The sequence below is a fragment of the Ipomoea nil genome, unplaced genomic scaffold, assembly GCF_001879475.1.
Source record: "Ipomoea nil cultivar Tokyo-kokei standard unplaced genomic scaffold, Asagao_1.1 scaffold0380, whole genome shotgun sequence".
NCBI lineage: Eukaryota > Viridiplantae > Streptophyta > Magnoliopsida > Solanales > Convolvulaceae > Ipomoea > Ipomoea nil.
In genome coordinates this window covers 316,716-449,885 of record NW_017616808.1, presented here as the reverse complement: position 1 = coordinate 449,885, position 133,170 = coordinate 316,716, and the positions used below count along the sequence as shown (strand labels likewise).

The window sequence follows — 133,170 nt, the reverse complement described above, 5'->3', positions numbered from 1 at the left end:
CACCACGGCGCACATAGCAATGTGCTAGGCACAAAACGCGCACGTTTCATGCTGACGTCATGCTGACCTCAATCTGTCTATTCGAACAGACCAAACCTCATTATGTGTATTCAGTTAAAATTTTATGTGTATTGTGTTATGAGTTTATGTGTATTCAGTTAAGAGTTTATGTGTATTATGTTAACCAAACCCCATTATGTGTATTCAGTTAGATGTTTATGTGTATTGTGTTATGAGTTTATGTGAATCCAGTTAAGAGTTTATGTGTATTCAGTTAAGAGTTTATGTGTATTATGTTATGAGTTTATGTGTATTATGTTATAGTTTATGTGTATTATGTTTGTATTATATATTATGTTAGATTATGTGTATTCTGTTATGAGTTTAAGTGCATTCAAAACAGGAAATTTTTTTTTAACAACTTAACAAAACGACATCGTTTTGAGAGGCACGGGACACACGGCTATGTACACCCTAGTGCGTGGTATAACGATTGAATTAAGTTGCGACAACTTTGAATTGGATAGCAAAAACAGTTAAAACTATACTGAAAATTCAAACTAATAATAAAAGATATGAAGAGAAGACAATCAATAATGGTTTCGAAGTATTAACAAAAATTAAAATTATATGATTTAAGTGACCCCCCAAAAGTTAGATAGGCTCGTGTTTTGCTGCCCAATCTTATGAGTATCCAGAATTTGACTTGTGACTCGTACGTGGCGGTGTGTGCCTGACGTGCACGCACCTCACGCTCCCATTGCCGTCTCGCCGCGTGCGGCGTCGAGTTGGAAAGCCCACGGGATATCCCGAAACATGTGGCGCAGAAAGACACAGCTTTCGCAGGTGTACGTACTGTGTACTGTCTACGCAGTACGTACGCACTATTTTCTTTCTGTCTTTTAAGGTTTTTGCTTTCTCGGCTCGCCGCATCCTCAGCTAATCTAATTTATTATCGTTTAGGGGAAAAAGAAAAAGGCAAAAAGTTTTATTCACTGATTGCAATAAATTAAAGACAGCCCCTCCTCACCGTTGAATACCACTGAGTGCTCCGTCCACAACAGAACAGAAAATTCTTTAAAAGCAAAAGGAGATGGAAGCCAATAATACTTCACAAACGAGCTGAGAATGAATAATATAGACTTGGCATCTATGCACTCTCTAACACTTTCTCAGTTTTCACGCTGTGTAATCCTTTTGTTAGGATCAAGCATTTGTTATTATCCTCCAAAAACTATAACTCGAAGGTACAACTTTATTTCTTTAATATCGTCATCACATTTTGAAAAGGCAGGTACTGAATTTAGTATTTCTTTCCTAGTCACCAATGACTGAATTTGGTCCTTCTCTGACCTCAGTCCAACACCTTGAAAATTAACTTTAAAAAAATTTATTTCAAAAGAATTTCAATTATTGTCAAACAACAAGTAATCCATAGGTTTAACGGCCAGCCGTTTCATTGTATTCATGATATTTTCCGAAATCATGAAGTCTAAAATATAATAATGTATATTTTTACTATTTAAGATTATATTGTAACGTTAATACGAGAATTGTCTGTTCGCGAACATCATGACGGTTTCATGGTATTCAGGATATTTTCTAAACTCATGAGGTCTAAAAAATAATAATGCATATGTTTACTTTTTGAGATTATATTGTAACATTAATACGAGAATTGTCTGTTCACGAACATCATAAGCTCCGGCAAGTCTTGCAATTATAGTCCACATGAACGGAATCTCGGAGCAAGCGTGGTAAACTTGTTTGATTTGTTATGCCGAGGAATGGAATATCAAAATATTGCAAATTTAAACGAAAAATGTAGAAATTGGGAAAGGAAGAAATTATTCCTTTAAAAAAAAAAATAAAATTATTGCATTGATTTGTCAGGTCAAAATTTTCTTTCCGATTAATCATCACATAAACCGCAACCCTACTGACTACAGTACAGACTGGCCGGACTCCGGAGCACCAAATTAAAGATTCCGACGACCAAAATTGTAAAGAAGAAAAGGCCGGAAAACACGATTCAGAAGCCGGCGACGTAATAATCTAAAAGAGATCCGGGCAAAATTGTGCGGGCCGGCCGTCATCGATCGTTCATACCGGAATGGCCAAGTGGGTGGGCTTCGAATCTCCGGCCATGACGACTATGACAGTCGGAGTCATCTCCACGCTTCTGTTGGCGGCGGAATGGCTGGATTTCTCCTCAGGATCGGCGGCGGCGGCGGAGGAGCGTTTCCTGAAGGAACAGGCCAGCAAGAGAAGCGCCAATGCTATGAGCATACACATGACAGATAAGCCGGCGAAAAGGTACGGCAATGGAGATTTCCATACCGGAAGTGCGTTTCTTGATGGACTCATCTCTCTCTGTAATCTCTCTCTCCTCTGGATTTGTGGGTATGCGGAGAACAGAGATGGCGAAACTATTGAAGACGCCGACCCGTTTTTATAAGGTATGTAAGAATAGAATTAAATGAAAGATGCTCGATCATATATTTGATATTTTGTTCTTAACTAATAATGGTAGTATTTTATCCAAAAAACACAAAATAATAGTAGTGTTTTTTTTTTTTTTTTTTTTTTCATGTTACAAATGGAGTATCTCGTTTATAGTATTTTCTCAACCTACTAAAGCATCCAGAGTCAATACCACCCCCATTAAGCTTAAACCCATGATCTCTCATTTGGAAAAGTCACTTCATGTCACTATACCACAAGGTTATTGACACTTATAATAGTATATATATATATATATATATATATATATATATATATATATATATATATAATATAATAACTAGCATTTTGTACGTGCAATGCGCGAAAGTTTATGCCCAATATTAAAACATTAATAAATACAAATAATTAAAAATTATAATTCAGATTATATATACACAAATAATATATGTATTTTAATCACATATATGATTTATCTTCCATAGAAATTTAATTAAAATATAATCAACCATTAAATTAATTATATAATGATTTTAATTAATAAAATGATAATTAAAGAATAGGAAAAATATATAATAGATATAGGTGTATGGTAATAATGATGGAGTTATCAATGTTAGAATTAAAAAGTAATGGTGTAAAGATAATTTTGTCCAACAAAAATATAATGTAGTAGGGATAATTTTATCTAATCATATTGAAGTGTACAATATTTAAATTGAAATGTATACTTTTATTAGCCTATAAAAAATCGATATAAATTAAAGATATAGCTTTAATTTGATTGAGACTTATTGTTTTTAGATATAGTTCTAAAGATATTTCAGATTATTGGTGTACAAAGGTAATGCATATATTGTATACGCTTAAGTAATGTATGTCATTGCATTCAAAAAAAAAAAAAAAAGAAAAAAGAGAAAAAAGTAATGTATGTCATTGAGGAAACTCAATTGATGCCTGTATTTAAAGCATATATACTATATATGAGGATACACATAAATCTCAATTAAAATAATGTATTAGTTCGATGAAAATTCAATTAATTAATTGAACCGATACTTTTTTATTAACTATTTTAAAATTTGTTAGCATATATATATATATATATATATATATATATATATATATATATATATATAATGTGATTTTCTATAATTTAGAGATTATACTATTAAAATATTGAGTCGATGAAATCTGATGTGAGATTAGAGTTACGTGACATTTGTTGCAGGCTCTGATTGTTTGACGCGTGCCACAGTTCTCGCAGATATCATCCTTTGGAGGATACTTGGGATGTGTGCTAGTTCGTTTCGAATTCATGCCTTCATCCTTTTAGAAATTGTTTTTGAAAACAAAAAACGACAATATTATTTTTATTGAAACCAAAGCAGAAAACTCCATTAATGACTTAGCAAACCAAAAATACAAGCAGGTGTGATAATAGCCCACACTCCTGAGACAGACATAGAACCGGTTGTCCGAGCTAGCTCATGAGCTACACGATTCGCTGATCTCTTGACATGAAAACACTAACACTCCCAATGTCATTAGCAATCGACAGACATTACTTCACCATTATGTAAGCAATTTTAATATAAACTAACCTCCAGCCATAGTTGTTTTTCAGTAGACTACCTTGGATTGCTGTGAACTGCCTTGGTTGTTGTTGTAGTTGTACAGTAGGGTGTCTCCCACTTTCTCACAGATTCAAAGGATAGTGTATAGAATGTCAAAATGACAGTAATCTGTGCAGTGGGGGACCTGTCCTTTTATAGTCTATATGCCATCAATAAAGACTTTGTAACGGTTTCCGTTACAACCGTTACAACACTTAATTGACTCATACTTAATGACCATAAACTTTCACCATTCATTATGTTTTCAAGATGGAAAACGTTACATTAACCTTACGTATGAATAATCAGCATTACAAGAATTGAAAGCATTGCAAAGGTTTAAACAGTCAGACTCGAGAATAATGTTACTAAGGTTTTGCTCTTTTAGCCATGCCAATGCTTCCTTGGCTGCAAGAGCCTCAGCCACGAATGGATCACTTTCGCCTTCCAGTAGACCACTCTTTGCTGCAACAAACCGTCCTTCATGGTCACGAATAACGGCGCCAAAACCAGCTCCAACCACAAATGTGGCTGCATCGACATTACACTTAATAGCATTACTAGGCGGTGGTGCCCAGTTAACAAGATGTCTTATATGATCAGTCATACGTGTTGGAGTGTTGTAGGCCTCTCTCCAAATAGTCTGTAGTCTTGCCATATGTTCCCGAGTCACCGCTACGGATGGAGACTTGTCATGCCAAACAGCATCGTTTCGTGCTAACCAAATCGTCCAGAACACTGCTGCCATCTTCACCTCCCCTTCTACATTCGAGTTACCTATCATGAGGTCCATAAAGTTGAGTCGGCCCTTCCCCTGCAGTACGTCCTCAGCTTCTCAGACTCTCTTCGCAAAGACACAGGCACAAAAGAGGTGCTCCGTCGTCTCTGTTACAAAGCCACAGACAGGACAACCCCCTCCAATCCAAACACTCTTTGATCGCAAGTTGTCTCGTACCGGTAGCACACCTCGAGCACATCTCCACAAGAGGTTCTTTACCTTGGGCGGAATCGGCAGTGCCCATAGTGCCTTCCATGCGTGAAAACCACCGTCATCTTCAGGTTGAACCTCCTCGCATGCAAGTAATCGATATCCATGTTTGACTGTATAACTGCCACGTATGTCACCTATCCACCGCCAACAGTCTTTAAATTGAGTGCTCACCGGAGTTGCAAGGATTCTAGAGGCATCAACAACATGGAAAATGTCACGTATAATGTCTTCGTCCCAGCTCCCATGTTCATTAAGCAAGCCACTCTAGCATCACGTAAGCTGTCTACACAAGGGGTTATTAAGGGTTTGTTTGTAGATTCCGCAAACCAGTTCCACCCCCATATCTTGGTGTCTAAACCGTCACCAATGCGCCATGCAACCCCCATTTGTAAGATCCTTTTTCCGGTCAGTATGATATGCCACATGAAGCTGGAATTCCCCCCTAACTGTGCCTCCATAAAATCCGTGGTGGGGAAATATTTCGCCTTCAGCAACCGGCTAACCAAGGATTCGGGGTGAACTAATGTATTAGTTCGGTGAAAATTCAATTAACTAATTGAACCGATACTTTTTTATTAACAATTTTTAAATTGTTAGCATATATATAATGTGATATTCTATCATTTATAGATTATACTATTAAAATATCGAGTCAGTCTGAATTGATGAAACTTGATGTGGGATTGGAGTTACGTGACATTTGTTGTAGGCTCTGATTATTTTACACGTGCCATAGTTCTCACACATATCATCCTTTGGAGGATACTTGGGGTGTGTGCTAGTTCGTTTCGAATTCATGCCTTCATCCTTTTAGAAATTGTTTTTGAAAACAAAAAATGTCAATATTATTAAGACATAGCAATATAATCAACAAGAAACTGATGTCAGGAGGAGCGCCCTCTCATGTACAAGGGTCAGCTTGAGAGCCCATTTCCCTAGCAAGCGCATGGGAAATAAGGTTCATTGTTCTCAATATAGGTTAAGAATATGTCAAATATAGGATAAGTTTATTGTTCTGCTTGACAAGTTCTTAATTGCACCCAAGCAATCGGATTCCACCTGTGCTTCTGTTATTCCATGTCGCTTAAGCCAAGAGAGGTATTCTCAGCAGGCCATGGCCTCTGCCATGTAGGGGTCTGGCAGGTACTTCATGGTTCCGATGGAGGCTGCTAGAAATTAGCCTATAGAGTTGTAAAGAGACATCCCATAATGTGCTTTGTCACCTTGGCCGGTGGGAGAGCTACATTGACTGTTGGGTGTCGATAGGGTCGGACCGAGTTCAGTCCCTACTTGATTTTAGACGTGGCATTGTGACTTACAATGGAGGGATGTAGTTAAATGGTTAATATTCACCTACTTATCGCCAATTGATTTTATGTAGGATATGACAACTAGATAGCTAAAAAATTATGTCCTACTTATCACCAATTGATTTTATGTAGGATATGACAATCAAATAGCCAAAAATTCTGTGGTTAAACGTGCTTAACTTATTACAACAGTAATAAGATGGGTAACCCACTAGGAAATAAGCATAGTGCATGTTGAGATCCAATTTTGATCGACCTTGCATACGAAAGGGTTGGTAAACACATATTGACCTTACTCCGAGTCCCTCAAAGCTAGATGACCGCCTCACCTGTTGCTCGCCAATATGAAGCTTAGGTCTCTGCTTGTCTCAACGTAGCTATTGGTTGGAACTAAAGTTTATCCCAGAGTAAACAATTCCTTGGATTACTATAGCACACTCCACTCGTTGATAGAGCCGTCAAAACGGGCTTTGCCCGCCAGGCGGGCCCACTTACCCCCTACTTAGGTAAGGGGTGGGTTTCAAAAATAGCAAACCGCCAAAGACCGGGCTTTTTCGGTCCAAACAGCCAAAATAGTAATCTAATTGTATTATTTCTCTCTTCGTCTTCGCCGTCCTACCCTTATCGCCACCGCCTAATCACCTCTGCCTTCGCCAGTCACCACTTGCCAGACATCAATCGCAGCAGGCAGCAGCCACTCCAGCCAGCAGCCCTCCACAGTCGTTGCAGCCCTCCAACTTCACAGTCGCAGACTCACAACGGTCGCACCAGCCACCAAGTCGTCGTTCGCCCCCTCTTGCCTAGAACTGCTCGGAGTTTCGTCGTTGCCCTCCACAGTCGCATCAGCCCTCCAACTTCATAGTCGCAGACGCGCAGTGGTCGGCCAATCGCACCAGCCACTAGGTCTCTGTTCGCCCCCCTCTCGCCTCGGACTGCCCGGAGTCTCGCCATTTGTTATATACATAAATTTATATAATATATTGTTTATACAAGTGAATTCATCTACATTCTTTCTATTAGGGTGCGTTTGGAAACCCGGTAAATGACTTCTGGGAAATATTTTCTGGGTTTCCAGGGTTTGGCGAGAGAGGGGAAAATAAGGTCAATGTAAAATGATGTCTTAGTCAAAGAAAAATAAGTATGTTTTGGGGGAAAATGACTTCCCCCTTTTTTTTGAGGGAGGGGGGGGGGGGGGGGGGGATGAGGGGGAGTCATTTTTCAACCCGCCTACCCTTTACACGCCTCAGACCTCCTAACGCCTAGAGCTGTCAATACGGGCTGGTGCTGCGGGGCGAAGCCCGACAGGCTACGGGCCAGGCCTGAATTTTACTGGCCCAACCCGCCCCCGCGCATGGCCCGTGGACTAGGAGGGTCCTAGCCCTTTTTTTTTTTTTTTTTTTTTTTTTTTTTTTTTTTTTTTTTTTTTTTTTTCTTAACGATTAAGTTGTTAGTTTGATACTTTGTTAATTTTTACCATTTATACACACTCTAAAAATAATTAAAATAACTTGTTACATAACTAACATAAGACAGTTACATAATACATAACAATAATTATAAAGTACATAGTCTAAAATTTTTAAACATTAAACTAAGATTATGGTTATTACTTATTAGGTTACATTTATATTTTATAAAATTATATATATATTTTTGTGCTGTTCTAGGCTTGCTGAAATTCATATTTGAAAAATTTCGTATCAAAATTCATTACCAAATACTCCCAGAAAATTTCACAATCTAGGTAAAAAAAAATTTTAAATTTTCTGCCAATTCCAATTTCACAATCTTTGCAATACTCTCACTTTTAAAAGTGAATTATACTTTTAAGATTTGCAATTCATTCACTATTTTTTCTATATTCCTGCAATTTCAACACACTTTTAAAAGTGAATTCCAATTTCACATCATATTTAAAAATTGTTATTCCGTATTATATTTAATCAATATTATTATTATTTAAATTATTAAGAGTGATAAACAAATACAATTATTTAAAAGAAAAAAACTAATTAAAATTAAAAACAATACAAAATAAATAAAGAATCAAAAATAAAAAATATTTAAAAAAATACAGAAAAGTTGCGGTACTTTTTGAGATTGCAAGTTTGCTACAGTAGCAAGCTTGCAACACATGTCATTTATAAATTTAAAAAAAAAAATCTAATTTTTTTTTCTTTCCATGTAATGCTCCATGTCAAGTTGCAATCCATCCTCTTTTAGGAATAAATTCAGCTTTAGTGTGCTAGATGACATGCCAGGTGGCTATTGATTTCTTTTTGGTCAAACTTCAAGTTGTCCTGAATAGGTCCTAACTATAGATTTATGATGACACTAGCTTATCTTCTCAGCCTATATGCTATATTGTTTCCTCAAGCCCGATTTGTCGACCAGAGGGGTCAACTGGTCTCTTGCTCTCAAGTTCAACATGTTGGATCGAGACTCAGACGCTCCAATCAATAGTGCAACTCTTTCATTTATAATTTTAGAGTTCTATTACACTTACTCCGATTCTATTTTATCTCTTTATTGGTTATTATTTTTTCTTTTCCTTCATCACCCTCCCACCTAATCAATACAGAAATACAACCTTACGCACCATGCGATCGATAAAAAGTATATATTTTCAAAATTACAATAAATATTTTTCATTTGTTTAACTTTTAACATCGCTGAATTAAAATGATGTGGTCTATCTTCTCCAATTTACAAATAGACAATGCTAGATGTCTCTATGTGGTCTATCTTTGCCAATTACAAATGCACAATGTTATGTCTCTATATTTACTACTCACAAACTTGTTACCCCTTAATTTGACAAGTTTTAATAGGTTGATGGGAATATGGGATAAGTTAAGATTTAAAATAAAAAAGGAAAAAAAATACAAACAAACATATTAAAATTTGACACATCAGAATAGAAAGTTTGTGTGGTAGATATAAGAGCAATTTGTAATTTTGTGGACCACGATGTGAGGAACTTTGAGACGAGAGATTTCATCTTTTGTGGGCAATGTGCAATTTGTATTTTTCTTTACAAATACATGTCATTAAATAATAACTTTTTTAAAAAAATAATACATTTTTCGTCCCTAAGTACTTATAGACTAATTGTAGGATTTATCCTTACTTATTGGTTGTACTCACTTCTCGCGCGTTCCTAAAGTATAACTACCGTTGCAAATTTTATCCTTTCTTCTAATAGATCGTACTCACTTCTCGCCCCGAAATTATAAATGATTGTTGGCACTGAAAATTTGATAAAGATAAATATTTTTGAATATTAATGTATTTGAATAATTTTTGGATAATATTAATATTATCTAATTTGTTTAATTAGATAATTAAATAATATTAAAAAAATTTAAACCTATCAAAATTCTTCTTATCCTTCTTCCCCCAAAGGATATTAGGAGCTCTCATTCATCTTAAAAATCATCATTACAACATCTTGGAAACAACCTTTAAAACTTTAAAGCTATATAGTATATACACTCCATGACTAAATATGTTGATCCAACTTGCATTGAAGATCAAACCAATTTCCTTCAACAAAAAAACAATTCATATACGTTGTTTTTTTAAGATTAAATCACTTGAACTTCAAAGGTTTTTCAATGAGATGTTCAAGGCATCCAATTGAAGAATTATAATGTTCAAGGCCTGCATCCAATTGAAGAATCAGAGGACTATCCAAAAATTTTGTATCCGCACTGTATATTCATTTTTGTGTTAACATTGATGTTGCAAATTCCATCCCTAATATTTCATTAAAAAAATGACAAAATTTGTAATATCAATCATAGTTTAGGAATGAAAAGTGAATATAGGGACGAATCTTATAATTAGTAACTTATGAATGAAAAGTATATATATATATATATATATATATATATATATATATATATATATATATATATATTTTATAGAAAGACAATCATTGTTTTTATCGTCGTGATTGGCGTGGAAGCACCAATTGAAGTACCAAAAAGATGCGATTAGATTTAGAAAAACACGATTAGTGGTTTGCTTGAAGTACACGTCATTTCCTATGTCTGCGTCTGATCATATCAAAATTTAGTTCCACGTTTCATTAACCGGCGATGGAGAATTGGTTCTTTTTTTTTTTTTTTTTTTTTTTCAAACGGAATAGGTTCCAGGTTAGTTGTTTTCATTGAAACCTAGTACCCCATATATGTTTCTACGCTCACCAATTAAATTACAAGTCCAATCGTTTTCCCCTGGTGATGATGCCCAACCATCTTATAACATAATTAATCAACAGTACATGCATTTAACTTGTGATTTGCCTACGCACTTACGAGGCCGGAAATGAATTGAACTTGTTTAACAACGTTGATATTCAACTAAGTGATGCGTTTGTAGGGCTGCCACGGCAAATTGTTGTCACTAATGTCCCCCACTATAGAAGGACGTGGAAAATATGTCACAAAAACATAGGGAAAAAGACTAAAATGTGCAGTCAACAAGCCCAAATTCCCAAAATGTGTCGTATTTTTTTTTTTTTGACAACAATATGCAAAACTCCTTTCGGAGTTGCGTTTTTGGTGTATTTTGTATTTTTCATGTATTTGTGTAAAACGCAAGAGGTAGTTGCGTTTACGTATTCGTATACGTAAAACGCAATACGCTCTTGCGTTTTTCAACGCATACGGTATCTCCAAAACGCAACTTACACTTGCCTTTTACGTATTATACGTAAAACGCAAAACCAAGTTGCGTTTTTGTCATTTTTTTGTACTGGCCGTCTCCGGCGCAATAGGGCCGCCGATTATCCAAAGCTTAACAGTTTTGATGCAGAAAACCTCCCACCACGTCCTCAGCCCTCTAGCGGGGCGGTAGTCACCGTCATCCGCGTACAGCTGGTGGCTCCGGTCGCTGGAGAAGCCGCTCAGCAACGGCGCCTCCATTCTCAGCTATTCTCAGCGGAAATTAACGTCGGTAGGTGAAAGGGGAAGCTTTTCGCCGGAGAAAATGGTGTCGCTTCAGTGCTCCGAGGGTTTTTGCCCTCGTACCGTTTCGTGCCAGTTAGTTACGACTTTCGCGGTTTCTTTTTCTGTTGCTTCTGCATTCTGCATTTCCGATCCCTTCATGAACCTACTACACCCCCGACATGAATCTACTACGCCGGTAAAGACAACGCATTTGGATCTTGCGTTTTACGTATTTAAAAGTATAATACGTAAAACGCATCTCCCAATTGCGTTTTAACGTATTCCATACGTATTGTGAAAACGCAACTGGGAGATGCGTTTTTCGTATTCAATACGGAAAACGCAACTACCAGTTGCGTTTTACGTATTTAACGAAAAAAAATACGGATTAAATACCTTCAAAAACGCAACTCGCAATAGAGTTTTGCATATTTCTGTCAAAAAAAAGTCAGCACACATTTTGGCAAATTTTCACCCCATTCTACACATTCTAGTCTTTTCCCCCAAAAACATATGCTATAACTCACCGTCAACTTACACGTTATATCTCAAATAGATCCTTTTTAAACAATACATTTTACTTCATAAATAATTAGTCGTATATATGCTTGGAAATTAGAAGCAATTCCTCTACCAATTAGCTTGTCAATAATACCATACAGTGTCGGGGATTAGTGTACGTAATTGGTTCGTTGGACTTAAAAGTCATGACTGGAAGCGGCAGTGTGAGCCAATAATGAGGATTCGAATCTCACTGGAAACATGTATACGAAAAAGGTTCAAGGATGCTGGAAGGTTTGGATTGAACTCCTTGTGCACACATGAAAACTATGATAATTGCGCGTCTCGCGATTACCTCCATGGTGACTTAAGAAAAAATTACCATACACGAGTATAAATCATTGATTCAATAGACAATATTTGAAGTAAAATACCAAGCTAAGATTCGAAACTCGACAAGCTGCAAAATGGACAGATTCTCTTTGTGCACAATATTTCAACCCGCCAATACAACCAGTCACATTAAATATTTAGGATGACCATATGTTATCTTGTGGGTGCAAGTCAATTATTTCAAATTGGAAGGAAAAAAAAAACCTCATGAGGTAAATGGCGGTCTGGTTACACATTCCGGTCTACTCTTTGGTCAATAATATTTTTTTTTCAAGTTGAAAAAAAATTGATAATAAATAATAATAATAAAAAGAAGTGAAAGTAGAAGTGAATGGTGGTTAATGAATGGTGAGATAGAGATGAGAACAAATGTGCTTTACTCTTTAGAGAACAATTATTGAAGTGCGCAACACATCAGTTGTGCGGTCTTTCGCCAAATTCCAAATCCATACTTCTCCGATCCACCGCATACGCCATATCCCACCAACCCAAACACTACCTACATATATATATAACATTTTTTATTTTTTATTTTTTTGCTTTCAAAAAGATAACTCTATAATCAAATTCTTTTACACCAAATTTTATAACCTTTTATTCACCTTCACCATATATATATATATATATATATATATATATATATTGTATGTATATATATATATTGTATGTATGTAATTTGGACAATGAACATCAAGTTTAGAGGATTAGGGCAGCTGAGATGATGATATTTAACCAACCAAAAGAACAGAAGTCAAATAAGTACATCCTTCAAGTGATGTTAACATAATGACAACATAAGAGAAAATAGCTTGCATGGGCTTATTAATTTAATGGTTCAGTAGACAGTATTTGGGAGAAGAGATCAAGATTCGAACCTCGTCGACGACAGTGTAAGGATTATACTCAAAATGAATAGATCCCTTGTGCGCACCGGCATTTGGCCCTACTTGCTGAGTTGTGCTCTGTCCGGTCCTTGGGTTGGGAATTCAACCTTTTGGAAGAAGCATAAGAGAAAATATAAAATAAAGAAAAGGCTTGGGGTCAACTAGTCAAATACCACAAACTTCATGCCTTTCACAAGCAATGAATTAATAATTAATAAATTCAGCAGGGGTCAAAATACAAATGAATTTGATGTATCTGTTTTTGTCCCCCACTTCAAAAAGCTAGTAGAGGTGGATGGATTTGCAATTTGGTATAGACCCAAATTTCTCCACATTTTCAATGTAATCTACATCTTTTTACTTACTCCCTTGTCCCTTGTCCATTTTAGACTTATTTTTCAGCACACTCCCTATCATCATTAACATAGAAAATGTTGAGTACTATTTAGAGCATCATTCTTGTCAAGTGACTTGCATTATATTAATTTATTGAGAGAAAAAAAATGTATTACCTCTTAAAATTAGTGATTAATCTATATATCAAGAAGTAATTATTACTCAAATAAAAATATGTATAGTACAACTTCACTCACATCCATCTATCTAGGTTGTTTTTATCAATATCATCATTTTTACCAATCATAATTATTATTTACTGATAAATCGAACTCTCACTGCTGGAAATTTTCCATTTTCTGACCACATTTCCGACCACCCAGAATATTGGTCGGAAAAAGTGATTTTTTTTCACTTTTCCGTTGAAGGATTATGGTGGACGGAAATAGGTCGAAATTTTCGACCACCATTACTTAGTGGTCAGAATAACCGACCACAAAGTAAAGATGATCGAAAATTTCTTTCTGCCGTTTAAATTTTAAAAAATTATCTATTTATTATTTCCGACCACATTCAAAAGTTGTCGGAAATGTATTATTATTATAACTTTTTTTTCCTAGCATCTTTTTTAAAAGGAGCGGGTCATTTATTTAAAATATTAGAAACCTTTAAAATATGAAAATGACCCATCATTTTTTCTTTATTTTCAAGAGTTAGATTTTTAGATTTCTCTATACGTTCTGGGAACCAACACCTATCCACCGCTGAAGCCCTAGATCGTCTACGATGTTGAAGTCCTCGATCGCCTTCTCCTCAATCGACTACGCAGCTGCGAACCTTCTCCTCCTTAGCTCTTCTCCTCGATCAACGACGTAGCTGTGATATAAACGTTTTCCTCGCTCATTTGCGCCGTCTCAAACACTCATTGGCATATTGTTCTGCCGAGAAAATTTGTATGAGGATGAGGAATACAATGAAAGACAACACACTGCATTGATCGTTTCTAAGGTAACCGCTATTATGCCTTCGTTAGTTTCTCATCTATTGTTAAAGTTCAAGGACTTAAGGTTCTTTATTTCTAATGTATTGTTATTTACTTATTTTTACTATAGTCAGGGAGGAGGTATGAAAGAGCGAAGTTCGGGAACTGATTCGAGCTTGGCCTTCACTTCAAATTGGGGAAAGTGGCTTCTGTTAGATCTATCAGGCATTCAGGCAGGTAGGCTATCTACGATTGAGAATCCAGAAAACAGTATACAGTATGTATGACTTTCAACTTGTATTGATAGATACATATTTTTTGTATTTACTTTTCTGGAGTGAATTTTACTTTAACAGTTAAGATGTGTTTGTAGTTTATACTTAAGGAATGATTTGCACTTGATTTGGCTCCTCTCCATATAATAGAAATGCAAATGTTAATTTTTTTTTTTTACTAGTCTTACTAGCCTTGTCATTTGCATATCAAAGTTGTGGTCTGTAAATGTGCTATTATACTCTTGGTTGCTGCTGATTCTGTCAAAAAATGTTTTTGAGGATTTTTTATTTTATTTTTGGGAAGGATGCCTGGTTATGTATGTAGACCTAGTCTGCTATGTTGGTTCTTTTTCTGTGAACAGAGGTTGACTTCTATTTCTATCTTCACGAAATCTTAGTTGCCTATTTCTTGCTCCAGTGCAAGGTGTTTATGTGAAGAATTTCTTTCATATGAATCAACCGGCAAGAGAAGTTTGTAAGGTCAGTTTTAGTAATTCATCAATGCTTTGTTGTTATTGGGGTGAGTTCTATTGGATGGTCCCTTGGTCTCTACCAAGACTAGAAGAGAAAGAAAATATGAGAGTTTGCTTGAAATGAAATACCTTTTCTGCTTCTCATTTTTAGTAAACAAGCAAGGATAGTTAAATGTTTTCCATGTTGGTATCATTATTATTATAGAACTTTTTCTCTTGTTGGTATCATTACAGGGCACTTGTGTGATTCCACACAATGAAACTGATGATTTGAATTCAGTTGGAGCTGTGAGGTCTGTGTTTGGACCGTTCGTTGAGCTCGTTAAATCATGGAACCTTCCTGATTGGATTGTGCACTAGGGCCATCCCGGCAACATGGTACACACTGGTTCTATTGTATTAACTTTTGAAACCATCAGGATTTTGTGCAGTAAGCTTTTGTGATTAAAGCATGTCTATTAACTCCTTTTCCTAAATCTCCCTTTCTGTTCTGTAGACTTTTGCTTTAACTATATCATCTCATAGTTGTTTCTTTCCACATATTACAGTCAATGCAAGAAGGAGATCCGGCATGGATTGGCTATATCTATGCATTTGCAATTTTTCATTCAAAGAGAAGGTGCAAAGATGATTGTTTCCCTTTTTAATATGTTATGCTTTTAGTTGTGGTGGAGTAGATAAGTTTATTGGAGAAGGCAGAGGTCTTGAGTTTGAATTTCATTCACTGGCTGTTATAAAATATTTCCACACGCTTTGCCCACCTAAAAGAATGTGGCCAGCTCATGAGGGCCTGTTAAGAATAAAAAATAAACTATTAAATGTCTCCCCTCTCTAATAGCTTAAGCTTTTAGTTGAAGCGGCAAACAAATATTTCATCATTTCCAAAATATATTTCTTTCATTTATCTAGTTTACTTTTACTTGTTTATACTATTCCTATAATTTCATTATATTACACTCAACATGTTAGTTTATTGCTTCCCTTGTTTCCTCCCTTCACCCCTTGCTCTCTCTATCTCTTTCTATAATAATTAATGAGGTGTTGTGTAATGACTATTTTGGTCTGAATATCATTTAGGTATTTGGTGTGTTGTGTGAAGCTCAGTACTTTTAAAATGTCATGCGTGTTGGATTTCACCTGAGATCAACTCTGGTAATTTGTGCATGTGGCGGTCTTCATGCTTTGTCTTTTCCTTGTACTCTGCACATTTTCTCATTGTGGTGCTTGTTTTTTTGCAATGAGCTGGTGCTCTGTTATGGGGTTTACCATGTAACCCAAATAATATGCTTAAATTTGCTCTCGCATACAGTCACTTCTTCGTTCTCTTATTCTTATTATATATATATATATATATATATATATATATATATATATATATATATATATATATATCTGTTTTAGTTTGAAACCATTCAGAAAAGTTACTTAGTTTTTAATTTTGAAAGGTTTGATTTTTTGGTTGAGAGTTGCCTGAATCATGTGTGCAATTTAGTGTTTTCCTGCTTTTCATTAAAAAAAAGAAAATCTAAATCAATTTTGAAGTTCCCACATCTTTTTTTTTTTTTTTTTTTTTTGGTTATTAGAATGGATGCCCTTACCTATTTTCCAGAAATATAATTGAATCATTGAATGCATGGTATATACTAGACATTATGCTCTCACTTTTAAATTCTTCATTATTAACCATGTTACTCTGAAATGCTATAATGATCAAACACTTAATAATGGATGTGTTTTTGACATCTATGGTGAAATTGAATTTATAGAAGACAAAGAGGGAACTTTTACTCTTTTGATGACTAATTCCTTAATTGGTCATTTACAGGGGTTCCTTATCAGCTGGAATAGGTTGCAAGCGAAGCTAGTAATCAACCAAAGTTGCCTGCCTTCTTTACTTCAAAAATTCCACACCTGCTATTCTAGAAAAGTGCTCAACTGACCAGGTAATATCTAAAGGTGAGACACCATTGATGGAAGGCAGCGTCAGTGAGAGTGGTAATTCTTCTAGAGTAAGGGGTTCTGGTTGATGAGATTGATAAGGGGGAATTATGGTTGGTTTTGAATCCAGCAATTACTTTGCAGCGAATATGCTAACATTTCTATTTTTGTAAAAAGTTTCAGTTTGACATGGAATTCTTCTTCACAGGAGTTAAGGCTGGAATGTTTGTAAGAGATGCTAAGGTTCTTTGTCCTAAACTTGTCATTCTTTCTTATGACTTTGAAGCTTATGAGGAGGTATTGTGAGATTGGTTGAGTAAAAATGGAAATTCTTCAGTCATGCTTTCTCATGTGCCTTTACAACTTTCAGTCACGTGGATAGTTTGACACACAATTTTTGATTTACAGGTGGCTGACAAGTTTTATGACATTTTGCATAAGCACTGCAAGAAAGTGCAGGTCTGTCCATGTATATCGTTCTCTTCAGAGCACACATTATATTATACTTATATAACTCTTCAATTGGCTTGTTACTGAAAGCAGGCCGTCAGTTGTGATGAAGCATTTTTAGACGCCACTGACTCAGGGGTGGATGACATTCAAGCATTTGTCAGACTGATCAGGAAGGAAATTGTTGAGATAACAGGATGCACTGCAAGTGCCGGTATTGCTGGAAATATGCTTATGGCCCGTCTTGCTACCCAAACTGCAAAACCTGATGGACAATGTTGTATCCCTCCTGAGTAGGTAAAATGTTTAAATCTTATATATTTGTCTCCTATGAGAATTGGAGAGATAAAAGGAAAGTGAAAACTCGAATGAATATCGGTTTGCTGATATATATAGCTGGTTTTTTCCAGGTTGAGGAGTATCATCGCCATCCTCAACTGAGTCGCACCTCAAGCTAAAGTTATGGAGTCTCCATCCTCAACTGATTCGCACCTCAACCGAGTCATCAACGGAGTCATTTCAAGCTAAAGTTACGGAGTATTCGCATCCTCAACCAAAAGGTAATTGCATTTTAATGCTATATATTAAGTCTACTAAATTTAGTCTCTGTTTAGGGTTTAAGGCTTAGAAATCTTATTTTAACTACATTTTCCTTTTTTTTTTCCTGCTTTTTTGCTTTGACATTTCTGAGTAAATATAGATGGATTTGTAGGTTTAGATATTAAGAAATATATAATACTCCCTCTGATTTCTGCTCCATTTTGTTGTTTTTCTATTTTTTTGCAATTACATATTAAAGGACTTGATACCGAGCCTAGATTCATAATTTTCATAGCCTAAGGAAGAAGAGAAATTTAAATTTCATATACTTTAAGCTTTTCCATGAAAATTATGTGGAATATGCACACAAGGCTCTGAGGACTATATTTTCTTGTCTCTGAGGACTAAAGAACTTGCTATTTGTGGTGTCATGTAATATTGTTGGACCTATGATGCATCTCAATTATCTTGATAGTCATGATATATGCACTAGACAGTTAGACTCATAATCCACTTCCAAAATTTTGTAATATGTTTTTCCCCCTATATAAGTATTGTTCATCACTTATTTTCTCTATCAACTAACGCATTTTCTCTAACTGTTTTAAAGCTTTTGGTTATGTTATTGACAGTACTGTGTCTTTTCCTAAATACCTTGACATAATTACAGATTGCACCAATTTATCTGACATCACGTATGAAGCTTGGAATCAGCTTGTTGGAAAATCTATTGTACAACAGCACCAAGTTCTACTGAAGGTCCAACATTGAGTTCTTTCTTTTCTCACACCTCTTTTGCATACAGGTTTAGCCCTATCCCCAATAAGAAAAACATAATTTAGAGATAGATGAATTTTGTACTGGAGTGTGCATGTCTTTGAAAGATATATAATTTGAGTTGTCTTCTATTGCAGAGCATGGACATCTATCGTCTGTACGAACTTAACACTGTCTCTTCAAACATTATGAGGGTATGTCATGGTCAAATTGATTAGTGATGTCTGAGTTTGTTGATCAGTTTTTAGATATTTACCTTAAATTTATTACATACTTGCAAATACTAACTAAACTTGTGTATGTGCTTTAATAGTTTAATTTCATAATTGAAATGTGTTATCCCACAACACAGATTGATGGAGTCCACCACGGGAAACATGGAAAGAAAGGCTCTGTAGTTTTCTGGCTTCAGGTTCAGCAAGCTCGTGATAAAGTTCGTTTAAACAGAATTGTGAAGCAATTATTTGATTTTGTTGGAAAGTCTATCTCTGATGAAGGTTTCAAGGTAGTTATAGTGTAATTTAATATTTTTGTGCTTATACATCTCCAAGCAAAGTTAACTTTGATAATGAAGAAAATTTGATGTCTTTGTATATAACGCCTATCTATTGCAAGTTCATATCTTTCTTTGACTGCATCTAACTGCCATGTTCTTCAACTTTTCTTGTAGTAATGGGAAGGACTAATTGAATTGCTGGGTTTAGAGTCCAGGACTGCTAGTGGTCTTGAGTTTTTGAACAAGTAATTATTGGTCACTTGTTTTCCATAATAATACTTGTTCTTATCAATGCTTATTATATTCCATTGCTATGATCTATGTATTTATTGAGCTTCTATTGATGTGCAGGTGTAGGGATTTCAGGCGATGTCTTCTGCAGGTTGAAGGTGATACATCTACTGATGCTGCTGGGAAAGCTATTGTTGCCCTTATATCAGTATGTCCAACGTGTTAACTGATGATGCTATTAGATATTCTTTATAAGAAGTGAAGAACAGTGTTTAGATGATGCTTCTCCAGTATTTTTCTGAGGTCTCTGTCTGCATGACCAAAATTTCATTTGTATTTGTGTAATTTGCAGCGGATGAAAAACCCTTCTACACCTCAACAATGCTTGTGTTAAATTTTCAACTGTATATTCATGAATGGATTCTTTTCAAGTGTATGAAATGTCTATGTTTTTCAGCAAATATCTTACCAACTTGCCACAATATATATATATATATATATATATATATATATATATATATATATATATATATATATATATATATATATATATATATATATATATTCATTTCACTACAGAGGGAACCTGTAGTGAAATGAATTTTTTTTATTGACTACGTCCAGTTTTTCGACCACCATAGTGGTCGAAATTTCCGACCACCATAGTGGTCGAAATTTCCGACCGCCGGTGGTCGGAAAATCTGGACCCGCCCGACTATCCTCTTGGTCATTTTTTCCGACGGTCTTAGAAAAGTGGTCGTTATTTACGAGCACTTCTCCGGTAGTCGGATATAGCGAGGGGGATTTTTCCGGATACCCAATTTGGTGGGAAAAGAGGTCGGAAACGCTCGGAACAAGCGTTTCCGACCTAATTAAGGCCATTTCCGACCACTTTCAGGTGGTCGGAAATCTGCTGATTTCCAGCAGTGTCTTCTTAATATGTAACATTTATGCACTATCACTAAATTAAATATTATTAAAAAAATTAAAATGTAAATAATTTCAGTTAAACCTAGTAATTAAACCAAACGAATAAAGTGAGATAACAATGAACTATAATGAAATGAGATTTACCAATAATTTAATCTTAAATTAATTATATTTTGATGTGATAATTATATGTCAAAATTATAATATCTCAAAATGACATCTAATTATAGTACACTTAAATTAATGAGACTAAATTCCTTAAGCCTAATTAAAACTTATAGAGGATTTACCCAACCTTTCTCGAGTTGTGAGGTCAAACTCGAACAAACAACTCCCATCTAACTCTCTACAAGATATTCATATAATTTAATTTATTACTCATCTTGATCAACTAAAGAACGTCATGTCAAGATTATTTTAATTTACTTTTAACAAGATATATACTTTTTAAACCTATTAAAACACAAAGAGTCACTAATACAATTATACCACTCGATCTCAAAATCTTTAACTATACTATCAATATTATTATATTCAAAAACTCTTAACCATAATTTAAACTAAAAATTAAAGGTCTCTCTCTCTTATCATTTCATCAAGAAACGATCAGCTTGGCCGCTAAAGGCGCAACATAATTCATATCCGAGAAGCCACGGCCGTTAACCTAATCCATTACCACGTTATTAAATATATATGTTGTCCAACTTTGTCAAATTCGGTGGGCTTTCTTAATTATTACAGCTAAATTATTATTTTTTTTCTTTTTCAGATGTGACGTTAAATTCCACTTTAATTTTTATTATCTCAACTTTATATGACCATGTGAATATGTGATTACGATAGTGGAGAATTATTCCGTCTTTAAAACACTTGAGCTGATGGTTACTTTTCAATTATATATATATGCTAGCCTTATAAGCAATTGAAAAATAAAAATTACTGACTACATATTAACCCAACAACCTAATGAACAAATAAGGTATATTTAGCACAAAAGGACTACTCGAGTGAGTGGAAGCATAATTCTCATATCTACATATTACAAGTTCAATACATGTACCTATATTCTCGATCGAGCCCATTGCACATGGTCTTCCTAGTGTAACTAACTTATCTTTCTTGTGTGGTTTGCAGGCTATTACACAAGAGTAGGTTTACACACACGTACTCGAATAGTGGCTATGAGATTCCCTCGTCGTTCAAAAATAATAATAAGGTACATTTATTGAAGAAAAAAAAAACTTCATTTAAAAACATAGAAAACTACATGAACAAAATTTTTAAACACAAACACACACACACACATACATATATATATATAGGGTGCGCCATATTAAAGAGTTTTGGGTCAGACTTTTTTTCCTTCTATGCAAGCAACGTAACCAAAATTGTGGTGCACAACATATGAACCAATTCTGTTACTCTCACAATGGTGAGGAGATTAGACACGGTATGTAAAAAAAAGTATTTATGTATTAAAGAAATGAAAAACAAAGAATTAAAATAAATACAGGGTGCATTTGGTTCAAACATTAGAATGAAAAATGTAATTGGAATCAAATAATTGGTAATTGTAATAAGTTAAGTGAAAGAGTTCTCTTTATTTGGTATTAAATATTAATTAGAATCAAAATTAATTAATTAATTAAAATTTTACAAAAAATAAATATATAAAAAATATATATAATACATGCATATACACACAGACAATGTCACTTAAAAAAAATAAATCTCTTTTCATATTTTCTTTTTCATTTTTGATTCCATTATTCAAAAATATGAAAAAAAAAATTAATGAGTTTTATGATTACTGTAAAGATTCGAATACAATAGTAAGATAATAAAAGGAAATAAACAAACATAATAATAAATACTCCCTATCAAATATGATAATATAGTATTGTGCAAAAGTCACCAACCAAACACAACCACACTAATCACCTATTTGAACCAATCCAATATTAAAAACCCTAATGCTGCAAATCTCATTTCCATTAAATTTGCCACCTCGACTTCTTCAATCTTTCTTCCTCCTCCACAAAGCCAATAGAGCATATACTTTCACTCTTATCCTTCAATTTAAGGGAGTGATTGAGAATACGATGAGATAGAGAAACTTTAGCATATATTACTCTATTATAAAATGATATTGTTATTATATATATAATTTCATCTTTGATTTGTTTGTGGCTGAGATTTTTAAAATTTTTAAATTTAGTTACTTTTTTATTTACAAATGGTGCTTAGGTAATTTAATTTGGAGCGTATTTTGAATGTTGTACATAATTTTAAAAGTTCAATTTATTTATGGTAAATTTGGATTCTCTTGTTGTTTTACTCTCTCTTTCTTTCTTCCTTTTTTTTTTTCTCTCTTCTTTTTTGCGTAACCTTTTTGTTCATCTTACTTTGAATTTTCTTCTTCTTCATTTTTATTTTTTCATTGATAGACTTCAAGTTGATTTTTGTGTTTTTATTTGTCTATCATTTGAGCATTATGTTATCTATTTTGTGATTAACCTATTTGTATTTATCATAAGTAATGTACTAGTGTGCATTTTGGCCTCTGTAAGTCTGCATTTACACTGTTGGTTGTGTGCATTTTGAGTGATTTAGAGTTATAAGGTCATCCTATAACAAGTGTGCATTTACACATTCGGTGTTGTGCACTGTGGCTTTCGCAAGTGTGTATTTTCACAGTCGATGGTGTGCACTATGGCTTCCACGTGTGTATTTGCACAGTCGGTGGTGCACATTTTGGGTGATTTAGAAGAAGTGAAGGCTGATCATAGCTACCCATCATGGTTCGTTAATGGTTGATGGTTTTAGTAAAAATATACGAGGTTAATTTTACCATTATTGCAAACCTTCAAGTTTGGAATATTATGTGCAATGTGGCCTCCTCATTTGTACATTTTCATGGTTGATGGTGTGCATTTTAGGAAATTTAGAGAAAGAACAATGCATTCATGTAAAAGTGGGAAGTGATCATAGCCACCCATCAAGGTTCATCAATTGTTGTGAATTTTAGTAAAAAAAAAAAAACAACAAAAAAAAAAAAGAGTTAATTTTATAATTATTGCAAGTTTTTAAATTTTCAATATTTATAAAATAGACTCTGGTGTTAAAGTGTGCATTTACACAGTCGGTGGTGTGCATTTTGGGCTACAGCTAGTATGAATTAGAATGGGTATGTAGGCGTAAAATGAGGGGAAAATTCGGGCATTATCCCTATTTAGGCAGGAGAGTGGTCTTAGGGTTGGATGGATTTGCCCTTTAAGCGTGGTTTTACGGTAATTTATATCTTGCACCAGGACGCGCATTGCATTGTGCGCCATGATGCAAAACGACGTCGTTTTAATTTTTTTAATTTTATTTTTTTTAAAAATTTCGATACCCTGTGTTGGCGGTTAATTTTCTTTAAAAAGAAATCTCACGTTAAAAAATGTACATAACTTTATACTAGAATACACATAATTGTATACATGAATGTACATAATTGTATAACAAAATACACATTTTTTAAAGATAATACATATAATCTAACATAATACATAATACATAATATACATAAACTTTTAACATAATAAACATCAACTCTTAACATAATACACATAAATTTCCTGTTTCGGATGTACATAATTGTATAAAAAAGATGTACATGATTGTATAAAAAATGTACATAATTGTATAAACAAATACATATAATTTATAAACAAATACACATAATCACGTCAACTCACTACATGATTTACCAAAACGACGTCGTTTTGGCCTTTTGGGAGGCGCGAGGCACACAGTGCTATGCGCGCCGTGGTGCAAGGTATAACGATTGTGGTTTTACGGGATTTAACATGTTATTTAGGTGGATTTCTTTTATGCCTTTATGTTTATTCGTAGTTGTTGATTTGTTAGTTTCAATGACTTAGATTGGTGATTTTCATGTAAGCATGACTATATATGTGTGTGTGGAAAGCTCAGCTTGTAGCTTCTACTTGAAGGTGCGCTCTGAATGAAATATATATTGAAATTTTAGCTAGAAAAGAAGCACAATGAGATAATTTAAACCAACTTAGATTGTTTATAACTAGTTAACTAAATAAAAAAATTAAATAAATAAATCTTACAAAGAGTCAAATTTAAAACCTTATTATTACCAAATAACCTGTCTCACCATTGGGATTGCCCCAAGGAAAAGGAACCTTATCTACCTAAAACCTGAGCTGGCCTGGTGACCAATTGATTCATACATTAATAATCAAAACTAGGGGTACACGCATGTTTCGAAATAAGCATGAAGGAAATAAATCTTAAAAACTGTACTTTAAAGAATATTTCCATAACAAGCAAAGAATAAGAACAAATGGAAACAATGAAAAAAGGGGAAAATAAATGAAACAGCTCATCTGTGGTGGAAACTAGACCACTAATCATAATTGTGACGGTAAAGTTACACGGACAAAAAAAAAAAAGTTAATTCCATTTTATTCTAGTCTGCTAGTAGATTTATAAGTACCAACCTATTTTTAGTCCTTTAAAAAAAAAATCTATATGACCGGCGTGGTGATTCAACCCTTTATCCTTTAAATATGAGGTTGGCGATTCGATCCTCACCCATGTGAATGAAGCAAACCATTTGGCTGATATGAAGCAAACCATTTGGCTGATTAGCCAGAGTCCCTGATAGTAGGAACGGGGGATTAGTCTTGTCATCCGTTAACATGATCTTTTTTGTTATCCGTTAATAAAATCGTTTAAATGACATTAAATACAAGGTCATTTTGGTATATTCACTTCTAAGTGTTAAGCCTTTTTCTTTCTTTTTTTGGTCCTAGATTTATGTGTCATTTCACTTTTAGTCTTTTTTTTTCCAAAAAATCCAGGTTGGTCCTAACAATAAGGCTTGTGGAATGATATTTTTTGCCCTCAGTCAACAAATATGTTTAAATGACATTAAAAATGACGTTGTTATTAACCACTCAAAAACCTCCTTTCTTCTTCTTGGTAATACAATCACAAGTCTTGTGTATTTTTATGAAATAGACTTAAGATTTGTCATGAAGTAGACTTGTGATTTTTGCAATTGTACTTTTTAAAATTTTACAGTAGACTTATTATTATTATTATTATTATTAGAGAAAAGGGTCAAATAGGCCCCTAAACATTTTGCTAAAGGTCAATTAACCCCACAAACTTTTGAAAAGGTCAATTGAACACATGAACACACAATTTTGAGTCACTTGACCCCATTAACCGGTAACTTTTACCTGATGAACCGGTAATTGACACCGTGGTGTGACACATAAGCGTTGAAGTGGGTACTTAGCTGCCACATAAGCATAAAAAAAGAATTAAATTAAAAAAAAGAATTTAAAATCAGCCCTGTACAATATAATCTGTTAAATTCTTTATGGCTGATTTTAAAATGTTTTTATTAATTTAATTCTTTTTTATGCTTATGTGGCAGCCAAGTACCCACTCCAACGCTTATGTGTCACGCCACGGTGTCAATTACCGGTTCATCAGGTAAAAGTTACCGGTTAATGGGGTCAAGTGACTCAAAATTGTATGTTCATGTGTTCAATTGACCTTTTCAAAAGTTTGTGGGGTTAATTGACCTTTAGCGAAATGTTTAAGGGTGTATTTGACCCTTTTCTCTTATTATTATTATTATTATTATTATTATTATTATTATTATTATTATTATTATTGGATTAGAGTGGAGGGAGGTGACCCCGTACATACTGGGAACTCATCAACCTAAAATGGGCACTCGACGCAAAGAAGTTAAGCGACGATGCTCTCCAACCCGGCCATGAGGCTGGGCATCAAAATTACTCCAAACAGTGTCCTGAGAAACACCTATACTGGCAAGGTGATCGGTCATCATGTGATACTCACGAAATATAGCTTTGAATCTTATCATTCAGAATCTCTTCTTCCACTCATAACTCATGAGTGCCTATTGTCTAAGAGATATTTAATCAAACACTTTGGTCTTGACGTTCCATACTTTTCTTTTTCCAAAAGTGAAATAAGATTAATTATCCATTTGAATCTAGATTAAGTAATTACTTTGTAATCAAAACTTAATTATGTTAGTTAATACGTACCATCAAAGTCATCATCTCCCAGCACTAAGCCAAGCACTTTGTGCACGAATGACGCACTGATTGGATTCCCGTATGGGAGGTTGTAAGTTTGAGCCTCAGTGGAGGCGTTATTGACTCTTTCTATTTCAGTAGGTTAAGAAAGTAGTTCATACAGATACGTAATAGAGTCAGTAGCATTCACAAAAAAGTCCCAGCACTAATTCATTCGTTAATACTATTTAAATGGGAAATGGGGGATGGGGGGGGGGGGGGGGGGGGGGTTATAAAATATAGTGAACACATAAACCTCTCCCCCACGTACCCCCACTACTCCAACCTTCCCCTGGCTGCAACAAAATATTAAATATAATTCCCTCATTGGAAAGATGATCAAAATTGATATTTTATGTGGTCATTTAATTTATTATTTTGAGTAGAGTATATTTTTGATTTGGATCAAATCCAACTAGATTGATTTATATTTTTCTAGTTAAGATAATTAATTTAATATATTATACATTCAAAATAGATAATATATGAATAATAAATTTATTCTCAAAATATATCAATAATAAAGTTGAAAATTTGAAGGGGACTGAAATATGTAACTAAGATTCACTCTATGAAGCCATTAACCTCAATAAAAATTCATTAATCAATATATTTAAAATATTAATTACTATTAATCAATTATTAATTAAATTATATTACTGATGTCTTTAAAAAAAGAAGAAGTAATTAATCATAGTGATTATAACCAAAGGTCAAGGGTGTGTTTGATCCTATAGAGCAATCTTAAATCTTAGATCAGTTGTTCCATTCAAAAGATGTACTTACAATCAGGTGATTAGTCACTACGGTGAAATTAAAATCTTAGGTATACCCCAAAAAGAAAAAGAAAACTCTACCATCAATTTTTTTTTTGAGTACTACTAACTCTGTTACAATGTAGTATCTGTTCATATCTACTTTCTCAACCTATTGAAGCACAAAGAGTCAATACGGCCCCCACTAGGGCTCAAATCACCTCGCATTTGGGAGAATCACTTCATGCCACTAGACCACAAGGTCATTGGGAAGCACTCGCTTTGGTTCGGTAAACAGTATTTGAGAGAATAAATCAAGATTCCAATATCGACAATGATAATATAGAGATTATGCTCAAAGTGGGCAGAACCCTTATGTACACGGGCTCTGGGGAGAAGAGGAAAAAAACAAAAGTTGTGTATATTTTTCGAAACTCTTTAATACTACTCATCAATTTACGTATTTCCGCTGGACCTATCCAAGAGAAAGCCTAACTAAAAACGTACAGAACCATAAAAGCAGTCGGAAAAATGTGGACCGCCGTCGAAGATAACCGGCGGCGAGGAAGTTCGAACTTTGGGGCTGTGATCTCCGGCAAGACATTCGGCATTCAATTCAAACGACGTCGAGGTCAGTGCGAGAACAGATCGTAGGCTTGGCGAGGCACGTGGGGTTGTGATCTCCGGGCATGATAACGACGAACTTGGGCTCCATCTCCGGCTTCATCACGTCTGCCGGCGTCGACGCCGGCTTTTCTTGACGATCGGCGTCATCATCCTGGTTTTCTCCGGCGGACTTCTTATTAGAACAAACCAGAATTATCAGAGCTAAAGCTATCAACCCAAGCATAAGCGCCAGGCCGCCAAACAGGTAAGGGATCGGCGAATTCCACCGGTGAAGCCCCGTGGGGTCAGCCGTCGACGTTGTGTTGTGTGATGGTCTCATTCTTGTTTTTCTTTATACTATTCTCTCTCTCTCTCTGTTTCTCTCTTTCTCTCTCTCTAAAAAGAAGTGGTTTGCAGCTTTGTTGTAGGAGTATTTATATAGAAGATCGAAAAACCTGGGTTTGTAGTTTTGTACTGTGCATGGATTAGGATTATAGGAAATATATATGATTGAAAAGGACATGCACTTCAAGTAGTTTCGTGGGATTTACACAATATAATTGTAGCACTGCACGTACCCCACCACTGCCTACACCCAATGGACATTGGGCAATGACTAGACTTTGCAGCATTATTTCTTGTACAAAGTTTGAAATCTTGGTTTTGCCTTACTGTTTTCTTGCTTACATCCCTCCACAAAGGATCTCATTCATTGCTTTAATTTCCAAGTCTCCATTCCATGAATTCCCCCTTTATTTTGTTTGCTGCCCAAAAGTATCCCTCCAGCCGATAGCCAGAATAATCTCCGGTACAGTGGCCGTACGTCCTTACTGTCAGCACACTAAGTGGTCCTCCGACTATGACATTTTCTCAAATTAGTTTCTTGACTTTTAATTGCACCTAAAGTGGTCATTCGACTATTGAATTTTAAGGCAAATTGATCATCCGTTAGTTTTGGTGTTAAGTGAGTGTTAAAATGAGGGGTAAAACTGGTAATTTAGGATTTTCACTATAGTCAAAGGACTACTTTAAGTGCAATTAAAAATCAAAGGACCAATTTGAGAAAATATCATAATCGAAGGACCATTTTAAGAATTTTCTCTTTATAGTTCAAACATGATTTGTACTCATTTTCTAAATAAACAATCTTTTTACTTTAATTGTTAGCTAGAAAATTATTTTTTTAAAAAAAATTAACTTAGAATAATAATTTTAATTATTAGCCTAGTACTTATATATAGTTGTACAAACTAATTAACATTAACTTTGGATTAACGTACTCTTTATTATTCACGAATGCTTGACATTATGTATTTAGATTTTGATTTTCTATGATCATACATAGGCATACATATAATGACAAAACTATTGTGAAAAATTACAACCAGATGGACAACAGACGTAAATCATTGCTTAAAAAAAAAAAAAAAAAAAAAAAAAAAAAAGACAACAGATCAGATAAATACAAACGGATAAGAAAGATAACAAAAAAAATCATTGTCTATTACAAAAATACAATATTGGTTTATAGGGGTAGAACAACAAATGTTGGTCGGTGGAGGCAAAAAAAAAAAAAAAACACTTCAAAACGTGATAAAATAATATTTATAATAAAATATGAAATGGTTAGAATAAATATTATATTCATAAATACTTTTTAATTTAATTAGATCAACTCTATGTATTTTATATATTAATTTAAATATCATAATACACAATTAAAACTTTTAGATTATATTACTAGATAGTTCATAAAAATGAAATTTTCTTTTAAAATATTAACTAGATAGTTCAAATTAGTCCTTTGATTTTTAATTGCACTGAAAGTAGTCATTTGACTATAATAAAACACTAAATTACCAGTTTTACCTCTCATTTAAACACCCATTCAACACCAAAACTAACTGATGATCATTTTGACTTAAAATTTAATAGTCAGAGGACCACTTTGGGTGCAATTAAAAGTCAAAAACCAATTTAAGAAAAGACCATAATCGAATGATCATTTTAAGAATTAACTCTTAATAAAGACCAAAATGCTCATAAAATTGCAATTCCTATGGAAGGATGTAAGATTATTATGGAAGGGTAATTAATTTGGTCATTACAACCCAACTTTTCTTCTCACATATCATGGAATTGCAATTCCTGTGTGGCAAGATTTGCAATATATTCCTCAAAGTCGGTTAATTGTAATTCTGATCTATGTAATTATAAATTTTTCCTACAGAACTGTGAAATATTTTACCTAATTTACAATTCTCATTTACTAAATATGTCATGTTGATAGTGTTAGGACATGTAGGGACCTTATGTTTGGAGTGCAAATTATAAAAATATATATGAACCACTACATCAAGGAATTCCCCCATATTCCTTCCTAAAATTGTGAAGGCATAAGCATTGCGTGCATTGAACATTTAAATGAATGTATTTTAATTTGAAATTGTTTAATCTATTTATACAACTATTAATGCAATAACAAAATAAATACTCCACAATAGGTCTGATGGAGAAAATTGATTTCTCCATAAAAAAATATGAATGAAATAAGATAAAATATTTACAGGAAATAAATAAGTACACATGATATTTAATGTGAAAATTAAAACGGTGAAAATCACGGGCCTTTTTAAGCTAAACCAAGCAGAAATCCATTACGTATGTTGTAGGTGTAGTACATAGGCCGTCATGACCATAGAATAGGAGGAAAAGGTACATAGGAGAAGAGGTTATTTAGAATTGAATGCATGAGATCCCTTGTCTTATCTTGAGCCTTTAATTTATAGGCCATTTCCGAGTAGTTACAACTTCTCCCAACTCTTCCTATTATCATGCCATGACTTCTTCTTCTTCTTCTTCTTCTTCTTACTACTACGTACTATCATTATTATAAATAAAAATAAAAATAAAAATATATGGAATGTTATATTATTCCATCAAGATCCATAATCAGGTAAGAACCAACTTTAACCTGCGAACTTGTGAATGATTGCACTGCACGTACTATATGATTGCACCGCACCCGAATACGATCACACCGCATGTCTGGAAGCCGTAACAGTGCAATCATATAGTAGTTGCGGTGCAATTCTTTACAAGTTCACAGTTCACAGGTTAAAATTGATTCTCGCCTGATTAGAAATCCTCCGTAATAATTCTTTGAATAGCAAAGAGGAATTGAATATATATATATAATGATGGAGTGTGGAATTATTATCCTTTGAAACCGAGTATGAATTTCCACATTATGTGATTTAGGCGGATAAGAAAGGGCCCCGCTAGACGTGTTTTGGGATTTAAGTATCATATTGCATCGATGTTGAGCATTTACGGATTCTTCATTACTTAAAATTTTTTAGAATAGGATGGAGTCGATTTGATCATTCAAATTCAATGAAATGGCCTGGTGTAATTGACTCTTTTAATTAGCTAAGTATTTTTCAGTTTAAATTACTAATCATTGAGTTGGTGATGAGATGATTGTTTGGTATTTTGAGATGAACAACGTTAGCCATTATGTTGCTGTAATTACTGTTTTAGAGACAATTTCACTGTAAAAATTAAAATGATGTCGCCTCCTAATGTTAACACAACTACCTCTATGTTCATAGATCTAAACTACAGTCCATAGCTCACCATCAGTACTCACAAGTCACAATAAATATGAAAAGAAAACGCATATGAGAACTTAGGGGCATAAAAGAACAACTTTTTGACATGTAAAACAAAATGGTTTCTTAGAGATGAAAAACACATGAAAATTCAGGTAAAAAATCAAAATATATCCTCGGCTAGCTAGCTACCTAAGAGTCAAATGACGTACAATTACAATGTTTTGCCGTTGAGGGAGAAAGAATGAAATAAGAATCAATGATGAGAGGGATGGAAAGTGGAAGCTGTGGAGAGCTAGACCACTACTACTAGAGTTAAAATTAGGGTATGTTTGGATTTTGGAAAGCAGGAAAATTACTTTTGGAAAATGAGTCATTTTTTAAAAAATATTTTCCTTTTTCGTATTTAGTTGCATTCTGGAAAACTGTCTGGTGTGTTTGGTTCATTTTCTGGAAAATGAATATAATTGTATAATTAAATATTTTAATTTTATTTAGAATAATACAACATGTATAATAATATAATAACAATTTTAAATATAATAAATAATAACTAATAAGATATCAAAATAACTCACCAAAGTCTTGTAATTCAAAAGAACAACAACAACAACAATAATTAGTGGTGGTGGTGTAGTAGCGACGGTTGCAGTGGTGGTGGTGTAGTACGTGGCGGTGGTTGCGATGGTATGGTGGTGGTGGTGGTGGCGGCGGTGGTGGTGGTAGTGTGGTCTTGTACTGGCCGGTGGTGATGATATGAGGTTTATGGTGTTGGTGGTGGTAGTGGTGGCGGTGATTGCGGTGGTATGGTGGTGTGATGTTGGTGTAAAGGTTGGAAAATGACTTCCCAACAAAAAAAAAAAAAAAAAAAAAAAGAAGTCATTTTCCTCCAGAACAAGCCTATTTTCCAAAGTCAATGGAAAATGATTTCCGTTGACTTGATTTTCCAGGCACATCCAAACACGGGAAACCTAAACACACCCTTAGGGTGTGTTTGGAAACCTGGAAAATGAGTTCTGGAAATCATTTTCCAAGTTTCTATTGTTTGGGTGTGCTTGGAAAATCAAGTCAACGGAAATCATTTTCCGTTGACTTTGGAAAATAGGCTTGTTTTGGAGGAAAATGACTTCCCTTTTTTGTGGGGGAAGTCATTTTCCAACTTTTACACCAACATCACACCACCACCAACATCATCAACACCATACCACCACCACCTTACTACCACCATCACCACTACTACTACCGCCGCCACCACCACTATACCACCGCAACCACCGCCACCACACCACCACCACTACCACCACCAACACCATACCACTGCAACCACTACCACCATCAACACCATACCACCACCACCAACACTGTTGCCACCACCACCACCACCATACCACCGCAACCATCGTCGTCACCACCACCACTACCATACCACCGCCACCACACCACCATCACTACCACCACCACCACTACCACCATCGCCGCCGCCGCCGCCACCACCACCATACCACCGCCACCACCACCACTACCACCACCGTCGCCGCCACTACCACCGCAACCACCGTCGCCACCACCACCACCACCACCACCGCAACCACCGCCACCACACCTTCACCACCACCACCATCTACCACCTTCATACCACCACCAGTTATTATTATTATTATTATTATTATTATTATTATTATTATTATATAACAAATAACACCACTACCACTACACCACCACCACCACCATAATATTTTTGATATATTATTAGTTTTTTTTTTATTATATTTAAAATTATTATTATATTATTAGACATGTTGTAATATTCTAAATAAAATAATTAAAATGTTTAATTATACAATTCTACACATTTTCCAGAAAATGAACCAAACACAAAAAAACAGTTTTACAGAATGCAACCAAACACCGGAAAGGAAAATGTTTTCCGGAAAATGACTCATTTTCCAGAAATCATTTTTCAGAAGTCATTTTCCTGCTTTCCAAACGGACCCTTAAAGGAAAACTACTTGTTATTTCAGACAATCACCATGTATTTGTATTTACAAAATGTGTTAACTGCAGACACATGATTTTTGGAACATGATTTACCGTGCAATATGAACTCTAGTCCATGGTATAACAATTGGTATGTAATCTAGAAATTGAACATTTGATTTTCTTTTGGTCATTTATGCTCAACTTGGGCTCGGCAATTTATATCATGGATTAGGATTTACATAGTATTATGGATCCTGGATTGAAATGACGAGATACAGAATTTATATTTATAAGATACATAATTTCATAATACAAGAATACAGTACAGATATTATGAATCTGTAGTATAGAAATTATGAATCTACTGTATAGAAATTATAAATCTACTGTATTTAAATTATGAATTTACTGTTTAGAAATTATGAATCTAAAGTATAAATTTTATGAATCTACACTATAGAAATTACGGATCTACAGTATAGAAATTATGGATATAGAACCGTGCCCACCTTGCAAAGTGGGCTCGTGAGCCACGGTCCCTTGGACTGCCATTGGGCCATTATGAGATTTTACGGCCCATTAAATCATAAAATAGCCATCATCCGACGCAATCATTATTGTGTGGACCATGGTCCATACAAGTTGTGTGGATCATATTTTGTATATTGTAAAATAATGTACATTCAATACAAAAATAATGTACATTCAGTACAAAAATAATGTACATTATATTCAGGGGATGTACATTATTTTTGTACTGAATGTACATTATATTGTATAATATACACTCAGTACAAAAATAATGAACATTCAGTATAAAAATAATGTACTTTTTGTTATGGTCCACACAACACTGTGTGGACCATGGTCCATATAATAATTTGCCCATCCGACGTCTAACTTCCATCGGCCCATTCCATAAATGAACAATAGCCAATCAGGCGATGGGGGAATTAGGATAATCAGACGTGATCGCACTTCGCGGAGGGTCTTTCCCGCCGGCGCCGGTGCCGGTGGGCAGGTAAACAGTAAACCCTCCTGCATCTTTATTCTTATGTGAGTTTATCCACAAGATCAATTTCGCTAACATTCTTTAATTAGTTTAATCCATATTTGAAATTATCCTATACTGCGAAAGAGATCTCAAGTGTTTTTAATTTGCTGCTGCGTGTTTCAGTCATAATCTGGACATAATGAGTGTGCATGGACCATTGTATTTTGTACGCTTTGGAATAATTTTAGCGGTGAATATGGGAGATGAAATTAGAATCTGAGGCTAGAAATTGAGAATGCGACACAAATGCGCTTGTTGCACGTTTCATTTTGGACAATAGTTATAGTGTTGGATAACATGAGCGGAGATGGACATTTTGGTACTATAGTTGTAGCTATAGGCCAGTTTGGCAAAACTTGGATGGTGAATACTTCATAATCAAATCTCAGTTACTTATGGCTTAAGTTACCTCCATAGACTTTGTGGCTATAATCTCACTGATCTAATTAAGTAAGCTCTGCTAGACAAGCAGCAATAGTCACTTCAAGGGAATTTCTCATTTCTTTCTTAAAGTAGCACCAAAATAAAAGATTCTCATGTTTCTTTCGTGACTGTTAATTTTAAATCTACTTTTGATTTTAAAAGTGTTGCATGCTTTTTTTAAAGTATAGAGTCGCCTGCTTTAACATATCCCCATCTTCAAAGAGGGAAAAGAAGAAAATTAGGAGGAAAATTATGGCCTGAATTTCAAGCTGCCATCCTTTCTAGTGCCAAAAATTAATTTTTGCACTTGTTATCTGGTGTATCTTGTCATTCTTGTGTATATTTAAGCATTGTTATTTTTCAGGTGACAATATGTTAGTAATTATGCCAAGCTTGATTTAGATATCTTCAAGAGTTTGCCTCTGTTATTAATTTTTAATTTCTTTTGGCATTTGGATAAAAATGTGTCATGTTGATGAGAATCCTTGCTGGAATGCAACTCTGTGGAAAAAGCAACAAGGTTCATCGAATAGCATAGCAGAAAGAGATACATTAAGTGCCAAAAGATAAGAAAGGCCTTGTGGAAAAGGCACAGGGTCATACTCTGGAAGAATAAGTAACATAATTAGCTATCAGGATTTAAGGCCACTATTTTTTCTTTTCTTTTCTTTTATTGTGTAAGACTTCTCTCTTTAAACAGTTTTCACCCAAAAAGGCAAAGGTGCAATTTTAACTTGTTCAAAATTTTCAAACTCAAGCTTTCAATGTTTAACTGTGAACTGAAATAAACTAACATGCTATGTTGAAAACATATTTTTTTTTAAAAAAGGTAGTGATCTAATTACCCAAAATAAAAGAGACAAAAACAAGGTATACAATTACAATTTTGGAGGTTGATCATTGTTGATCTTAATATCCCAAAATCTATGTTTATCAGTTATCTGTTCCAAATATCCAATTTGATTTGTAGCGTTTTTATCAGTAGTATTGTAAAAAATCAGTTCCATCAGGGTTTACAATCTTGAATAACAACACAGTGGCTCAATGATGATTCCTTTTTCATGGTTGTTTGCTAGAGCAACTAAAAAAAAAAAGAAAAAGAACCAGAGAATATAGGGTAAAGAAAAATAAGTGTGTACATCAACAAATGGCAGAACAGAAATAGATATACTGTGTCTTTTAGATCAGTAAGGACCTCTTTGGTTACATATGTGCAACATACAGGGTATCAGCTTTGGAGCCTCAAAATTCTCAACTTTATGCAAAAGTAAGTTATTCCTTGCCAGGAGGTTACATTCACAAAAGTAAAAGTGCGCTATTCTTTTATTACATCGTATATCCGTGTTCCTTCTTAATCTAGGTTAGAATTATCCTCCTGCTTATTATAGCATGCTAAAACAATTTAATACAATAGTTACAATTCTTTGTATTCGCTTGGATGTGTGGTTCAGAGTAGGGATAAGTTTTAGAAGTTCCTCTGGACCTGGATAGTTCAGTTGAATATGCTGGCTTTAATGATTCAAAATTATTAATAGATTCCTATCTATGTAAAATTGACCTCACTTTTCCTCTTCTTCATCAGTTTGTTGTTTCTGAGTCTTGAGAAACACTTATGAGACAGTGGTGAGTGTGGTTCTGCACTTGAGTTGGAAAAAAATGCTATTGAAAGAATGAAAGCACTGAATTGGAAAGAAGACTTGAGGATCAGGGAAATAAAAAAAAAAAAGTGAATAACTGAACCATGTTTCAATGGCACTTGGAAGCCACAAAGTTTTTTCCTCTCTTGTAGCCTGTATCTACATGTTTTACTATGCTATAACATGTCGTCTCCTTTATGAGTACATATCCTAAAAGCTAAAACTATGATATGCTGGAGTGCACATAATTTAGTGAACTTTAGGTTTCAGCTATGGGCATAGTTAGATTAAGGCAATGTTGTTATCCTGATGGCATATCTCTTTAGGCTGTTTGAAGTCTTCTAGCTTCATTCCATGATCATCTAAATTAGAGATTTTGTGCATAAAGAAATTTCTCAGAGTTCTAGTTAATCGTGTTTTTTTTTTTTTTTTTTTTTTTTTTTTTTTTTTTGGAACTTAAACTAGAATAGAGTATTTATACTCTTACACATGTTTTTTTCCTTTTCTCCTGCTTTAAAATTTCACTATTTAGCTCTTTGCCGATGAGGGTACTAGGGTAGGTTAATGTGATTTCTTTAGCTTTTAATTAGCATTGACTAGAATTGAAAACTTTCCACTATAACCATTTTAAGGTTTATCATGAACCCTATATATGTAATTGCAGCTACTGAGTTCATTGCAACTTACTTCCCCTTCTGATGGATTTTTGTTTCTTAAAAAGTATTTGTTTCGTAATGCAACCAAGTCCCCATGTACTTGTCTCATTTTTGGCAAGAGTATGGGGATTATTTTCATTCAAAAAGAACGAGGTTCATGGAAAGGAAGGACCCCAATGAAAAGTAAAAAGTAGCCTCATGCTTCAATTATACTGCAACACGCAAAAAGTTGTAAGCTTTTCAGTACCCAAGTGTTTCTCATTATTCCATTACTTCTAGGTGAACTTTGTTCCTCTTTTAGTAAACAATTTTTTTTTAAAAAATTACCATTGTCAATCATTTACTATATATATGCAATGACTATTTATGTGTGCATCTATTGAGTCTAAATGAATATTCATATCTATTGGTACTTACAACAGAGCGGGGAATTTAATAGCAAAACTTGTCAAATTATATGATGAAAATACTGTATTGTAAGTAGCTATGGAGAATTCTGTTATCTGTGTTGCTAGGGTTAGAAGTATGGAACAATGCCATATCCACCCTCTGCCATCAATGCTGTGGAGAATATCTGGTCCTCTTCAGTCTCCACATCAGTTCTCTTTGTGAATCGACCTTTAAGCCTTGGCCTGGTTTCTGCATAGGCCTTTCTTGAGGCATACCTGATGGTCTTCTCAAACTTGCGAGACTTTTTCTTTTCTCTGTACCTGAGAACTCTAGCTTCCCTGTCCATTGGAGTAAGCTGTGATGGCATCTGAGCTGGTGGACCAGATAGGAGATCAATGGTTCCTTTTGAGGGTCTTGAGTAGGCGAATGAGGCATCAGTTATGGTAGACTCAGGAACAACACCAACATCAAAGGAGGAAATGGAAACCTGTTTTCAATTTTGGCAGTGGAAGTTTACTTTAAAGCATATTCTGTGGTTAAATACCTTGATCCCCAATAGAGAAGAAGGATTCGCTAAACAATACTAACTATCAAGTGGCATAATCTGGGAGAACATGGATGAAATCAAGAAAACTTACACTTTGACTAATTGAAGCTGGATAACCAGTGTTGGAATTCTCATATTCCACCCCAAGAAACTGGAAACTCCCATGCTGATGATATTGCTGCTGATATTGAAGCTGATTTTTTCCCTTACCGGGGACAACACAATCCCCTTCATATTTGATTTTCTTCTGAGGTACAGAGTACTGCTGTTGATGGTTTATGCTATACTGATCACTGTACTGGTTGTGTTGACAAGAACTGTACTCCACAAGGTCCAAGTACTCATCTTCAACCTTACATCCATACAACATATCGGTACTGTTGTTACCACCTTGGCTACTGCTGTTGTTCTTGGCAGGAGTAAGGTTAAGCAACAACCAAGAAGCTGCCTCATCTTCATCTTCTTCATCCAAGGTTGTTTCCTCTGCATCCCTCATGAATCCATCATCCTCCGTGGTATCTCCAGCATGAGTGATCATCAGGGGACCTCCACCGCCAGGGTCAGTGTCTGGAGGGCCGCCATGAATGGTGCCTAGAAGTGGCAGAATTGGGACACGGTGGTGGCGCCGTGCCAATGGGTTGGCAGCGTGGATGTCTGCATCACAAGCAGCACAAAGAGAAGCTGCATCTGCATTACACCAGAACACAGCAGGAGCGCGCTGGCAAGAGTCACACAACCACATGTGCTCATGAATGGAAGTCTCACGGTTTGTGGCATGCATACAACCTTGAGAACTAGCACTGAGGTAGGCTGAGTTGGTCCGACAGTTGATGGAGCATGGCACCGAATGGCAGGTATGACATACACTAGCCCAATTATGACTTTTGGTGTTGCTGCTACCACCAAAATCTAAATCCCCACAGCTGCTTTCCTCTTTCGACATTTATGTTTTTCTTTTCAAAAAAAAAAAAAAAACACTTTCTTGGTCTCAAATGTGTATTTTGGGGGTCTTCTTGGGAGCTTGGGTGTGAACTTATGGGCAAGTGAGGGAAGGGAAATAACAGTGGTCAGTGGCCAACTACCAAATTGAAGAGAGAATCAGGAGAGGACACTTGTCAGCAAACAGTGGGTTGGAAAAGTTGCTATGTTATCTTGTGGTTGGGTTTGATTCTGGTGGAACCCAAGGTGCAATTGGATATTCTGTCATGTGGGTACGGGTAGCTTTGGCTTTTGGAATCAGTTAAAAGTAGTTGCTTTGGGAGTTACAGCTCACAATAGGATTTCACAGTTCACACTTCACACTCACCTGCTCTCATGTAGGCAACTTAAGTATAGTTACTCATGTTTTCTTATTTCTTACTAATTGTGGTGCAGTATAGTTTTATTAATAGAGTTAATTCCAGCAAAGGTCCTCCGACTATTGTGATTTTTCAAATTTAGTCCTCGTCTTTTAATTTGGACGAATTAAACCTTTGGCTATCAAAAACGTTCCTCCATTAGTCCTTCTGTGAAACTAACGTTATTTTGCTGTTTAAATCAGGGGTAAAACAGTCTTTTCATATGCTTAGTGTCTTCTTTCTCTTATTGGAAGTCGGTATTGTTTGGTTGCAGCTCTTGGAGGAGTTCGAAACCATGCTCAATCATGTTCTTAGCACCAAACAAACCGTTTCAGCCAATCCCACTACACATTCTTGCACCACTCGTAGCTATTCTCTTGGTTTCTGCTTCGAAACTGATCCCACAAACTCTGTCCTAGATGATCTCCGGTCCATTGCACGACGGCTGAGGTCGATAGGATGCCTCCGTGACTGCCAGGAAATCTACAGCGCCATTCGCGAGACGTTTTTCGATGCCACTTTAACACGATTCGGCATTGTGAAGTTGAGCGCGGGTGTTGTGCAGAGAATGGTGTGGCAAGAATTGGATAGGATGATCGGGCTCTGGGTTGGAGCAGCTCCCTTCCATATCCATCTCATTACCATGGAAATCCATGCCTCTTTAAAGTTGAGAATGCCCCATTTCTGATGCAAATTGTAAGGGCTTATGTAACGCCTTTTATGGATTTTGTCTCGGCGGTGGCCCGTGGTCGCCGTTGGTCGAAACGCCTGTTCGGGATGTTGGATTTGCATGGCTGTTTAACGTTAATGTTGCCCTCTCTGGAGCTACTAAAGTTGTCGGGAGCTGATGCTTTGGTAAAGCAGGCGAAACAAATATTGTCTGCGCTGGAAGAGGCGGCCAGGGAGACATTTCTGAGGTTCAAGAGAGCTGTGGTGGGGGACTTGTCGTGTGTGGCCAATGTGAGAGAGGGTGTTCATCACCTGACCACCTACGTAATGGACTACCTGACGAGAATGGTGTCGGGGTAGGCAAGTGCGAGTGGATCGTGGCGAGGAATATCGACGACATCCTCTGGATTGGCGACACTTTTAGCGACAAAACGCTGCATGTTCATCACTGCGGTGACCAGCCGCCGCTAGCCTCACATATCAAACTGGTGATTGCTAATCTGCTGTGCATTCCTAAAACTCCATAGTTTCTCTTCTCACTTAGGTTTCTTCTCATCATTTCTCCATTCTTCAACTTCCTGGAGTTCTTCTTCTTCTTCCATTCCATTGCCGAAGAACCTCTTGTTGAATACCATCTTGCTTATGACATTTCCACAGTATTGTCGTGTGACAGTCCGGGCGTTAACAACATGCATGCCGCCGGTACCGGAGATGTTGCACTGATCGTAGATGTATTTAACGAGGTTATTGGCTTCTTCCACCCTTTTATCGTGAAGCGGAGGCTCGCCGGAGAAAGCACGCGGGAGTGGAGAACTCTTCGCATTTTCGCCCATTGATCGCCGGTGGGGAGAAAGATGGACGACAAGTATCCGTTTCTGATAAACCAAGGCGCTACTCAGCAGGAGTGGTCTCTGATGAATTTGGGGACTACGTAATATTATTCAAACATTCAAAGGGAGGAAGAATTTGAGGAAGAAGACACTAAACATATGAAAATACGTTTTTACCCCTAATTTAAACAGCAAAATAACGTTAGTTTCACGGAAGGACTAATGGGGAAACGCTTTTGATAGTCAAGGGTTTAATTCGTCCAAATTAAAAGACGAGGACTAAATTTAAAAAATCACAATAGTCGGAGGACCTTTGCTGGAATTAACTCTTTATTAATATATCTCATTTATCTTGTTGAAAATGTTTTTTAAATCTCATTTGAGTGACATTTCTATTGTCATTTTTTTTTTAATATTTTAGAATTTTCATTTGAGGTTAAAACACATATTCCCCACACTTAATTCAATTCATGGGACATTGAATTGAACACAACCAATGTTCAAAGCATTGTTGGAAGGGGTGGAATACGAGCCTCAAATTCTAAACTTTTGGAGGCTGTCAGGGACCACTGGACCACCACAACAATTAGGAGTGTAGGATTTCTCACTTTCTTATGGAGGCAAATTAATGCGTAACTAGATAACTACCTATCATATGATCACCCTTCTTTTGGTTTGCATGTTTTTAAATGAGTCATCGGAATAACTTTCATGGATTGCTATTTATTAACATGATTGATGTTGTCTAGCCTCAATATTTATAATTTTTTGTGTGTGTGTGTGTGTGTCTTGGGTGGGGTTTGGGGGGGGGGGGGGGGGGGGGGGTGTCATCTTTCCCCTTGTATGTTAAAAAATAAAATAAGAAAAAAATTGTAATTTTCATCTCTAAGTTATAAGGTAAAGGTAATTGTAAGATTCGTCTATATTTGTTGGTCGTGTTCACTTTTCGTCTCTAAGTTATAACTGACATTATAAATTTCATCATTTTTCTAATAGGTTGTGCTCACTTCTCATCTCCAAGCTGTAAGTGACGTTGCAAATTTTGTCTCTAATGTTTTGTTAAAAAAATGATCAAATTTACAACGTCAATTATAACATAGGGATTAGATGTGAGCACGATTAACGAGTAGGATAAATTCTACAATTACTTTATAATTAGAGACGAGAAATGCAAATTTTTCAAAAATAAAATAAAACATAGCTGTATAATTAGGTTCCCAAGTAGAAAATTTTGCTCCTAGGGTTTTTGAATTGATTAAGTTTTGCTATTTTGAGGTCTTTAAGCCATGGGTAGCGCCGTACTGCCGTAGTGTACTTTTGGAAATGAAAGGGCAATTTTGTTCCTTAAAAACTCAGGTGAAACATTATCGGAGGACCAGATATGAAAAAAAGAAAAAAAATCAAAATGATGCACTATAACTGACAAAATAAGTACTTAGAAAAAAATAACAGTCAAAAGTGGAAAATATTCATACAAAAATATACTACGAAAATGTGATACGTGGAACTGGTTTATATTACAAAAAGTCAACAACTAACACACGGTATAGAGTTTTTTACACTTTTGGTCCAATGACTATAATGACTCTATCAGCATTGATCCATGACTTTTAAACCTTGCAATTTTAGTCTACGACTATTGTTTTTTTTTTGGCAAAAATAGTTATTCCGGCCACTTTTTCGTCAAAATTTCACCGGGATAAAATTTCTTCATTTTTAAGAGGGCTAAATTTGAATCTAAATGGAACTTGCAATATTGTTCTCTTCTAATAGCATGCTATCAAATACAGTGGTGATGCCAGCTCAAGCCTGGGTTGAATGACTCACAAGTTGTTCTTATAGGTATGCTATATATTTAATTATATATATTGTCATTCTTTTGGGAAAAGAAATAAAGACTCGCGGCATAAACCGTGTGATTCTACAACTATCTTCCTCATATAACAAACATGCTTTTCTGTGTGTTGGATTGCCAAACTTGTGTGCTATAAACAGAAGCCTTAAGGTTGCAAAATCTGGTGTGAAGAAGAGGAATAGGCAGGCTTAAGTAGTGCAGTATTTTCTTTTATTTTCTTTTATTCTGTTTGTTGTTCGTGGGTAATCGCAAAGGAGCGATAGGTCTTGCAAGCTTATTAAGTGAAATGTCAAATTTCGCCCTCTTAAAAATGAAGAAATTTTACTTTGGTGAAATTTTGACGGAAAAGTAGTCGGAAGGATATTTTTATCAAAAAAATAATAGTCATGGACTAAAATTGCAAGATTTGAAAATCGTGAATCATAATGTCACTATAGTCGTGGGATCATAAGTGCAAAAATTCACATGGTATAATTTGCCAAGTAAGAATTAGAAGGCACGGCAGGAATTGGATCATAGAGAGCATTATTGTGGGCAATAAAAGGTAAAAATGGGAGAGGTGTGAGCCACAAGTTGAGGACAAGCCTTGGGACCATTCACATGGCTTTCCAGCCCAACAATGGAATGCACATGAATAATAATAATACTCACACTCACGTAGTATTCAACCCTCGATCATTGTGGTCAGCAAATTATTGTGTGGACCTGATCCAATTGTTGTGTAGATTATGAATACAAAGTACATTTTTAATATACTAAAAGTACATTATTTTTGTATTGAATGTATATTATTTAATAATATATAAAAGGCACAAGTGTCAAATAGGCTCATCTACTATTGCAAAGTGCTCAATTCCCATCAATAACTAAATTAAGTGTTAAATAGACCCATCTACTAATTAAATTTGTTCAATTAACTTTTTTTACAGGTTGTTAACAGGTTGCCTATTTAATTATTAAAATAAATAAATAAAATAAAATAAAATAATTACAAAAACGGCAACGTGTACGTGGGACCCCTGGCAAACACGGTAAACAACTCGTCGTCAATGTCTAGCCAAGATCATCTTTCATTTACCGATACGCCGCCACGGAAGATCAACTCCACGACGACCCTAACGTCGCCCTTTTCTTCAAGCCCACCGCCTTGCACAAAGGCACCACCATGACCTTACACTTCATCAAAACAGCAAACGACGCCACTTTCTTGCCCCGCTCCGAAGCTGAAAAAATCCCATTTTCCTCCCAGAAGATGTCCCAAATTCTCAACCAATTCTCCATAGCCCCCGACTCAAAAGAAGCCCAAGTGATGAAACAAACCATCACAGAATGCGAAGAGCCAGTAATCAAGGGAGAAGAGAAACAATGCGCCACTTCATTAGAATCCACTTCATTACAAATTTAGCTGGTAGATGGGCCAGTTTGACACTTAATTTAGTTCATGATGAGAATTGAGCACTTCGCAGTAGTAGATGGACCTATTTGACACTTGTGCCTATATAAAATAATGTACTTTCAATACTGCAAATAATGCACTTTTAGTATATTAAAAATGTACATTTTACTTATGTTCTACACAGCTGTATGGATCATGGTCCATTAATAATGTTTGATTATGGTCTATGCATGTAATGTCTTCATCAATTTGGCTCCTGATCTCCTCACCACATCAACATTCATCTTGATTTACATGTGATAAATCTTACAATTAGACCAAAATCACTGAGTAAAGTATGTTAAATAATTAAGATTTTTTCACTTATATAGAGTCAAATTCTTGTTATTCCGACAAAATCTCGACCTTAAAGAAGAGAAGAATAAGTTAGCATGATGATACTAAGAATGCCTAATAATAGATAGAATTTCTCAAATAATTGTCTAATAAGATTAGGTTAGTGGGGTTTTAATGAACTTCAACATAACAACTGAAATAAGGCTTCCCAATACCATCATTTCTTGCTAATCCTATCTCTAGCCACAAGCCCAAATCAGTGGGTTTTCTGTCGTTTAAACAATATATATATACACAACTACTTTACCAGCTATCACTACTCAACATGATTTTGACTCACTTTGCAACCTTTGTGAAACTGGATATCAATAGTCTTTTTACCTGTCTTTTTTTTTTTTTTTTTTTTTTTGAAAGTTACTGACTCTATTACATTGTAGTATCTGTTCATAGACTTTCTCATAATCTTTTTACCTATCTATTATATTGCAACACTTCTGTTTAGTGCTCCTACTAGCTAGCTAGCGGAGGATCTGAAGCGCCAAATTAAAGACATTGTTCTTGTTGCAAGTTCCATCAATGCAATGGAGATGTACATACAACATGCAGGTGTTGAACGCACTTCATTTATACGCGCTATGGTCAGCTCAATTGGTCACAGATGGTCACAGAGGTGAAATATGTGACAAGAGAACAAGGATAATTGAGTCTCACCAGCGACAGTGTGGGAGCAACCTCTCAAATGAGGGAGGGGAGGGGGGGGGGAGGGGGGGGGCTCCTTGTGCGCAATGAGCAAAAGTCTAGCCTCTGTTGACCAGTTGAGTCACCATGATTTACCCCGGCCTCCACAATCCTGATGAGGTGGGCGATTCCACCTTTTTGTCATAAAAAATGACTATTTAAATAAATTATATACAAGTAATAGTAATTGATAGATTGTTCAATGCGTACACACCTTTGAGTTGAACACGCGGTCTCCTCAATTCTTGCTGCTTTGGCGACAATATTTAGAGAAAGTTTGTGTCTCCATTTACCATAATATCTAAGAATGCAGTTTTAAGAAGATACTATTATGAACATTATGAGAAATCAGGCCTCTCTGCATCACATTATTCCAGAACAAATCCAGAAGGCTATTCTCGTCCTTAGAAGAAGCACTCAAACTTTTGTATAGTTTGAGGGTTACCATTAACCTTCTTTTGTACATCTCATCAAACAAATCTGAAGCAGCTCTCGTATTTCCTTCTTTAAAGTATGCATACGCTAGACTAGTGTACACTACACTATCTCCCAATATCTCCCTCTCTTGCATCATGCCAAAGAACCTTTCAGCACAATCCAGCTTCCCCCTCTTACACAACCTTCGTATAATAGCCCTGTAAAATGAAATGTCAACACAGTAACCTCTCCCCGAAAACTCATCTGCCAATTTTACGAGTGCTTCGTTGTTGTTTTGGAGGCAATAAGTGTCCACAAGCCACGAGTATGCACAATAACTCGGAGAGAATCCTGCAGCAATCATGTCAAATATCACTTCTTTAGCTCTCTCCGTATCCTTTGCCTTGCAAAACCCATGGATTAATGCTTTGTACGTGAAAGAATCAGGTCGGAGTCCAGCTTCTAGCATCTTATTCTTCACTTTCAGAGCCGATACAATGTCTCCGATTTTGCAGTAGCCATTAATCAATGTGTTACAAGTGACATTATCAGGTTCGATTTTCTTCTCACCCATTTGGTTTAATAGCTTAGTTGACTCCTTCATCCGCCCTTCTTCACAAAATTTTCGGAGAATTGAATTATAAGTGGCAACCCTTGGACACAAACCTTTTTCTTCCATTGCACTGTGCAATCTCAAAGCTTCATCTATATCACCAACTCGGCAATAACCATCTATCAATGTGGTATATGTCACCTCATTCGGAGTAACTTTTTCTTTTATATCCTTAAACAAACGCATAGCCTCTCTCATCCTACCTTCCCTACAGTGACTGTGTATCAGAGAATTATACGTTATAATGTCAGGTTCCACTCCTCCCCTTTCCATCCTATCTTGCACAGATAAAGCTTCATAATGCATGCCTCTCCGGCAGTACAACGATATCAATGTGTTAAATGTATATAAATCGGGGAATATACCCTTGAACTCCATTTCACTCAAGAATTCATCTGCTTTCTCCACTTCACCCGATTTACAACATGCATGAATCAACACATTGTATATGTGTATATTCGGTAGAACCCCAAGTTTTATCATCTTTTTGTATGTCTTCCACACGGTATCAGTCAACCCCTCCTTGACCAATGAATTCAAGAGCACAGTACAAGCATGCGGGTCAGGCTTAATCCGACAAATCCTTAAATGCTCAAACACCTGAATTGCATCCCACGTGCGCTTTGAATTCGCGTAAAATATCAACAACCAACTGAACACTTGCGAATTCACATCGCTGTCATCATCACTCCTCACAAGAGCATTCAGAACTGCGGGCGAGGACAAGAAATCTTTACATGCAATTTGGTGAAGCATATCTTTTGCACTCTTGAAATGTTTGTGTTTTGTGAGTATATAAATCATACTCCAAGAAGATTGCAAAGAGTGCCTGTAGTTCGGGATTGTTTCTACCCATTTGAAGAATGACCAAGAAAGCCAGAACCAACAAGGAGAGAGTGTGAGTAGCGTATGATTAATAATTGTCGAAGTCACTGATAAACCAATCTTGGGTTTCAACAGATTATTCCAGTGACCCTTAAGGACAATTACACATAAAGTTTTGACAAGTTGACTTTCAGTGTTTGCACCAGCAGAGCTAGCCATCGACATCAATGATAATCAAAATTCCATCATTAGATTCAGCAGCTCAATGATAAGACAACTGTTACTAGATTCCTAGAATGTTGGAAACCACCATGTGTTTGAATCAACCAACTACTGAGACTTATGCCTAGTCATTGAAATAACTTATGAACATAAGTCACACATGATTCAAAATTTTAAAAATAAATAAATAAATAAATAACAAAAAAAAAAAAACAACAACAACAAAAGACACACAAAAACAAAGAAGAAATTTCAAATCCATACTACAGTATAATTTTCAACTAATGGAAGAGCTATCTAGCATTAGATTTCATGGATTTTTAAAACACATTATTGCATTGCTAGAACTTGAATAGTCCCTCCATCCCATTAGGTAAGGGGTATTTGTGATTGGCCGAGTTTTTAAGAAGACAAATAAAATGGGACGGAGGTAGTATTAAAAATGCAATTTACGGAAAATGGTTTTTTAAAAAATAGTTGGCATAAGAATATATCCATAACAATGGTCAAAGGTGACTTACTAGGTATACTAAATATTTAGTTCATATTCAACAAACATTAGTGATGAGCATTTTTTGTTCCTTCATTTTCCATCACTCTAAGGTTTTTACAATTGTTGTAGGAAAGGTTCCTATGTTTTAATTACGGGTCTTAAGTTTGAGTTGTGAATGGAGCAATAGGCATTTGGAGAACTCCTCCAGATGCAGTTTGACAACAACTAGACTCCAGGTTAAATGGTCAATCAGAGATAATATCACTATCCGATATTGGGATTATGGTACCAAGAGAACCAAAATGAAATTGTTTGAACTTATTATTTAAAGAATAGCAAAAGTATATGTATCTTCTAGGAACTGTACAAATTTGAAAGTTTATCTCTACTGGCAACCACTGCTTCCATTTAGATTGATGTTTATTGTTAGAAACATAATTAAATGCAAAATATTGATGAGCAGTACATGCTGAAACTCATCACCAAATATTGGAGTAATGGAGTGTAATATTGGCCATTATACTTTAACCTCAGCATGAAACAAATAATAATCACCTATGAGTTTTCAGTGTCAAAAAAATAGTTGCAAAAGAAAACATTTGTGCATATGTGCTCGTACTTTTTGCAACACGATTTAGGGGTGAATTCCATACAATAAATGCAAACTTATTTTGAAACCCAAAAATTTAGAATTTCATATAAAGATAACAAGTGTTTACATATTTACATTTAAAGGCTAGAAGATTATAATATTTTTTATAACAATCATAATGGTAGAATCAGAAGTTAGAAAAATCTTTGAGGCTTTGATGATCGTTTTAGTCCATCACCCCTCTATTAGACCTGTTCAAACATCATTTCTCTTTCAACTAAGATATATATCTAAAATGATTCCATACAATGCTTGATTGCTTGTTAAGTGCTTAATAAGGATGATTCCACTTGCTTCTCGTTATCAGTTAGATTAATAGTGACATGCTACAACTTTAACTTGGAAAAAGAGAACACAAGAAACAAACAATTTACATCATAAAGTCCTAAACTTTACCTTTTCCTCCTGAAGGCTTAAGCTAAGACGGAAAGAAGAAGGCTGTCTCTAGATTCAAAAGACGATCATCTGCACTATGTGATTTTCCTTTTCTGGAAAACCTCCTAAACCTAGACAACAAATACTCTAGACTGCCCAGGAAAGTATTCATTTTTCTCCTCTATTTTGACTTTCATCTATCACAAAATCTAGACAGCAAATACTCTAAGATAATCCCAGAAAGTATTCATTTTGCCCTCTTTCTTCTACCAATGACCACGTCAAAGACTATGATATTTTGTTCATTCAGAATACTCATTTACAGATTCATAGGTCCAACTTCAATGAAACCATAATTAAATCATTCTATGAACAGTAAAAATATAATATACTTTTTTAAATGTACAAACAAAGAATCCATCTAAAAAACAGTACAAAGTATTCAACCTTTTCTGCAAATTATCAAAATTTTCAGCTAAACACCTCAAGGATCCAACTTTAAAATAAAATAAAAAAACTAAAAAGGAAAGGAAAAATCAAATTTGAGAATAAAGATTGTACCTTTAGGCTTTTCAAGTTATGGGCATTCTGAAGGACGACCACGCCGAAGCCTGAAAATCTAAGACTTGCCGGATTTTCACCATTGTCATTCCCGTGTTTTAGCTGGGAATGTCGAATGCTTGCATTCTAGCAATGGAAGAAGAATGAAGATAACAGAAAATTTAGTGGAGGTGTGAAATTAGTGGAGACCTATAGATGATGCTCAGGAGAACAGCTCATTAACAGGACTTTGGTGGCAAATAATGAAAGGTAAGTAGGGGTGAGCACACGGTCTGTTTTTTCCGGAAAACAGATTGGAATATTTTACAGTCATAACCAACTGAAAGTAAATGTTATAACCGACCGAAAAAACGACAGTCAGTTTCGGTCGATTATGTAGGTTACCAAAAAACAGAAAGATTAACAAATTATTCCAAAATTAATAATTAAAAATTCTATTGTCCACTCCAGGATTAATTTTCTACACAGTTATACAAACAAAGTAACCCCTTTGGTTATTTCTAAAAAATTTACATAAAATATTAAATGAACAATTAAAGAAAATTTAAAAATTTCAAACCCAATAAACTCCAGAATTAATTTTCAAACACTAACAAAAAGTCCAGTGAGCACGATACGATTTAGTGAGAAATAGGTAAAAGTTTAATGTATGAAATCAAGAGAGTCGCAGCAATGGCAGCATATATTGTATGAAATCCTTTTATTTTTAATCATTGTTTTAATTAGGCGCCAGGCCCGCCCGCTTAGCGTATCACATAATCGGTCTAGGCAGCTGCCGCCTAGGCACCAGTAGGCCGATTAGCTATTGTTCCCTTCTGTTTTAAATGGATGATTTCAGTGAAAACAACATCGTGAAGTAATGCTAAATTATTCAAACTCTTGAAGTTAATATTTAATATTTTAGTATTAACTATTAAAGTATTAAATAGTGTATAATTATCAAATTATAAAAAAAAAAAATTAAAAAAAAATTATACAAATTTTTAAAAAATAAAAACTATTCGCCACCAAGCGTCCGAGGAGCTAGCATTTTTTCAACCATGATTTTAATATGTAAAAAATTAAAATTCACCTTGAGCATTGGATTTACAGTGAGTCAGTGAAGCAGAGGCGCAGAGGACTGACTGGGCGAGGGGCGAGGCTGAAGTGAGGTCCGCAGAGGCGCTGAGGTGCCTGAGTCCCGTACGGTCGTCGCTGAGACGGCTGAGTCGATGAAGTGATGAAGTGAGGTCTGACACTCTAGGATGTGAGGACTGAGGGCGTGAGAGAGTGACCGCCTGATCGGAGTGTCGCCAAGGGCGGAGGCGGTGAGAGACGAGGGAGAAATGGTTAACCGTCGTCGTCTGTGGCGGAGAAGCAGAAGCCGAGAGAGAGCCCGAGAACGGAAAACGCTATGCTATTTCAGTATTTTGTGTTTTGTAATTGGGCCCCCGTTTTACACAAATTTTAGGCGGGTTGGGCCAAAGCTTTAATCCTAACCCGGCCGTGCATTATATATTTATAAGTTAATTACCGAAATGTGTCCTTGATTATTTTTTTGACCAATTAAGTCCCTCAACATTAAAAATCTTAACTAATTTGGTCCTCCGTTAGTCAATTGTTAACTTGGGACCAAATTGGTAATTCGATATAGTCAATGGATCATTTTGGTAATTAACTTTAAGGGTGGCAATTCAGTTAAGTTTTCTTGAACCGAACCGTACCAAACTAGTTAGATTCGGTAATATACCGAACAACCGAACGGTAATAGATTCTTGTATACCAACAGTTCGGTAAAAATTCGAACCGAACTGAATTGTTCAGTAAAAACCGATCCGAACCGAATACCGTTTGAACTTTGGATTGCTATTTTGTTATATATTAGACTTTGGATATGGAATATGTAAACACCATAACACATAATATAGAACTTTTGATAACTAACCATAAAGAAATCAAATAAAATATTTACGAGAGATACCCGTGAGAATATGAGCTGAACGGCAGAACAAGCAACAAGGCATTTGGATTTACTTTTTATTTATTTATTTATTTATTATTATTATTATTATTATATTTATAAAAAAAATCAAATGGTATTCGATTCAGTTCAACTTTTTACCGAACAATTCGTATCGGTTCGGGTCGGTTTTTTATCGAACCGTTCGGTATACAAGAATTTAATACCGAGCCAAACTAGTTCGGTACGGTTCGAGAAAACTAAATCGAATTGCCCACCCCTAAAGTTAATTACCAAAATGGTCCCTTGACTATAGCGAAATTACCAATTTCGTCCCAAGTTAACGGTTGATTAACGGTCAAACAAATGGAGGACCAAATTGATTAAAAATTTTAAAGTTGAGGGACTTAATTGGTTTAAAAAAAAAATCAATGACCAAATTGGTAATTTCGCTATAATCAAGTGACCATTTTGATAATTAACTCTATATGTATTTAAAAAAAAAAAAAAAAAAAAAAAAAAAAAAAAAACAAGTCCCTTAATAATCCCTTAAACGCAGCAGGCTTCTTCCTAGAAAAATTCACTTTTCCGGAGCGAAGCATCGGAATCTTTTTCCTTGCCGACGCCGCCTCTCAGATCTGATAGTCCGCAGCCATCGCCGCCGAGATCACTGAACTCCTGTCCAGATATTCCAGCGACAACCGGAACCAGGCTTCACTACATCAAGCACGCCGTCTAAAAATGGATAAAATTCAGAGGTATAACTAACTAATTAAAATATACAGTATTGATGCTCAATACTAAAATAATACTTATATATTTATTTATTTAGGAAATAACTAACTAATTAAAATGCAAATATATTTTTAACTGTAATAATCGAACTTTTTTTTTTTTATGGAAAACATTTTTTATTTAATCATTCTAATAAATTAAACTTTATGCATATATTTATATTTATTAAACATCATCATTGTTAAAGAATATTATTTATAATCATCTTTATGCATTTATATTTATTATAAACATCATCATCGTTTTTTGAATGGTTAGTTCCTGCCACGTCAGGAGCAGTAATTTTGTTTAGGTGAAGAGGAAAAGCAGATTATGCTCTCAAATTCTCGGTAAAGTTTCTATTTTCGGAATAACTACGCAACCCAAAATCCTCACTCCGATAGAACTAAGCAGATTGTGCTCTCAAAATCTAACTCCAAATCCATTCCTTTTCATCTTCTCCCTTTACTAGTTTACAAATCAAGAATCGTGATTCAACATTCTCTTTCAGGTACTATCATCCTCCCATGTCGAATTAGTTTATGAAGTTGTCTCTCTTATAATTTATGGTTCGCTTTGGGTAATATCGGAAGAAATTCCCAGTTCTATGTATACATGAAACGATTTGTCTTGATATATCACATATGTAACTTTTGAGTGCTTTTAAGTTTATTGAGCTTGTCGGGAAGGGTTTTGATTTTGATTTTACGTGAAGAAACTTTTGAGTGGGGAAATTGTTCAAACAGGCCAAGTAGCATATATGAAATTGTTTTTTGAAACTTCTGAGCTACCATTTTGATGCTTTTTGTTTAATTGTTAAATTAGAGAGGGAAGAATTCCTGGGGCTTATTGAATTAAGGATGGGTAACTCGGAGCATCCAAAGAAAAGGGTGGCCTTTGTGCTTATTGATGGCTTGGGAGATGTATCACTGCCAAGATTTGGTTACCAGACTCCTATGCAAGCAGCAAAAATACCAAATTTGGATGCTATAGCTTCTGCTGGAGTTAATGGTCTAATGGATCCTGTTGAAGTAGGCCTTGGATGCGGAAGTGATACTGCCCATCTGTCATTGTTGGGTTACAATCCCAGGGTGTATTACCGGGGCCGAGGTGCATTTGAGTCTATGGGTGCCGGACTGGCAATGTCACCTGGTGATATTGCATTTAAAGTATGTATATATGGTTCCCATTGCCCTTTTTTTTTGCATTTAAATGTGTTTGTTCTTGAGTAACTAGTTGGATATGCCAATCTTAATCATACATTGAAATCTGTCATTTAATATAGTAGTTTTACAGCTTTTACATTCTCCCTCTTCTTGTATGCTATACATCAGATGGGTCACTAGGAAAAGCAATAAACAGGTGTCTCTGCATATATACAAACGGAGCTTTGGCAATGCCAAGGACTTTTTTTTATTTTTCTCCTTATCATATTTAATGTATTGAATTACAACTCATTCTAGGGAGGTTGGATATGACCTTGTTCCTTTTACACTGTATGATGTGGTGCCTTCTGCACTGAGTCCTGCCTTTTGATTCCTTGTGTTATATGTACATAAGCTGTCACTTCTTGCCCTTAACCTAACTTTGTTATCCTAGTCAAATTTTGCAACCCTTGATGAGGCCACTGGAATAGTTATCAGCAGGAGGGCTGATAGACATTTTGAAGAAGAAGGGCCAATACTCTGTGCAGCTTTGGATGGAATGAAGCTTCCATCTTTTCCTGAATATGAAGTTAGAGTCAGGTACATATGCTTTCATTTACCTAAAACTTTGATCCTTGCTTGTCACCTATGGTCTATTGAGTTAAAAAGTTCTAAATCCTTTTTTTTTTTAAGGGAAAAGGATCAAATTGGCCCTCCAACTATTAGTGAAATATCAATTAAGCCGTTGAACTTTAAAAAGTTCCAATTAAATCTTTGAACACAATATATTCATGTTTATACTTTTTAGACTCTTAAAATAGGGGATTAACCCTTTTCTTGCTGCTGCTTCTAAAGTATAAAGTTCCTTTATCTTTCGAATGAGGGAGTGAAGTTAATGCTGATTATTTATTTTAGGTATGCGACAGAGCATAGATGTGGTGTGGTAGTAAAGGGACCAAAGCTAAGTGGAAATATATCAGGAACAGACCCATTGAAGGACAATCGCCTTCTTTTACAAGCCCAGGCTCTTGATGATACAGAAGAGGCAAAGCACACAGCTGCAGTTGTTAATGAACTGTCTAAAGAGATATCACGCATTCTTATTGCCCATCCACTGAATGCAAAGCGGGCTGCTGAAGGAAAGAACATTGCCAATCTTGTCCTTTTAAGAGGTTGTGGTATTCGAATTGAGGTAGATTCCTCTCTTCTCTTGTCTCTTGCATGCATATATGCATAAAGAATTTATGCTCACACTGATTTCAAGTTTCTACCAGACAGTGCTTTGAGCATACAATAGATCATAAAAATAAATTTAAAAAAAAAAAAAAATCATTTTGCTTCTGATTGTGAACTTTTTTATTCTCAGGTGGTTTGTTTAATTTGTCTAGGTTCCTCAATTTGAAAAGATACATGGGCTCTGGCCATGCATGGTAGCTCCTACCAAGATTATAGCTGGATTGGGTTTATCACTTGGGATTGATATTCTAGAAGCTCCTGGAGCAACAGGGGACTACCGGACAATATTAACATCCAAAGCAACTGCCATAGCTAAGGCACTCTCAGCTCCTCTGCAGTCTTGCCCCAATATTTTTGTACCTGGAGAAGATGAGCATAAACCTGGTAGATCTGATGGCTATGACTTTGGGTTCCTTCATATTAAGGTTAGATCACTATGCTTCTCAAATGTTTCTCTTTGTTCATATGGGTGTTGAATACTTTTAATTGTTTGTAACATAATCCATAAATTTTGTGCCTTCTGCAAAGTTAACTCCTTGAGAAGTTGAGAGTAACAAGTTAAAAAAAGCATTACATGAATGATGAATCATCTTATTGCTTGACATAATGTATCTAATGTAACATGTAGGATAATTGAAGGAGTTAAATATTTCATTCTTGGCTTTGCAGGCTATTGACGATGCAGGTCATGATAAAGCAAGTGTTTTCAAAGTTAAAGGACTTGAAGCTGTAGATCGTGCAATTGGGCAGTTGGCTAAACTTCTATGGCCAGCAGAATCATCTGGGAAATTCCAGTTCTGCATTTGTGTCACCGGAGACCACTCTACACCTGTTGAATATGGAGACCACAGCTTCGAACCAGTCCCTTTTGCATTGTGTAGTTTGAAGGACTTTGTGGGTGCAGTGGGGGGAGAGGCAGTCCTGTTAGAAACTTCGCTCGACCCATTTCCCCTTCCAACTATCAAAGCTGGTGAAGATTTAGCTATTGATGTGGGAGTAGAAGGCGGCGAAAGAAGCAAGCAGCATCAGGCTTTTAGCGGGGACTGTGTTAGTGAGTTCAATGAGATAGCAGCGGTGAGAGGCTGTCTTGGACGCTTTCCCGGGAGTGAGATGATGGGAATTATAAAGACATATCTTAATCTTAAAACATAACAGCACATGCCAATTGGAGGGAAGCTTGAGATTATGTGATTTCACAATAAGGTAAACCATAATCTTCTTGTGGAAGAAGAGAAAAGAGAAAATGAGATGGATAAAATAGCTAACTGTTCTGAACTGCTATTCCAAATTTTCTGCCTTCTGAACTATATTTATGTTCTTTCCTTGATATGCAAACTAGTAGAAGTTGAAGGCTTTCAGATTCTATTTATTTACTTCCCTCCAGATTAGGATTTAGGAAATAAGATGATAATAACACTCCAGCTGCATTTGTACTGTAGTTACTGATGAGGATTTGGATGTAATTTTATTTGATAAACAATGTGTAATGGTGGGAGAGACATATTTTTTATTTTTTATTTATAAGAACTTTTAACCTGACATTAAAAATGATGATAAAATATGTAATTGAATAAATTTGATAGATTCATAGTCATCTGGGGAAAAAGAATCATACCTCATTCAGATGAGATTTACTTTTTTTTTTTTTTTTGTACCACAAGTAAGGATAATATTCATACATTTTAAATTCTCAAGAAAGTTAGAACTTTTCTGACTACTAAACGCCTTCTTAATTCAAAATGTAAAAATATTATATTTTTTCTTATATAAATAATAAATAATTTATTCTTAATTAGTATTACATTTTTCATATTGATCCGACCCGTATTACGAATAAAGATCTTTAAGACCGTCTTACACAAATTTATCTTTTAGAAATGTTGTTGGCAATACTTTCAAAAGTTAAAAAGAAATTCATTGGGACAAAATAACATTATTTTGGAGAAAGTATTGTCAATAATAAAATTCATGACTATAGAATATTTAAGTACAGAAGTCATTTTCCATCAACTCTTTTATGTTCAAAGGTTGAGTCATGGGGTAGATGTTTCATGCAAAGCGCGTGCCCTGGACTCACCGGGCACATGACTAGTCCTGTAAATAAGGAAAATGAGTGATTCCTCTCAAATACTCTGTCTGGAGGAGCTTAGGATTCTTAGGGTTGGGGATTGGGGATTCTTAGGGTTGGGATTCAACGAAGGAAAAGGAGCGATTGCCACTTAAACTAGCTCCTCCAAGATCTACATTAACGACATCGCGGCATCGTCGAACAAAGTATGATTCTGTTCTGTTCTCCTTCCAAGTTTGAAGCAGTCGAGCAATCTGTACAACGCCATTATTTTTTTAGTTATTTAATTAATTTATTTTTTCTGCCTTGTACGCAAACGACAAATCCCTTCAAACAAACTTCTACGAGAAAGCTGCAGGACCACTTCGTCTTCAAGGAATCGCAGCCGCACTGCCGTTGGATCGCTGCGGGCCAGCGACCAGTAGCTCCGCAACTTTCACCGCGTCGCCGTCTTCAGTCTTCATCTCAGTCAGCAGCTCTGTCGACCGTCGCCCGCTCCGACCAGTCGTAAAGCGTCCAACAGCAGCTTGCAGCTCCTCAGGTTCGAACCTCAACCTCCTTATTCCCTAAACCCTAATTCCATAAATCATGAAATTTTCCTGAGATTTACAATATATTAATTGTCTTATAAATTGTAATTGGTGAATTGTTAATTGTAAATTGGTGAATTTTGATTGTGAATTATAATTTATAAAATTTGAATTGTGAATTATAAATTATGAATGGGTGAATTGTGTATTTTCTAAATGTGATTTGTGAATTTATAATCTGTCATAGATTGATTAATTGATGAAAAAAATGTTTTGTTTCAGTATTTAAATTGTTTTTATTGGTGTTTGGTTTTTTGTCATTAACATTTTTTAATCGCTTGAACTCTGCCCCTACTCAACATTTTTTTTTTTTTGGCTCTGCATGTGCCCTTGCGGCCCTGCCTGTCAATGACAATATTAGGTATGAGAGACTAATGAAGAGAATGGAATTAAACATACTAAATAAAACATCATAATTGCTTATTATTAGTGTTTTGGTCCAGTATAAAGAGCCCCTTAGCTGAGCCTCACTACTCTCCTTCATTCCATTTTTTTTTTTTTTTTCCGTTTTGCCTCTCTTAGATGAAAATAATGCTTAAGTCACTTGTTTGAGTTGGCTGGATTGCTTGGAAATATTATTTTACTAATAGAAAGCTCATGTTAATTGTTTAAATGCCTAACCACTAGTCTTAAGATTCAAGCTCCCAAGGAGCTTCCTAGCTCAAATAATGAAGTGGCAGAACTTCTTTTACCATTTTAAAACAAAGATGCAATAATCATCTTTGACTATTTAAACAAAGAGTAGTGGCCTATCCGCTATTGTCTTTATTTATTTTGTCCGAGAGGCATGTTCAAAGGCGCAGTAATGAATCCTTAGCTCCACGCCTCCACATTCAAAAGTTCAGGGGGAAAGCCTATTCTTGAAGAAATTACTTTGCATTTTGATGAACTTATTAAGCTATGAATTTGTTAGCAATGGAAATTGGTTTGATAATTTAGTCTGTTGAAATACATGCGGTTGATTCTGTAGTAGCCTTGGGAGGATCCATGTGTATAGATATCATTTATGCTTTCTAGTTGTATCAATTAGATGGTTTTGCATACACTATTAATATATATCCAAAAAATAAAATAAATCAACTTTTTTACCTGATTGTGAATTGGTGAATTAGTAATTTATTATGTGCCATGATTGATTAATTGATATGAAATATGTTTTATTTTGGGGTTCAGTTATAAAAAAATGTTTTTTGATTCAGTATTTGAAGGTTTATTTGTGTTTGATATTTTGTCATGGACATTTTTTAATTTTTTGAACTTTGCTCTCACTCAATTTTTTTTTCTCACTCTGCCTATTTTTCCTTCTTTTTAAATACATTTTTAATTTTAAATTTCTACTTGTATTGTATGAAACTGCTGTCAAAATTTTAATGTTAAATATTTTTTTATTTTTTATTTTTAGTTTGTACACAGAAGATTTTTTATGAGTGAAGATTTTTTTATGAGTGAAGATGTAATCATAATTAGTAATGGGTTCTCTGTTGAAGATTGTTGTGGAATTGTACCATCAATATTAGGCTGAATATTATTTTAGTATTAATAGAAAATTTGTTGGTTTCCACTCAATTACTCAAAGCTGATCCATACTAGGTCAGCTGCCCTACTGATTTTTTATTTTTTATTTTCAAAATGATGTTGTTTTGATATGTGTGTGTGTGTGTGTTTTTTTTTTTTTTTTTTTTTTTTTTATTAAATAGCATGATAGTTTTTAACGGTAGAAAAGTTGTGCAAAGAACTAGTAAGAATTGTCCGCCATCTAATTTTTGTGGAGTGGATGATCCACCGAATTCATTGTTGACTTTGATTGATTAGGTGAAACGGTTCTGTAAAGTTTGTTTGTTCTTACATGTTGTGTGGTTATAATAGTAAGTTTGTGTTAGCCATGCAATTTGTACTGCATGGCAATATTATTCTACCACTCTATAAATGGAGGCTTGATAAGTGTTTCCACTTTATCAAATTAAAATGAAGGAAATTTAGTACTAGCATGTATGGTTATGGATGTGTCAAATAGGCTTTCTGCAATTGCCACAAAAATGGGACAACTGTAAAATGAAATTAAAGAACATTGTGCAAGGAAAGAAGTGCATGCTCGTGCTACAAAGTGGGTTTCCTTCTTTACAAGATCCATTGTTCCAACACTTATAGAAAGAAGTTTAGCGCTCTACGGTGCTTTTTAATTTCATTTTGCAGTTGCCTCATTTCGGCAACAAAAGCCTGTTTGACACTAACTCTATGTGCTAGTACTAAATTTCCTTATTGAGCCTCCGTATATAGAATGATATAAGAGTAATATTACCATGCATACAAATTGCATGGTTGGCACAATTCTTACTATTATATATTTATATCCATACAACCTGTATAAACAAATAAACTTTGCAGAACCATTTTACCTAATCAATTGTGGTGAAATTAGCAATGGATTCGGTGGATCTCAAGAATTGGATGGCTAGCATATATATACACACACACTTCCTTTTCAAACTCAATTAAAATTGCGGTCTGCCTTGAATCCTTGAGTGCTTTCAACCAAGACACTGAGAGGTGACCTCTAGACTCTAGACTCTAGACAGCAAAGTCCATTTCAACTAAGGGTGACCACGGTTCCGGTTCAAACCGGAACTGTAACTGGAACCGTCACTGTGCTAACCGGAACCTATAAGGTTCCGGTTAAGGTTCCTATAATATTGGAACCGGAACCGCCGGTTCCGGTTCCAAAACGAAAAAAAAAAAATGCAAAAGCTGCAGGCTTAAGCCTGCAGCGTGACAGCTTCTGCCCCACTGCCATGGCAGTGGGGCAGAGTAGACTGTGGAGTCATGGGAATCTACCCGTGACTCCACAGTGGAATAAAGCCAAATTGGCTTTATGCCTTTATATGGAATCCACTTTTGGTCCTACATTTATTGCGCATTGGACACATTTTGTCCGCTTTTATTAATTTTGTCACATTTTGCCCAAATTTAATAAAAACTGGACACTTTTAGTTCAACGTTACAATTTCTGTTAAACTGCTGTGAAGTAGAAGGGCAATTCTGTCCTTTCATGTGGAATTCTTCATCCGCTTTCAATTTTTTAGTTCACATGCGATGGTCTTCACCAATTGTCCATAAACCATAAGGCATTAGCGTCATGCCTTGAACTCGAAGAGTTACTCATTGCCGGATCAGATTTCTCTCCTCTCGCATACTCCGATCTCTCTCTTCCGTCAGTGTCTTCACCTTCAATTGCAGAGACCTAGATCACAATCAAAGAAATCTCTCTGTTTCCAGCAAAAGTTGCTCATAAAACCAAGCTATTATTCAATTCATCATTCAGATCTTTAAATTATATATATATATATATATATATATATATATATATATATATATATATATATATATATATATATATGAACATGCGAATTACACAATAGATCATAGCGTTCAACTTCGCGTCTCAGTTCAGCGAGTCGGAGCTTCCGCAACTCCTCTAGCAATGGTACGGCAGTCTCGGTTCGTTCGCCACACTCATCGTCAACACCGTTAACTTCACCGGAAGAGAAACGTCTCTTAGGGTCAAGGTATTTAAGCCTGCAGCTCTCAGGCGATCCGCGATAGCAGCATCATCAGAACGGTGCTCCGTTTCTGGAGCTCGTCGGCGACAGAGTCCCAACTCTTGGTGCCATGGCGGTTAACGGCGGTTGCTAACAGCAACTCCTCTCACGTGCCCCAATGTGCCTCCTTTTCCGGTGTGTTTTCTGCCGTTCCGTGCGATTTGTCCATAACTGAGTATTAAAAATGTATGGGGCAATCCATACTGTCTGTTTATGTTCTCTCTTTTTCTCCGTTGTCTAGTCTCTTTTCTTCCTATACCTTCCATTGAATCTTTGAATTGGGTAACAAAATTGGAACTTTGTTTGTGTGTTGTTTAGTATTTGGTTTGGATTTGCAATTGGTGAAGACCATCGCAGGTGAACTAAAAAATTGAAGGCGGATGAAGAATTCCACATGAAAGGACAGAATTGTCCTTCTACTTCACAGCAGTTTAACAGAAATTGTAACGTTGGACTAAAAGTGTCCAGTTTTTATTAAATTTGAGCAAAATGTGGCAAAATTAATTAAAGCGGGCAAAATGTGGCCAATGCGCAATAAATATAGGACCAAAAGTGAATTTAACTCCTTTATATATTATATAATATATATATATTATTTATATATAAGTATAAGGCTATAGACTCAAGTCAGTGAAGTCACTCAACGGCTATTTTCATAATTTGCCTGACAAAAGTAGACATGACCACGGTTCCGGTTCCGGTTTCGGTTCTGACTGGTAATTTTTTTTTTTTTTTTTTTTTTTTTTTTTTTGTAAATTGTAAGTTTTTAAGTATTGTTAGGCCCTGAGTTGAGTAAATTTTTTTTTTTGTTTTTAAAGATGACAGTTGTAACTTGTAAGTTTAAGTGGAATAAAATGTTTAACTTTGCTATGTTTTAATACAAAGACCTTATGAGAATAGTGATCAGAGAGCATTGAAACTAATAAAGGCAATTCTTAGGCCATTAATGATTAGGATAACAAAGGAAACAAAAGACAATAAATTTTTCATTGTCATTTGTTTCCTTTATTTTTCTAAACATTAATAAACTAAGAATTACCTTTATCAGTTTCAATACTCTGATCACTACTCCCATAAGGTCTTTACAGGGCGTTTGGTTGGAGGGATTTTAAATTCCCTTCCCACTTAATTCCCATCTAATTCCAAAGGCCATTAAATTCCGTAGTTTGGTTGGAGGGAATTGCAATTCCCTCATTTTCATGGAATTAAAATCCCATGCCCCGCCCCCCCCCCCCCCCCCCCCTGGTATTTTAATTCCTGGGGAAAAAAGATAGTGATGAGTCAAAATTACTCCTTCCTTTTTTAACCTAAAATTAATGTCTAACAACAATAATTGACATTTTTGACTTTATACTACTTATTCCCTTTCAATTCTCATGTATACCAAACATTGGAATTGAAATTCCCAGTAATTCTATTCCTGTCAACCAAACACTGGAATTTAAATTCCCACTTTATTCCCAGTAATTCAACTCCCATGGAATTACAATTCCTTTCCCACATAATTCCCCCCCTCCAACCAAACGCCCTGTTATATTAATTTATTCATAGCAAAATTAAGTAATTTATTTCACTTAAACTAAAAAAAAATTTAATAATTTTGGGCTTGCTCTTAATTTTACCAAGACTAAGTTGCCTACGTATCTTATTGAAACTTCAATAAGAATCAAAGCCCACGTAGTTCTCTTACCTTTTTTTTAAGTGTCTGTTTACTCCCCTTCGGTTGCAGTAGTGGTTGCATCATCGGAAAAGAAATCGTTAAGAGAATGAGAATTCAGAGAAGCAAAGTATTGAGAGTTTGAGAGTGTGAGAGAGAGAAACTGAAATTTTGGGTGAAGAAAAATCGTGTATGTACTTATGCATTTATAGAAGAAGAAGTATAAAGAAGAAGAAAAATGAGTGCTTTTGTCAGGCAAATTATGAAAATAGCCATTGAGTGACTTCACTGACTTGAGTCTATAGCCTATACTTATATATAAATAATATAATATATATATATATATATATATATATATATATATATATATATATATATATATATATATATATATATTATATAATATATAAAGCCATATAAAGGTATAAAGCCAATTTCGCTTTATTCCCGTGACTCCACAGTCTACTCTGCCCCACTGTCATGGCAGTGGGGCAGAAGCTGTCACGCTGCAGGCTTAAGCTTGCAGCTTTTGCATTTTTTTTTTTATTTTTTTTTTTCGGTTTGGAACCGGAACCGGTGGTTCCGATTCCAATATTATAGGAACCTTATAGGTTCCGGTTAAGAACCGGAACCGTACGGACGGTTCCGGTTAGCACAGTGACGGTTTCGATTACGGTTACGATTCCGGTTTGAACCGGAACCGTGGTCACCCCTAGACAAAAGCACTCATTTTTCTTCTTCTTTATACTTCTTCTATAAATGCGTGAGTTCATACACGATTTTTCTTCACCCAAAATTTCAGTTTCTCTCTCTCACACTCTCAAACTCTCAATACTTTGCTTCTCTGAATTCTCATTCTCTTAACGATTTCTTTTCCAATGATGCAACCACTACTGCAACCGAAGGGGAGTAAACAGACACTTAAAAAAAAGGTAAGAGAACTACGTGGGCTTTGATTCTTATTGAAGTTTCAATAAGATACGTATGCAACTTAGTCTTGGTAAAATTAAGTGCAAGCCCAAAATTATTAAATTTTTTTTTAATTTAAGTGAAATAAATTACTTAATTTTGTTATGAATAAATTAATATAAAGACCTTATGGGAGTAGTGATCAGAGAGTATTGAAACTGATAAAGGTAATTCTTAGTTTATTAATGTTTAGAAAAATAAAGGAAACAAATGACAATGAAAAATTTATTGTCTTTTGTTTCCTTTGTTATCCTAATCATTAATGGCCTAAGAATTGCCTTTATTAGTTTCAATGCTCTCTGATCACTATTCTCATAAGGTCTTTGTATTAAAACATAGCAAAGTTAAACATTTTATTCCACTTAAACTTACAAGTTACAACTGTCATCTTTAAAAACAAAAAAAAATTTACTCAACTCAGGGCCTAACAATACTTAAAAACTTACAATTTACAAAAAAAAAAAAAAAAAAATTATCGGTTAGAACCGACGGTTTCAATCAGAACCGCCGGTTCCGGTTCGACCAAATACGGAACCGGAACTGGACCGGAACCGTGGTCATGTCTAATTTCAACCAAGACACTGAGGTGACCTCTAAACTCTAGACAGCAAAGTCCAGACCACCAGCGAAGACAGCTGAAATCCTTTGCAAGTCTGGACACAGCAATGCAAGTAAAGTCTGTGAGTTTAACAGAAGGATTTTTTTTCACTGATTCTTATTTAATGCAGAATTGCAGATGGTTATTTATTTATTTATTTATTTATTTTTAACTGATTTTTTCTGATTTAGATGGATTTCTTCTGTCTGTAGAGTAGCCTTCATTTTTCTGATTTTTGGTGATTCTTTGTGTATATGGCTTTCTAGATTTATTGTATGTAATGATAATTGATATGTATAGTGTGTATATCACTAATGAGTTATCAGTATATGCGTTTATTGATTTTCACTGACTTTTTCCTTTTAAAAAAATCCCATTTTTTGTGAATAATGCTTATTTAATTTGGAATTCTGCATTTTTGTTTAATTGATTAATTATTGAAATCGAAAATTGTAATCTTTTATCGTCATCTTCATGAATTCAATTTCATATAGAAATTTTTATTCCTTTATTGTCACTTTGTTTGGTGTGGGACTTGTAGCAAGTTGTTAATTTAAGCTAAGGTTTGTAATGAGACAATTGATGTAACATATGATTTCACATATCTTAATTATAATAAAGCTATATGGTTTGGGAAGTAATTAATGTTACAATTAATGCCACAACATCCTTTACTATAAAATAAAATAAATAAAAAAAAAAGCACAACATATGAAAAATAAAATGTTATGATATTATGATTAAGGATTCCAATTTTCGATTAATAGAAAATATGAAACGATGCAATATTAATTAATCTTTGGCTTTACAATGAAAGTATATTTGATATGATTTTTTTATTTATGGTGTTTCTTGGGATTACAATATTAATTAAATTTTTGATGAAAGCTCCAAAACAATGCAATTAATGCAAGCCTCTACATATAATTTTTCTCCTATAAAACACCCAAATCAAATCCATGTGAGCGTAAACTGCAGCAATTTGTCATACCATTTTTGTATTTTCATGGCCATGGCGGCGGAGGAGACAAAAGATGGTACTCGTAGAATGTAGAGGAGACCCTAACAATCACGCCTACCAAAAAAAAGAGTAAACAAAAGAGAAGAATTATGAAAAGTGGTAGAAAAATGGAGCCAAACATTAAGGAATCACCTTCTACAGGTAGAGATTGTGGAGTGTACTTTTCTATCTTCTCAAATGCTTCAAAGAAAGGGCAGAAGCGAGAAGGGATGGAGAAAACAAATGCTGCGGGCCGTGCGTTAATTATTGGACTTCAGAATTTAAAAAAAAAAATCATTTGAGCCATAAATAAATATTTAAATATATAAATGTATATATCGTATGAGTCTTTAAATGTTTTTCTGGATTTCTAAACTTAAGACTTTTAAAAGAAAAAAAAATCCATTTGAATTATCTGATCTCTACAAAAAAAGTGATATTGGGCTTATAGAATGACATTTGGGTTTATGGAATGACATGTGCATAAAGAATATATATTATATAATCATATAAAAAATTTGTTCAATTAGAGTTTAAATTTACTCATACAAAATTTGAAATTTGCTTTCTAAATGTAATTATCTTAGTTATTATTCGTATTGTGAAAATTATAATATAGATGAAATACAATTAAGAATAAATCAATGTAATTATGTAAATTCTCTCTATAAGTTTATTTGAATATGTACATAATTAGAGATTATATTAACCATACAAAATTTTAATTTTAATTTTATTGTAATTTTGTATTCTATAAAAATAATAAATACTTGACCAATAGAAGCTAAAAAATATTATTATATTAAACAATTTAAAATTTTTTTATTTTTTTATTTTTTGTTTATATTTATAATAACATAATTTTTTCTCGTGCATCACGCGGGTAAATTACTAGTATATATATATATATATATATATATATATATATATTGTGTATTTTTTTTCATATATTAAGTTTTTCTCACTGAGGTTTTTCTAGTGAGGTAAGATAATTGGTAAGGAGAGTGTTATAAATATTCATTTATGGGCATTATCCCATCATCTCCTACTTTAATGTTGTTAGTGAAATGATTAAATAATATGAGGCTTTTTCGGTTCCTGGATCTTACCCAGTTTCTCTTCCTCTACTTTTCTCTCTTTTCTCTGTATTGTTCTTGGCATATAATTGCGTCGAAATCATCATGGAAGATTAAGCTAAAGAAGATCGAATTTACAATACCTTCATTATGTAATAATGAATTTGTTTTTATTGTTGTTTTGATTTGGTAATTGTATAGTTTGATTTATGCTTTAGCTTGGTTTTTTTTTTTTTTTTTTTTTTTTTTTTTTTTTTGGGGGTAGTTAATACCAGTTCTCGGATTGCAATTGAAGCAAATTCTCTGATTGCTATTGATGTAATAATTAATCTATAATACATGAATAATGAGCAGTCAACTAGTCTCGTACTACGTATTATTTTGTAATATTCAAATAATAATGAACTTTTAAGTATACAAATAATGAATCAATAATATACAAACAATGAACCTTCCGCACGTAGTAGCATTTCTATTAGTTGATATTGACGGTATTAAACTATTAATGTAGCAGTGGTTATTTTAATTAGTTGAAACACTGTCGTATTAGACCATAGTCCACGTTGTTGTGTGGACAATGATCCACTGTATAACCATTGATAAAAATCACTGCATTATTGATGGTTCATAAAGTCATAATAATTGTAATTTGTAAATACATAAATCTATTATTGTAAATTTATAAAATCAAGTTCATAACAAATTATTAAAATGGTATATTGAAAAACATATATCAATATAAGTGTTATTTAAAATATCTCAACGAAATATTTTTAATTTTTTAATTTTTTTAATATATTGATATTGATTTTATTCAAATAAAAAGAAATAGAGAATAATATATTCAAGTGACAATTGTTTTCTAAAAAAAAAGTGACAATTAATCAATTTGTACCATTTTTTATGAACTTGTAGTATTGTTTGTATGTATATGATATGATTTTTTAAAAAAATGTACATACACGATTATTTTTATGTACTTGAGGCCATGATGCAACATTGACCTTGGTTCTTGATATAATTTGCCAACAAAAAATTAGAAAAAATAAATAAATTCAAATCATTGGTCTTACTCTTAGATAATTTGTCAAGAAAGACGGTGCATTGTCTTATATTTATTAATGGAGTAGGATCATATTGTTCTTGTCATATTAAGTAAAAAGTAAATGTAAAATTTTGAATTTATCCTTAAGAAATCCTAACATTTAACGGAAAGTAAATGTAAAATTTTGAATTTACTCTTCAGAAATCCTAACATTTAACTCCGTTAAAGAAAATTATAATGCCAATGACCAAATTTACAATTTTTGAAGTAATTGTATGATTAGATTTCAAAAAATCAAAAGCCAAGCATCACATAAACGAATTGTTGAATCAAAATTACGATTTTTCTCTTATATGGGGTGTGAATCCCGTGGGCTCGGGGCCCAAGAAGAAAATAGATAAAGCCCAGACGAATAAGAGAAGTCCAAGAGGAAAATGGAGTAAGCCCAAAAGAGATCCGAGTCAAACCGAGGAGTCGGCTCGACCCGGAGTCGGCTGGACCCGGAAGTCGGCACGAGTAGAAGGTCGACCTAAACTAGCCGTTAACCGATATTAAACTCCTAATTATTGCCCTATTCACTCAATAGGCCAAGTGGCCGTTATCCTATTAAAAGACACCTATTTACTTACCACTAAGCATCCATAACCCCCAAATAAAGACTACCTTACAACCCATTACTACCAATTTATTACCTATTCAAACTACCTCATCCTAACCCCCAATTTAATACCCTTAATCCCTACTAAATACCCCTAACGTCTCTAAAGCTCCTGGAAAGCTATAAAAAGGGGGAAGGAATAAGAGAAAGGGGAAGGCTTCATCATGGGGGGAAGGCTTCATCATGGGGGGAGGCATCACGTACTCCACATCACAAAACATAGAATACCCTTCCCACGCCACTCCTCCACACACATGGGGGCACTCTCCCACAATCACTCTCCATTCATTCAAGCAAGAAGACCACATGAAGAAGATTCCATTCTTGAGCACAATGGAAGACCCCATCACTCTTCCTACGCCACTCTTCCACTCTCACTCAAGAAGACTCCATTTTTACTAGAAGAGAAGTTCCAATACATGAAAGAAAGAGAGGCAACCACATTCTTACATCATACACTCTATACAAATACATGTACAAATACCTACAAAAATAGTGAAAGTCTTTAGGCTTGGCACCGCCCAAAAAGGCCCGTGGTTTTCCTTTCGGTTTCCACGTCAAAATCATCGAGCCCATATTATTTTAGCAAGCTTTATTGAAAGGTGTATCCTCCAGCTAAAGGTTGTGTTGGACCTCCTTGGGCGCGAAAACCCAAAAACCAACACTGGCGCCGTCCGTGGGGATCGTGACAAAAGGTCGCGTTACCTCTTTTTCTGAGCAATTTCGGAGAGCGTCCGGTCACTACGGACGGAAGATTGAGAAGGTTCACGGAGAACCGTGGACCAAGAAGAGGACTAGATGAGAATTGCGTGTCGAAGTCTACAAGAGGTAACCCTTAAATTAGATATTTAAATTACTCAAAGCTGTTGGCAAAGAATGGTCCGTCCGTGATACCAAGGGACTTGGCCAAGAGAGTCAAGGAGTCGACCGTAAAAATACGGTCAACAAAGAAGTAACAGGCAAATGGACGAGTGACGCTAAATAAGGAATTTATCCCCTGCCGACTACGGACTTAGTGAAATTGGCGAGTGGGTAAGGAATGATGAATAATTGCGTCTTTGATGAATAATATTCATTTATACGTTATCATTCGTAAACATATTTGTCGTATGATTAATTATTAGTGAGTACATGAAAGTTAGTTTGGTGATCTTGGTAAGGATGAGGATAATTAGAAACCCACAGCATCAAATCATGTGTACATAGAAGGCTTCAGCATATACGTGTCAATTAAATACAAAAATTGGCACCATATCACAATATACAAGAGCAAGATATGGAAGTCAGACTCCTGGGAACTTGTGAATTGGAACGTTTCAGTCATATCAAGGCAATTTGTGTTTTGGAAACCTCCGTATATGCATTGTACAAACACTAGCAATCGAAGTACCACTGGCGATCATAAATCACACCGCCTCCAGTAGGCACGTGGAAAAACAAAAGCCAAGACGCAAAAGGAGAAAGGCAAGACGTACCGCCACCCTTTGGTAGTCAGAGCAACCACTATGTCGGTTCAATCCGGCCAGGAGCGTCCGCCAGTTAATTCCTGATCGTGAGATCATTACCTTGCCATGCGGAAGTATATTCAGCACCAAGCATGCAGTCGGTAAAAAAAAATAAAAAAAAAAAAAAAAAAAAGTCAGCAGTCAGCAAGGAAACAGTCGACAGTCAGTGGAGTCGGAATAAGCATCTATGGCGATTAAAGCTCCCAACTTACAGTGTCCGATCAATAAGGAAGCATTAAGCATTCGTGGAGCTCTTCATTAGTAGTCGGCCAAGGAGCATGCCGACTCCTACCACTTTTACCCATTCAGGTCTGGCAGGGTCGAGATGGTTGGTGAGCATATGGCAGGATGCGGAGTCGGAGTAGGTAGCCGGTGATGGGGGACTCGGTGCCATAATCTGACTGGCAATCCGGCAGCCACCCGCGTCACGAGAAGCGACGATCAGTCTCCGACCGTTCATTTGCATCGATATTCCCCTTGCTGACTTCTGTAGTTGGCTTAAGGCTCCTGAGTACGTGACAATCGGGAAACGCGCGGTTAAGCATCCAGAAAGTTGGCGAGAGGATAGTCAGAAAAGGAAGAGCAAGAAGAAAACGTGTCGGCGATAGTTCACTCTGATCTCTCATCTCTCATTCATCAAATCTTTAGCAAGACTGAGGGACTCGGCCACCATGTGGCCTGTCGCGGAATCGGAGTGGGAGTCAATGGAGTCGGTGATAGAGCTTGAGTTGGAGTCAGTAGTCGAGGGGTCGGACACCATCATCTCTCGCCTAAGTCAGCCCCGAATTCTGTGAGGGCGATCGGAGAACAGCCGTGTCTGAATCCGTGAAATCGATTGACGACCCTGTCGCTCATAATGCTTGTCGACAAGGACACCATCATCTCTCGCCTAAGAATGAAAGCGTTCTCGGTTATTCCAGCGCTCATGGTTGACCCGCCGAGTCCGTCGAGTCCATCTCCTGCGATTCTCGGAGCTTTGCAAGAAAATTTGAAAGCAGAGGCATGATGGAAACCAAAGTATATGTCTATATAGTAAGCAAGCAGCAATACCCAACGAAGTTGTCAAATCGGCCATCATGAAGTCGGTCGCCGGATCGGAGTCGAGCATTTTTACATCAGAAAATTGCTCCTCATGCGCACTCGGAGGATAATGAATTCGTTGGTCGTGCCAATGACATTTTGAAAAATAGGATCGATCCATCGAGCGCTTTTTCAAAGTCAATCAAATAGCGGTAAATTGGGCACCAAGACACCGTCTACCATGCAGAGATCTCAGTCGCCGGTTGTTTTTAAATATGTTAGGCCCCGAGTCTTACCACAATTATGTTCGGGAACTGGCGATGAGCAGAAGAAACCAACAACTTGGGCTACAAAGGAAGATTTAGATGCTCAAATATGGAGGATATGGGGCATGAATGGCAAGGGATTATGGAAGATGTTCTCGCCGATGTTACATTTGGAGGCAATGCCAAGACAACGATCATCTGTACAATGAGCTCTAAACGGTAGCAATCCTAAAAATGCCGGCAAGAAAGTGACCAACAAAAGGACCAATACGATGATGTGATGATTCTGACTCCTTCAACACTGATTGACACTGAGGATGATGATTTCAAAGACCGGAGTTATTTGATGAACGAGTTGACACATTTCGTAGCTTGCTCGTGGCTATCTTAGACGCGCAATCTTGACATACGTTAAATTCAATGCTATAAAGATTCAAAAATTCAATTGCGTAGGATTGGTAAAAGCCATGGAAGAAAATAAGGAGGCCAGGGCTCGACTTTTCTTGCCCTAACATTAATCTTTTTTTCTCATAAAAACATGGCTTTGAATTCTTGCAGCTTGGAGGGACATACTAGAGCGCTTCCAAGGCCGACTCCAAGAGTCTGACCGAGTAGGTCCGCCCATTCGCGCTGGGCCGACCGCTCCGTGTCGAACATTGGATTGTCCGCCCAATCAGCTCCAAGGCCGACTCCAAGAGTCTGACCGAGTAGGTCCGCCCATTCACGCTGGGCCGATCACTCCGTGTCGGACATTGGATTGTCCGCCCAATCAACTCCAAGGCCGACTCCAAGAGTCTGACCGAGTAGGTCCGCCCATTCGCGCTGGGCCGATCACTCCGTGTCAGACATTGGATTGTCCGCCCAATCAACTCCAAGGCCGACTCCAAGAGTCTGACCGAGTAGGTCCGCCCATTCGCGCTGGGCCGACCACTCCGTGTCGGACATTGGATTGTCCGCCCAATCAGCTCCAAGGCCGACTCCAAGAGTCTGACCGAGTAGGTCCGCCCATTCGCGCTGGGCCGATCACTCCGTGTCGGACATTGGATTGTCCGCCCAATCAACTCCAAGGCCGACTCCAAGAGTCTGACCGAGTAGGTCCGCCCATTCGCGCTGGGCCAATCACTCCGTGTCAGACATTGGATTGTCCGCCCAATCAACTCCAAGGCCGACTCCAAGAGTCTGACCGAGTAGGTCCGCCCATTCGCGCTGGGCCGATCACTCCGTGTCGGACATCGGATTGTCCGCCCAATCAGCTTCAAGGCCGACTCCTAGAGTCTGACCGAGTAGGTCCGCCCATTCGCGCTGGGCCGACCACTCCGTGTCGGACATCGGATTGTCCGCCCAATCAGCTTCAAGGCCGACTCCTAGAGTCTGACCGAGTAGGTCCGCCCATTCGCGCTGGGCTGACCACTCCGTGTCGGACATTGGATTGTCCACCCGCCTAGATTCAAGGTCAACCACTGAGCGCCCGAACCTCAGGTGGTTGATCCATCTAGTTGTACGGATAAAAGATGAAGAAGGGGGAAAATTACAAACACACAAGAAGTACCAACGATCTCTCCAAAGCCGGTGAAAATAATAAAAATCGAAGGATTACATATGTGGCATGCAATACGAGGGCACGACTCGACATGGAAATTTAGTGGCAGAAAATGCATATGCATTCCAAAATATTGCTCGGAGAATTGCTCATCTACAAAGGGCTATATGAAAGGAAGAAGAAGTAAAGCTACAACCGAGAGTCACTCGAGTTAGTAAAAGGACCAAGAGTCCAAGAAGTCTACTCAGAGAAGAAGAATCATAGTCAGGGCTTGCCTCGAGCAGGGACTCGGCGAGAGAAAAAGAAAAGAAACAAGGGCTATGACCCTTAGAAAAAAGCCAAAAGGAGTCGCCTCGACTGAGAGACTCGGCGAGTATATAAAGAAACAACGGGGCACTGACCTTAAACCGTTTCTAAGAAAGAAAAAGCCTAAGGGGTCGCCTCGACTGAGGGACTCGGCGAGAAAAGATAGGAAACAAGGGCCCAGACCCTTAGTCGTTTCCGAGAAAAAGCCAAAAGGAGTCGCCTCGACTGAGAGACTCGGCGAGTATATAAAGAAACAACGGGGCACTGACCCTAAACCGTTTCTAAGAAAGAAAAAGCCTAAGGGGTCGCCTCGACTGAGGGACTCGGCGAGAAAAGATAGGAAACAAGGGCCCAGACCCTTAGTCGTTTCCGAGAAAAAGCCAAAAGGAGTCGCCTCGACTGAGAGACTCGGCGAGTATATAAAGAAACAACGGGGCACTGACCCTAAACCGTTTCTAAGAAAGAAAAAGCCTAAGGGGTCGCCTCGACTGAGGGACTCGACGAGAAGAGATAGGAAACAAGGGCCCAGACCCTTAGTCGTTTCCGAGAAAAAGCCTACAGGAGTCGCCTCGACTGAGGGACTCGGCGAGTATAGAGAGAAACGACGGGGCACTGACCCTAAACTGTTTCTGAGATAGAAAAAGCCTAATGGGTCGCCTCGACTGAGGGACTCGGCGAGAAGAGATAGGAAACAAGGGCCCAGACCCTTAGTCGTTTCCGAGAAAAAGCCTACAGGAGTCGCCTCGACTGAGGGACTCAGCGAGTATAGAGAGAAACGACGGGGCACTGACCCTAAACTGTTTCTGAGATAGAAAAAGTCTAATGGGTCACCTCGACCGAGGGACTCGGCAAGAAAAGATAGGAAACAAGGGCACTGACCCTTAGACGTTTCCGAGAAAAAGCCTACAGGGGTCGCCTCGACTGAGGGACTCGGCGAGTATTGAGAGAAACGACGGGGCACTGACCCTAAACTGTTTCTGAGATAGAAAAAGCCTAATGGGTCGCCTCGACCGAGGGACTCGGCAAGAAAAGATAGGAAACAAGGGCACTGACCCTTAGACGTTTCTGAGGAAAAGCCTACAGGAGTCGCCTCGACTGAGGGACTCGGCGAGAAAAAGAGAAAAGAAACAAGGGTTCCGACCCTTAGACGTTTCTTAGAGAAAAAGAGAAAAGAAACAAGGGTTCCGACCCTTAGACCTCTTAGAGAAAAAGAGAAAAGAAACAAGGGTTCCGACCCTTAGACGTTTCTTAGAGAAAAAGAGAAAAGAAACCAGGGTTCCGACCCTAGCCATTTCTTAGAAGGAAGAAAAGCTACAACCGAAGAGTCGCCTCGACTGAGGGACTCGGCGAATAAAGAAGGAATCGAGGGTCCGAACCCTCGGAAGTTTATTAGAGAAAGAAAAAGTTACAGCCGAGATTCACTTCGACAGCTATAGAAAAAAGGAGCTCGAAGCCGGAGGGTCACATCCACTGAAGCAGTCGGTCATATAGCCAACGAAGAGAAGTCAGGAAAATGGAGTCGTTTGGAATCTTGAATAAAGAGTCGGCAAAAATCGAGGCGGCTAATAAAGGGAATTTTGTGGCAAGACAATATACTTTTCCATGCCCTGCTAAGCGCGAGACATAGAAAAGTGAGGGACTAGTTGATGGGGTGTGAACCCCGTGGGCTCGGGGCCCAAGAAGAAAATAGATAAAGCCCAGACGAATAAGAGAAGCCCAAGAGGAAAATGGAGTAAGCCCAAAAGAGATCCGAGTCAAACCGAGGAGTCGGCTCGACCCGGAGTCGGCTGGACCCGGAAGTCGGCACGAGTAGAAGGTCGACCTAAACTAGCCGTTAACCGATATTAAACTCCTAATTATTGCCCTATTCACTCAATAGGCCAAGTGGCCGTTATCCTATTAAAAGACACCTATTTACTTACCACTAAGCATCCATAACCCCCAAATAAAGACTACCTTACAACCCATTACTACCAATTTATTACCTATTCAAACTACCTCATCCTAACCCCCAATTTAATACCCTTAATCCCTACTAAATACCCCCTAACGTCTCTAAAGCTCCTGGAAAGCTATAAAAAGGGGGAAGGAATAAGAGAAAGGGGAAGGCTTCATCATGGGGGGAAGGCTTCATCATGGGGGGGAGGCATCACGTACTCCACATCACAAAACATAGAATACCCTTCCCACGCCACTCCTCCACACACATGGGGGCACTCTCCCACAATCACTCTCCATTCATTCAAGCAAGAAGACCACATGAAGAAGATTCCATTCTTGAGCACAATGGAAGACCCCATCACTCTTCCTACGCCACTCTTCCACTCTCACTCAAGAAGACTCCATTTTTACTAGAAGAGAAGTTCCAATACATGAAAGAAAGAGAGGCAACCACATTCTTACATCATACACTCTATACAAATACATGTACAAATACCTACAAAAATAGTGAAAGTCTTTAGGCTTGGCACCGCCCAAAAAGGCCCGTGGTTTTCCTTTCGGTTTCCACGTCAAAATCATCGAGCCCATATTATTTTAGCAAGCTTTATTGAAAGGTGTATCCTCCAGCTAAAGGTTGTGTTGGACCTCCTTGGGCGCGAAAACCCAAAAACCAACAATTATGATAACATTTGAATTATGTTTTTGATGTGACAATTTATGATAAGTTCTGATTGAAATTTTTTTTAAAAAATAATTAACCACATAAAAATAATTGCGTAAATTTGTATAATTATAATTTATGTAGGGGTGAAAATGCATTTCTCATTTCTCATTTCTCATTTCTCATTTCTCATAAATAAATAGTAGTATACTAGTATGGAGTTGATGCAAATTACAAATATATTGACCGGTCCGCCTTGTTTTTTAATCGAAACCCGACAGAACAATGTTTGGGGGAAATGGCGCACATTCATCTCTTCCAAAAATAGGTGAAGTTGCTCTAAACCTGGTCTCCAAGCCTCCGCATAGACTCCTCGAAGAAAAGTTCATATCATTATTGCAATCATGTAAGACAACAAGGAACCTCAAACAAATCCAAGCCCAGATCACAATCCACGGTCTTAATCAAAACGAGTACACCACCCCTCATTTTCTGTTGAAATGTTTCGAATTAAATGAAGTTCTTCACGCTCGCCACCTGTTCGATCAAATTCCCTACCCAAGTTCTTCGCTTTGGAACGCTATGTTCAAAGGTTACCTTCAAAAAGACCAGCACAGAGAGGTGCTGCTGCTTTTTCGTCGGATGAGGAACAAGGATGAGAGGCCCAGCTGCTATACATTTCCCATAATTTTGAAGTCTTGTGTGAAGTTATATGCTTTAAGGGAAGGCGAGGAAGTGCATTGTGTCGTGGTCAAGATTGGGCTTAAGTCTAATACATTCGTGGGTACTACCTTGATTGATTTGTATTCTAGAGCAAGGAAAATCGAGTCTGCTCATAGAGTGTTTAGCGAGATGGTTTTGAGAAATGTGGTTTCTTGGACTTCTATGATTAATGGCTATGTTGAGAATGGTGATTTGGCTTCTGCAAGGAGGTTTTTTGACTTGGCACCTGAGCGAGATATTGTTTTGTGGAATAGCATGGTTGTGGCATATATCGGATGTAGGGACATGGTAGAGGCTCAGAAACTTTTTAATGTGATGCCCAATAAGGATTTGATGTCTTGGAATACTTTGTTGAATGGCTACGCGAATTCTGGGGATGTCGAGGGGTGTGAGAGGGTGTTTGAGGCAATGCAGGAAAGAAACATATTTTCTTGGAATGGTTTGATTGGAGGATATGCTCATAATGGACATTTTCTTGAAGTTCTTGGTGCCTTTAAGAGGATGTTAACTGAGTCCGATGTGCTACCTAATGATGCCACTCTTGTGAATGTGTTGTCTGCTTGTGCTAGATTAGGAGCTCTTGATATGGGTAAATGGGTACACACATATGCAGAGAGCATTGGTTATATTGATAATGTATATGTTGGGAATGGTTTAATTGATATGTACGCAAAGTGTGGGGTGGTCAGAAATGCAATTGATGTTTTTAAGAGCATGGATAAAAAAGATTTGATATCTTGGAACACGATAATTAATGGTGTGGCAGTGCATGGTCAGGGTGCTGATGCCTTGAATTTGTTTAGTCAGATGAGGAATGCTGGTGTAAGACCAGATGGAATAACTTTCATAGGTGTGTTATGTGCTTGCTCTCACATGGGTCTAGTCTCAGAGGGATTTCATTATTTCCAATCTATGACCAATGAGTATTTGCTTGCTCCTCAAATTGAACATTATGGTTGCATGGTTGATCTTTTGGCTCGAGCTGGCCATTTTGACCAGGCTGTTGATTTTGTGCATAAGATGCCTATGCCAGCTGATAGTGTCATCTGGACTGCATTATTAGGGGCATGTAGGATTTACAAGAATATTGAGGTTGCCATACTGGCACTTCAGAAACTAATAGAGCTCGACCCAAACAACCCTGCAAACTATGTTATGCTTGCTAATATTTATGGTGATGCTAAGAGATGGAAAGATGTGGCAAAGCAGAAAGTTGCCATGAGGGATACCGGTTTTAAAAAGCTTCCAGGGTGTAGCTTGATTGAGGTTGATGATGAAGTGGCTGAATTTTATTGCTATGATGAGAGGCATCCCAAGACACAGGCAATTTATGGAGCTTTGAAAGGATTGATGAAAATATCAATGTCTTCTGGTTATTTTCTGGACTTAATGGAAACTGATCAATGAACCTTGGGGAAGTTGTTAACTTGTTATTATGTCTTGAGATTTCCAAATTCTTTTATAGTTGCTGCAGGAAGCCAGTAATTGAGATTTCAATTTAGACACCCAGGTAAACTTCCATGGTAGAAAGAGATCTTAAAGCAACAAAATTACTGGAATTGAGCTTTAACTACTCTAATTTCTGTTTTCAAACTTTATTTTATACTTAAAAGTTTCACTACTCTTGACAGATGGTCATCCCTTCATTGCAGTTTTTCTTGAAGGATTCTCAACGAGTAATGATTACCTCTGAGGTGCGTTGTAATTTCTTGATAGATAATATGCTCATGTAAATTTGCACATATTCACTTTCTTGTACACAATATATACTTATTGAAAGTGTTAGTGTGTCACAATCAAGTTTGATGATGTATCTATTGATCTTTATGCATGCCTTAAGAGTTTAAATGTGGTGTGGTAGTAAAGGGACCAATATTAAGTGGAAATATATCAGGAACAGACCCATTGAAGGACAATCACCTTCTTTTACAGGCCCAGGTTCTTGATGATACAGAAGAGGCAAAGCACACAGCTGTGGTTGTTAATGAACTGTCTAAGGAGATCTCATGCATTCTTGTTGCCCATCCACTAAATGCAAAGTGGGCTGCTGAAGGAAAGAACATTACCAATGTTGTCCTTTTAAGAGGTTGTGGTATTTGAATTGAGGTAGATTCCTCTCTCTCTCTCTCTCTTCTCTTGCATGCATGTGTGCATAAAGAAAATGCTCACACTGATTTCATTTTCCATCAAACAGTTCTTTGAGCATAGAATAGAGCACCAAAAAAGAATCATTTTGCTTCTGAGTTTGAACATTTTATTCTCAGGTGGTTTGTTTGTCTAGGTTCCTCAATTTGAAAAGATACATGGGCTCTGGCCATGCATGGTTGCTCCTACCAAGATTATTGCTGGATTGGGTTTGGCACTTGGGATTGATGTTCTAGAAGCTCCTGAAGCAACAGGAGACTACCGGACAATATTAACATCCAAACCAACTGCCAAAGTCAAGACACTCTCAGCTCCTCTTCAATCTTGCCTCAATATTTTTGTACCTGGAGAAGATGAGCATAAGCCTGGTAAGATCTGATGGCTATGACTTTGGGTTCCTTCATACTAAGGTCATACATCACTGTGTTCCTGTAATGTTTCTCTTTGTTTGTTTGTAGGGGTGTTGAATATATTTAATTGTTTGTAATATTATCCATAAATTTTGTGCAGTCCTTGTGCAAAGTTAACTCCTTGAGAGTAAAAAATAAAAAAAGCATTGCATGAATCATCTAATTGCTTGAATTAATTTATCTAATGTAACATGTGGGATAACAGAAGAAGGTAAATATTTCAGTCTTGGCTTTGCAGGCAATTGACAATGGCATCATATACAACTACACTTCGAATTAACTAAAATTGTACGCTTGAAAGTACAAAAACATGTACTTAAAACACAAAAATGTACACTTGAACGCCAAAATTCTACACTCAAAAGTACAAAGATGTGCAATCGAAGCAATTTATGGTACCAAAAAGGGATGTTATTCAACTCAAGTGTTAGTGAAGCAATCGTCCATACAAATATTTTGTAAATCTCACAAATTCCATTAGAAATTTTGTTATAGATCATTGAAAGAAAACAAATACTCTGTAATAAACACTTGCTCATAATTGTGCACTTTAAGGCACAAAAATATGCACTTGAAGGCATAAAAATGTGCACTTGAAAGCCAAAATTCTGCACTTGAAGGCATAAATATGTTCAATCAAAGCAATTTATGGTAGCAAAAAGGAAAGTTATTCAACTAAGTGTTATTGAAGCAATTGTCCATACAAATCGTTTGTAAAAATCACAAATTTCATTAGAAATTTAATTATAGATTATTGAAAATAATGTAAAAGTGTAAAATATATAATAAACATTGGTCCATAAATGTGCACTTGAAGGCAAAGTTTTGCACTCAAAGAGAAAATTAAGTACTGAGACAAAACATATAAACTCGAAGAAGAAAAATGTGCACTTAAAGAAGAAAAATATGCATTCGAAGAAAAAGAACATCTGGACTTACTCAAAATTACAACAATGCCACCACGTTTTTTTTTTTTTTTTTAAATTTCTTCATTTTGGACTAGATCTATTGTTGAGATTTAACTTAATTTTTTTACCTAAAGACTTCCTACGCATATGATCCGTAATATTATCTGTGTTAAATATATATGGAGACTACAACTAATATTATCCGTAATATTATCTGGAATTGGTTGATCCCACAACTAATTAAAAATAATTTTAAATAATTTTTTTTTTTAAATAGAGGATGAGTTTGTAGTATTGCTCTTATTTAAGTTTATGACATGAGTTAATTCTATTTTTTATCCTAAATTTATAGGTAACGGTCCACTTTTAAGTCTTTTTTTAATCAGAGCATTCACTTTTGGTCCTAGTATTATTGTGACATGATCATTTTGGTCATTTATTAATAAAATCGTTGAAATATCATTAAATACAAAAACATTTAGATCATCAATTATGAATTAAAATAAACATAAAAAATATATTGGATCAACATACTTTGTATATAAAAGATCAAATTGTCTTTATATTTAAAGATATTTCAACAATTTTGTTGATAAAAGACTAAACGAGAATGTTTTAATAAAAAATGTTAAAAATAAAATGTCATTTATAAGACAGAAAATGGAATTAACTCTATCAATTTGATTAAACCGGTAAGAACAAAAATATCGTTTTCCCTAAAAATTTTCTACATCTAGCTAAATTCCAGCCAAATTTAGGGGTGAAAATTTTCTATTATCTTTATATGATTCATTCGTTGAACGAAGTTTCACGTTGAGTTCAGCAAGTACGTGACTTTCCTATCAGATTCAGATTTCCCAAAGATTTCTATAATGAGAAAATGACTAGTGAGGAGCCCCACCCACCCCCCACCTTGCTGTAACCAAACCCTCCTCGTCTTCTACTCCATTGAAGCAAGCTCCCATGTCCGATCTATCGTCCATGGAGTTTCCCTCCGTAAAAAAGCCGACGTTCTTGAACACTCCCAAGTTAATCCCACTGCTAGCCCTAGTCTTAATCTTTCTCACCGTCTTCCCTCTCTACTACCCTTTCCGTTGCACTGATCACCCGGAAAAAGATAAAAGTTCTAGGGTTTACACTCCAGTAGATCAGCCGAAAGGGTTTGCTGCAGAAAGCATTGTTGAACATTATCCCCCAAATCAGGTATCAGGAAACGTAAGTGCTAATCTTTCTCTTTCCCCTCCAGAAGATCTGCGAAAAGAGTCTAGTAGTGTAGAAAGCGGCGTTGAACTTCAAGCGAAGAACACGGGTTCTGAGAGGCTCGAGAAGAAGTGCGATATCTTCACCGGAGAATGGGTTCCGAATCCGGAAGCGCCGTACTATACGAATAACACTTGTTATAGTATCCAAGAGCATCAGAATTGCATGAAATTCGGCAGGCCTGATAATGGGTATTTGAAATGGAAGTGGAAGCCGGATGGGTGTGAGCTTCCCGTTTTCGATCCTCGCGAATTCTTGGAGCTTGTTAGAGGCAAATCTTTAGCCTTTGTTGGAGACTCCATTGCAAGGAATCATATGCAGTCACTCGTTTGCCTCTTATCCAGGGTAAATTAAATTAGCTTTGAATTCTTCCAATTGAAATTTCAGGTATTTTTAGAGCCCTAAATGAATGTGATCTGTGTTAAATTGTTTTTCCTTAATCAAAGATTTTGTTGATTAAACCCAATGTGGTGGACTCCTAATTGGCGGTTGAGTCACCGTGATTTATCCTTCTGAATACTCGGGCCCACCTAATTGGCGGCTGATTGAGTCACCGTGATTTATCCTTCTACTATCTGTTGGGATTGTGGGGCGAGAGAATTTCGCCTTTTGTAGGGAAGGGGCAAAGATTATAATTTATAAACCTTATTTACCACCGACACTAACTTAATAGGACAATTATGTACTATTGATAGTAATTAAACCTTATTGAATAGTGTATCTACCTGCACTAACATTTGCCAATTATGTTAACTTTGTGGAGATTTAGAAAAATTTCAGTTTTTGGTAATGTTATGATTTATGAATCTTTATACTTATTACAAGTATGGTCTTTTTATTAGTTCATTTCTTGGCAAAGAGAAAATGACAGCCTGTATTTAGCTGTGAACTGAGGGGACAACATGTGTAGCTGTAAACTGGATGGATGATTCATGATTGTAGAAATAGAAACAGAATAAGATGCCCTTGTCTAGTAATAATCTTTCTAATAACAGAGGTTCCATCTAGTTTGATGTGAAGTTCAAATTTCGAATATTAGTTTTCTTGCCTAATGAGGTATACACTGTAAGCTACATTTTACACAGGCTTTCTTGGTCCAACAATTGGTTTTTATGTTTACTTTGTTAAGGTTACCTTTGATGGCTGATGATTGTTAAGGTTACCTTTCTGGAAAACATTTTCCGGGTTTTTGGTGTTTGGCTAGGCAAGAAAAAGACAAGTCAAAGGAAAATCACTTATGGTCAATGGAAAATAACTCCATTCTTCCGTAAAATGACTTCCCTTTTTACATTCTTTGCTTCTCTCTTCAGATGCTCCGCCTCCATCAGAAAACTCTACCAACATCAGGAAAATGCTCCGCCTCCATCAGAGGCTCGTAACTGGTTGAGCAACGGAAAAATGTTGAAGTATACAATTCTGTTCATTTTTTTGGAAAATGAACCAAACACAAAAAGACAGTTTTCCGTTGTGCAGCCAAACACAGGAAAATGACTCATTTTCAAGAAAACATTTTCCTGCTTTTCAAACGGACCCTTAATTGAGATTATTGTCATGCTATATCTTTGTGATTGTTTTCAGCCCTTTTTTTTTTATTTTATTTACATAGGTATCAAAATGGCAAATTTAACCACACGGTTACAACTTACAAGTTCGACTCCCAGTGGGAGCGGCCTATTGGCCTTCTTAGTTTGAGTCAGTCAGCTATGGGTAACCTAAGCTGGTTTACCTCCTTGTGGTTATTTGCCGGCGTGCACACCCTTGGATAGTGGTTGCGGGTTTCCCTCGTCACTCAAAAAAATGGCAAATTTAATCATTTTGAATGTGTTGTAGTGTTGCCAAAATTTTGAAACATTGTCTAGAGACAAGATTCATTTGTATTATCCAAAATTTTCCAATTATTGAAATGTTGAAAGGAACATGCTAGCAATTGCTGTTGGTACTGAAATCTGGATTTTCCCTTTGTTTGAATGGCTCAAAACCACAGATCATAGACATATATGAACCGTTTCTGCAATTTTTTGTTTTTTCCAGGTTGCATATCCCTTGGATATTTCAAACACGACAGATGATAACAGGAAGCGTCTTGTATACAAAGATTACAACTTCAACATTTCCATGTATTGGGCGCCATATTTGGTCAAGACTGGCGTCACTTATTCTGAGCTTAACAGAAACCCTTTCAATCTATATCTAGATGAATTTGATGAATCTTGGACAACCAAGATCGGGGCTTTTGACTTTGTTATCATTAATGCTGGCCACTGGTTTTTCCGCCCTACCGACTTTTATCTAGAAGGCAAACTCGTTGGCTGCCTCTACTGCTCAGAACCCAACGTTACCCACTTGACAAAAGACTTCAGCTACAGATGGGCTTTGAAGACAGCTTTTCGAGCAATTAATAGCTTGGAAAATTTTAAGGGCGTCGCTTTCTTGAGGGCGTTTGCCCCTCAGCACTTTGAACATGGGGCATTCGATCAAGGTGGAGAGTGCGTGAGAACAGAGCCATTTCGGAGGAACGACACGATTTTGAAGGAATTCCAGATAGACATGTATGATATTCAAAGGCAAGAGTTTAGCATTGCTGAGGAAGAAGGGAAGAAAAAGGGTTCGAAATTTAGATTGTTTGACGTTACGCAGGCAATGCTGTTGAGACCCGATGGGCATCCTAATAAATACGGGCATTTGCAGAACCTGAATGTGACCATGTTTAACGATTGTGTGCACTGGTGTTTGCCGGGGCCTATTGATACCTGGAGTGACTTCTTCATGGAGTTGGTGAAGAGGGAGCTTGAAGGTAATAGCTAAGGTGAATATTTATATATCTTTCAGTTCAAATTTTAATTCTTTTTTTTCCTCCCACATTCTTGTTGTTATTTGATTATCAGAGTTGAATAGACTGATAAAATACGTGCAAAAATCAACCCAAATAGATTGGGTTGAAGTGTAACAATATGTGAGTATAGTTGTATTCTTGCTTTCATTATTGGGTATTGAAAGGGAAAGTTGGAGCTATGGAGTTATGAACTGTTCAAATTGTTCCAATTGCAATTCATTCATACTTGTTTTCAAAAAGCAGTTGTTTCAAATTTCAATTGCATTTTATTCATACGGCCTTCTAGAAAGTGGTGGGAGTAGTGCTTGTAAACACATTTTTAAATTCATATATTCAACTTGAAATTCGGTTACAATCTTCTAAATATTAATAGGGTTCATTTCCAATTTTGGTTGTATTAAAGTAGATTCAGTTTTTTCTTTTTTTTTTTTTTAAGTTGGAACTGCATGCCGATGGAAGAAAACCATGCACGTTCAACAAGAGGAAGACGAAAAATACTCAAAATAGATAATGAGTGAATAAAAAAATTAATTTTCAAAGTATATTTATGAAGTTGGGAAAAATGGAATGAGAAAATTTTAATGGCATGTTTGGTTCATGGAATAGGTCAAGAATGGAATAACATTCCTTGGAATAGATCTATTCCATCGTTTGGTTGGATCATTTTGTCATGGGAATAGCATGCCTAGGAATGAGCTATTACCTTCGCAAGGGGAATAGCCATTCCTAGGGGGGCCTTGGTATTAGCTATTCCCATGCCCGTAAGAATAGATTTTATATCACAAATACCAAAAATACCCTTTGCACATTATATAATATATATATTTATTTAATAAATATAGTGTATTACATAAATGTATATTTTAATGTGTATATATATATATATATATATATATATATATATATATATATATATATATATATATATATATATATATATATATATATATATATATACACACACACACACATATTTTGTAGCGTTTGCAATTGGCATTTTGAGAAAAGAAAAGTATTTTCTCAAAACACCGACCTTGACAGTTTATTATATATATATATATATATATATATATATATATATATATATATATATATATATATATATATGTAAATAAAAAAAATTAACTGTATAAGACTCCTTAATTATAGAGTCTTGGCTCCTAAATTAAGTAGTCTGCTCATTTGCATGCCTAGCGGATGGGCATTGCAAGCTTGCCTAGCGAATGAGCATTGCAATTAAAATTATGGAGCCTTGAGGCTCCTTTAGGCTCCATTCCTTACTTCTCCAACCGATGTGGGATAAGTGAGAAAATAAATATAAAAATAAATATGTATTTGTATAATAATAATAATAATAATAATAATAATTATTATTATTATTATTATTATTATTATTATTATTATTACTATTATTATTATTCTCTCTCTCACACACACACATGCATATACATGTATATAAATACAAATATAAATATATATATATATATATATATATATATATATATATATATATATATATATATATATATATATATATAACATTCTGTATATCATAATCATATTCATTATTATTATTATTATTATTATTATGTATAAGGGTATTTATGTCTTTAAAACCTATTCCATTTCTATTCCTTTAATCAACCAAACACTGGAATACAATTACTAAAGTCTATTCCTTCAGCCAACCAAACAACAGAATACAATTCATATTCTATTCCTTACCTATTCTATTCCATGTGGAATAGCATTCCTATTCCCTCCAAATTCATTCCGTGAACCAATCGTGCTGTAAGTGACATTTGTCCTACACATGGAAAAATAAAGGATTATGCACTAGTATATAAGAACCACATTTTAAAGGGAATTAGAAATTTGTTGTTAGTAGGTTCTCTTACGCGTGGAGGATGATGCAAATCAAATTTTGAAATAGTTTGACTCGTGGGCACCCAAGACTTATGTACATGAATGTCACTTTAAGTTATATCAAAATTTTAAACATTTTCTCAACTAAAATAGAGAAGTGAAGTAATTTTTCAAGTTTTTTTTTTGGGTTCACATTCTAGAAAGTGAAATCTCGGTTGATACCAAAGAGTACTCGAAAAGTCATCTTTTGGTTCATATTGAGAAGTGCACTTCTCAAGACGCACCTTGCGATTTTGTATTTCTAAGAGCATCAATATCAGTAAGGGATCATTCACGGTTTTTAATGAACTTACAAGGAAAGAGAATAAACAAAGAGAAGAAAGAAAAATGAAAAATGAAAGAAAAAAAAAATTAATGAGCTTACAAGGAAAGAGAATAAACAAAGAGAAGAAAGAAAAATGAAAAATGAAAAAAAAAAAAAAAAAAAAAAAAAAAAGGGAGCGGGGAGGGGGGTTAAAGTTTAGCAACTAAAGTAGGAGAAAGAAAAAAAGGAAAAAGAAAATGAGAAAAAGGGTTTTCTCTCACATGGTGGTCCCACCATTAACTTGAACTTGTAAGAGAAATAGGGGTTTTTACTAGGGGTGGGTACTTCGGTTCGGTTTATCCGAACCGATCCGAACCGAACTAGTAATAGAAAATCGAACGGTTCGAGATTTTGTAACCCGAACGGTTTAGTACCGAACCGAACCGAAACCGAACGGTTTGGCAAAAATCGAACCGAACCGGATGTTATATAATTTTTTTAATAAATAATAATAATAATAATAATAATAATAATAATAATAATAATAAAATTAATAATAATAATAATAATAATAAAGAAGTAAATCCAAGTTCCTCGATGCCTGCTCCGCTGTTCAGTTCTCATTCTTACTGGTACCGAACCTTACATTTTTTATTTGATTTCTTTATAGCTTGTTTTCTAAATTGCACTTTTGTTGTTTGTCGCAATTGTTCTTTACCTCACAATTATATCTAACTTGAGTTATATTTACAATATTCAGTATTTTCCTTAGTTTCATGTTTTCCTATATATTTAATGTGCTTTACAGTCATTCTAATTTTGATTTCCAGTGCACTATAATTATTTTCTAGTATTGGAATATATTTCGAGTGCACTAGCAATGATAGATTGTGTCCAAAAATTAACTATATAGTAATTGACACTAGTTCTTTTAATATCAACTATACAGATAGATGATTATTTATCTTATCAATAAAAATATTCCAACTTAACCAACTGAAGAGTCGGTTGTGCAAAAACGTTAACTGATGTTTGGTAATTAGTACTTAGTATTGTGTTTGGACTTTGGATTGCTATTTTGTTATATAATGTTTAGAGTTTGAATTTGGATTATGTGAATATGTATTGTTTGGTAGTATGTTCGAAAAAATTAGAAAATGTTAAAATTTGGGGAGCTTAAACCGAACCGAACACCGAACCGAAACCGAACCGAACCTTAATGTTAAATCGAATGGTTTAACTTTTTTAAAACTGAAAAACCGAAACCGAAAAAAACTGAACCGAAACCCAAAACGCCCACCCCTAGTTTTTACTTCATTTATCTGTTTTTCTATTTCTCCATTTTTTCAGTTTTCCTTCTCCATTTCTCCAATTTTCCATTTCTTCAATTTCTTAATTTTCATTACATATATCGTTAAGAAGAAAGAAAAAGAAAACAAACAGGACAAATGTGCAACGCTAAAATCAAATTGTTAACCTCTCCATACTAAGCACTATTCACTCGTGTTCTTTTCCACTCCTCCATTTGGAGAAGTCTAAATCTTTTTTCTCCAAAAACATACATAAGGTTAGAAAATGAAGATGAGTTAATCAATTGGAGAGAGAATTTTAGTAAACAATTTTTCTATTTTTTTATTTTTTCTACTTCTCAATTTCTCTATTTTTTTAAATTGGTAAACGACCCTGTATATTTTGAGATCCCATGCATGCATCCTTGTCACTTTGCTTCTTCTCCCCTTTTCTCTTTCCTTTCTCACTTTTTTTTTTTCCTCCTCTTCCTTCTTGAAATCCCAATCTACCCCCCACTTATGAACTAAGCAAAATGTATATATACTTACATTTACAATTTTAAATTGAAGTATAGTAAATTTGCAATAGCCTTTAATTTTGCCTAGAATGCAATAAAAAAAATTGGGCATAGTAAGCTAGCATTTTGAAAGAGAAAAAAGTGGGAAATATTACTGCACTAATATTACACTATACATTACATGGGTATGATTTATACTTTCCTAAAAAAGCCAATCAAGAAAAGATAAGTGCAGTGACAAGAACTACTGGCAAATTAAACACGAAGGATTCAAATAGCAGCAAAGGCAATGATAGCCTCGATTATATTTCATGTATTATATAAGTTCATGTCTCCAACATGAGATCAAACTCGATCATATCAACTAATTAAACCATTATTTCTATGTAAGAAAATTAATTGTACGTTTTCAGCACATAATCGATGATAATTTGAAAATAAAAAAAAGAGTAATCTTTTTGAATCACTTTACAGCACGCAACATGGCTCATACTATTAACAAGACTAAACGAGCACAACTTGAGTTCCTATTGCCAATAGGACCTGGATGGGATCAAAAGCTAGGATTGATATTATGCAACGCAGTTGAAGGAATATCACTCATTCCGTCATTCGTAGGATTCGATGAATATAAGCTTCTAGCTAGGGTAACAGGAGAACAAACCCTAGGGGTCGATGGATATAAGCTTCGTGAAGAACATCGTCATCGCTCCACCCAGCTGTCTCAATCGAGGTGAGTCTTCATATCAGAATGAAAAAAGAACTGGATGGGCAGGCCATGGGGCATACATGCTGCCTTCTTTTGGGAAAAAATGCTTCTGAACTTCTATGAGCAAAAATAGACGTACAACAACACTATTAACCCTTTTTTGTTTTTATTTGCAACGGCTTTGGTTACAAGTATATAATGTGAACTTGTCTTATTAATTTCATTCATTTTATGTTGATTTTTTTTTCTTTTTATTATGACATCTTCAATTCCTTAAAGGTCACGAATGACGGACAAGAAGATCGCTACTGATGCTATTAGAGTTTGTTTATAATATGGTATCAGAGCATTGATAAAATAAGATAGACTCTGATACTATCATATGGTATCAGAGCATTGATAAAATAAGACAGACTCTGATACTATCATATGGTATCAGAGCATTGATAAAATAAGAGAGGATTTGATGAGGCATTGTGGTCAAGCATCATGAAGTGACTCTCCCAAGTGGGAGGTCATGGGTACGTGCCTCAGTGAACGTGGTATTGACTCATTAGACGCGCTTCAGTAGGTTGAGAAAGTATATATATGAAGAGATACTACCTTTAACAGGGTCAACAGTACTAAAAAAAAAAAAAAATCTTGCGATCAAGTCTTGTGAATACCAAGAACTGTGAAATACCAGGGCTATGTTACCAAAAAAAAAAAAAAAATACAAAATGAGCCAAACTAATCTTCAAATAGTTAATTTAGCAGTAGAAAATACAAATGGACCACCGAGAATAGACAAATAGCTCTTCAACTACAACTATAAAAACAAAGGAACAAAAAAAAAAAAAAAAATTAGAGGACACCACTGACGAAGATCCTAGTTCATAGCTTTCAATTCATTAACGTTCAAACAAAGTTCCCTGCACAGGAAAACAACAACACTAGCTCTTCAATTGCTCAAGCATATTGAAAAATGTACATAAGGAAAAGTTATTTGGCTTTACTATCTTCAAAATTAAATACTTTTTAATAAAAGAAAGTAAAAAAAATGTACAATTTGCCACTCATTCAGTCATTCATCATCACGTGTAAATAGCATAGATAATACATACACCTTTTAATTTGCTTCAGAATACCTATTTAAATACATGAAAAGAGCAACAAACAAGAGGCAGATGCAACATGTATTAACTCCTCTATAAATTCTTTCCCACACTTGTTAAAAACTCATCTTTGATTTATTTGTCTGCAAGACTCAATAATATCTACAAGCGTGAATGCTCTAAGTGACATTGTAGCTTGGTACTTCTCAGTGCCACTTTCTAGTTGGCATGTCTTGGGATGTAACATTGTGGAAATGTGTTAATTCTGATCATCAGTTTAAAAATTAATTCTATTTTATTTGAGAATTAACTTTGTAACCCCATGTGTTATTTTCAGAATTGATGGGCAATTTGGGGCTTACATAATGAACAAGTACTAAGTTTCATATCAGTGAATAAACTGAAACGAAAGAAGAAACGTTTCTCGCTCAGCGCCCCTAAAGCGCACTATGCTCTGCTTCAACAAATGAGAGATTTCAGGGGAACTGGTAATTAACCGCGCAAGCTGGTTAGATGCGTGGGAAATAGGGCTTGTAATACCTGCTAGCGTGACTACACAGTGAAAGGGAAAGAGCATAAATCGACCCTTCCTACTTTTTTTCCAAAAGCGGTAAGGAGATTGCACTCTCAAATGAGACTAAGTAGTTACCGATCGTTTTAATGCGCCCTTGACCTATTTTGATTAAGACAAAAAACAAATCTGTCTCTAAAGTAGAGCCTAGTTTAAGCTGTTAAACAAGTGATGATTGAATGAAAGAAAAATCACTAATAGGGATACGAACTTCTAGAAAGTGGTGGGAGTAATACTTGTAAACAAAATTTTAAAATTCATATATATATATATATATATATATATATATATATATATATATATATATACCCTAGCCTCACTTGAACCTCACCCTATATATATATATATATATATATATATATATATATATATATATATATATATATATATATTCAACTTGAAATTCGGTTACAATCAATATAGAATTCTCTGAATTCTTCACTTAAATACTTTTAAATATATTAACAAAATTGGCATTTTGAAAGGTCATTTTGGAGTACAAATATATATGGGTCTATTTTCAATTTTTTTGTTGCATCAAAGTGGATTTAGGTTTTTCTGAGTGAAACAAAAAAAACTTAATATATTGTACACTCAAAAAAAAAAAAAAAAGGGAAAGTCAGTTTCCAGAAGAATGACTCATTTTCCATTGACCAGATCGAGCTTATTTTCCTTTAACCTCTAATTTTCCAGCCTAGCCAAACACCAGAAACTCGGATTTCCGAGTTTCCAAACAAACCCTAAATGAAAAATTGATTCTCAAAATATACATATGAAGTTGAGGAAAAATAAAGTGGGAAATATTTAATGACATTTGTCTTACATCGAAAAATAAATGATTTTACATTAGTATATAGACACCATATTTTCTAAAGGAATTAGAAATGTGTTGCTAGTAGACTCTCTCGTGCGGATGAGGGTGCAAATCAAATTTTGAAATAGTTCGACTTGTGTGCGCCCTCAACCTATGTACACGAATGTTGCCCTAAGTTATGCCAAAACTTTCAAACAGCCTAAAGTTCAAATCTGAGGGGGAGGTGGGGAGGGAAGGGGTGGCAAGGCAACATGTTGAGGTTGATGTATTATGATGAAAGGAAAAGAGAGAGCATTTGCAAGAGCTCATCATAAGCCACTTGCCGCCAAAGCTACGCCATTGCCAATTTCCTTTTGCCTTGTGCAAGTTATGAGCCTGGATCGGGGTCGCCCCATAATAATCATTCTCCAATCAACTAATCTTAATAAACCTAACTTTATCAAATAACAATTCCTTCCTTTGCCTTAATCTCTCCTGATTCCTGAGATAATGTTTTTGGCCCCTTTCATTACCTTTTCCTATCATATAAAAACAACATATTTTGTATGAAATGAAATCATAAGCAAACACATGAAGGCCAGTGGAGCAGCAGAGGTTCCCAATGGGAAGATCAGAGCTTTCGAAACCATTAGAAATATTATCCTACCAATAATCTTGACGACCACTGTTATTCTCATTGCAATATTCTGTGTCTCTTCATATTCTTCTAGCTCTCATGATTCCCTGCTGCAATCTTTCACAACTAGCTCCAATAATGCTTCAACAAGCATGGGTATAGAGCGAAGGTGTGATATATTCAAGGGGAACTGGGTTCCATATCCCGACGGTCCGTATTATACAAACAAAACCAAATGTGTGATTGAGGACAGACAGAACTGCATCAAGTTTGGACGACCAGACAGTGAGTTCATGAAATGGAGGTGGCAACCAGAGGAATGTGATCTGCCCATGTTTGATGCGGGGCGGTTCTTGGAACTTGTCAGAGGTAAAACTTTGGCTTTCCTTGGGGACTCTCTTGCAAGAAACCAAATGCAGTCGCTGGTGTGCCTCTTGGCTAGCGTAAGCAATCACCTACCCACTCTAATTCCAACTTCACACTTCATATATATATATGTACTAAATGTTACTATAATTATATTGTTCTTGATATTGGTTGGAGGCTTGTGAAGGGTCAAATTTAGCACCAGGTGATTAGAAGATTGTTGGGAGGAGGCCTATAGGGCCAAATCCGACACCATGCCTCTAAAAATGTGACAGTAGAAGTAAATAAAATTCTAGGAGAATTGTTGGGTGGATGCCGGTAAAAGGTCAAATCCAGCACCGTAACTAGAGGGGATTGTTAGGCGGAGGGTTTGAAAGGGCAAATCCCCTAGCTCCTTCGCTAAGAGTTAGGGCGAATTGTTGGGTGGATGCCGCCAAATCTAGCACCACCAAGTGACTAGGGGATTGTTTAGCGGAGGATCTGGAAGGGAAAGTCCAATACCATGTGGCTAGGGCAAGTCCCATAACTTGTTTGCTACGAGTTAGGGCGAATTGTTAGGCTGATCGATCCCAGTGAAGGTCAAGCGAAATTGTTGGGCGGAGGACCTAAATAGGCAAGTCCAGCCGGCCTGGTGCTGGCTAGGGCAAGTCCCCTAACTCCTTCGCTACGAGTTAGGGCGAATTGTTAGGCAGGTGCCAATGAACACCAAGTCTAATACCAAGTGGCTAGCTAAGAAAATTATTGCGTCCAGACTTAGGTCAAGTCTAGCATCTTGTATTGAAAAATGTGATAGAAATAGGAATAATTTTTTGTGTAGTGGTAAGATTCCGACACTTTAATTTAGTAAAAAAATGTGCAGGTTGCAGATCCAGTAGATGTTTCCTACGTTGCCAACACCAAGTTCAGACGTTGGCTGTACGAGGACTACAATTTCACAATCCAAGCACTGTGGTCGCCGCAGTTGGTAAAATCCCGCGACGTTGACCCCAACGGCACCTCAGCTAACAGCCTCATGAGCCTTTACCTAGACGAGCCCGACAGCGCCTGGGCAGATCAAGTTCAAGAAGCCGACATCGTCATCATCTCCGCCGGCCAATGGTTCTTCCGCCCATTCCTCTACCACAAACACGGCCGGGTCATCGGATGCCACAAATGCACCCAAACCAACATCACAAAACTCACCAATTACTACGGATACAGGATGGCTTTCCGGACAGCGTTTAGGACCCTTGCGAAACCCCGCCGCCGGGGACTGGTGATTCTGAGGACATTCTCGCCGGCGCACTTTGAGAACGGGGATTGGGATAAGGGAGGGAACTGCGTGAGAACAAAACCATTTGAGAAATCAGAGGTGAAGGTGGAAGGGTACGTCTGGGAGATGTACTTGAGTCAAATGCAGGAGTTCAGGGCAGCGCAAAGGAGAGGGACGATGAAATTAAGGTTGTTGGATACGACAGAAGCCATGATCCTACGGCCGGATGGACATCCTAACCATTATGGTCACTGGGCGTACGAGAATGTTACAGTAGCCGACTGTGTACACTGGTGCCTGCCTGGCCCTGTCGACACTTGGAATGAACTCTTGCTGCAAATTTTGAAGACGGAAGAAGATGAATCCAGCCATGGGGACTAAACTATGTGTTCCATCAGAATTAAAAGTCTAAGTTTTTTTTTATTATAAAGGAAGGGAGGTACCCATCTCGAAACTTAACCTCCCACATAGGGGAGCAATCCAATACCAATAGACCACAAGCCAATTGGTATTAAAAATCTAAGTTGATAGTTGAATTGCATATTTATAATTTTATATTATATGAAGTTCTTGAAATTTCAGAAATTCAATATAATCTCGTATTCATCAAATGACACCGATACGAGGAGAGGTAAAAGAATGAATAGTGCGACTTATATATGGCCTCATGATTAGGTACTTGGCTCCACGTTACGCCAATTTCCTTAATTCTTAAAATAGTCATTAAATTAGGTGAATTTTTTTCAATTTAATTCTTAACAAATAATTTGACATAATTGAAATTTTCGGCTTTATTGATTTTGCTCAATGTTATCCTCTAGCTAATGGATGGATTCTTTCAACACCTAGGATGACATTAAGCAAATTAAGTAAAGTTGAGGGTTCAATTATACTAAATTATTTGTTAAGAACTAAATCAAAAATAATTACTAATGTGGATGATTATTTTGAATATTAACTTTTATATAATGACTATTGGAATTTGCAAACCAGCAGACCATATGGACCATGGACTTGGGAACTGGTAGTCTCACTCTCACTGGTCCATTGACATTGAAAGTTTTATTATTCAACAAAAGCATATTCAAAAGTAATTTTTGTTTTAATCTCTACACACACATATATATATATGGTGTATAGACATAACTGGAAACTTTAATTTATACTCCGTATTTTTTATCGCTAGAAAGTGATAAAAACATAAAATTATATTTGTATTCAAAAATCGGATTTTCAACTAATTTTTTTAATCAATTTGAATATTAAAAAAAAAAATCTAACTGGCTATTTCGAACCATTAGTATGGAGTGGTAACCAAAAAAATTGCTAGAAAATTTAGACAGTTGAGTCAACCAAGTCAACTAGTGGTTGTTGGCAATTTTTGGAACGGTTGGTTGCAATTAATAAAACTTTATATATTCATTCAAGGGGAAATGACACTTTTTCCCCCTATGTTATATACTTATAGCACTTTTTCCCCCTCAATTATTTATGTAAGCACATTAGCCCCCTCAATTATTTTAAAAGTTGTGGTTTTCTCCCCTAATATATTAAATTGACATTTCTACCCTTAAAGTAAACATTTTATTTATTTTACTTCTCCAACAAATTATTGCGTATATGTAGCGATTACCACGGTTCGGTTCGAACTGAACCAGACACTATAGCAATCGAATTAAAAGTTTTCAGTTATGATTCAGATCTAGAACCCAATATTTGGATTTCAATTTATTAAATTTAAGAATAAAAAAAAAAAAACTGGATCATGAATCGACGGTTCCGAATCCCGTTCGCGATTTTGAACCGTCTTTATTTTAAAATTTTATTTTTTATTTTAAAATAGTTTAAATTCAACAATAAATGTATTTTATTTTTTCAGTTTGGAACATGAACCGCCCATTCCAGTTCGTGATTTTAATAAACTCTAAATATCGCGTTTTGATTATAAATTGTAATTGGAATATTTTGGTTTGGTTACTATAGTATCTGGTTTGAACCAAATTATAGTAATAATTTATTGGAGAATAAAAATAAATGAAATATTTATTTTAAGGGTAAATATGTCCATTTAACATTTCAGGGGAAAAAAGAGCCACTTAAATAATTGAGGGAGAAAAAGTGCTATAAGTATATAACATAGGGGGAAAAAGTGCCATTTTACCTTCATTCAATATACACATTGTACTGACATAGTTAAAACTCTCTTATTTTTGTTTCACTTTTTTCTGTCCATTAAAAAAGTAAATTGAAATTTAAGATTCTTTTTTAGACTTTTCAAACTATCACTTGTGGTGGTAGGAAAATTACATAACCTTTGCAAAATATCTAATTTCCATCCACTTTATTTAGTTGTCAAAAATGTTTCGTGGTCAATTTGAAATTTGATTTTTTTAAAAAATACTTTTTATATAATGAAAATAGAAAGATTGTTGTTCCCAATGTTGAATCTCCAACCCTAAGGGCACTCCATATCCCGGTCGACAGAGCATATAGAAGAATATAAATCATGACACCTCAGCTGAACACATAGGCCGGCTAGAATTTGCTTATTGCGTTTACCGTGCACAAGGAGCCTCACTCACTTTGAGAGGTTGTTCTCACACTGTCGTTGATGAGACTCAATCCCGAATCATTGTTCTCAAACTTCAGCCATGTGACCAACTGAATTGGTCATGCGGGCACGGAAATGGAAAAATAAGGAGAGGAAGAGAGAGAAAAAAAATCATAAACGTAGACAGGTCATAGACTCATGGTTGCTATAAATTTTTGACAATCATGGCTAATTTTTTAATTTATAATTTATTGGTAATTATTGGTATTATAGTATCTGGTCAAATATACAAGGTGCTTAAACACCTCTAGCGTTTAATTCATCACATTTTTTATTAAAAAAAAAAATCTTGATTTTATAGAACTTTTTCTTCAATGAAATCTGATCCCCTCATCAGATCAAATAACATTCCAACTAATAACTCTTTTCCTTGCCTAGCATGACTTTCGCAAATTATATCGCAAATCAAAGTCTCAATCCTTTAATTATTATAATATTTGTGGATGAAGTGTTATTTTCATTGGGATACATTTACTCATCACGCAATCATTTTAGGTTGATGAAATTTTCAAACATTCTAATATTCTATGGAGGGTTTTGGGCTCAGCTTGCAACTGCGATGGAGTGTTACTTTAGCTTACAATTTATTTATTTTAAAAAATACAAGTTGTTAAGACTTCAAAATCCAATGGGATTAATCTATGGGTTTATGGGAATAACCAATATTAGAAAGATGGTCTGGAGTAAGTACTACATTTATAAGAATAAATCATTATATGAAATCTAATTTTGTAAAATTAAAAATTTATCACTTTGACTAATTCTTTTCAGATAAATTTTATTTTGTTCCCAATAATGTCATAATGAAACATGCCATAAGTAAAGGAAAAATATTTAAAAAATAGCCTTATACATTATTAATATAATGTAGGTGGAATAAGTCGATAAAACATAATAAAAATAAAAACAACGGGATTTTAATTTATGAGAAAATAATGCCGAAGCGAAAATCTAAGTCGTGTGTATTACACACTTTTAGTCGTGCGTACTACGTACACATTCTTCTTAAAATCAATTCGCTACCTCACAATGTTACTAGGAGTGTTAGTTATTGTAGTATTAGCCTCCTAAAATAAAATTGATTACAACACTATTTTGAGCACTAAAAAGTAATGCTTTTGGCAAACTTAAACATACAACAAGTGAGCACTTCATAATTTTTATATCGAATTGTTGCATAAATTTTTCAATGAAGAAAAATGATTTATGTGAGAGAGAGAGAGATGAAATTCAAGATTTTTGGAAGTTCAACTAGCTAGCATCAAAAACATTTAGCCCAATACATGTTTTAAGGCAAATTATGATATGCAACCGTGTGTACCATGCATGGTGTACACGAAATTGGATCCATAATTTTTATATTATAGATTCATAATTTTTATATTATGGATCCATAATTTCTATACTATAGATTCATAATTTCTATGCTATAGATTCATAATTATTGAACTCTATATTCACAATTACAAAACTCTATGTTCATAATTTTCAATGTTCATATTCCTAATTGTTGAACTCTGTATTCACAAATCACTGAACTATATGTTCATAATTTGATAACTATACAGTACAAAAATTATGAATCTACAATATATAAATTATAAATCTATAGTATAGAAATTATGAATCCAATTTCGTGTGCACCTTGCATGGTGCACACGGTTACACAGCATAACGCTCCATGTTTTAATTGGAGAAAATGGAATTTATTAGCCGTAAGAACATTCCACAAATTAAGTTCCTAGCCCATATAAAAAATGCTAGTGGGATGAGTAGTGTGGGAGCAATGTAACCCCTTAAAGTGAGTGGGGCTCATCATTGTGTGCAGTAAACAAAGATCTAGCTTCTGTATTCAGTTGAGTTATCATAATTTACATCCTTCTAAATGTTCTGGCGGACCGGGAGCATGAGACACTTAAAATTGGAGATTCAACCTTTTGGAAGAATATAAAAAATGCTAGTGGAGATGAGTAGGTTGAAAGAATAAATGAGAGAAGAAGTCACTTGCAGGATCCTAAGTAAATGCTGTGGGGCTGAAGTAATCCAAAACTTTGATGGGAGATTAATATCAAATGCAGAAAGAAACAAACCCAAGCTTGTTACCATGGACAAGGAGAATTTGAATAGCTGAAACGACCAGCTAGACAACATTCAAGTTGAGATAGATGCGCAAGTCAACAGTTGGCTGGTATTCAACTATTGTTTACGTACCAAAAATGATAAGTGTACTTACGTTATTGTTATGAATTAATCAGAACACGTATATTGCATATACGAATATTTTATATGTGTGGTTAATTTTTATATACTTTTAATTAATTATGATATTGTATAGGTCAAAAAAATTAATTATAATACATTATATTTCGTGAAAAAAAAAACATTATTGGAATATTTATTAACACCAAACCTTTGACGACAGCGATTGTTATAGGGCTGCTGTAACTTGTAAGCCTGAAAAGAAGAAAAACTATGGAGATATTAAAATAATAATAATAATAATAATAATAATAATAATAATAATAATAATAATAATAATAATAATAAATAAATAAAACTAGGAAAAGGACAGGGTAGTAAGTGGTAAGCGCCATCTGAAATTGACGCCGTCTCCTTTGACGTGGACTAAAAATTTAGACGACCTGATTTTTACATTTCATTTGATATAAAAGTTTGAGTTCTTTTTAAAGTGTTATTCGTATTAAAATATCTAATATAATTTTAAAATAATTTTTTTTTCATCTCTTGACTGAAACTATTTGTAATTTAATTTTTCATAATATTATATTTTTTTTGAATGCTACTAAAAATAATACCTCCACTAAAATTCGAACTCACAATCTTTCAAATGAAAATCTAACCCGGATACCATTAAACCACATAGTCCTAGTTCATAATATTATATTTAATATTAATATATAAAATTTATATATTTAGAAATTATATTAAAAGTATTATTAAATATGAAAAAATTAGATTTAAAATATTAAAAAATATTTTTTTTAAAACAAAAATTAATTTGATCAATGAATAATAAAAAATATAAATAAAATGAAATATAGAATATATAATTGTACTTGATTAAAAAATTATCAGAACTCTGAAATATTTTCTTTCAATAAAAAACTTAAAGAAGAATTTGTTGTGGGTATAATAAAAACTTTTGAAATATGTTTGAAAATCAAATTCAATTATAAGTCGATTTTCATTGGCTGATTATAGGATTAAATCATTTCATGATTTACCTTAAAAAAATAAGATGAGTAGTTAATCAGAACACTTCTAATAAGCGATATTTGTCTCAAAGAGGAAAAGAGAAAAGTATACTCCAATCACATCCTTTACTTTCAAGTTTCAAATCCATCGTTAGGAGAAAATGAGGAAAAGAGAAAATTATGATTTGTTTAGGCAATTAACACCTCACCCTATTGTGGTATTTCATTGGCAAAATAGAGAATTGGCAATCTTTTTTCTTTAAATTTTTCATCTTTAAATTGTGGTACATCGTTCTTATTTTTCATACACGAAACTGTTAAAATTATGTTTTTTATTTTACACATGAAAAAATTGAGACTAAAGATTATAACTAAAATATCATGTACTAAATAATATTTTAATTGAGTTTAATAATTTTAGTGATCTAGATATTAAAACTACATTTTCTTTTAAAGAGTTATGGATGTATATTGCAACAATAAAAAAAATTAAAAAAAGACTAAAATCGTTAGTAAAGAATTGATGAGGACATGGATCCCGTGTGGCTATTTTATTGGGAAAGTGTTGGCCAAGCACCCCATTTTTATTTCTCAGGAAAGAATGAAGAATGGAACATAATATTAAAGAAAATGCAACCAATAAGATTCAAACCTATAACCTATGGGCTAACAACACAAGTACTAACCACCCAAGCCACTCAAGATCTTATATATTATACGGAAAGAAGCTCCACTTATGCATGGGAAGTACACCGGAAGCAAATACTGGGAAGACACGTGTGACTAAGAATGAAGGTTGTCCGATGTGTAGGCAGGAAGCTCCACTTATATGCATGGAAGTGCACTAGAAGCAAAATAGTGGGAGGACACGTGTGTGATCAAGAATGATGGTTGCCGGATGCCGTACATTTGTCAGCCATAAGTGAGTTCTTCAACAATATAAATATGGTGCCTTGTCCCCCTTTTAAGACATCATCCCTCTAGTGGTATGAGTTTCTAACCTTCAACCAATACACCCGTGGGATTCCGCTTTTGAACGTAGCCCCCCGAGTAATAATACTACCCTTTCTTATCCCTATCAACAAAACCATCAAGAATAATTGAGTGATTAAAAATGTATTTTTTTCTTTTTGTTTAATATTGTTCAAAGATACTAAACGTAATTGATTTCGATTCTAATCCCAATCTCAATATTTGACCAAAATTAAATGTATCAATCAAGCATGTTTTTGTTTGTTAAGCCATGTGGATTATGCAAATAGGGTATCAACGAAGGGTCTTAGTCAAGAACAATCAATAGAAGCTTGGTTTGGCTAGCTAGTATATGTGTATAAAATATAAGATGAAGTAATCTTGAACATGATAGAACATCCTCTGCAAAAAAAAAAACAAAACAAAACAAAAAAAACAAAAAACCGAAATGAGGGACAGTGGAGCAGAGTCTCCGAGGAGACGAGTTTTGGGAGCGTTTAGGAAGGCTGTCCTGCCAATCTCCACAACTCTTGTCATCTTCGCAACCTTCTGCTTCACCTCCTATAATATCTCCGATTCCCTTCTCCAATCTTTCAACTTATTCCCCGGCGGCGAGTGTAACATCTTCAAGGGGAACTGGGTTCCGTTCCCGGAAGGCCCGTACTACACGAACGCCACCAAGTGTGACATCGAGGATCGCCAGAACTGCATGAAGTTTGGGAGACCGGACACTGGGTTTTTGAAATGGAGGTGGCAACCGGACCGGTGTGAGCTGCCTCTATTCGATGGCCGGCAGTTCTTGGAGCTTGTTCGAGGCAAGACTATGGCTTTCGTCGGCGACTCCGTCGCTAGAAACCAAATGCAATCGCTCAAGTGCCTCTTGGCTAGCGTAAGTGCCCCATATAACCATCCAACTATTAGCTTAGACTTTTAGTTGAGATGGAGTACATGCTTCAATTTGGTATCAGAGTCACACCAGGTCTCATCGCTTCAATTCCCCGCGTTTGCTTTGAAACTTTTTATGATCTAACAAGATTTTTGCAGGTTGCCGATCCTGTAAAGGTTTCTGATGCGGCAGTTGGGCGGTGGGTATACAAGGAATACAATTTCACGCTACTTTCATTCTGGTCGCCGCACATCGTGAAAGCCAAAGACGCCGATCCTTTATGGGTTTCGCCGGACAGCCTTATGAACCTTTACACGGACGAACCAGACAGGCTGTGGGCGGACGAAATGGCAAATGCAGACGTCGTGATTTTCTCGGCGGGGCAATGGTTTTTCCGGCCATTTTTCTACTACAAAAACGGGAAAATCGTGGGGTGCCATAGATGCAACGAAACCGCCATCAAGAAGCGCAACCATTACTTCGGATACGGGCTGGCGTTTCGCACGGCCTTCAAGACTCTGTTAGACCACGAAAAGTTCAGGGGGCTGGTGATTCTGCGGACGTTCTCGCCGGCCCACTTCGAGAACGGAGAATGGAACAGCGGCGGGAACTGCGTGAGGACTCGGCCGTTCACAAAGCGGCAGATGAAGCTGGAGGGGTACACCTTAGAGATGTACTTGACTCAGGTGAGGGAATTCATGGCGGCCAAAAGGGAAGGGAGTAAAAAAGGGGTGAGGTTCAGGTTGCTGGACACCACTGAATCCATGGTTCTCAGACCCGATGGACACCCGAACCATTATGGGCACTGGGCGCACGAGAACAAAACCACGGCGGATTGTGTGCATTGGTGCATGCCAGGCCCCATTGATACTTGGAATGAGTTTTTGCTTCAGGTGTTGAAGATGGAAACACCAGAATATAATCCACTGAGATGAAATTAAGTACAGATAAGTAAATTGCAGCCTTGAATTGGAATTTGGAAGCCATAGGTCTTAGTCTAATTAAGTTTGCGCTTCTTTCACTTTTCTCTGCTGTGGACTGGGTTGGGGTTTATTTGAAGTAGAAGATGTTCATACATTCAAACAATTGTAAGTGCACTATAGTGGTCAACTTGAGTATTTAAATAAAAACTATTTAAAGTTGTAGAATATGTTGAGAAAAATAGCATAAAATGACATTTTAAGTGACTATTTTGTGATACAAATATATGTGATTCACCATCAATTTGGGTCGGGTCAAATGGTAAAAGCTATATAAGTGAATAGTTGTTATGCTTAAAAGTGTTTGATACAATTTGCTTTTTGATAAACTAATAAATGTAAAAAGATTAAAATGACATCTTCATAAAATTTAAATAGTTTTAAATTTAAATTGGTTTGTTTACCTATTAAAATTTAACATTTTGAAATAAAACTATTAACATAATCATGATTTAGGATCCCATAATGAAGTAGCAATATTGTTCCGAATCTCCTTCATCTCAATAGAGGTAATGGAGATATTACTACTATTGAATATTGAAGTTTATCGGGTGGTATATAATCTGGATGCTGCTCAAGCACATTAATTAAATATCTTGTCATCTTGTGAATTCTTTCGAATATAATTATGTAATGCAAATGTGGCTATAATAACATCAATTTGGATCTACACACTAAACTATGACATTTTAACAAGCATCTTCCATCTCTTCTTTAATACTCCAAACGATCTCTCAATACAACTTTAAAGAAAAGAATGCGCACAATTAAATGCTTCTTGAGCATTTATTAGCGACCCTTGTTCAAATTGAGTTTGATGATACATTATTTTTAGATAGAGTTAATACCCAAAATCGTCCTCGACTATAGTGGTTTTTCTCAATTTCGTCCTAAACGACTTTGGTGACCTAATATCGTCCCAGACTTTTGTGTTTTGTGCAATTTTGTCCCAGACTTTTGTGCTTTTGCTCAATTTAGTCCATCATTTGTTATTTTGTCCATTTGGTGTTAAATAAATAGACAATTAAGTAATTTTAATATTGGCATCTCTTTACTCATAAACATGTGAACTGCGAAATCCCCCTTTTTTTTTACGAATTACTCCTAAAACTGCGAATATAAAATTTGATTTGCAGGTCCGGGAGTAATTCTTGGTGTAATTCGTACAAGACAGAGGAATTTCGCACTTCACAAGTTGAAAGTAAAGAAAGATCAATATTGACATTACTGAATTGTCCCTTTATTTAACACCAATTTGACGGAATAACGAATGGAGGACGAAATTGAGCGAAACACAAAAGTCTGGGACGCTATTAGGTCACCAAAGTCGTTTAGGACGAAATTGAGAAAAACCACTATAGTCGAGGACGATTTTGGGTATTAACTCTTTTTAGATACGAGACAACTAGAAGATGGCACACAATTTGCATACCCTGCCGCCCACTTTCAATTCTCTAGGCTTGGCATTTCTGTATCACTTAGGTATCTTTAAGTTTGGTTCAAATTCCGCCGAACAACAATTCGAATCATTGGTAATAACCATAATATGGTCACTCATTCACTCATGCTCATACTATCATATGTCAATTATTATATGTCCATAATTAAACATGAATTCTGTATATTACGGACATTATTCTGTGTATTGGATCAGAGTCCACAATGCACTGTATACGAGGGTCCACGATATAGCGATTGCCAATCAACCTCACGGACCAACCATGTTACTTCTACAACAAGCAACGAAACCTCAGAGCCTAGTCTTACTAGAAATTAATTGTTATATCGTGGACTTAGATTCACTATACGCATTGTGAGCTTTGTCTAAATTATATACCTATAGTTAATATGTTATGTATATTCATTTAACAAATTATATACGATGTAATTATTGTAGTTAACATATTATATATTTTCAGTTTATTTACATATACATGATATGTTAACGGTAGATATAATCTAGGTCAAGATCTATAATGCACATAGTGATCCTGGTCCACCATATAATTTATATGCTACAATGCTAGAATGTATCCATCTTATAAAGATGTGGGAAAATTTGCTGGTTATCCGACAATTCTTATGAAATGATCATATTTAGTTATTAATTGTTAATTTAATCCTAGTCCAATGAAGGGCTAGGTTGTATTATTTATTTATTATTTGGGCCAGTATCATGGACTTTATATGCACTCTTTTGGATGCGGTTCTAACAAAACCATCAACAATAATTGAGGGATTAGAAACGTATTTTTTTCCCTTCTGTTTAATACTGTTCAAAGATGCTAAACGTAATTGATTTCGATTCTAAAGTGTATCGATTAAGCATGTTTTTGTTTATTAAGCCATGCGGATCATGCAAACAGGTAATAGGGTATCAACGAAGGGAAGAAGTCAAGAAGAATGAATTAGAAGCTTGGTTTGATGGTTTCGCTAGCTATTATATATGTGTATAAAATATAAGATGAAGTAATCTTGAACATGATAGAACATCCTCTGCAAAAACAAAAACAAAAAACCGAAATGAAGGACGACATTGGAGCAGAGCCTCCGAGGAGACGAGTTTTGGGAGCTTTTAGGAAGGCTGTCCTGCCAATCTCCATAACTCTTGTCATCTTCGCAACCTTCTGCTTCACCTCCTATAATATCTCCGATTCCCTGCTTCAATCTTTCAGCTTAATCCCCGGCGGCGGCGAGTGTAACATCTTCAAGGGGAACTGGGTTCCGTTCCCGGAAGGTCCGTACTACACGAATGCCACCAAGTGTGACATCGAGGATCGCCAGAACTGCATGAAGTTTGGGAGACCGGACACTGGGTTTTTGAAATGGAGGTGGCAACCGGACGGGTGTGAGTTGCCTCTGTTCGATGGCAGGCAGTTCTTGGAGCTTGTTCGAGGCAAGACTATGGCTTTCGTCGGCGACTCCGTTGCTAGAAACCAAATGGAGTCGCTCAAGTGCCTCTTGGCTAGCGTAAGTGCCCCATTCTTATGGGTCTAGGCGTTTATTTTTAAACTTTTTATGGTCTTCTCGGGAAAAGGTCTGTAAAGGGTCAAATCCAGAATTAGGTGGTTCGAGTTAAAAGCAATAAAAAGATCAAGTTCAATAATTGATAGTTAGGAGATTGTTAAGGGGAGGTTCCTGAAGGCTAAAATCCAAAACTCTGTATTTTGTAATTAGGGATGACAATGTGCCAAGGTGAATTGGGGAAGGCTACATCCATCACTCGATTCATCTTATATTTTCTCCAACCAACCCAGGGGCGGAGCTACAGCGGGGGCTACATCCATCACTCGATCCATCTTATATTTTCTCCAACCAACCCAGGGGCGGAGCTACAGCGGGGGCAACTGCCCCCCTTACCCCACCCCACCCCACCCCCAATATAACCTGTGTACGTAAGTGTATAATATATATATATATATATATATATATATATATATATATATATATATATATATTACAAGTTTTATTATAAGTATAAGAAAACATATTACTATTAACCAGAGTAGAGTTAGACCAGTTGGCTGAGGGCACGTTTGAACTTAAGATAAGAAATTCTAGGTTTTGAATCCTTTGTTATGCTTTTAACATAGTTTTTTCTCACTATTTCTCTATTATTAATAGATATTTTATCAAATTAATTATGTTTAATATTGTGGTTCTATTACATTGTAGTATCTGTTCATATACTGAAACACAAAGAACCAATAACGCCTCCACTGAGGCTTGAACTCATAATCTTCCAATTGGAAGTCCAACTCGGATACCATTAGACCACATAGTCCTGGTATTTTGATGTGTTTTATATTTTGCCTATATCCAACAATATTTATGGATATACTTCTTATGTGTTTCAATTTTTTTTTTTTAAAATTATCATTTTTGTTTTAATGTTTCGCCCCTACTGAAAAAAATTTCTGGATTCGTCCCTGACCCACTCCCACCCTCACCGAGTGTGGGTGCCAACTACGGATACCCACCACTTATCATCTTATTATTTTTTTTTTAAAAATATAATAATTAAATTACATATACATAATAAAAATAATAAAATTCATTAGTTATACTAAAATATAAAATAATTGAAATATACAAATCTAATAATTAAATTGTTAATTTTTAAAAATAAACTAGTTTAAATATATAAATAATAAAAAGTTACCTAAAGTTATTTTGAAACTTTTATAATCTTAACTATAATATAGACATATGGTTTGGTGAGCAGTTATTGTAACAATAATTGCTCACCAAACCATATGGTTATATTATAGTTAAGATTTATTTATTACATGGTGCATAAAAATTTAAATTAACCTTAATTCATTTTCATCTCTCTTGCCTCATCCAATCCATCCAAAAACTCACAAATAAACTTGAATTGAGATTATTCTAATGAGGTCAATCTTAAAAATTTAGTACATAGATATTACAAATTTTTAAGAACTTAGTAAACTACAATAGTAATTGAATTTCAATTTTCAAAGTCACCACGGATCAAAATTTTTAGACCTTTGAGATTTCTAACAATTTTTAGAGTCACCACGGATCAAAATTTTTAGACCTTTTAGATTTCTAACTCTAGAAATCTCAAAGGTCTACAAATTTTGATCCGTGGTGACTTTGAAAATTGTAATTCAATTACTATTGTAGTTTATTAAGTTCTTAAAAATTTGTAATATTAAATACTATGTATTAAAATTTTAATATAGTTTAAGATTTGTAGTAATCACTCACCTTAAATACCAATTCTTATTTAAATTGTAAATATATTTATGTTCATAATTATATTTTATCATAGCAATTCACACATAATTATTAAATAACAAAATTTTTATATATGAATAAATTTCATATAGGTATATTTTTATAACATATTTGCGTGCATCGCACGGGACAAATACTAGTTACCTATATATACTAGTACTACATATTTTACTATTATATATATTATATATTATATATTATATATAATATATAATATATACACACATAGTGGGTCGGGTGGACTTCTAGATGGGTTTTATATATTGAACTTGAATTTAACCCGATCCATCATAGGTTTATTTTTTTAAGATTCACCCCTGCCCACTATCACCCAAAAAAAAACTCCAATCTGGGTGAATTCGAGTGACATCCCGGGGTAGATTGAAATTGTCATCTCTATTTGTGATGATAAAGTTGTGTCTTAGCCAGCTGTGAGCTATAACTGATTAGCCAGGTGTTAGGAGGGAGAATTGTTGTGCTGGGTTAGTAAAGGGTGAATTGTTGTATGGAGACCGGTAAAGGGACGAATAGTGATAAGCGCTTCATCCTAACAAGATTTTTGCAGGTTGACCATCCTGTGAAGGTTTCTGATGGAGCAGTTGGGCGGTGGGTATACAAGGAATACAATTTCACGCTACTTTCGTTCTGGTCGCCGCACATAGTGAAAGCCAAAGACGCCGATCCTCTATGGGCTTCGGCAGACAGCCGCATGAACCTTTACACAGATGAAGCAGACAAGGTGTGGGCGGACGAGATGGCAGATGTAGACGTGGTGATTTTCTCGGCGGGGCAATGGTTCTTCCGCCCATTTTTCTACTACAAAAAGGGGAAAATCGTGGGGTGTCATATATGCAACGAAACCACCATCAAGAAGCGCAACTTTTACTTCGGATACGGGCTGGCGTTTCGCACGGCCTTCAAGACTCTGTTAGACCATGAAAAGTTCAAGGGGCTGGTGATTCTGCGGACGTTCTCGCCGGCCCACTTCGAGAATGGAGAATGGAACAAAGGCGGAAACTGCGCGAGGACTCGGCCGTTCACCAAGGGGGAGATGAAGCTAGAGGGGTTCATGTTAGAGATGTACTTGACTCAGGTGAGGGAATTCATGGCAGCCAAAAAGGAAGGGAGTAAAAAGGGGGTGAGGTTCAGGTTGCTCAACACCACTGAATCCATGGTTCTCAGACCCGAAGGACACCCCAACCATTATGGCCACTGGGCGCATGAGAACAAAACCATTGCGGATTGTGTGCATTGGTGCATGCCAGGCCCCATTGATACTTGGAATGAGTTTTTGCTTCAGGTGTTGAAGATGGAAACACCACAATATAAAAGTACAGATAAGTAAATTGCAGCCTTGAATTGGAATTTGGAAGCCATTAGTCTTCTTTCACTTTTATCTGCTGTGGTTTTATTCATTTTACTTGTTTAGAGTGGACTGGGTTGGGGTTTATTTGAAGTAGAAGATGTTCATACATTCAAACAACTGTAAGTGCGTGGCCAATTTTGAGTATATATTTAAATAAAAACTGTTTAAAGTTGTAGAATATGTTGGGAAAAATAACATAAAATGAAATTTTAAATGGTTATTTTGTAGCACAAATATATGTGGATTCACTCTCAATTTGAGTCGGGTCAAAGTGGATTTAGATTCTTCCTAGTAAGAAGAAACGATTGATATATTATACGTTCAAAACAGACAGTGGGTAGATGAGTCTCAAAGTAGACTCATTTGAGTTTGAAAAATAGAGGTAGAAAGGCTTTGGAAGAAACATTTGTCTCACATTAGTTTGCAAAGTGAGCTTAACACAGTTACACCCCTATATATACAAGACCATTTTATAAAATAAAATTGAATTGTATAATATAGATACGCTTAAGATGTCTATATTAATACAAACTTTAAAAGTCAATAATGAGTTTAAAAACTCAAAACAATAAATTTAAATAAAAATATAATTTATTTATATTCTCATTAGGTGTCGGGGCAAGTCAACTTGTGTGCAAGCTATGCCCATTTTGACAATTCTATTAATAGATGATTTAGGTTATTTTGACCACTAAGACTATGTGGTTTAATGGTATCTGGGTTGGACTTCCACTTGGAAGGTTGTGAGTTTGAGCTGTTATTGATTTTTTGTGTTTCAGTAGGTTGAGAAAGTATATGAATAGATAAAAAAAAAAAACGTTATTTTGACCAAAACTTTGACTAGAGTAGGTAAGTTTGATATGAAGTGCCATCAGAGACCACATGATCCTTTTCACTTGTCCACTTGTTTTTGAGTTAAGATTGGACTGTCATAATTAGAGGTGTATGTAAGTCAAGTTACTCGAATTTGTTTTGATAAATGTTTGAACTTGATGTGATCATTGTTGAAATGAATTTGAACTTGAATAATTTGACTAACAAATCAAGTAAAATTCAAACATTTTAACATTCAACTCGAACCGCTCATGAGACATAAGATTAAATGTTGTCACTATAATTTGTCGTAAATTTATTTTTATTTTTTGTAACAAATATTTAAAAATAGCATTTATTAAAAGTAATCGAACTAAACTCAAATAGCTCAATACTTAAACAAGTTGAATTAAAATTGGAAAAAAAAAAAAAAACCGTTGAACTTGAATTTTAATTTTTTTTTTTTATAGTCAATCTAAGTTTTGAGTATAACCTTTCAAATTTTACTTGGGTAGTTTGAGTTACACCCTCCATCACAATTGCTCCTGAGTCTTTTAAAATAAATTTTTTTTTAAACTACTATTGATATTGTTACAATATAACACTGCTCATAACTACTTTCTATTTTTATTTCTTTTTTTTTTTATGTGAGAAGGAAGGGGATATCCAAAAAGAGGAAATAGACGTAAGCTATTACAAACTATGCGTAAAACGCCATGAAGGAAGGCCTGCAATATCATCTTCAAGTAGTGCGCCAACCTCATCTGGAGGGTCAGTGAGAGACAGAAGGCCATAATCATGGTTGAGCGCCATCTTTGCTAGTGCATCAGCCACACGATTCTGCTCACGGTTGATAACTGATATCTGCCAAAAGTTAAAGGCACGAAGTTCCCTTTTACATGCTTCAAGAACGTTATGAGCAGCTAAACAGGAGATTTGCGAATTATTCAGGAATTCCACAGCTTCGCAAATTGTCAAATACTCAAATTTATGGTTTTGACTTTTGAGTTTAATTTATTGTTGGACTGGAAATGTGGGCTTGGTATACCCAACTCAAGGAGCCCAACAATCAATAAACCTCATAGAACCAACCTGGTTACTTCTACAACGTTCAGCATTAGCTGATTATAAAAAGTATTTGGTAAATTAGTTGTTAGCTGATAACTGATTAAATGTAAAATTATTTTCTCAAAAAGTTAATTGAAAAAGTTGTTTTGAGTAATTTTTTGAATTTTAGCATTTTGAAGTAATAAGTTGTTACAAAAAAACTAATTAATTAAACACTTATATTGGTTGTTTAATCGAATCAAACGGCTAATAGTGATCAAATAAGTTAAAATTGACTGATAAGCTAACTATGTTACCAAACATAACCAATGTATATATTCATTTAACAAATTATACACGAATGTAAATATTGTAGTTAGCATATTATATATTTTCAGTTTATTTATATGTACATAATATGTTAACCACAAATATATAATCTAGGTCAAGATCTATAATGTACATAGTGGCCTGGTCCACAATATAATTTATATGCTAGACTGTATCCATCTTATAAAGATGTAGGAAAATTTGCTGGTTATCCCACAATTCTTATGAAATGATCATATTTAGTTAGTAATTGCTAATTTAATCCTATTTAGTCCATGGCATACTAATATTGTTAAATTTAGTAATCTACGGAGTACAATTTTTATTAAATTAACATTGATTTTTATTAAAATTTAATAATTTTACAAATTTAATTTTCTCTTTTCACAGTGTTAATAAATGATATAACAACAACAACAACAACAAAAAAAAAAAAAAAATTGATAGACATTTTTAATAAAAATATTGCTTTTTCTATGTTATATCATTTATTATAACTTTTATCAACAATTTTAAAGAAGGGATAGAATATTAAAATTGTGGAATCATCTTATTGTTGAATTACTTCAAAAATTAAAGTTAATTGAATTGAAATTGTAATACAAGATCAAATATATCAATACTAGTAAAATTGTAGGACTAAACTTGATCAAATTAAAAATAAAAAACTAAATACTATAGTATTATAATCGTCGTGATACTAAAGTGAAATTTTTTTTCCCTACAGAATTGAGGCTTGAGCATTAGATCTTTGAACAACATTTTGCCATTCCATTCATTTTGCTTCATTTAGCTCAACAATCAACAAACCTCATGAACATACAGTCTTCTATGATGATTTTGACTTTTCCAAAGCCCAACAGATTAAAGCAATAGAGAAATATTTTGGAATTTTGTTAGATTAATCTGCAAATCATTTTTCGAGTTTTCAGTGTTTGTCAAGAAAAAGAAAATGATGGGCAACAGAAATTGATTTCCGGTCAAAGGAAAAACAAAGTCGCTTTTTCGAAAAATGACTTCCACTTTTTTTTTTTTTTTTTTTTTTAAGGGAAGTCATTTTTCAGGATTCCATTTCCTCTCTTGCGCATCTTCATCTTTCATAGCTTGACTCCATCTTCTTCCGACCAAAGAGAAACTGCAACTTCTTCACCTTCTTGTCCATAGTCAAAATTTGGTTTTCAGTGACCAGTGCCAAAAACCATAGCCAGAGCTCCGATTTCAGAAACCATATGAAATTTTGGTTTTTGTCGAAAACCAGAGACCAGATCTGCATATGTTTTTTTTTTTTTTTTTTTTTTTTTTTTTTTTTTTTTAAATAACACTCATTTTTTTTTTAATAAATAACATTCAATTTATAAATACATTCATGAGTTATACAATCTTACTCATTTTCTGATAAATGAACCAAACACAGTCTGTTTTATGGAAAGCAACTAAACACTATAAATGAAAATATTTTCAGAAAAATGACTCATTTTTTCAAAAAAATATGCATTTTCAGAAATCATTTTCCTAGTTTCCAAACACAACCTAAGTTATCTTTGAAATACATGGTATGCCCTAACCTAAACAAATCTTCTATCTATCATTTAAATCCTTTTGTGTGTTGGATACACATGCAAGAAAAACATAACTCAAACAACAAAACTATACGAATTTAGACCATACAATGGTAACATTTCCAGCAAGAAACTAATGATAATTTCTAAATGAAAGGCTCTTAAAGACGTGGAGATTTAAAAAAAAAAAAAAAAAACAAATTAGATGATCATAATATATAACAAGTTTACTTCCCTGTATATATTAAAAAAAAAAAAAAGATCCAATATATACTTATAAACAGACAAAAGAATAAGATCTCTTATTCTGGATTAAACAAATTGGTAAAGGGAATGCCATGGCGTGGTCTAATAATTGAAGCTATGCAGAGAGAGACAACATTAGCAACGCCACTAGTTGTCGTGAGAACATGGGCTTCATGATTTTGTATTTGACTTTGCTTTCTTGTAACTTATAACCTTCTTCACGCTCTATTATTTTATTTTTCCTACCACGTTCATATTTGCATCCTACCAACATTTTGACCATTTAATTTTGTATGTGATGTTGATATAATGCCTAAGTGGGAATATATATATTGGTTATATCAATTTTTTTAAGAATTTATTTCTTCTTCCTAGAAAAACTTAATTTATTTGGCCGCATTACATCAACGTCTGTTGTAAAAAAAAAAAAAATAAATAAATAAATAAATAAATAAATAAATAAATATATATATATATATATATATATATATATATATATATATATATATATATATATATATATATATATATATATATTGTTTTCCTTGTTACAAAGATATATTGTAAAATAACTCAACGTGGTAGCTCAAGTGGCAAATGAGCTCGATTTCTCTCACACCAGAAAAGTTTATATTGTAAAACTCAACAATTATTTGTTATAATTGAGATAAATATTATCTATTTGTCTTATTTTACTGGTCATATTAATTATTTACTAATCAAATCAATCTTTATTTTTTCATAGAAAAATTGTCAAATAAGCCCCTAAAGTTTACTTGAGAAGTCAATTAGGTCCCTAAATTTTTAAAAAGTGCAATTACACCATTTAACATGTTAAATTGAGGCAATGAAGCCAAGAACCGATAAATGACATGCTATTACAGGTCATTTCAGTTCCAACTTCATATCTGGCGAAAATCCAGTCACCGACGAACCGTTGCCAGTCGCAATCTACCAGAGTAAGCAACCAATTGGTCGCCTTCTCCATGGAAGGTGACCACCTTGGATTTTCGCCAATTATATCAAATTTTTAATATGTCGCTGGATTTTCGCCGAATATGATGCGGGAACTGAAATGACCTGTAATAGTAGGTCATTATCCGTTCTTGGGTGTTTAATTGTTAATTTTTAAATATATAAATTCTATATAATAAAACTAAACTAAATATGATGAAAAATCGAATTGTAAATAACTTTAATCAACTTTCTTGGATCAAACTAGATACATTAATTGTGATAGATAAAGAAATTATTATAATATATTATGAGTTAAAACCATTTGAGGTCCTCCGAGTATAGTGATTTTGTCACGTTTAGTCCTCAACTTTCAAATTGATCATATGTGGTCTTTCGACTTTTAAATTTAACCATTCGTGGTCCAAGTTAATCATCCATGATTCTTCAAGTTTTGAACTTTAACCAGTCGTGGTCCTTTTGAAAGGACCATGGTTGGTTAAAATTTAATAGTAGAAGGACTATAAGTGGTTAACTTGGATCACGAATAATTAAATTTGAAAAGCGAAGGACCACAGATGGTTAATTTAAAATTTAAGACTAAACATGACGAAACCACTATACTCGAAGGATCGCAGATGGTATTAACTCAATATATTATATTGGAACTTCTAAAGTGCCGATATTTGCCTTTGATACAAATTCTTAATCTACTATTAAGTACCAAAGTATCGAATGGAGGGTTGAATGAATAAAGTTGGAAGTTACAACGTTCTACAGTAAAATAACATTAAGCGCAATCAACTGAGTTAACAGTCTTCCTGGCGTTCAGACAGGAAAAGGATAATATATCTTTCATATTGATTCTCTCACTGGCTCAATCAAAATCATGTAGGAAAACCATCCCAAGTCGCACCCACGTTTGATGGCATATTTCGTGGGTGCACCTTTCCCACTTTCTTATCTGGAATAAGCTTCTTAGCATGTTTTCTGATATCTCAAGATTCCCACTTGTATTGCTTCATTCTCAGTTCTGGGTGGAAGAGAATCGATGGCGAAGGCAAAGTGGTGAGGCTAGCTTGCTCCACTTCTAAGCATTTCTTTTCGCAGCCTTTGTCTACTGCATTGCTCTGAAATTTTTGATGAGTTTTTACCATTTCCTGCTCAGTTTGGAAGTTTATTGATGAGGTCTTGAAATTGGTAATCTAGGTTTTGATTGCATTAAGATTTGATCACTCTATTTTGGTGATACATAGCAGCACTACTGGGAACTGGGAAGTTTGTATTTGATTTGTTGAGATTTATAGTGAAATTATTGGATAATTGAAGCATTTGAATGGTGGTCCTTGGGATAGTTGCTTCCTTTTTCATGGACTTTTTAGCTTTAATTTTGTAAAGAAAGTGATGCGCACATATCTGTGGTTACTGGTTAGGGTTTGACTGTTGATGAGAAGGCAATCTATTTTTAGAAAGTAGAATCCATGGCTTCTTCTTCATCACCTTCTCCAAATTCTTCTCCTTCTGCAAATCCACCAGTTTCCCCTTCAAATTCTTCTTCTTCAAGTAGTCCTCCTCCTATAACCTCTGCACCTCCCCCTGCTGTTACTGCAGCTCCTCCTCCCTTGCCACCGCAATCACCGCCGCCTTCTCCTCCACCATTAGTCCCAATTCCTCCACTTCCACCTTTACCAATTTCACCCCCACCATCTCCACCTGCTTTGCCACCCCCACCACCTCCTAATGCCCCTCCTCCCACTGTCAGTTCACCGCCTCCAATTTCATCTCCACCCCCTCCATCTGCACCTCCTCCCAAAGCATCACCAGCACCCCCTGTTGCAACGCCGCCTTCCCCTCCTGCTGTTTCGCCACCGCCTCCCGCAAATGTGGGAGCTCCACCCCCTGCTGACTCACCCCCGCCATCGATTGTAAAGCCACCTCCTGCATTGACACCGCCACCGGCTGGTTCTCCTCCCTCCCCACCCTCTAGTAATGCTTCCAATGCATCACCTCCTTCTATTCCCTCCTCACCTTTGCCACCTGATACTTCCAGTCCTCCTCCTCCGAACAGTACATCTGCAACTGGAGCTCCCCCTCCCTCGACGCGGCCTCCAGTTGGCACAGAGAAACCAACAGCCAGATCGACTATCCCTAGCCCAACTACATCCGGGGGTTCTGGGGGAAGTAAAGTTGGAGGTGTGGTGGCAGTTGGTGCAATTTTGGGGGTTTTTGTTGTTACTCTTGTTGTAATTGGGGTATGGTATAAAAGAAGGCAAAGGAAAAGGGAGGCTGCATCTAATCCGTGGTATTTGGCGCCCTCTCCATTTCATTCCTCCCAGAATTCAGGTATTTTTTTTTTGAACATAATGAGTGTGTGTTTATGATAAAAATCCTTCATTTTCAGATGGTCATTAGAATGCAATTAGATTTGTTTGAGAGCTTCATACCTCTCTCTCCTCCACTCCTTCATTGTAGAATTGTTGTGTGGCTTTTAGAGCCAGTGATTAGCATCTGAAAATTTGGTGTTGCAAATGCTATCTCTCAAATCTTAGACTTTTTTTTTTGGTGGTTTTAAAACTACAAGATAGCTTGCACTCCTTGCAGTCAATAAATATATTTTTGATTTGCAAATTTCCAGTACATTTTTAATTTATCAAATGCTGAACACACCAGTCCCATGCCTTATGGATTGAAGTGAATTTGTTGCTGCCTCTTCCAGATGCGTCATTCTTAAGGTCAAGATCCCAACATTCAGTTAATCTAGCTGGAAGTGGTGGTTCACAAAGCAATTTCGTGTACTCGCCTGAGCCTGCTGGCATTGGAAACTCAAGAGCCTGGTTCACATATGAAGAACTAGCTGAAGCAACAAATGGATTTTCATCCCAAAGTCTCTTGGGTGAAGGTGGGTTTGGTTGTGTGTATAAAGGACTATTGGCAGATGGAAGAGAAGTTGCTGTTAAACAACTAAAAAGTGGAGGTGGGCAGGGGGAGCGTGAGTTCAGAGCAGAAGTCGAGATTATCAGCCGAGTACACCATCGGCATTTAGTTTCACTGGTTGGCTACTGTATCTCTGAGCACCAAAGATTGCTTGTCTATGATTATGTTCCAAATGACACCCTTCACTACCATCTCCATGGTAAGATATCTCTACACATGCTTAAATGAGTCTAGAGGACATCACAGATCTACTTTAAAGAGTCAGAAATTTAAGGATGTGATAAATTTGGCTTTTTCCCCCCCTCCGATTTTGAAACCTAAAGTATGGATTAAATGGAATTCCATTTAATCATAGCCATGGCAACCTAACTGAACTTTTTCATGTCTGGGAACATGCAGGTGAAGGTAGGCCAGTTATGGATTGGGAAACCCGAGTGAAGGTTGCTGCCGGTGCAGCTAGGGGAATTGCTTATCTGCATGAAGACTGTAATTAATGCTTTCCTCTGCTTCCAAAGTTTTTGGAGTGTTTTTTTTTTTTTTTTTTTTTCTAGTTATTCCTTTGAAATTCAATCAGCCCAATAACCAAATATGGCATAAGTCTTAGAAAGGTCCAATACAGACATTTAAATAAATAGAAAGGTCCAACTCCGAAATGCCACTACCTTATGCATGCATAAAAAGCGATACAAAAAATAAAGTTGGATAGCATATTATAATGATTTGTCATGCTCTCCTTGTGTTTGCGTTTTGTTTATGTTATAAATTGATATGCTTATCAGGTCACCCTCGGATTATTCATCGGGATATTAAGTCATCTAACATTCTCTTGGATAGCAACTTTGAAGCACAGGTATGTCTGTATACGCTTCTTAAATTTTTGAGAAGATTTTGATGTTTAATCAACTATTGGGGCTATGGAAACCTGACTGAGTCTATATAGCTTATAATTGACACTTTGATATTTCCATTATGTTGTGCTATAGCTTTTATGATATGTGTAGATATCCTTGTTGTCAGGTGGCTGATTTTGGGCTTGCAAGGTTAGCTGCTGATACAAACACTCATGTGACTACACGTGTAATGGGAACCTTTGGGTAGGTGACCTCTACTTAATCTTGGGTCCAAGAAACACCAGTTCACATTGCTATATTAGACCTTATGATTATAGTTTTTTGTATTCAATTTGCTGAAACCATCCCGTTGCATAGCAAAACTTTTGGCATATGTACATCCTGACTCTTATAGTAACTTGACACTCGGGGATGGGCAGATTGTTTTATCAAATAAGCCATAAACTATTGTATCCACATATATTTTTGAAAACTATCTAGGGTACTAAACCTTTTGTCGATGTATACTGCTTTGACTAGGTAATTAACCCTTGCTTAATTGTTTTCCAGATACTTGGCACCAGAATATGCTTCAAGTGGGAAATTGACCGAGAAATCTGATGTTTTTTCATTTGGAGTTGTTCTTTTAGAGCTCATTACTGGCAGGAAGCCTGTTGATTCATCTCAGCCCCTAGGTGATGAGAGTCTGGTCGAATGGGTATGTTCCTCAAACTTATACGTTGATATCAGAGTAATTATCTTATATGCATCTAAACCCTGATGATTAACATTTCAAATTCTCTTCATTGTTGGAAATTTGTAACTCCATCAAATTGTGAAACTTTATTTGCCACCATTCTTAGTTTGTGACAATGATTTTAAAACATCCTTACTCCTAGGCCATGCGTGCTATTCAGAGAGAGAAGAAAACGTGTTTGCCAGCTTCTTTTAGTCACCAACAGACTCTTTTGTGCATTACTTTCTTCAAATCTTTCTATATTCCTTGTGGTCAAAGAGAACAGTGATTGTCTTTTTCTAGCATGTTAGAAATGTGCATAACAACAAAATTCTCGTACTATATCTTCATCAAGAGATTCCTTTGATTCAGGCCCGCCCTTTGCTTGTTCAAGCTCTGGAAAATGAAAACTTTGATGATTTGGTGGATCCTAGGCTGGAGAAAAACTTTGTAGCAATTGAGATGTTCCGGATGATTGAAGCAGCAGCAGCTTGTGTGCGGCATTTAGCTGCAAAGAGGCCTCGGATGAGTCTGGTAATTAGTAGCTAGAGTTAAAAACGAATATATCCCGTTTGGTAGCACTGATAATTCAAATGTGCGTGTAGGTGGTGAGAGCTCTGAATTCCATGGATGATCTCATGGACCTGTCCAACGGAATGAAGCCAGGACAAAGCGAAGTTTTCAATTCACGGGAACATTCTGCACAGATCAGAATGTTCCAAAGGATGGCTTTTGGCAGCCAAGACTTAAGCTCAGATTTCTTCAATTTTTCTCAAAGCAGCTCGAGAAGTTGACACTGGATTCTCATATAACTCTCCTTCCTCCACAGATTTGTATGGTACATATGCCTATAGCCAAACCATTCTCTACTGAAACTCCATTTTTAGCTCGAATGTATAATCTCTGCAATTCTTGTATACTAAGCTTTCTGAACTGTCATGATCGGACATTAAAGTAAATGCCAGCCATAATTTTCTCTTCCCTTGGCTGAAATTGTTAGACTAACACTCTTTTGAGCTCAAGATTCCATTTTGTACAATGTAGAAAGTCAGTTACACATGCAAGAAAACATGAGACCAATTGACTATAAAGAGAATTGGCTGTTCTTTCTGTTTTATGTCTTTCTGTTATGTGTTTTTATGCAGTTTATGCAGGTATTTCCAAAAACAAAGAATAAAGGAACCATGATTTGCTGAGTTTACAGATAAGCTTTTGTCATCCCATATGGTCCTCCATTTTTTTGAGGTAAGCAATTGTCTGGTGAAAGGATAAGCTTCTTCCACTTGACAACTCAGCCTTGACGATATTGCGTGTACCAAATTGGAAACTTGATTTCTTTTCCTTACCATCATCCTTCGTATACTTAAATTTCAATTAATTTAAAATTGTATTGTTTTATTAAGGCCATGTTTGGTAAAATAGTTAGCCTATCAGTCAATTTTGGCTTATTTGATCACTATTAGTTGTTTGACTTGGTTAAAATGAGTGTTTGATTAATTAGCTTTTTGTGACAACTTTTGTTTCAAAATGCTAAAATTCAAAAACCTACTCAAAGTAGTTTTTTCGATTAGCTTTTTGAAAAAGTCATTTTGTATGTAATTAGCTAATAACTAATTTACCAAACACTTTTCTACAATCAGCTAATGTTATCAACTAGTCAAATTTACTAACTCAATCAGCTAACAGTCATTTACTAAACACCTCCTAAATTCTGGTTTTGGGTGACAAGTGAAACTGTAAAAGGCAAGAATGGAACTGGGTTTTCATCTACTTTGGGCGCTCTTTAGGGATATTTTATTAAAATGTTGGTGTCTTGTGAGATCGTTTCATGGGTCTTAATTTGTGACACAAGTCGAATTTAATAAAAATGAGTCATACTAGAATTGTTGATATAATCAATAGTTTAAGCCTTATATATAATATATACTATATATCATAAATGTACTACTTTGTAACAAAATTATAATAGACAATTTATGAGAAATAAAGTAATAACATAACATAATTGCATATATTGTCAATATTTTAAGTCTTATATAAATATTTTATAGAAAAATTGTAATAGACAATTTACATGAAATAAATTACTCACTATGTCTTATTTTACCTATCTTGTACTATTCATTGGTCAAATCAACTTTTTGTTGTTGTTTATTTTCTTTAGTATTTTTTAAAATATAAATTCAACTTTTTTTTTATACTATTCTTCAGTTAGTAGTTTCTAAATATATAAATTTTGTATATTAATATTAAATTTAATATTATAAAAAACTGAATTAAAAATAACACCAGTTAAACTTTGTTAACTGAACCAAACACATAAAATGAACAGAGATAATAATAACATAATATAATTGTAGATATAACCAATACTATAAGTTTTGACTTACCGGAGAATTTGCCTATATTAAATTCTTGAATGCATACTTGAATTTCAACTAGTTTGATATTATGGACAATTTTTTATTATTTTTTCTTTCTAATGTAATGCTTCGGAATTAATTTTTTTGGGTGATGAGGGAATTCTATAGTCATTATTTGAGTATGTGTATTGGGTATTACGAGGTAAACTACATTAGAAAAATCCTGTGTGACGGACTTAACTGAAAGTCTTGAATTAACCTTTTAGTACAAGAATCATGTTCCACTCACTCAGTCACTTTTTCAAGGCCTTAATAACTTTTAAACTTCCTAATCTTAACTTTGGTAGTTCTATTTAGTCATTGCCATATTTTTGTAAGATTTTGACATTTTGAGTTTTTACCAAATTTAGGCCTTCATCATATAATCTATCATAGGAATGTCAATATTAGCTTGAAATGGATGGACGGACTCGATAAGCCTAAAAATTTTTAGAGTTAGGGCCAAGAAATGTTAGCCAGATAAGTTTGATAGTCTGAATGAGCTAGCTTTAAATTTAGTGGGTTAGCCCGATGGCTTGAACCACTTAAGGCTATTCTTTGTTTCACAAGTAATGTAGAACAAAATATATAGAAAATTTATATGTAAGCTCATCTTTAATCATTTTTATTCAATTTGTAAATAAAATTTTAATAAATTTATTACAAAATAATTTTTTTTTTCATGAAAATAAATAATGATTTTTTTTTAAAAAAAACTTATTATAATTTTTAAATTATAGTGTAAATATATTACTTATTTTTAGTTAGAATTTAGAAATGGAGGTATATATTGATTGAATGATCTATCTGTTTATGTTTATTAGTCTAAATGCACTAGTTTATCAAAATTAAAAGTTGAGCCCGCCCAATAAGTCCTACAACTCGAGATTTATGGTTAGGACATTTTTTTTTTTTTTTTTTTTTACCCGACTAAAAAAATCGATAAGCTCAACAACCCAATAAGACTAGCGTGAAATTGAATGAGCTGACCCAATTGACATCTCTAATCTATCCCTCTACTATTAATTTTATGGACAAATTTATAAATTTGAAATTAAGGAACGATGGTCAACTTCATTCATGATTAGAAGCTAGAATTTGAAAACTCTAATAATTGCAAAGTTCAATAAATTTTTTTGACAATTTATATAAAAGAGGGAATTAAATATGATAAAATTGAAGCTAGTTAGGCTCTCCGGGGTGCCCTCCTCCCTCCTATCCAAAATAAAAATAAAAATGATGAAATTGAAAATCAGCATAAAAATGTGGCGTAATTATTTGTGAGGATTTAAATTTAAAAAATGAAGTGGATCACAGATCACTAAACATGGTATTTTCTTTAATGGCACGTTTGGTTCACGGAATAGGTTGGGAATGGCATAACATTCCCAGTAATAGGCCTATTCCTTTGTTTGGTAACCATTTCTATTATCAGGAATAGTATTCCTGGTAATAGCCTATTACCTCAAATAAGGTAATAGCTATTACTAGGGCCCCCCCTGGTATTAGCCTATTACTGAACGCTCAGGAATAGATTTTAGAATCTATTTTCTTTTTTACCCCTTTCTTTAACCTAATTTTTTTATCCTATATATAAATTTATCCTATTTCACCACCGTTGTTGCCACCACCACCACCGCCGCCACCACCACCACCACCACCACTGCCGCCGCCACCACCACTGCCGCCGCCACCACCACTGCCATCGCCACAACTGCCGCCCCCACCACTGCCACCGCCACCGCCGCCGCCCCCACCACCACCGCCGCCCCCACCACTGCCACCACCACCGCCGCCGCCGCCACCACCACCACCGCCACCAGAACCACCACCCAGCAGCACCACCGCCACCACCGCCACCACCACCACAACCGTCGCCGCCCCCACCACTGCCACCGCCACCGCCACCACCACCACTACCACCCCAGCACCGCCGCCGCCGCTGCCACCACCACCACCGCCACTAGAACCACCACCCAGCAGCACCACCGCCACTACCACCACCACCACCGCCACAACCGTCGCCGCTCCCACCACCACTGCCACAACCGTCACCGTCACCACCACCACCGTCGCCCCTACCACTACCACCACCACCACCACCATCACCACCACCGCCACCACCATCGCCACCACCACCACCAACACCGCCACCACCACCACCACCATCGCCACCATCACATATTTTTATAAGGGTATTTATGTCTTTTAAAATATATTTCATTTCTATTCCTTAAATCAACCAAACACTGTAATATAATTCCTAAAGTCTATTCCTTCCGCGAACCAAACAATAGAATACAATTCCTATTCTATTCCTTGCCTATTCCATTCCTTATGGAATAGCATTCCTATTACCTCAAAATTCATTCCGTGAACCAAACGTGCTGTAAGGGAAATTCTATTCACACCACTTATTTTACTATTTGCACCACCTATTTAATAGGTCAAATATTTTATAGGTGATGCTAATTAAAAAGTACTATTTACACCACCATTTAATGTGATCAAAGACTAATATATATATATATATATATATATATATATATATATATATATATATATATATATATATATATATATATATATATATATATATATTACAATCAAATTATTAATTAAAAAAAAAAAAAGAAGTTAACCCCTGGGAAGGCGAGGGACTGCCTTCTCACCGGAGAAGGCAACTAGGCTGCCTTCTCCGGTGAAGAGGCAGCCTAGTGGGTTGCCTTCTCATCGGAGAAGGCGACCCAGGTAGCCTTCTCACCGGAGAAAGCAACCCAGTGGGTTGGCTGCCTTCTCATCGGAGAAGACAACCCAGGTAGAAGGCTATCTGGGTCGCCTTTTCCAGTGAGAAGGCGATGATTTTTATTTTTTTTTAATGAATTAAATTTTGAATTAATTAATTACTACATAAATCTAATAAATACAGTTTTACTAAGGTGGTGCAAATAGTATTTTGACCACTCATTAGACTATTTACACCACCTATGTATTTATTATAAATTATCACATTTTTATACTTTCAATGTACTTTATACCCCATTTTAATCAGATGGTGGTGCAAATAGCAACACCCATCTTTAATCATGCTTGGTAATAATCATGATGGGGTCCTTGGGATAAGAAGATGATGTTTGGTAAATAACTGTTATTTGATAGCTGTTAACTAATTATGTTAGTTGATAGCTGTTAACTAATTATGTTAGTTGATAATTGATTACATGCAAACTAATTTTTAAAAAGTTAGTTGAAAAAATTGTTTTAACCATCTTTTTGAATTTTAATATTTTGATGTAATAATCGACTATAAAAAACTAATTAATCAATTTTTTTTTTTTGAGTACTATTAGCTCTGTTACAATATAATATTTGTTCATAATTATTTTTTCAATCTACTGAAGATAAATTGAAAGTACAAAAAGTCAACACACTGATGCTCGAATCTATGATCTTCCATTTGACAATCAATAATTTATATTAACTGTTTAATATTTTCAAAAAAAAAAAAATATTACGGAGTAACTGTTTAATAAATTCAAACTATTAATAAGGTTCAAATAAGCTAATTAAATGAGCTGATAAGCTATACCAAACAGGGCCATATATAACAAATTAAATTAAAGTCGTGCAGAGTTTACCTTCTTTATGATTACACAAATCCATCGGAAAGCAACTCTTAATCGCTTGAACAAGTTAGTGTTTTTCCCCCAAATTTTGTTGAATTTCGTGGATAAAGTCAATGACCAATGTGGATTTGTTTCTTCACGTTGCTGTGAAGGAGATGGAAAGAAGAAAACTTTACCGTGCAGGGAGAACGATGGCTTTCTGCAACTGAGCAATGCCAGCGATGATTTTGAATATAAACAAACAAAATATAGTCACATGCATGGCCGCCCTGCCTGCCTGCTTGCTTTCACGTTACGATCAAAGCTACTGATTTAGAAAATTCCTTTCCGGATTTGCTTTAACGGAAGCTGAGATCCTGCTCGCTCCTTTATTCCGGCGATCGGAAGAAGCTAGAGCACCAGGCTAATGCAGATTCAGGGCGATCAACCTTTCCTGGCTAGGGCTACGACCTTGGCCGCAGATATTATAGCAGACGACCTGAAAAGCCTCAAACCGTTAAACAATACCGTGCCTGGTCGGGTTCGGCCCAAACGCGAAGAATCTTTTGGCCACGACCTTGCGCACGCGGCCGTCGAGACTTATTTGGTTACTCGCCTCAGTTTCAAGCTTTTTTCCTATCTCGGGTATTATTCTTTCTATTCTATTCTGTGAATCGCTTCTCAGAATTCTTAATCATAAATGCATATGAAATGTGTGTATCCGAAATTTTTGGATTTGGGACCTTATGGATCGATAGCGACGTCCCAGTACATTTCAGATTCTTCGAATGGCACCCTTTTTGTGATACTGAATTATTAGTATGTTGTGATAACTGGGAGCAGGACTCTTGTAAATTGTACTTGCATTATAAATGTTAATGAGACAATAGATTATGTTGCTTCTGTCTGAAGCATTATTGACCCCTTGTGTTTACTGTACTGGGCTCAAAGATTTTGCTTTGAAGATATGGTTTTTAATCACTTCCCCTTTCAGGTTAGGTTATCATTGGATTACACGACTTCTTGGACTTTGTATTTATGCAATGCTACTTATGCCTGGGTTTCTTCAAGGTGCGTATAAAGTGGTTCCGTTTTTCCTATGGTTTATGGACTAATGTTACTTTCGGAATTGTCAATTTCAAATGCTTAATCAAAATATGAGATTGATATTAACAATCTTCAGCATTTACCTAATAACTACATTAACGGATTTGGATCTGTTATTTCATATATCTGATGTTCTTTTTGGATTACATTACGTTAAGTCGTTAATAGTGTCTTAGATTAGCTCTTTGGGCATATAAGTGAATCTTTGGACTTTTTGCAGTTGCATTTTATTACTTCTTTTCACCCCAGGTCCATCGGAGTGTTGTTTATGGTAACAAACCAAGAAATAGGTATGTAACCAGAATGCCCTCAGTTTCATTTTGATTTTTGCACTTAACTAACATTTTGGTCTTGCCCCCTTAATTGTATATGTTTTGCAGAGTAGATATATTTTTGCCAACACCTAGAAGTAGTAGAAGTAGTCCAAAGCCTGTTGTGGCATTTGTCACAGGTGGAGCATGGATTATTGGGTGAGTAAGAAAGCTATCGTAGTTTTTATTTTTATTTTTTGTCTTGTTTTCTTTTATTGTTTAAAACTTTAAATTATAAGAGTGTGGAGTATCCAAATTGATTACAATTTGATTGAACTTTAGCCAACCTCAAGTGCTTTATGTATAAACTCACTTTGCAGAAAACTTAATTGTTATTCGAATACCAGAAAGGAACATGTTAATGTGAATGTGAATATAATTTAAATGGAGTGAGTTGGTTTACTTATAGTATGTCAGTATGTGTATCCAATAATGCCAAAAAAATCTCTATATCTAGTACAGAGAACTTAAAAAATCTTAGCCAGTAAAACTACTCCAAGCTGCTTGTTTGACTTTATGCTTTATTGGACTTTATACTTTTGTTGAGTTTTATGCTTATTCTATGCATATCCAGGTACAGGGCATGGGGTTCTCTCTTAGGAAGACAGTTATCAGAAAGGGATATCATAGTGGCATGCATTGATTACAGGTACCTGATTCTATTTAAAAGATGAGAAACACTCATCCATTGCTATGCCTAATCCAGTAAGTATTCCGCTTGTGGGTCCTAACTCATGCTTTTCTAACTTCATATGAAGCAAAATGGATAAAATATGTTTTGAGTGGTCGGTTGATAAGTTACTGACAGGAATTGACACACTCATTTTGCTAAATTTTGGTTCTGTATTCATATTTAAAGATCATGTGCTACATTCCTTCTTTTTATATATGCATATATACTTAAGTATCTATTATCATATGCAAATTTATTTTCTGTAATTTTTAGTTTTGGCTGCATGATCATCACTTTGTGTAATAAAGAATAAGTGATCTTGCTCCTTTACTTTTGCTTTCTCCAAATAGATAGCATTTTACTTAATACATCATAGACTGATCAGCTCAGCACTCTTTCTATCTCCGAGCATGTGTATGCGGAGGAGTTTGTGTTCAACATTACCTCGTGTCTCTCGTGTTCTCAAGTATTGTTCATAATCAAATAAATAATACTTTTCTTGGATTCAGAAACTTTCCACAGGGAACAATAAGCGATATGGTGGAAGATGTTTCTCAAGGTATTTCATTCATTTGTAACCATATTACTGAATATGGAGGTGACCCAAACAGGTACTCATCATGCCATATTAAATATGACGTTCAACAATCATTTTAGGATCAATATCAAGTTTCCATTAAGATTACTTAGAGGTTCAAAATGGAAGAAGTCATGCTTGGATTGATATTATGTTTTATTAGGTATAACCAAATATTAAGGAGTCTGAAAGAGATAATCATTATTCATTACCCTGTAATAAATAGAAAATGGCCAAACAACCATTTGAGAAGCAGTATCAAGTAGTAATTGGGATTGCTTAAAGCTTTAAATCATAGAAGTCTTGCTTGCATGGATATTCTTAAATATGAAAATCAGTGAAGGCAAGACATAAAATGTCGAATGAATTAAATAAACAGGCATCTAAATATACCCTCCAATGGTACCAAGTTGAACTCTCACATGGGAGGTTGTGGGTTCAAGCCTCAGTGGAGGCGCATTGACTCTCTGTGCTTCAGTAGGTTGAGAAAGTAGTTATGAACAGATACTGCAATGTAATAGAGTTAATAGTATTAAAATATATATATATATATATATATACCCTCCAGTTGAATGCTCAATCTAGGGAATTTCCTTCAAGTTTTCTTACTTCTTAATAAGCCAAACCATATTATTTCATCGAAATCATACTTTCTTTGTACTTCTTTGTGCAGGATTTATCTCATGGGTCAATCTGCTGGAGCACATATTTCTGCATGTGCTCTTGTGAAACAGGCAATTAAAGAATCAAGAGGAGAAAAGGTTTCTTGGAGCGTTTCAAGCATAAAAGCATACTTTGGTTTATCAGGCGGGTAAGTGCGAGTATGGTTACTGCTGCAGATTGGTATTACTGTTTTTCATCCTCTTCATGGTTTGAAGTCACGTTATAAGAAAGATTTTTTTCTGTCACTTAGGATTGACCTAACGACATGTCCTGCTAAATTTTGTACACAGGTACAACTTACCGAGCCTAGTTGATCACTTCCATGACCAAGGATTATATCGCTCTGTTTTATTCAGGTCTCTCTAATCAATTTTATTTTTATTTTTTAAAAATTCTAATCAATTTTCTTCACCAGCAATGCACCAAGTTGGCTTTTGTTTTTAACTTCCTGGTCTCATGTTCTATGGACTATGGTACCATATACTTTGCCTGTTTTTATATACAGTATAATGGAAGGTGAAGAGTGTTTGGAAAGTTTCTCTCCTGATATTATGGCACAAGATCTGAGCTCTAGAAAAGCTGTCTATTTGCTGCCTCATGTTATCCTATTCCATGGCACTGAAGATTGCTCCGTTCCTTCAGATGCAAGGTTAGTATCCATCCAAGGATATGACTAATCCATCCAGCTGAGTCTCGATCGGGCCTATTTGAGTGCCTTTTTGTGACAAAACAGTTTCTTTTCTATATTTTACAAAGTACGATGAAAGAATTTCAGCCATTTTTCGATCTGTGCAGTAAAGCATTTGTAGATACTCTCCATGGAGTGGGGGCTCAAGCTGAACTGGTATTGTACAAGGGGAAAACGCATTTGGATTTGTTCCTCCATGTAAGTGTGATATCGCCTCCATTTTCCCACTATATTTACTGATGTTGACACAGAAAGAATCCATTTCTGCACATACTCGTTCTTGATTCAACATTCACCTTTTTACCATTTTTAATGGTGTGAAAAATTAAAACTGGTAAACGTTATATTTATGTGGTGTGTAGGATCCTCTGAGAGGCGGTAAAGATGAGCTGTTTGATTATCTGGTGGCATTCATACATTCCAGCAACAAAGAAGCTCTCGCTATGGACGCCATTGCCCCTCCAAGAAGACGCCTCATTCCTGAATTTCTGATAAAATTGGCTCGCAGAATCAGCCCATTTTAAGCCTCAAGGATATATAGGTGCCTTGTATAAAATACAAAGGGATTTTAATTTGTAAAAAATATGCTAACTTATTTTGCATATATATATATATATATATATATATATATATATATATATATATATATACTAAAAGACATGTAAGACCATCTCCAACGAACAGGCTAAAACACCAAAATGGTGCTGCATTTGGTGCAAATCTTCTCTAAAGAAGGTGTCAAATGCTATACCATTTTGGCACAAGTGAACAATGTTGCGCCATATATATCTTTTTAGTCTATTGTGCCATTGCTTTTCTTTCTTAATTTCCTTTGCATTCTTATTTTATTTTGATGTATTTAGTTTTTACATATTTTGTTAAATACTTAAAATTGTTTGTATTATTAAATATGAGTTAATACCAGGTAGGGTCTTCCGAATATAGTGGTAGCGCTATATGTAGTTTTAAACTTTTAATTTAATTATTCGTGGTCTTTCAACTTTCAAATTTCAAATTTAACTAGTCGTGGTCTTTCCGTATTTGAAAATTGAAAGATCATGGGTGGTTATATTTGGAAGTTGAAGGACCACATGTGATTAAATGTGGTCATACCAATATACTCGAAGGATCCCTATATTAAGTTATTAACAAAGATATCATCGTCAAACGATTAACATAAGAATGTATGTCATTGACGTAAAACATAACTTCAACAAAATAACATTTAGTACATTTTAAATTAAACACATGCCCTTTCACAAAAAAAAAAAAAAAAAATGCATTTAATACTCTCCATGTCAACCTTCATTTTCTCTCAAATTATCAAAATATTGATTAATTCAAATCCTCCTCTACATGGTTGATCATTACATCTCTATGCATAATATTTTGTTCTCTTGTCGTCATTCTTCTATCTCTACTTTTCATGTTGCATTTTGAGCTTTTAACAATTGAAACTCATAATTTTTTTTAAAAAAATGGATCTTGAGTTTGTTGGAACAGTCTATTGATTTGTTCATTTTCTACTTTCATGTAGATAAGAAATTGATTACATTCCTCGTGGAGTTGGTTTTTTTTTTTTTTTTTCCTATATCTTCCTCCCAGTAGGGCGTCCATTCTAGTCCTAACCTTCAAACTTATCATTTAAATTAACAAAAAAAAAAAAAAAAAAAAAAAAGAAAGAAAGAAAGAAAGAAAGAAAGAAGATAATAAGCCTATAGACTTATCAACCCTATCATATTGTGATTGTGATACCTCAGATGTGATAGTTTAATTTACTTTTGCCTTCTAACACTTCACTATTTTCTCCAAATCTTTTAGAGATACATCATACTTGATCAAATTTAAATCTCTATATATAGCTCTTGCCCTACGATAATCTTTAATTAAAATTCACAAAATAATACTAAGGTGGTTGTATTGTATGGAGTGGAATGATAATGCGCATTAGTTATATTTAATTTTGTAATTTTTGATATATCGTAATATACAGGGACCGAGCCAAAGGGGCAGGGTAGCTGCCCCCCTCCCTCTCCCCCACCTCCACCCCATATATAACCTTTATATGTATATATGCATTTATAATACAAGTTTTAGTATTAGTATAAAGAAACATATAAATGTTACAAGAAGTGAGTTAAATTAGTTGACAGAGTATATGTTCGGTTACAATGAAGGTCCAGGTTTTGAATCCTTTGTTGGCACTTTCATAGTTTCTCTTGGCTCTTTTAATAGCTTTTATAATATTTAACACACACACACACACACACACACACACACACACACACACACACACACATATATATATATATATATATAACATTCTTTTATATTAATAATGATATGACTGTAATTTATAATGTGTTTTCCATTCAAATTATTTTATCAAATTAATTAATGTTTCAAATATTTTGTTATAAATATTTTTATAAAAATTGATGTGTTTTATTTTTCACCCATATCAAATACTCCCTAATATTTATACCTATATTTCTTGGGTACTTTATTTCAAATTATCTCTTTTGTTTTCATGTTTCACCTTCACTCGAAAAAATTTATGAACCCGCCCCTTTTTCTTTGCCTCCGCTCAACAGAATTCCTGACTTCGTCCCTAGTAATATATATTAGTGATTAAAATAATAAAATAAAATCTTGGATGTTATATCATATTTGTCTTTAAATTTTTTGGAACACAAAAGGGGTGTTACCTGGGGCGGACAACAACAGACCGCCTATTCCGTCTCGTGAATGAGACGTAATAGGTTGCATTGCATACTTATTTAATAGGTTAGTATTTACAGGGATGCTAAACATACAATTTGCTATTGTTATTGTTGTTATTGCTAAACAACCATGACTATCTTGTTTAGTACGACAGAAACAACCACGGGCCATCGAACTATTCATAAAATTAAAATAATAATAAAAATAAACAAAAAAAATAAAATTATACAGCTAGGATATGATCCATCTAAGTATAAAATGTTGTTTTTTTTTTTTTGTTGGTTGATAATTCATGTTTTTTGATTTTGTCCGACGACTATATCATAGATTCCATGAACCAAGCTCATGAATGAAGTAAATTTTGAATTGCATGAATGATTTCAGGTTCTCGCTCTCTATACACTTTTGTGTACAAAAGATCTACGTAACATTTCAACCTAGCCACTGCCTCGTTAGTTATTACTAGTTGAATAGGTAAGATCCTTGCATTGGTTTTGGGAATGGAGCAACCTTAAATCTCCACGCCAACGGGTCCCTACAAGGCTACAATTCAGCAAGCCTTAAATCTCCAAGCCAACTAGTACCTACAAGGTATAATTCAGCGAGGGGATTTGTTACTGTGTCAGACGGTCGAAACCTTGGGTATATCTAAAATAAAATTGTGGTCTACTTGTATTACTATGATATTTTTTTGGTTTAGATTCACATTAATTAATTTATGTTTTTCAGTTAAAAAACACAATTACAATGTTCATTAGATTTAAAAGGAAAATCTTCCACTTTTACCCCATAGCTAGCCCAACGCTAACCCCTTTTGGTGAAGAAGGCTCTCCCTAGCTTCTACTTGCATGTAGCTGTACATACAAGCTAAAGATGGAACATCTCAACAAATCCCCTTTTTTTAATTCGCACAAACGTACCCTCCTTCACATTATATATATATATATATATATATATATATATATATTACCTGCTCAGATGAGGTCCTAGATCAGAGCAGCTAGCAACAAGGAAAACACAAAAAGTTACAGGAAAGATTTGATACAATCAACCAACAATATATTTTTGCAGCAAGTACGTACCATGATGATTATTCATTTGTTTCTCCGGCCACCAATGTGTAACTAGATTCCCATCCCCATTCCCTGTAATTATATATATTCTTCCAGATTTTCCGGGGGATGGATTCAATTCATCATGCTTTAACCCAGGGCCGGATTTTAGGTTTGTGTGGCCCTGTTCTGGTAAATAATTGAGGCCCTTCAAAATCTGAATTTTTAAAAATAACATATGGGAGTTTCGAACCTTTGACCTCCAAGTTAAAATACAATATATACATATTTTTACCATCTCTTCATAGAACCTTTTTAAATTAATTGTAAACTTTTAATTTTTATTCTAAACAAGCTAGGTAAATATTAAATATTGGACCTCTAAAATTTGGGGCCCCTCTAAAATTGGGGGCCCTGTGCGGTAGCCCAGCTTGCACAGCCTAAAATCCGGTCCTGCTTTAACCTGCCCTCCCTCTCTATTCACTATCACCTGCTACCTAGCTTGCCCGGCCATTTCTTTAGGTTTGCCTGAGGGAACGTTGTGAGAGGAGATAAAATGGGAAAATACTACATGTACTTCCATTTTTTACTTTCAATTTGTACTTTCATACATAAAATCTTGATGTAGACACTTGTATTGGAACCCACATGAAAAAAAAACAGCCTATCAGTGCCCGCCACATCAAGAAATATACTTTAGAAAGTATGATTTGAGAGTCTATTTAGTAGAACTCATTCGTAAAATATATCTCAGACTATCAGTGAGGTAGGGTTTGAAGATAATGCTTGTGTTTTTTCTCATGTTGGGATCCTTCCCTTTAAGAATTTGAACCCGATCAAGTAATTACTAGACACTACACCTACACTTGGGCTTTCGACCAGAGACGGACCTACAGTGGGAGCAGCTGCCCCCTCCCCTTACCCCCACCCCCACCCTTACCCTATATATATATATATATATATATATATATATATATATATTACAATGTTAGTATAAGTATTAAAAAACAGATAAAGTAAACAAAGACTTTGTTAGACAAGGTGGTAAGAAGCCAATTTTGGTCTAAAATTGGCCTGGGTTTGAGTCATTGCATGAATACAGTGATCCTTGCTTCAACACCGTTATATTTTGATATGTTTTACTTTTTAAATGTTTCATTTTTTTTTCAAACTTTCTCTTTTATTATAACTTTTTGGCCTCACTGAAAAAAATTCTAAGGTCCGTCACTGCAATCGACCACTGAGCTATGGCGCTGCCAATTTCCTTGTTACAGATAGATCATGAAGCTAAGCTACTTAGTTTTACTGTTTGCTGACAGGCAGAGTACTCCTCTTTTCATGACATCAGGCAAAACTAATGAAAGGAAACAAGTTTCTTTTCATATATATATATATATATATATCTGCTTGCATGCATGTATGTAATGATGATCTGATTTGCCGGAAGACATGGCGTTCTGTCTGCCTTCGTTCTACGTAGTAGTAATATATAATAATCATATTCTACGTTGATTCAATTCTGCAGCTCTTCTACTAGCTAGCAGCCCTACATTTATATTTCATACTAGAGAATTAAATACTCATGTAGCTACAGAGCCAAATTATGGTTCATACAATGCTATTTAGAGCATAATTAAAAGTATATATTTTTAATATATTAAAAGTATATTATTTGCCTACTGAATGTATATTATATAAAACAATGTACTTTTAGTACTCAAATAATGTATGGTACGAGTCTAAAGATGTTTCCTATAGTTAAAATATACTCAGGACATCTCATAGTCTGACCACAAAGAAAAAATGTATTTTTTTAAAATACAATGTACATTATTTATATACTGAATGTACATTATTTGATCGATAATATGGTCTACACAACTGCAATTCGTTGCTCTATCACAACATATAATTTTTTATTAACTTGAATTGGCCTTCATATCTTTGGCACTTCCCCAATGGGCTCCACTCGGTGCTGCATTTTAGACATGATTGGTACGTGTTATGTAGTCTAAATTCTACCGTATAAAACCTTCAGTTGTGTCTTTTCATAAATATTATATTGGCACAATGTCATATCTCTAGTTATTGTGAATAATTTTTTTTTTTTTTTAAAAAAAAAACTGTATACATATGTACTCTAGTTCTCAGTACAAACACTTTGGGAAAAAAAAAAACAGAAGCTTTTTGGGGCA

At 35.4% G+C, this 133,170-nt stretch overlaps 12 protein-coding genes and 1 long non-coding RNA gene across 27 annotated transcripts; 11 read left to right on the top strand and 2 right to left on the bottom strand.

Moving 5' to 3' along the window:
* Positions 1-17,008: 17,008 nt before the first annotated feature.
* LOC109171777 lies at positions 17,009-18,127 on the top strand. The gene is made up of 4 exons (XR_002052657.1): positions 17,009-17,414; positions 17,526-17,576; positions 17,661-17,864; positions 18,092-18,127. It is a non-coding gene; the product is annotated as an uncharacterized LOC109171777 (long non-coding RNA).
* A 19,602-nt stretch (positions 18,128-37,729) lies between these two features.
* LOC109171775 (zinc finger protein CONSTANS-LIKE 2-like) lies at positions 37,730-39,369 on the bottom strand. Its single transcript, XM_019320846.1, has 2 exons — positions 38,435-39,369; positions 37,730-38,283 (listed from the first exon to the last, which is right to left on the bottom strand). The coding sequence occupies exons 1-2, from the start codon at positions 39,284-39,286 to the stop codon at positions 37,924-37,926; spliced, it is 1,212 nt and encodes a 403-aa protein (XP_019176391.1). The 5' UTR covers positions 39,287-39,369; the 3' UTR covers positions 37,730-37,923.
* On the top strand, positions 39,107-41,453 carry LOC109171776 (exocyst complex component EXO70B1-like). 2 transcript variants are annotated; one of them, XR_002052656.1, is made up of 2 exons: positions 39,107-39,197; positions 39,364-39,453. XR_002052656.1 is itself a non-coding variant. In XM_019320847.1 (2 exons), exons 1-2 carry the CDS (start codon positions 39,174-39,176, stop codon positions 40,366-40,368), a joined length of 438 nt encoding a protein of 145 aa, XP_019176392.1. In that variant the 5' UTR covers positions 39,155-39,173; the 3' UTR covers positions 40,369-41,453. The 2 variants fall into 2 exon arrangements, 1 of the variants encoding a protein (XP_019176392.1); XM_019320847.1 differs by lacking the exon at positions 39,364-39,453 and adding an exon at positions 39,955-41,453 and having other exon boundaries at positions 39,155-39,197.
* Positions 41,454-45,253: 3,800 nt separating this feature from the next.
* LOC109171779 (pentatricopeptide repeat-containing protein At5g38730) lies at positions 45,254-51,061 on the bottom strand. Of its 2 annotated transcripts, XM_019320849.1 has the most exons (4): positions 50,735-51,061; positions 49,663-49,788; positions 45,719-47,705; positions 45,254-45,638 (listed from the first exon to the last, which is right to left on the bottom strand). In XM_019320849.1, the coding sequence occupies exon 3, from the start codon at positions 47,582-47,584 to the stop codon at positions 45,806-45,808; it is 1,779 nt and encodes a 592-aa protein (XP_019176394.1). In that variant the 5' UTR covers positions 47,585-47,705; positions 49,663-49,788; positions 50,735-51,061; the 3' UTR covers positions 45,254-45,638; positions 45,719-45,805. The 2 variants fall into 2 exon arrangements, with proteins under 2 accessions (XP_019176394.1, XP_019176395.1); XM_019320850.1 differs by lacking the exon at positions 49,663-49,788 and having other exon boundaries at positions 45,508-45,638.
* A 1,110-nt stretch (positions 51,062-52,171) lies between these two features.
* Positions 52,172-56,273, top strand: LOC109171780 (probable 2,3-bisphosphoglycerate-independent phosphoglycerate mutase). Of its 2 annotated transcripts, XM_019320852.1 has the most exons (8): positions 52,172-52,359; positions 52,670-52,725; positions 52,848-52,886; positions 53,201-53,544; positions 53,975-54,120; positions 54,436-54,712; positions 54,909-55,181; positions 55,426-56,273. In XM_019320852.1, the coding sequence occupies exons 4-8, from the start codon at positions 53,236-53,238 to the stop codon at positions 55,906-55,908; spliced, it is 1,488 nt and encodes a 495-aa protein (XP_019176397.1). In that variant the 5' UTR covers positions 52,172-52,359; positions 52,670-52,725; positions 52,848-52,886; positions 53,201-53,235; the 3' UTR covers positions 55,909-56,273. The 2 variants fall into 2 exon arrangements, with proteins under 2 accessions (XP_019176397.1, XP_019176396.1); XM_019320851.1 differs by lacking the exons at positions 52,172-52,359; positions 52,670-52,725 and having other exon boundaries at positions 52,739-52,886.
* A 659-nt stretch (positions 56,274-56,932) lies between these two features.
* Positions 56,933-78,753, top strand: LOC109171759 (pentatricopeptide repeat-containing protein At3g29230-like). 8 transcript variants are annotated; one of them, XM_019320823.1, is made up of 7 exons: positions 58,862-59,961; positions 64,223-64,307; positions 75,534-77,389; positions 77,607-77,628; positions 77,659-77,669; positions 77,908-78,081; positions 78,257-78,753. In XM_019320823.1, exon 3 carries the CDS (start codon positions 75,538-75,540, stop codon positions 77,380-77,382), a length of 1,845 nt encoding a protein of 614 aa, XP_019176368.1. In that variant the 5' UTR covers positions 58,862-59,961; positions 64,223-64,307; positions 75,534-75,537; the 3' UTR covers positions 77,383-77,389; positions 77,607-77,628; positions 77,659-77,669; positions 77,908-78,081; positions 78,257-78,753. The 8 variants fall into 8 exon arrangements, with proteins under 8 accessions (XP_019176363.1, XP_019176368.1, XP_019176365.1 ...); XM_019320820.1 differs by having other exon boundaries at positions 77,607-77,669; XM_019320821.1 differs by having other exon boundaries at positions 58,863-59,961; positions 75,534-77,485; positions 77,628-77,669.
* LOC109171737 lies at positions 77,607-78,499 on the top strand. Its single transcript, XM_019320792.1, has 3 exons — positions 77,607-77,669; positions 77,908-78,045; positions 78,257-78,499. The coding sequence occupies exons 1-3, from the start codon at positions 77,607-77,609 to the stop codon at positions 78,497-78,499; spliced, it is 444 nt and encodes a 147-aa protein (XP_019176337.1).
* Positions 78,754-80,231: 1,478 nt separating the features above from the next.
* Positions 80,232-83,740, top strand: LOC109171761 (protein trichome birefringence-like 19). The gene is made up of 2 exons (XM_019320825.1): positions 80,232-81,043; positions 82,730-83,740. Exons 1-2 carry the CDS (start codon positions 80,402-80,404, stop codon positions 83,501-83,503), a joined length of 1,416 nt encoding a protein of 471 aa, XP_019176370.1. The 5' UTR covers positions 80,232-80,401; the 3' UTR covers positions 83,504-83,740.
* A 7,458-nt stretch (positions 83,741-91,198) lies between these two features.
* On the top strand, positions 91,199-93,356 carry LOC109171764 (protein trichome birefringence-like 19). The gene is made up of 2 exons (XM_019320827.1): positions 91,199-91,755; positions 92,538-93,356. Exons 1-2 carry the CDS (start codon positions 91,267-91,269, stop codon positions 93,309-93,311), a joined length of 1,263 nt encoding a protein of 420 aa, XP_019176372.1. The 5' UTR covers positions 91,199-91,266; the 3' UTR covers positions 93,312-93,356.
* Positions 93,357-100,128: 6,772 nt separating this feature from the next.
* Positions 100,129-101,639, top strand: LOC109171765 (protein trichome birefringence-like 19). The gene is made up of 2 exons (XM_019320828.1): positions 100,129-100,617; positions 100,773-101,639. The coding sequence occupies exons 1-2, from the start codon at positions 100,177-100,179 to the stop codon at positions 101,547-101,549; spliced, it is 1,218 nt and encodes a 405-aa protein (XP_019176373.1). The 5' UTR covers positions 100,129-100,176; the 3' UTR covers positions 101,550-101,639.
* Positions 101,640-104,059: 2,420 nt separating this feature from the next.
* On the top strand, positions 104,060-107,850 carry LOC109171762 (protein trichome birefringence-like 19). Its single transcript, XM_019320826.1, has 2 exons — positions 104,060-104,564; positions 106,924-107,850. The coding sequence occupies exons 1-2, from the start codon at positions 104,076-104,078 to the stop codon at positions 107,701-107,703; spliced, it is 1,269 nt and encodes a 422-aa protein (XP_019176371.1). The 5' UTR covers positions 104,060-104,075; the 3' UTR covers positions 107,704-107,850.
* Positions 107,851-111,909: 4,059 nt separating this feature from the next.
* Positions 111,910-118,571, top strand: LOC109171758 (proline-rich receptor-like protein kinase PERK8). 5 transcript variants are annotated; one of them, XM_019320814.1, is made up of 9 exons: positions 111,910-111,920; positions 113,850-115,016; positions 115,390-115,806; positions 116,007-116,093; positions 116,387-116,457; positions 116,625-116,701; positions 117,008-117,155; positions 117,546-117,707; positions 117,779-118,290. In XM_019320814.1, exons 2-9 carry the CDS (start codon positions 114,155-114,157, stop codon positions 117,965-117,967), a joined length of 2,013 nt encoding a protein of 670 aa, XP_019176359.1. In that variant the 5' UTR covers positions 111,910-111,920; positions 113,850-114,154; the 3' UTR covers positions 117,968-118,290. The 5 variants fall into 5 exon arrangements, with proteins under 5 accessions (XP_019176359.1, XP_019176361.1, XP_019176360.1 ...); XM_019320815.1 differs by lacking the exon at positions 111,910-111,920 and adding an exon at positions 118,328-118,571 and having other exon boundaries at positions 113,491-115,016; positions 117,779-118,011; XM_019320812.1 differs by lacking the exon at positions 111,910-111,920 and adding an exon at positions 118,319-118,571 and having other exon boundaries at positions 113,491-115,016; positions 117,779-118,011.
* A 4,676-nt stretch (positions 118,572-123,247) lies between these two features.
* On the top strand, positions 123,248-127,783 carry LOC109171726 (probable isoprenylcysteine alpha-carbonyl methylesterase ICMEL2). Its single transcript, XM_019320783.1, has 11 exons — positions 123,248-123,825; positions 124,175-124,251; positions 124,508-124,577; positions 124,668-124,757; positions 125,173-125,247; positions 125,781-125,882; positions 126,522-126,659; positions 126,802-126,867; positions 127,017-127,160; positions 127,307-127,397; positions 127,562-127,783. The coding sequence occupies exons 1-11, from the start codon at positions 123,608-123,610 to the stop codon at positions 127,721-127,723; spliced, it is 1,233 nt and encodes a 410-aa protein (XP_019176328.1). The 5' UTR covers positions 123,248-123,607; the 3' UTR covers positions 127,724-127,783.
* Positions 127,784-133,170: the final 5,387 nt, after the last annotated feature.

What these genes read in the sequence shown, in the direction of transcription:
- LOC109171776 (XM_019320847.1), top strand. Translation starts at nt 39,174, where the DNA reads ATGGAGCATGGCACCGAATGGCAG. An exon ending in AGCATGGCACCGAATGGCAG is followed by an intron (nt 39,198 to 39,954) that starts GTATGACATACA and finishes GTTTGGTTGCAG; the next exon opens with CTCTTGGAGGAGTTCGAAAC.
- LOC109171762 (XM_019320826.1), top strand. Translation starts at nt 104,076, where the DNA reads ATGATAGAACATCCTCTGCAAAAACAAAAACAAAAAACCGAAATGAAG. An exon ending in TCAAGTGCCTCTTGGCTAGC is followed by an intron (nt 104,565 to 106,923) that starts GTAAGTGCCCCA and finishes AGATTTTTGCAG; the next exon opens with GTTGACCATCCTGTGAAGGT.
- LOC109171737 (XM_019320792.1), top strand. Translation starts at nt 77,607, where the DNA reads ATGGTCATCCCTTCATTGCAGTTTTTCTTGAAGGATTCTCAACGAGTA. An exon ending in GAGTAATGATTACCTCTGAG is followed by an intron (nt 77,670 to 77,907) that starts GTGCGTTGTAAT and finishes CTTCTTTTACAG; the next exon opens with GCCCAGGTTCTTGATGATAC. An exon ending in AAGGAAAGAACATTACCAAT is followed by an intron (nt 78,046 to 78,256) that starts GTTGTCCTTTTA and finishes TTGTTTGTCTAG; the next exon opens with GTTCCTCAATTTGAAAAGAT.
- LOC109171780 (XM_019320852.1), top strand. Translation starts at nt 53,236, where the DNA reads ATGGGTAACTCGGAGCATCCAAAGAAAAGGGTGGCCTTTGTGCTTATT. An exon ending in GAATATGAAGTTAGAGTCAG is followed by an intron (nt 54,121 to 54,435) that starts GTACATATGCTT and finishes TATTTATTTTAG; the next exon opens with GTATGCGACAGAGCATAGAT. An exon ending in GTTGTGGTATTCGAATTGAG is followed by an intron (nt 54,713 to 54,908) that starts GTAGATTCCTCT and finishes TAATTTGTCTAG; the next exon opens with GTTCCTCAATTTGAAAAGAT.
- LOC109171765 (XM_019320828.1), top strand. Translation starts at nt 100,177, where the DNA reads ATGAGGGACAGTGGAGCAGAGTCTCCGAGGAGACGAGTTTTGGGAGCG. An exon ending in TCAAGTGCCTCTTGGCTAGC is followed by an intron (nt 100,618 to 100,772) that starts GTAAGTGCCCCA and finishes AGATTTTTGCAG; the next exon opens with GTTGCCGATCCTGTAAAGGT.
- LOC109171779 (XM_019320849.1), bottom strand. Translation starts at nt 47,584, where the DNA reads ATGTCGATGGCTAGCTCTGCTGGTGCAAACACTGAAAGTCAACTTGTC.
- LOC109171759 (XM_019320818.1), top strand. Translation starts at nt 75,538, where the DNA reads ATGTTTGGGGGAAATGGCGCACATTCATCTCTTCCAAAAATAGGTGAA.
- LOC109171764 (XM_019320827.1), top strand. Translation starts at nt 91,267, where the DNA reads ATGAAGGCCAGTGGAGCAGCAGAGGTTCCCAATGGGAAGATCAGAGCT. An exon ending in TGGTGTGCCTCTTGGCTAGC is followed by an intron (nt 91,756 to 92,537) that starts GTAAGCAATCAC and finishes AAAAATGTGCAG; the next exon opens with GTTGCAGATCCAGTAGATGT.
- LOC109171775 (XM_019320846.1), bottom strand. Translation starts at nt 39,286, where the DNA reads ATGTCGAAAGAGGAAAGCAGCTGTGGGGATTTAGATTTTGGTGGTAGC. An exon ending in CAGCTTCAATTAGTCAAAGT is followed by an intron (nt 38,284 to 38,434) that starts GTAAGTTTTCTT and finishes AATTGAAAACAG; the next exon opens with GTTTCCATTTCCTCCTTTGA.
- LOC109171758 (XM_019320815.1), top strand. Translation starts at nt 114,155, where the DNA reads ATGGCTTCTTCTTCATCACCTTCTCCAAATTCTTCTCCTTCTGCAAAT. An exon ending in TGCTTATCTGCATGAAGACT is followed by an intron (nt 116,094 to 116,386) that starts GTAATTAATGCT and finishes TATGCTTATCAG; the next exon opens with GTCACCCTCGGATTATTCAT. An exon ending in CGTGTAATGGGAACCTTTGG is followed by an intron (nt 116,702 to 117,007) that starts GTAGGTGACCTC and finishes ATTGTTTTCCAG; the next exon opens with ATACTTGGCACCAGAATATG.
- LOC109171761 (XM_019320825.1), top strand. Translation starts at nt 80,402, where the DNA reads ATGTCCGATCTATCGTCCATGGAGTTTCCCTCCGTAAAAAAGCCGACG. An exon ending in TCGTTTGCCTCTTATCCAGG is followed by an intron (nt 81,044 to 82,729) that starts GTAAATTAAATT and finishes TGTTTTTTCCAG; the next exon opens with GTTGCATATCCCTTGGATAT.
- LOC109171726 (XM_019320783.1), top strand. Translation starts at nt 123,608, where the DNA reads ATGCAGATTCAGGGCGATCAACCTTTCCTGGCTAGGGCTACGACCTTG. An exon ending in TACTTTGGTTTATCAGGCGG is followed by an intron (nt 126,660 to 126,801) that starts GTAAGTGCGAGT and finishes TTTTGTACACAG; the next exon opens with GTACAACTTACCGAGCCTAG. An exon ending in TCCGTTCCTTCAGATGCAAG is followed by an intron (nt 127,161 to 127,306) that starts GTTAGTATCCAT and finishes CGATCTGTGCAG; the next exon opens with TAAAGCATTTGTAGATACTC.